The 144,179-nt window shown below is 38.0% G+C and overlaps 7 protein-coding genes across 7 annotated transcripts; all 7 read left to right on the forward strand.

Moving 5' to 3' along the window:
- The first annotated feature begins 26,731 nt into the window (after positions 1 to 26,731).
- On the forward strand, positions 26,732 to 32,656 carry LOC127095106 (benzyl alcohol O-benzoyltransferase). The gene is made up of 5 exons (XM_051033841.1): positions 26,732 to 26,751; positions 27,088 to 27,580; positions 29,421 to 29,433; positions 31,618 to 31,622; positions 32,084 to 32,656. The coding sequence occupies exons 1-5, from the start codon at positions 26,732 to 26,734 to the stop codon at positions 32,654 to 32,656; spliced, it is 1,104 nt and encodes a 367-aa protein (XP_050889798.1).
- An 8,003-nt stretch (positions 32,657 to 40,659) lies between these two features.
- LOC127095107 (uncharacterized) lies at positions 40,660 to 44,165 on the forward strand. Its single transcript, XM_051033842.1, has 3 exons — positions 40,660 to 42,956; positions 43,035 to 43,346; positions 43,433 to 44,165. The coding sequence occupies exons 1-3, from the start codon at positions 40,660 to 40,662 to the stop codon at positions 44,163 to 44,165; spliced, it is 3,342 nt and encodes a 1,113-aa protein (XP_050889799.1).
- A 597-nt stretch (positions 44,166 to 44,762) lies between these two features.
- LOC127095108 (uncharacterized) lies at positions 44,763 to 48,389 on the forward strand. Its single transcript, XM_051033843.1, has 5 exons — positions 44,763 to 45,451; positions 45,601 to 45,727; positions 45,830 to 46,108; positions 46,215 to 46,316; positions 47,901 to 48,389. Exons 1-5 carry the CDS (start codon positions 44,763 to 44,765, stop codon positions 48,387 to 48,389), a joined length of 1,686 nt encoding a protein of 561 aa, XP_050889800.1.
- A 2,198-nt stretch (positions 48,390 to 50,587) lies between these two features.
- LOC127093155 (benzyl alcohol O-benzoyltransferase) lies at positions 50,588 to 52,473 on the forward strand. The gene is made up of 2 exons (XM_051032060.1): positions 50,588 to 51,262; positions 51,347 to 52,473. The coding sequence occupies exons 1-2, from the start codon at positions 50,612 to 50,614 to the stop codon at positions 52,268 to 52,270; spliced, it is 1,575 nt and encodes a 524-aa protein (XP_050888017.1). The 5' UTR covers positions 50,588 to 50,611; the 3' UTR covers positions 52,271 to 52,473.
- Positions 52,474 to 72,395: 19,922 nt separating this feature from the next.
- LOC127095109 (benzyl alcohol O-benzoyltransferase) lies at positions 72,396 to 110,435 on the forward strand. Its single transcript, XM_051033844.1, has 4 exons — positions 72,396 to 72,800; positions 105,243 to 105,548; positions 105,636 to 106,383; positions 110,242 to 110,435. Exons 1-4 carry the CDS (start codon positions 72,396 to 72,398, stop codon positions 110,433 to 110,435), a joined length of 1,653 nt encoding a protein of 550 aa, XP_050889801.1.
- A 16,311-nt stretch (positions 110,436 to 126,746) lies between these two features.
- On the forward strand, positions 126,747 to 128,126 carry LOC127095110 (benzyl alcohol O-benzoyltransferase-like). The gene has a single exon (XM_051033845.1). It carries the CDS (start codon positions 126,747 to 126,749, stop codon positions 128,124 to 128,126), a length of 1,380 nt encoding a protein of 459 aa, XP_050889802.1.
- Positions 128,127 to 140,261: 12,135 nt separating this feature from the next.
- LOC127095111 (benzyl alcohol O-benzoyltransferase) lies at positions 140,262 to 141,893 on the forward strand. Its single transcript, XM_051033846.1, has one exon. The coding sequence runs from the start codon at positions 140,274 to 140,276 to the stop codon at positions 141,891 to 141,893; it is 1,620 nt and encodes a 539-aa protein (XP_050889803.1). The 5' UTR covers positions 140,262 to 140,273.
- The last annotated feature ends 2,286 nt before the right edge of the window (positions 141,894 to 144,179 follow it).

Here is a 144,179-nt window from a genome sequence, read left to right on the forward strand (position 1 = left end):
GTATAAAGATTGAAATTCTAGTTATCAGACTTTAGATGTCACACGGGTTGTTATGACATCCAATTCTGCACAGACAAGAATTATGCAGAACTTAAAAGTAAGTGCAGTAAATAACACAAGTAATTGTTTACCCAGTTCAGTCCAACATGACCTACATCTGGGGGCTACCAAGCCAGGGAGGAAATCCACTATCAGTAGTATTAATTCAAAGCTAAACTCACCCGTTTACAACTTGTCACTTAATCCCTACCCAATGCAATTTCAATCTTACACTAAGATCATAGTTCCTACTCACTCCCCCTCAATCACCTCAGTGATTACTACCTTTAATCAATATTAAAGACAATTTTGAAGTCACACTTCAAACAACTCTTGATTATGCTTTACAGCTTTAATCAAGATACACAGCACTCACGCTTAAAAGCTTTGAGCGACACAACACTTACAACTCAATGAACACCCTATGCCAAAGCAATCATCTACGTGATAATGGCTTGACTTACAAGATATGTCTAATACAAGACTCACAAAAATACAGCAGTGAAGTATGATGGACACACTAAATCTTCACGCCTCAAAATCCCCAGTTCTGAATGAAGGAACGACTTCCTTTTATATTGCAGTACTTGGGCCTTTGCACTTGTATTCTCCTGAATTTAAGGTCACGCGAGTTCCCCTAAATTCCACATCTAGGTTACTAACAAATAGGCTATTTGTTAGGTTCATTAAATGTAGCTTGGTTGTTGATTTCCTGGATTTTCTCTCAGCTGTTGAATCCCTGAAGAATAGCCTGAGAAAAAGCTGAAACAGAAAACTGAACAACCTACAATATAGCATATGCTGTCAGGAATGAATGTCACGACATTCAGATTGACATCAAGGATCATATGCTAAGTCTGTTTTTCCAGAAAACAGACTGTACAATTTTGCTGACCTGTACATGACCAAGATGACCATTCTACAGTAACAGCTTACATTAATAAATGTCAAAGTATCCAATTTGACATTTACACATTTGGCCTTAAGTTAGTTCTGTTATCCTCTTGAAGAACAGACTAAGAAACATACTGAAGTGTACCAGAACACCACTCTGTCTATTGTTCAGTATATGTTGTCAATGATGAATGTCATAACATCCAGTTTGACATTCAGTCAGTAGGCCTTATGCCAGGTCTGGTATTTCCTTGATAACCAGACTAGAAATAAATACTAAGTTCTAACAGAACACAAGCTGTTCTATTCCTTAGTATCTGCTGACAGGGATGAATGTCACAACATCCAGTTTGACATTCAATAAATCCTGTATTAGCTAATCCTGCAGTAACTACTCAAGTGTGTCATGACATCAGTCAAGACATCAGAGTACAGTTAGATATTCTAACCTACAATGCAGTCACACATACACACCATGTCATGACATCAGTCAAGACATTAGAATCCAGCTAGTGTTTTACCATATAATGTAGCCAATTAAACACCTACAAACTCCCCCTTTGGCAAATTTTTTGGCTAAAACACTTTGATCCCCATAACAGAGTTCATAGCAGCGGAATCACACATCTAGCAGGAAATAGACCTAGCTAATACACTCAGAGTGGCAGCACACTCACACACATGGAAGTTAAGTAAAACTTCACATTACAGCACACATACAGAAGTTAAATAAAAACTTCTAATTACAGCACACATACACAGCACACATATAGAGGTACAGAAGTTAAATAAAACTTCAACACACATCAGCTGCAGGGGAGGGAATCTTCGAATCTGTCATGAACGTCTGTTTTTAACAGACCAATCTGTTGTCTGGGGTATCACCTGTTACTCCCCCTTTTTGTCAGAAATGTTGCCAAAGCCAACAACATAAACAAAAACAAATGACAGACTTACAAACTTGGTTTTACTTCACAGTTTCAACCAAGTTAGCACCCACTTGATCTTGCTTCACAGCTTTGATCAAGTAATCACCCACTTTTGCTTTACTGTTGGTACAACCATATCAGATGCCATGACTTTGTTTCTGACATCCAGAACCACTCCTACATGAACAGCGTCCTTGAATTCCTGCAGGTGCGTAGGCCTTCTCACGTTAGGGTGTCTCCTTACCCTCTTGTTGCCACACTTGTTGCAAGTGGTATAGCTATGATCTGTTGACCAATCAGAACATAGTTCCAATAAATACATTCCAAACATCATTGGTTGCTATAAGGTCTCAGAGAGACATATAACCAGTTTGCCCCTTAAATTTTCAAACTGAGTAGCATCCAGAGCCTTTGTAAATATGTCAGCCAGTTGCAGTTCAGTGGCTACATGTTCCAAAGTAATCACCTTGTCTTCCACCAGATCTCTGATGAAGTGATGTCTAATATCAATATGTTTGGTCCTGCTGTGTTGGATGGGATTCTTGGAAATATTGATGGCACTGAGATTATCACAGAATAATGTCATGACATTTTGAGTGACATTGTACTCAGTGAGCATTTGTTTCATCCACACCAGTTGGGAACAACTGCTTCCAGCAGCTATGTATTCAGCCTCTGCAGTGGACAGGGATACACAGTTCTGCTTCTTGCTGAACCAAGATATGAGATTGTCTCCCAAGAAGAAACATCCTCCTGATGTGCTTTTTCTGTCATCAGCACTTCCAGCCCAGTCAGCATCACAGTACCCAAATAGGACGGGCTCAGACCCATGTGAGTACAGCATCCCATAGTCACAAGTACCATTGATGTACTTGAGAATCCTTTTGACTTGATTCAAGTGGCTCACCTTAGGCTCTGCTTGGTATCTCGCACACACTCCAACTGCATAAGAAATGTCAGGTCTACTTGCAGTTAGATATAGTAGACTTCCTATCATGCTTCTATACAAGCATTGATCAACACTAGGCCCTCCATCATCTTTGGTTAACTTCAGATGAGTAGGAGCAGGAGTCCTTTTGTGCCTAGCATTATCCATACCAAACTTCTTAACGATGTTTTTGGCATACTTGCTTTGGGAGAGAAACATAGAGTCCTCCATTTGGTTGACTTGCATTCCAAGAAAGTAGGTTAGTTCCCCAACCAGACTCATTTCAAACTCAGATTGCATCTGTTGAACAAAATGTGTTACCATTTGTTCTGACATACCACCAAAGACTATATCATCCACATAGATTTGAGCAATCATGATTTTTCCGTCTTCATCCTTCACAAACAAGGTTTTATCTGTTCCACCTTTTCTGTATCCATTTGAGGTCAGAAATTCAGTCAACCTTTCATACCATGCTCTAGGTGCTTCTTTCAACCCATACAAGGCTTTCCTCAACTTGTATACATGCTTAGGTTGGTTAGGATCACAGAACCCTTTAGGTTGTTCCACATAGACTTCTTCATTCAAGTAGCCATTCAAGAATGCACTCTTTACATCCATTTGGAATAGTTTAACTTTAGAATGCATGCTACCCCTAACAGCAATCTGATGGACTCAAGCCTAGCAACAGGAGCAAATGTCTCATCAAAATCAACCCCTTCAACTTGAGTGTATCCTTGAGCTACTAGTCTTGCTTTATTCCTAGTAATTACTCCTTTCTCATCAGATTTGTTTTTGTAGATCCACTTGGTACCAATGATGTTGGTCCCTTCAGGTCTTGGAACTAGATCTCATACTTCATTCCTTTTGAACTGCTCAAGTTCCTCTTGCATGGCATTGATCCAGTATTCGTCAGTCAGGGCTTCTTTCACATTCTTTGGTTCAACCTTGGATACAAAGCAGTAATTTGAGCTTATTCCCCGTGACCTGGTAGTCACACCACTATTAGGATCCCCTATGATAAGGTCCTTAGGGTGGTCTTTCTGAATTCTGATAGATGGCATTTTGGTGATTGCATCTACTTCACATTCAGGAGGAGGTTCCTGTACTTCTTCAGACTTGACTGGAATGTCAGTTGAACTGTCAAGGAATGTTTCAACATCCTCTGTGACATCGATTCCTTCCTCTTTATCATCCACAATAACATTTATGGATTCCATCAGGACATTGGTCCTGTAGTTGAACACTCTGTAGGCTCTGCTGTTAGTGGAGTATCCTAGAAATATACCCTCATCACTTTTGGGATCCAGCTTCCTTCTCTGTTCACGATCTGTGAGAATGTAGCATTTACTTCCAAAGATATGAAAGTACTTCACTGTGGGTTTTCTGCCCTTCCATATTTCATATAGAGTGGAGGAGGTTCCTTTTCTCAAGGTAACTCTGTTGTGAACATAGCACGCGGTATTCATTGCTTCAGCCCAAAAGTGCATGGGGAGCTTCTTTGCATGAATCATTGCTCTGGCAGATTCTTGAATAGTTCTATTTTTTCTTTCAACTATCCCATTCTGCTGGGGAGTTATAGGGGAGGAGAACTCATGACTTATTCCTTCAGACGAGCAAAACTCATCAAACTTGGAATTCTTGAACTCCGTACCATGATCACTCCTAATCCGGACCACACAACTGTCCTTTTCCCTTTGAAGTCTTATGCAGAGGTCTTTGAAGACATCAAATGTATCTGACTTCTCTCTGATGAAGCTTATCCACGTGTATCTGGAATGGTCATCAACCACCACGTAAGCATATCTCTTCCCACCAAGACTTTCAACCTGCATAGGTCCCATTAAGTCCATGTGCAACAGTTCCAGAACTCTGGAGGTTGTAGGATGTCCCAACTTCGGATGTGACATCTTGGTTTGTTTGCCCACCTGGCATTCTCCACAGACTTTTCCTTCATCAATAAGCAGCTTTGGAATTCCTCTGACTGCTTCCTTGGATATAATCTTCTTCATTCCCCGTAAGTGGAGATGTCCAAGACGTCTATGCCACAGCTTCACCTCCTGTTCTTCCTTGGCTGAGGAGCATATTGTGGAAAAGTTAGAGACTTTAGGTTCCCACAGATAACAGTTATCTTTGGACCTGGTTCCTCTCATAACTTCCTGATTGTCACCATTTGTCACAATGCATAGCTCCTTAGTAAATTGAACATGGAACCCTTGATCACACAGTTGGCTTATGCTGATGAGGTTTGCAGTTAGTCCTCTTACTAACAGCACATTATTCAGTTTTGGAACTCCAGAGCAGTCCAGCTTACTGTACACGTGCGTTTTCGACGCCATGAGATTTGGTGTAAGAAATGATGTTTTCGACAAATGATGACATGGGTTGGAACGATTTGATTAATAAGTATGGTTCGATACTTCGACAAGAGGGAGGTTTCGTCATTTTCAACAAAGATATTTGCAGTTAGAAAGGTACTTTCGACAAGACACGGAAGACATTGCAGTATGTTGATAATTCGACAAAAATCCTGAAAGAAGACGTCATTTCGACTTAATGTATAAATTTGAATTTAAAAAGTTGTGACGTTTGGCAGAAGACGCGTGGAAGCATCTGGCGAAAGGAGGAAAGCCATGTGTCGTAGTTTTAGGATTTAGTCGTTAATGACAGTTATGTTATTTATGTATATATAGGGTAGTTATTATCTAAAAAGGGTGTGAAAAATTACTTATACAAAATTCCTGAAAACACTCAAAGTACCCGTGTGAGAGAAAAGAGTCATATTTGGAAAATGTATGTGTAAACAAACACCAATTCTTTCAAAGTTTATTTTATAAAGTTCAAAGTTCTTTACAAATTCCTTTTATGTTTTCCAGTCATTTATCTTTCTGCACTTTCTATTTTTCGACACTTTACATTTCATCAGTTAATTTCTGCCATTTACTTTATCTTGTTAAATTTACATCTACTTAACATTTTAATCAACATATTTCGACGTAAAACACTTAGAGAACAGAAATGAAAGATATGAAAGTGATTTTAGACATCTTCAAGACCATCTAAATCTGCACATGTCCTAGGATTTGTGTGGTTGATCCTGCAAGTGACCCAATTCTACAAGTTTTGGTAAACCAGAGGTTGTTCGCCAAATTTCACAGCGAACAAATTGGCACGCCCAGTGGGACTGTGCAGAAATTTAGAAAGTTAGATAATCACTAATCAAAATTTGTTCTTCATTGTATGAGACTGAGAAGCGGTAAATTAGCCGTGTCCGAAGTAGAAATACCTAAAAGAACAAGAGTAAGGAAAATGGCGAACCAGTCAAATAATCCTAACGAATCCATCCCAGTATCTAACCCTGTCCCTTCGACAGAAGGCAATATAGGATCGGTCCCTGTGTCAGAGGCTGTACCTTCGTCAGCGGGGTCAATACCAGCGGTTTCGATGTCACAAAACGCGCCTAGTTCGTCCTTCAGGGCACAACAAATGCCCATTGGGACACCCCCCCTGTGGGAAACACTTCTAGGCCTTTTGTAACGAATTTCACCATGCCTCCGCCTGGTAGGGAACAACCCTTCGGAATGCCAACTTCGGTGATGGCAAATTTACATAACTCCCCATTAATATATTCAGACTCGATGGCCAACGTGTCTTCACCCTTACAAGGGTCAGGATATGGTGGAAACGTGAGTAGACTGAATCAACAACCACTTTACGTGCCGCCGATAACAAATAATTCGGCGCAAGTAATTAGACAGCAGATGGACGAGAGTAATCATGATATGGTCCAAATGTTGACGCAACAAATGGGAGCGGTGTTTAATCCACTAATACAAAACACCACTCAAACAAACCAAGTATTGGCAGCGCAAATGACGCGCATTGCTGATTTCTTTGGAGTCCCTCAAACTCGACACAGAGAACAAGTGATGCATAACCCAGCGGTAGCGGTCCAGGAAGAGCCTACGATAAACCAGATACCGTTAGACAACCCTCAAACGAACGTCAGAAACCAAGAGGATGTAGTCGAACAGCCTCGTGTCGAAATCCCCATTCCACAAGAGCCTAGAAGGATAGTAATCCAGAGAGGCCAGGACGCGGATGCTGTATTGCAACAACGGATACGGTATAATAATCCGCCTGTCGAAAACAACTTGGCAGCCATGGTCGAAACGATAATGGCACAAAATGGGATGAACATGGGTTTACAAAGGCATAGTTACGCATCCCCACTATCAGAATACATTCTGCAAGAAGAACTGCCACCAAGGTGGAAAGTCCCTAAGTTCACAAAGTTCTCAGGGGACACTAGTGAGTCCACTATAGAACATGTGGCACGTTATCTGATCGAGGCAGGGGAGATAGCCCGTAACGAAAATTTGAAAATAAAATATTTCCCTAGTTCTTTAACAAAAAACGCGTTTACTTGGTTTACATCTTTGCCTACAAACTCAGTATACACGTGGACCCAATTAGAAAGGTTGTTCCATGAACAATTCTACATGGGACAAACAAAAATAAGTCTGAAAGAATTAGCCAGTGTCAAGAGAAAACACTCCGAACCAATAAATGATTATTTAAATAGGTTCAGATTGCTAAAGGCTAGATGTTTCACCCCAGTGCCAGAACATGAGTTGGTCGAAATGGCCGCAGGGGGACTAGACTATTCTATAAGGAAGAAACTAGATACCCAGTATCTGAGGGATATGGCACAATTAGCGGATAGGGTGAGACAGGTCGAAAGGTTAAGGGACGAAAAATTCAGGGCAAATAAGAATAAAAAAGAGAGGGTAGCCTACGTAGGGGTTCGCCAAGATGATGAGTTCGACGAACACGAACCAAGTAGCTTCGACGAACAAGAAATTGACCTGGCAGAACTAAAACAAGGGCCACCTTATTCGTGCAAAGTACTAACTCCGTCGAACGGAAACCCAGTCGAAACCAACGATAAGTTCCCCAAAAGGACTTATACGTTCGACATTACCAAATGTGACGAAATCTTCGATCTGTTGGTTAAAGATGGTCAATTAATAAAACCACCAGGCGCTAAAGAACCGCCTATGGAACAACAGAAAAAGAGAGGTTTTTGTAAATACCATAATTTTCTGGGCCATAAGACGTCTCGTTGTTTCCTTTTCAGGGATCTCGTTCAAAATGCTATCCGGGACGGAAGGCTGAAGTTTGGTGACAAACCAAAACAACAGATGAAGATCGACTCGAATCCTATGCAAGCAGTCGAAGCCCACTACGCTGAACCATCCGTCGTAAACATGGTAGAGGCCGAAGTTGCTCCTGATGGCAATTCGGAAATGGTGGAAGCCCCTGGAAGCTTCGACGCAAATGTCAACATGGTCGAGATTACTGATGATCTCGCAAGCCAGAAAAGAATAGAAACTACTGAAGGTTTCGACAAGAAGGACAGTGACAATGCTGTCGAGAATGTGGAGTTTCGACAAGAGGAGAATTGGGACCGCTTGGGACAGCCAAGTGGGAAATATGATTTTCTTGTGAAGTACAACGCGCCGGCAAGCTCTCAGATCGACATCGACACAATCCAACCAAGCGGTTGGGGAGATGCTTCTTCAGAAAACAATGAGGAAACAGTCGACGAAACTGAGCATACCCCTAATACGAAGGAGAGGGTTACTGAAGACCCAGCGTTTGAAAACAAGGCTGCTGAAGGCTTTGATTCTACCAAAACGAAGAATGGTGATATCGCCAACTGCGTCAACACTATGGGGCCTTTCAGTAAAGAAATCACAAAAATCAAAGCGGAAGCCGCTAACGGTCCTTCGAAGCCCGTGATCAGTGGGATTCTGCGTAGGACAATGGAAGACCCCAGAAGAAACTGGAACAAATGCTGTTGCAAACATGGTCCCAGGACCATATCTTGGTGCTGCTGCCCAGAGAAAGAATTCGACAAAACACCACAAGGCGTCGAAGGCGAAGAAGAGAGGCTCATCAGGAAGATGAACGAATTAAGCATCGCCGACGAACGAAATGTTGGGGTAAATATGGTAGAAATATCTCAGAAGGACCAGGTCGAAGAGGGCGAAGATCGTCGTCGAAAAGAGTACCAAAGGCTGGCGTACCCTAGAGAGGAGGAAAACTTAATGGAATTCATCAAGAGGTGCCAAAGGATGAAAACCGAAGTGATGTTGTGCCCACGCTGCAGCGCAGTCTTCGACAGGAAGGCAGCAACCAACCTGGAAGCGGTGGATAAGACCAAAAGGAAAGAAAGTTGGGGAACAGTGAGATACGGCCCAAGGAGAAGTAATCACCACCAGTGGGGGCACGGAGAGAGACGCCAGAACACCTATAAACCATCTGATAAAGCCACAGACGACAAATGGGTTCAACCCATTAGGGACGCCCAGGGGCAGAAGAAATGGGGAAAGTTCGAAGTTCAGAGAGGCACGTCGATGGAGGGCAAGAAGGAAATGGAAAAACACAAGCCAAGACCATACCCGTCAGAGAATTACAAAGGCAAAAATCCCATGTCCAGGTCCCAATGGAGGAGGTTCCAAAGGCAAAAGAGGGCAGAAATGGAGATGGCAAAAAAGAACATGAATGGTCCAAACGAAGCAGAATCTAGCAACAATCGTCAGACAAGGAGCAGGAAAGAGACTCCCCTCCAGATCAATCCTAGCAGAGTTGTCGAATCGGTGGCGTCGAAAGAGAAGATGCAGGAAGATGATGAAGTAACCGACAGTTTTAACTCTGACTCAGAGGCATCCTTCAACGTGATTTGCAACATGGTCTCTGTTCTCCCTAGAGAATATGATAGAGTCATGGAAATTGAGGATGAAGGAGACGAAATGGAGGAAGAAACAATGGCACACAAGCCTGTCTGCTACTATGTGATGAACAACGGATGCGTCGAAGAGCAAAACGCTTTTTTCGAAAGACCAGACGACTCCATGAAAGCGCATTTGAAACCTCTGTTCATAAAAGGAAAGGTGGAAAATGTCGGCGTGAATAAGATACTGGTGGACGGGGGAGCGGCAGTGAATTTGATGCCCCACTACATGCTGAAGAAGATTGGAAAAGACGATTCGGACGCGAAGCCCCACAACATGGTGCTGTCGAATTACGAAGGGAAGATAGGAACAACTATGGGAGTCATCCAAGTGAACTTAACTGTAGGAACCATAACAAGACCTACGATGTTCATAGTCATCGCTTCAAAGGCCAACTACAACCTGCTGCTTGGTAGGGAATGGATTCACGGCGTAGGAGCGGTACCCTCTTCAATGCACCAGCGGATAGCCATATGGAGGCCAGATGGAATCGTCGAAAACATCGAGGCTGACCAAAGCTACTTCATGACCGAGGTAAACACCGTCAACAGCCAAAGCTTCGACAAAAACCTGGCTCATATACCTCCCTGCAGTCCGGCAGGATTCGACTTGAAGACGACAGACAATGCCTATTGTTCCATGTACCTGCATCCAACGCATGGATTCCAATGGGATAAAGAAGTGATTGGCGAGACTTACATATGGGGTACCACTCATATAGCGCCGACGGGATGGGGGAGTGAATTTGACGATGACGAGTGAACAATCAGCGATTGAAAAGATTACGGCTTACATAGCCGAAAACAAACTAAAAGAGGCCCTTGAGGCTGAGGTAAAAAATATGGCTGTCGAAGCCAACCAAGAGAACTCCAACAAACAATGTCCCCAAGAAGACGTTGCGGAAGATCACATCTCCAACCAAATGGGCGGATGGCAACATCAAAAGCTTGACGCCATTTACGACGACGAACCTCTGGGGTTCGAAAAAGATCCAGTGTCAACTAACGAGAAGATGGTGGCGCAAGATCCTTTAGAAGAGATAAACTTAGGAGCGGGGGCAGAACATCGACCAACGTACATAAGTGCGAAAATGGACCCCCAGTTCAAGGTCGAAATAGTCCAGTTGCTGAAAGAATTCAAAGATTGCTTCGCATGGGATTATGACGAAATGCCTGGTCTTGACAGAAGTCTGGTCGAAATGCAGTTGCCAATAATGGAAGGGAAGAAGCCAGTAAAGCAGACTCCGAGACGCTTCGCACCAGAAATCCTGTCGAAGATAAAAGAAGAGGTCGAAAGACTTCTAAGATGCAAGTTCATCCGCACAACCAGGTATGTCGAATGGATTGCAAATATTGTTCCAGTAATTAAGAAAAATGGCAAACTAAGGGTATGTATTGATTTTCGAGACTTAAACTCGGCTACCCCAAAGGACGAATATCCTATGCCAGTGGCAGAAATGCTCATAGATTCCGCAGCCGGCCATGAGTACCTAAGTATGTTAGACGGATACTCTGGCTATAACCAAATTTTTATCGCCGAAGAAGATGTTCCTAAAACGGCTTTCCGTTGTCCTGGAGCCATAGGAACGTACGAATGGGTAGTAATGCCTTTTGGTTTAAAGAACGCTGGGGCGACTTACCAACGTGCCATGAATTCCATCTTTCACGATTTCATCGAAACTTTTATGCAAGTGTATATTGACGACATTGTGATTAAGTCTGTTTCAGGAAAAAATCATATAGATCATCTTCGACAATCCTTTGAAAGGATGAGGAAGTTTGGTTTGAAAATGAACCCACTTAAATGTGCTTTTGGTGTGCAGGCGGGTGATTTCTTAGGCTTTGTGGTCCATAAGAAGGGGATCGAAATAAACGAGAATAAAGCCAAGGCCATAATGGAAGCGAAAGCGCCATCAACCAAAAAGGGGTTGCAGTCTCTGCTAGGGAAAATCAATATTCTCAGAAGATTCATCTCCAACCTCAGTGGGAAGACACAAGCTTTCTCTCCTCTACTTCGACTAAAGAAAGAAGACTTCGCATGGGGGCAAGAACAGCAAGCGGCTTTCGACAAAATCAAGGAGTACCTGGCTAATCCCCCAATCCTGATGTCTCCTTGCAGAAAAAGAAATATGAGATTGTACATTTCGGCATCAGACAAAACATTAGGAAGTATGTTGTGTCAAGAAGATGAGAATGGCGTCGAAAGGGCCATCTATTATCTCAGTAGAGTCTTGAACGATGCCGAAACTAGATATAGCATTATAGAAAAGTTATGCCTATGTGTATATTTCTCTTGTATTAAACTAAAGCATTATATAAAACCTGTCGATGTATATATTTCTTCCCATTTCGACGTAATAAAGTATATGTTATCTAAATCTATTTTACATAGTCGAATTGGAAAGTGGGCTTTGGCTTTAACAGAATACTCCTTGAAATATCTGCCATTAAAAGCAGTGAAAGGACAAGTGGTCGCTGATTTCATAGCGGACCACTCTATAAACGAAGACGGAGAATACGTCGAACTGGAACCTTGGAAACTGTACTTCGACGGTTCCAGTCATAAAAATGGAACTGGCGTTGGGATGTTGATTATTTCTCCTGAAAAAATTCCAACAAAATTCAAGTACAAAGTTGAAAGTCTGTGTTCAAATAATGAAGCAGAATACGAAGCTTTGATCGCTGGACTTGAAATCTTGTTGAAATTGGGGGCAACAAAAGTCGAAATAATGGGTGATTCTGAACTGGTAATAAAGCAGCTGACGAAAGAGTATAAGTGCGTGAAAGAGAATTTGATCATGTACTTTGTAATAGCCAATAGACTTCTCAAGGCATTCGACAATGTCATCTTCAGGCACATTCCTAGGTTGGAGAATCAAGAAGCGAATGATCTTGCTCAACTAGCATCCGGATACAAAGTGTCGAAGGAAAAGTTAGAAGAAGCCATTGAAGTCAGAAGAAGAGTCGTATCCACCAAGTTGTCTCCATCAGATCTAGAGTCAATAAGATTAGGATACGGTGACGAAGAAAACTTTGAGATATTCAACATGGATGATTCAGGAATAACAGACTGGAGAAAGCCTGTCAAGGATTATCTACAAGACCCAAATCAGAAAGCAGAAAGAAAGATAAAATACAGAGCTTTGAGTTACGTACTTTTGGGAAATGAATTGTTCAAAAAGACTGCAGAAGGAGTTTTGTTGAAATGCCTGAGTGAGGATGAAGCCTACATAGCCTTGTCGAATGTACACAGTGGAGCGTGTGGCGCGCACCAAGCAGGTCACAAAATGAAGTGGCTTTTATTTCGACAAGGGATGTATTGGCCAACAATGCTGAAAGATTGTGTCGAATTCGCAAAAGGTTGTCGGGAATGTCAAGTACATGCAGGCATACCTCATGTCCCTGCAAGTGAGTTGCACTCAATTATAAAACCTTGGCCATTCAGAGGATGGGCGTTGGACTTGATCGGGGAGATTCGACCAGCTTCCTCAAAAGGGCAAAGGTACATTTTGGTTGGGATAGATTATTTCACAAAATGGACCGAAGCCATACCATTGGTGAACGTGGATCAAGAAGCAGTCATAGACTTTATCCAAAAATACATAATTTACAGATTTGGGATACCTGAGACAATAACAACAGATCAAGGATCTATGTTCACTGGTAAAAACATGCAGAAGTTTGCACAAGAAACAGGTTTTAAGCTCCTTACTTCGACACCTTACTACGCTCAAGCAAATGGGCAAGTTGAAGCAGCCAACAAGGTAGTGATAAACTTGATTAAGAAGCATGTGGGGAAAAAACCTAGAAATTGGCATAAGACTTTGGATCAAGCCTTGTGGGCTTGTCGAACGTCCCCCAAAGAGGCAACGAATTCGACTCCATTCAAGTTGACTTACGGACATGATGCAGTTTTGCCAGTCGAAATATATCTGCAGTCAGTTAGAGTGCAAAGGCATCATGAAATCCCATCAGACACATATTGGAGTATGATGATGGACGAACTAGTTGATTTAGACGAAGAAAGATTGCGCGCGCTAGACCTAATAAGAAGACAAAAGAAGAGAGTCGAAAGATTTTACAACAAGAGAGTGAGATCCAAGATCTTCTTAATAGGTGATCTTGTGTGGAAAGTAATCCTTCCTATGGATCGAAAGGATAAATTGATGGGAAAGTGGTCTCCTAAATGGGAAGGACCTTTCCAGGTTTTGAGAACATTCTCGAACGGCGCGTATGAAATAGAAGAGATAGAGAAGGATAAGAGAATCCTAAGAATAAATGGCAAGTATTTGAAAAAATATAAGCCTATACTGCAGGAAGTAAAAGTAGTAACAGAATAAGTGCAAAACATAATTGTGATAAGATGGGCCAAATAAAAACGGCATTCAAAAGTTATTACAAAGAAAGCCTCAAAGGGCTGAGAGTTGCTAAATAAATTCGACTAAAAATTAAAATTGGCAAAAGTATCCTTCAAAGTGGCGAACTTCTGCCTTTGGAGTTGGAGTCGATGATCACAAAGACTTTTGTGAGTAGAGAGAGTCTCAATCTCTTGACTAAGTTGATGGGCTTTCTCTGCATGTCGAATACCCACCCTCAATTCTTCGTCAATCTCGCTCTGCTTGGGTTGTTGAATGGATGCCTTACGTTTCTCCTCTTGAGAGATCTTTTCTTGAAGTGCTGCTATCTGTGTTTTCCATTTTTGAATATTATCATTGCAAGCAGCAACTTCTTCGACATACGTTTCAGAGAGCTTTTGCAATTTTGAAACTTTGTCAGTCGAAGTCGAAACGGCATCCCATTCGGCAGTTTGAGTTTCAGATTTGGAGGAGATTTGAGCGGTAAGATCCCTTTGACGATGGAGGTCTGCAGTGGCCAGGTCAATGAGAGTCATCAACTCCATCACAAAACTTCCAATCTCAGCAGAAGTTTCCAAAACATTCACTTGCTTCAAGACTTTCTTAAGACCAATTTGAGCAAGGGAATTCTCTTCCAAGACTTTAAACAAATCGACATCAAGGATTTTCGTTTTGATCTTGGTCAGGAGGCTGCCAAGTGATGGTGCTTCAGAAGTTGCCCCAGAAGTGGTCGAACTGCTCTGAGAAGAATCCTGGAAATTGAAACGGGTGCTAAGCATGGCTTTCAGGTACTCCAAAGGTCTTTGTACTTTGAGATTTTCAAGCTCCTCACGAGAGAAGCTGGTCGAACCAGTTGATTTGCTACTCCCTTGGACCCGGTCAGGAGCAGGTGGAGTGTTTCGCGTCGAAGTATGCTCGACCTCTGTTCGTTTCGACTGGTTGTCCCCGTCTCTGGCAGCTCCATCTTCAGGGTCATCTTCGACCACAACCTCCATTTCAATATCATCACCCTGAGGTGCAACGTGCAATCCTGGATGAGGAGGAGATTCATCTTCAGAGGCGTCACCCACTGTAGTGTCGAATTCTTCTACGGTTTGCATATCATGGTCACTTGGGGGGACATCTTCCTCTGGGGCTGTTTCCTCCAGAATTTTCTCAGGCGTTTTTTCGACGACCACTTGTTCCTAAAAATAAATTCTAAGATTTAGAAGGAAAGACATAGGAAAGGTAAAACATATGCTGTCGAAATAAAAATTACCTCAGGAATTTCAGTATTAAAACTGGACTTCCCACTCCCCATATCTTTCGACTGAGGCTTGGCAGGAGAAGCACTGGCAGGATCCTTCCTGATTGGGTTAGCAATGGACCTTTGGGAAGAGACCTTCGTGAGTTTCTTTTTCTTCGGAGGGGGAGGGAGTAACTCTGGAGATTCATCACCAGACTCTTCACTAGGGACTTTATCCTCTTTTCTCTCCTCTTCACTCTTCTTCTTTTGGATTGTTGAGGGTTTTCGACTTACCTAGTCATACCGGCCAAAGCCAGTTAGTTTTGAATAATGGAAGGAAAATAATAAGAAGAGAAAAAGTTTTGTACCTTTGTCGAAGGCTTCTTAGCAGTACTGGGCGACGCTTCGACAGCAGCTTTCTTAGCAGGGATCTTCACGGCTAAGGAAAGAAAGAAAATTCAGAAACAAATATAAGAGATACATGATAAGACAGTTAGAATAACAGAAAGAAAAATCATATTTTTCTGTGAACACCTTCAAGAATGGTATCTTCCACGCGAACGTGTTCTATTCCAATATGAAGGTGTCCCGGATATTCGCCCAGATGATACTTAGTCGGAACCACACGCTCAGCAGGTTTTTGATACTTTTGACGAAGAATTTTCATAAAATCCCCACAAAGGAACCAGTCTGGAAGTGGAAAACCAAACGCCACCCCAAAGTCAGCAGTTGGCAAAGGAGGAAACCTTGGTGGATGACAATTGAAAGCAAGGTCATAGCGCGCCTCTGGTGAAAGATTGGAAGGCAATGACAGTTTTTTAAACTTCTCTGTCAATTTGCGTTTTAATTCAGCCGCTGCTTCGCATATGGTTCGACTAAGATCATCAGGTCTATACGCAGTTTCAAAATATTTTTGAAATTTCTGTATTTCCTTAATATGTCGTTGAATACCTTTTTTGGTCCGATCCTGCACAAAAGCGAAAGCATTTGTCAAATGTGTAGCAAAAGCAACTACGTCGAAAAATTTGTTGGAATAATAATCCTTCCACCATTCATCAAACTCAGGAGTGCATAAGAATGATGGTCGAAAAATAACTGGTCGAATGTCGAGAGAAGCATCAGCTAGTTTCTTCGACAGCTCTTTGCCTTCGTCTTCAGTATGAAGGGAGTTATAAAAGATGATGGACCCTTTTTTGGGGAATATAGGTTGAGGTTTGATTTGGATTAGACCAAACTGTCTAGAAACAAGGTTGGGTTGATAAACTATCAAAGCAATTTGGTTTTTAGTGGTGTTACGATAAGAAAAAAGGAGCCTAGGGGTCAAGAACGATTCCCAAACATTCAGAAATGTGTTTTCGTCCTTTTGCATCTCCAAGGGCAGTTGTTGGGTAAACCACTTAGGTCCAATCTTTCTATCAGCAAAAGGTGCCATGGTCGAAGTAAATTGATGACTTTTAGCAAACATCATAACATAGCCTTTAAAAGCTTGTCGAAGGCTGATTCCTTCATCAGTTGGCGTTAATAGCACTAATCCTGGTGCTACAGGAAGACTAGCTTCAAATGTGGCATTGAGCCATAGTTGCAAGAGCCAAAAGGGTCCTGATAAGTTGATTTTCCCTTGGGTTTTGGTGTTCTTTAAGAAATGCACACTCTCACTCAGAGATTCATAGAGATTCGCCAGAATCATTTCGCTCAAACATAGTTTCGTGCCTGCATGAAGCTGATTGGCTATGGTGATAAATCTCTTGGCAACTTGAAGAGAGCGAGAGCAGAACACATATTTGGATAGCCACAGTGTTAGAAAAGCTATATGTTCGACATCTAAGACTTCAGCAGTACTCTTATCGTGATAATAGGACATGAATAAGGAGTAGGGTGCAAGGCTAGTCTCGAAAGCAATGGTATCTTCACTTAAGACAGTAGGATCGAAATCTATACCATTGGGGTGAAGACCAACAATGGCTGCTGCGTCGAAAAGGGTAGGCGTAACCATCCCACAAGGAAGGTGGAAGGTGTTGTAAGTACTATCCCAAAAGTAGAGAGAAGCCAAAAGCATATTTGGACAGATATTGGGTCCTACTCTAGACAACTGGATAAGGTCGAAAATACCTACTTCTTTCCAGAAAGACCCTTTAACTTTTTCGATTTTATCTAACCAAGATATGTAGTCAGAAGGATCTTTCGACCATGGGCAGGTTCTAAATATCCTGGGAAAATTCAAATAGGTTAAGTCCAACTCTCCAGTATCCGTCGAACCCGATGAATCTTTTTGTTCTACAACTTTCTCTTTGGGCTGAGGTTTTCTTCCAGCGCCTATGGGTTTTGTGTGAAAGTAAGATGGAAAAAACTCTCTTAAACGCTCTGGTTTAATCTCTGGGTTTGGAAGGGGACCTAACATAGCGTGATAATTTCCAGAAATAAGAACAGGGATTAGTACCTGAGATTTATAGATGCAGTCTTTTTCCTTTTCGTTTGGGGGTTCCGGAACATACTGTTGATTTCCAATGGTCATTGGCCCTTTCAAATCATGCACAGGAGGAAAAGATGAGTCTTGTTTCTTCTTGGAGTGTTTACTGCTTGAGGGTTTTTGAGGCGCCATTGCTGAAAAAACTGAAGAAGATTTCTCAGAAAATGTGAAAAGCTTGAGGAATGGGTATGAAGAAAGGAAATCTGAAACGTAAAAGGGTTTAAAGAAAAGATTTATGGGTATTTATAGGAAGAAGATGTTGAAACGTTTTAGATGGTGATGGTGTTAGTGGGACACGTGGCCATTTCTGATGGAAATGATAAAGAGGTGGAAGTTAAAAAGAAACCATGACGTGAGGAAATGATGGAAGTAGGCTGTGAACGTGGGCTAGACGTGACATTGTGGAGAAAGTGTAATGATGAATTTGCCTTGGAAATTGGGATTATCAGACTTGCATTTAATGAAGTTTAAATGACATGGCATCAAAGCACTGATTGACAACAAATGACTGTTTCTCTAGAACAACAGTCGAAACGTCTTTGCTGGGGGGCAATTTGTACACGTGCGTTTTCGACGCCATGAGATTTGGTGTAAGAAATGATGTTTTCGACAAATGATGACATGGGTTGGAACGATTTGATTAATAAGTATGGTTCGATACTTCGACAAGAGGGAGGTTTCGTCATTTTCGACAAAGATATTTGCAGTTAGAAAGGTACTTTCGACAAGACACGGAAGACATTGCAGTATGTTGATAATTCGACAAAAATCCTGAAAGAAGACGTCATTTCGACTTAATGTATAAATTTGAATTTAAAAAGTTGTGACGTTTGGCAGAAGACGCGTGGAAGCATCTGGCGAAAGGAGGAAAGCCATGTGTCGTAGTTTTAGGATTTAGTCGTTAATGACAGTTATGTTATTTATGTATATATAGGGTAGTTATTATCTAAAAAGGGTGTGAAAAATTACTTATACAAAATTCCTGAAAACACTCAAAGTACCCGTGTGAGAGAAAAGAGTCATATTTGGAAAATGTATGTGTAAACAAACACCAATTCTTTCAAAGTTTATTTTATAAAGTTCAAAGTTCTTTACAAATTCCTTTTATGTTTTCCAGTCATTTATCTTTCTGCACTTTCTATTTTTCGACACTTTACATTTCATCAGTTAATTTCTGCCATTTACTTTATCTTGTTAAATTTACATCTACTTAACATTTTAATCAACATATTTCGACGTAAAACACTTAGAGAACAGAAATGAAAGATATGAAAGTGATTTTAGACATCTTCAAGACCATCTAAATCTGCACATGTCCTAGGATTTGTGTGGTTGATCCTGCAAGTGACCCAATTCTACAAGTTTTGGTAAACCAGAGGTTGTTCGCCAAATTTCACAGCGAACACTTACCCACACCTTTTATTTTTCCTTTGGCACCATCACTAAAGGTCACATAGCTGGTAGTGTGGGGTTGAATATCCACCAGTAGATTTTCCATACCAGTCATATGTCTTGAGCATCCACTGTCAAAGTACCAGTCTTCTCTGGTAGAAGCCCTTAGGGCTGTGTGTGCTAACCTAGCATACCATTGTTGCTTCTTGATGGGGACATAACTCTTATATGTCTTATGCTTAGGCCTGACATGCGAGGCTTGGTTAGGGAAACCATGAAGCCAGTAGCAGAAGGCTTTTATATGTCCAAGCCTACCACAGTGGTGACACCTCCACTCCTGGTATTTCCTCTTCTGATGATTATTCATCCTAGTTTCCCGATGTTGAGACATTGGCTTTGACTTCCGCTTGAACTTCTGAACTTTAGCCTTTGGGCGTTTGTGTTCAGCTGAGGATCTTTTCCCAAATCCTAGGCCAGATTTGGTTCCAGGCTGTTGTCCCACCTTTAGAATCTCTTCCAAGGTGTCAGTTCCCTTGTTCATCATTCTGATGGATTTAGTCATCTGATTCAGCTTGGAGGTCAGCAAGGCTATCTCACCATTTAGACCCTCTATGGCTGTCAGATGCTTCTGTCTCTCATCTTCCAGTTCCTTGATGAGTTTCTTCTGCTTTTCTCCTTGTGCACGGACTTCTGCACTGGTGGTACACAGCTTCTTATAGGCTGCAGCAAGTTCATCAAAGGTCAGTTCATCTGCACTTGAGTCATCATCAAAGGCACAAACACTAGTTAGTGTTGTGACATGTTTGGCAGATTCTCCTTCAGATTCACTTTCAGAATCTCCTTTAGACCATGTCATAGTTAGCCCCTTCTTTTGCATCTTGAGATAAGTAGGACATTCAGCTCTGACATGTCCATACCCTTCACAACCATGACACTGGATTCCCTTGCCTTGGTTGAACTTTTCTTCAGAAGTTGATCTTTTCCTGATGTCAGACGGGATGTTCTTGACATTAGGTCTCCCTCTTTGATCAATCTTCTTCACGAACTTGTTGAACTGTCTCCCAAGCATGGCTAAGGCTTCTGATATACTTTCATCACCTTCAGTATATCCTGCTTCTGACTCTTCTTCAGCATTAGATACAAAAGCTACGCTTTTGTTCTTCTTTTCAGCATTCTCACACAAGCCCATTTCAAAGGTTTGGAGAGAACCAATGAGCTCATCCACCTTCATATTGCAGATGTCCTGCGCCTCCTCTATGGCTGTGACCTTCATAGCAAATCTCTTAGGCAAGGACCTGAGAATCTTTCTTACAAGTTTCTCTTCAGCCATTTTCTCACCTAGTCCACCAGAGGTGTTTGCAATTTCAAGAATATTCATGTGAAAGTCATGAATAGTCTCATCCTCTTTCATCCTCAGATTTTCAAACTTGGTGGTCAACATCTGAAGTTTGGACATCTTCACCTTGGAAGTACCTTCATGAGTTACCTTGAGGGTATCCCAAACTTCCTTAGCTAGTTCACAGTGGTGCACCAGCCTGAAGATGTTCTTACTGATTCCATTGAACAAAGCATTCAAGGCCTTGGAATTTCCAAGAGCTAATGCCTCTTGCTCCTTGTCCCACTCTTCTTCAGGAATCTGCATACTGACTCCATCTTCACCTGTCTTCGTTGGATGCTCCCATCCTTTGTTGACAGCTCTCCAGACTTTGCTATCTAGAGACCTTAAGAATGCTATCATACGAGGCTTCCAGTCATCATAATTAGAGCCATCCAACATGGGTGGTCTATTTGAGTGTCCTATATCCTTGTCCATGGTACTAGAAAGTAACTTCCCTAGATCTCACCCAGAAATTCACAGGCAGGGTGCCTGCTCTGATGCCAATTGAAATTCTAGTTATCAGACTTTAGATGTCACACGGGTTGTTATGACATCCAATTCTGCACAGACAAGAATTATGCAGAACTTAAAAGTAAGTGCAGTAAATAACACAAGTAATTATTTACCCAGTTCAGTCCAACATGACCTACATCTGGGGGCTACCAAGCCAGGGAGGAAATCCACTATCAGTAGTATTAATTCAAAGCTAAACTCACCCGTTTACAACTTGTCACTTAATCCCTACCCAATGCAATTTCAATCTTACACTAAGATCAGAGTTCCTATTCACTCCCCCTCAATCACCTCAGTGATTACTACCTTTAATCAATATTAAAGACAACTTTGAAGTCACACTTCAAACAACTCTTGATTGTGCTTTACAACTTTAATCAAGATACACAGCACTCACACTTAAAAGCTTTGAGCGACACAACACTTACAACTCAATGAACACCCTATGCCAAAGCAATCATCTACGTGATAATGGCTTGGCTTACAAGATATGTCTAATACAAGACTCACAAAAATACAGCAGTGAAGTATGATGGACACACTAAATCTTCACGCCTCAAAATCCCCAGTTATGAATGAAGGAACGACTTCCTTTTATATTGCAGTACTTGGGCCTTTGCACTTGTATTCTCCTGAATTTAAGGTCACGCGAGTTCCCATAAATTCCACATCTAGGTTACTAACAAATAGGCTATTTGTTAGGTTCATTAAATGTAGCTTGGTTGTTGATTTCCTGGATTTTCTCTCAGCTGTTGAATCCCTGAAGAATAGCCTGAGAAAAAGCTGAAACAGAAAACTGAACAACCTACAATATAGCATATGCTGTCAGGAATGAATGTCACGACATTCAGATTGACATCAAGGATCATATGCTAAGTCTATTTTTCCAGAAAACAGACTGTACAATTTTGCTGACCTGTACATGACCAAGATGACCATTCTACAGTAACAGCTTACATTAATAAATGTCAAAGTATCCAATTTGACATTTACACATTTGGCCTTAAGTTAGTTCTGTTATCCTCTTGAAGAACAGACTAAGAAACATACTGAAGTGTACCAGAACACCACCCTGTCTATTGTTCAGTATATGCTGTCAATGATGAATGTCATAACATCCAGTTTGACATTCAGTCAGTAGGCCTTATGCCAGGTCTGGTATTTCCTTGATAACCAGACTAGAAATAAATACTAAGTTCTAACAGAACACAAGCTGTTCTATTCCTTAGTATCTGCTGACAGGGATGAATGTCACAACATCCAGTTTGACATTCAATAAATCCTGTATTAGCTAATCCTGCAGTAACTACTCAAGTGTGTCATGACATCAGTCAAGACATCAGAGTACAGTTAGATATTCTAACCTACAATGCAGTCACACATACACACCATGTCATGACATCAGTCAAGACATTAGAATCCAGCTAGTGTTTTACCATATAATGCAGCCAATTAAACACCTACAAAGATGCTAGTGGTAACATGTAGGTGTATTTGAGTATTTAGGAATGATACATAAAAGCAATCAAACTGGTCGTGTGTTATATGGCAACGTTGGTGGCAGATTTTCGGCTGGCTCGTGGCGGCAAGTCGCCACATATTGTTGTGGTAGTCATTGCTCTAGTTTTTTTTATAGTTGTTGCATGTTGTTATTTTTTTAATTTGGAAATGACAATGTTTTGTGAAGTGTTACAATAGTTGAAAAAATGTGAAAAATTTCAATATTTAGTGTAAAGTGTTGTTGAAGAGTGTGTTTCATCAAGGATCACACCTTGTAAAACAAGTCTAGTTAGCCTATAAATTTTTCATTTTAAATTAAAAAAAAAATACATAACATTAATCTGTCTCTTCCGTATAAATTTCAAATTTCCATCTTGTCTACATTGGAATTTTCATATTTCTTATATAAATTATAATATAGATTGACTTACCTTGGGTATTCCTACACGATTATAAAAACATGTCTGATTCAAGTCTTAATCTATTCAATTTACGATATTTATCTAACATTATTTTTCTAATGGGAAAAAACACGTCGAAAACGACATTTATTGATAATTTTAAACACTACTAAATTTTTTGTCTTTAGTGATTGAAATATCTCGGTCACTTTAGTCACCAAATTATAAAGAAGATTTAAATTCAGAAATACATCTCGGATACATTGTAGCGAACCTACGTACAGATACGAAACTGAATTGCAAAAAATGTGATTTGTGAACTAAACTCAAATTTAAAGAATGGTAAATGAATTCGACCGCCATTACGGTAACGAATTCCTTAACCAACAACTTACTGATTAATGTAGCAATCAATAAGACCATTTATGTTCATTCAAACTGAAGCACCGGATCAGAGGATGCAGAAGAAACTTCACCGCCGAAATAGCATCAAATTAATAACCAAGTTATAGATCTGGTTTCAAACAGAAAGATCAATAGCAGCTGACCAAAAAACGCAGGTAAGATATAGAAATTATGTCAACCTAAAGAGCCATAAAAACCAAATCCAACATTGTCATAGAAGGAACGCCGAAATGGAACAATCCAGCAACCAAACATGCAATACAAAAATATAAAACAATGCAAGTGGAATCAACCTAATCGAGCCTATCATATTATCATCGATCACGAGCATAGTGAACATCTGCAAGCACCAACTAAGGTTTGAAAAATGGCGAAAAAACTGACCATCAACACAGGCTAATTCACATCCCAACAACCCCTTGCGATAGATCACAACAAGCATTCAAGACTCTTTCGAGCCAAACATCTCGCGTTAACCCGAGAGGATAACAGAGATTTCAGAGTCATTTTGAAATCAATCAAGAAGATTGATACAAATACAATGATGGTTCTTCATGCCATCATGTTTTCTCTTTCCTTTTTCAATCACAATATTGACTTTAGAGTTTCCAGCACACTCAAACTTTTCTATATCCTTCGTATCCTCCTTTATTCGAAGGTGTTTCTGAAGTTTCTCCAGCGAGAAATTCTCAAAACTATGTAGCAATTTTTTTTCTGTATCCTTTCGACGAAGGTGGAAACTTTGAAGTGATTACACCAACTTTGAAAGCTTTTATTTTCACGAGAACTTGCAACTCTTTACTTGTGCAAGAATCGGCTTGGAGTCCAATATTTTAAAATCAAAGTATTTAGATATTAAGAACTTTTTTGTACCTTCCTCTTCAGTCTTAAATTTGAATTCGAGTGCTTTCTAGATCTCTATTGCAGATTGTGTATTAGTGTATAGATCATAGAGACGATAAGATAATGCGTTCAAAATATATCCACGACATAGCAGGTTATCTTCCTTTCGTTTCATTCGGTCCTTCTTGACTTCATCGATGTCATCTTCTGTTGATTCTGGAATTGGTGTCAAATTCGGATCTAAGACATAATGAATCTTCAAGGCAGTCAATAGAAACTTCATTTTGTCTTGCCAACAGGTGAAGTTTGTTCCATCGAAATGATCCAACTTGGTCCTGGTTAATCACTTTGATGCTTGAAATTGAAGCGTCGGTGGCCATGATTTGAGATACTAGAATACTGTTAGATAAAACTTCTAGATTGAATGGATCCAGGATGGAATCGTGAACATATTAATTTCCTTATAGTATTTCAAGCACTCTAAAATGTCTTAGAGTTTATATGCAAGAATACCTAGGATAATTCATCCTATAGTCGAGTTTGCACAAGACGGATAAAAACTCAAATCTAGGGAAGAGAATCTAGAATTTTTCTGAAGAGGATATGTGATTTCTGAATTCTGAAGGATTTATTTATATGTCATGTTTGTGTTTTTTCAAAAGGTTGTGACCCTTGATGAAACCACATCCTTTCAACAACATTTTTACCAAAAGATGTGTTGTTTCACCTACATCAATGTTTTTTAAGAGTTACATATCTTCATTTAGCAACACTTGACGAAGTGTTTTCTATTTCCAAATTCAAAATTCAAACTCAAGTAACTATAAAAAACAAGAGCAACAACCATTTACCATATGTTCGTCGTCGGAGCACCATCGGAGTCGTCGTATAACGCCGCGAGTAGCCTGATTACTATGATGTGTCGTGTCCAAGTGCTCAAGTGTTAAAGTGTCGCCTACAAGTCGTCTTTAGCGCTTCTACGTCCACGCTCTCGAACCCGATTTCGGAGCCGGAGCCCGTGTCACCGGTGGCGACATCAGTGATGAGGTGTATGGAGGAGACAAGTGACATAATACTTGGGGCCACCACACTTGTCCATGTGACACTTTATCCTTTTCTGTTCGTTTGTTGAGTTAATGATCATAAGTCTTTATAAAGGCTTTTAGCGTGAGTGTTACATTCTATGTGAGACTACTTTACATGCATTTATTGACATTTACTCACTTTTATTTTTATTTTTATTTTTATTTTAGAACATAATCATGGACATTTCTTATTTATAAATTACAACAGAAATTAGGGTTGTTTTTAAAGAAGGTGTGTGGAGAGACAGACATGCCACATTAATATTATTTAAATTTTAAGTAAAAAAGAAATTTTTTAACAAAAAACGTGCAGGTCAAACCTGCTCGCCCCATTTATTAAGCAAATTAGTTGGGATGGGTCAACTTAAGACAACGAGCAGGAAAACTCGGCCCGATCCATCAAAAATGCTAGGTCAAACAAACTGGCCTAGCAGACCTTTTCAATTTTCCCACCTCTAAGGAACATTTAACTCATGATGGGACAACCAAAAGGGTTTTTATGAATCATTTAACTCATGTTTCATTTCAGGAACATGCCATTTATTGGACTTAGTTTATAAATAGTATTAATTTAGTAATTGATTTACTTAAATTTGAATTATTCTAGTGCTGATAAAGGTTAGAGATTTGATTCTCTCACGGTTTCATAGTTTGTCATTTTTGTTTATACCATGTGTGAAATTGTTGTAATTAATAATTATTATTGACTATTAGTGTTTTCCTAAATATCAAGAAAACATGCAAGTGAGTAAATGAACCATACATGGGAAATAAACTCACATGGAAATTTTAACTCACTTTAATGTTCCTGATATAGAGTTGTATTTATTAACTAAACCAAAAAGTTAAATAAGATAAAGTGTCACATGAACAAGTGTGGTGACTCCAAGTCTTATGCCACTTGTCACCATCATAGTCCCCTTCATCCGGAGTAGGGACGTGGGCGTAGAAATGCTAGTGCCGACTTATAGATGCACTTGAGCACTTCAGCATGACGCATCAGAGCAATCAGACTAATTGTGTGTTATATGAAGACTCTGGTGGCGGGTTTTCTGCTGGCTCGTGGCGGAAAGTCGCCACATATGGTTGTTGTCATCATTGCTCTAGTTTTTTTTAGTTGTTGCATGTTGTTATTTTAGAATTTGGAAATGACAATGCTTTGTGAAGTGTTGCAATAGTTGGTAAAAAGTGAAAAGCTTCAACACTTAGTGTGAAGTATTGTTGAAATAGTGTGTTTCATCAAGAGTTACAACTTTGTGATACAATACTACTTAGCCTATAGATTTGTCGTTTTAGATTCAGAAAAAATACATAACATTAATCTTTCTCTTTAATGTAAATTTTAGATTTCCATCTTCTTTACATGGGAGTTTTCACATATATGATGTAGATCGAATTATCTTGGATATTCTTACACGATTCAATTCACAATAGTTATCTCACATCATTTTTCTTATGAAAAAAATGGTTGAAAACTAGATACTTTTTAATAGTTTGCACGTTCTTTTGATAATCAAAAATAAAAGGTTCTTTTAAGCATGAGTCAACTCATGTTTCATTTGAGGAACATGCCGATAAATGATTTTGAATGATAAAGAGTATGAATTGAATAATTTACTTACTTCAATTTGAATTATTTTAATGCTAATGAATGGTGGAGATTTCCTTTTCTAACGGTGTTATAGTTTGTCATTTATAATAAGTGCTTAGATAAGAGAAAAAAATGAATATTCTTATATGAGATCCGGGTTATCCAATGATAAATTAAGAGTAATTTATTCAATATAACATTTCACATGATGATGTATTATCTTATATATACACACCATCTCCTCAACTTTTGCATATACCATAGCATCAAAAACCTTTTACAATTATGACCCAATTTTTGTTATTCACAATGAAGAGGCGTGCACCTAAATTGGTGTTAGTAGGAAACTTATGGTTGATTGCACCGGAGAAGGTGTTTTGTTCACTGAAGCAGATGCTGACGTTAGTTTGAAAGATTTTGGTGATGTTCTTCTTCCTCCATTTCATTATTTGGATGAGCTTCTTTATGATGTTCCTGGTTCTTCAAACGTGTTTAACGCTCCATTGATGCTTATTCAGGTAACACGCCTCAAGTGCGGTGGTTTCATATTTGTTATTCGTATAAACCATACAATAAGTGATGCATTTGGTATAGCTCAATTCATGAACGCCTTAGCAGAAATATGTCGTGGAATGAATGAACCTTCAATCTCACCGGTGTGGCGCAGAGAACTTCTAAGCGTAAGGAACCCACCAAGAGTGACATGTTATCATCCTGAACTCGAACAAGCACATAATAACAAAGGAATCATCAATGTCATATCCTTAGACAACATGGCCCGACGAACTTTCTTCTATGGTCCCAACGAGTTAGCCACAATCCGCTCCCTCCTTCCTGTGATAAGAGAAGACAAATCAATTGCAACGTCTGTATTTTTATTGAGTACAATTTTGGTCTTTATACATATTCAGAAACTTTTGATATTCTAGGAAACATAATTGTAAATACTATTAACTTGTCTACTGTCTCTTGACCTTCCAAATCTCTCCATTTAACTTATTAATAAAACCTATTAATTCTAACATTAAAGTTTATTCAACAAAACTCCTCTGTAAACTTAAATGTTTCTTCTATTCATCATCCCTATCAATTTCTTGCCTCTGTCGAAGATTTCTTTTGATAATGATTTTGTGAAAATGTCTGCTGCTTGGTCCTTACTTGCTACATGCTTCAATTCAACATTTCCTTCCTTCACGTGTTCTCGAATGAAGTGGAAACGAATGTCAATGTGTTTGCTCCTTTCATGGTTTACTGGATTCTTTGCTAACTCAATTGATGACCTGTTGTCAACTTGTATTATTGTTGCATCTTTCTGTTCTATCTCCATTTTACTCATCAATCTTTTGAGCCATATTGCATGACAAACGCACCAGGATGCTGCTACATATTCTGCTTCACATGTCGAAAGTGTTACTATTGGTTGCTTTTTAGAAAGCCAAGTAAATGCAGTATTTCCCATGAAAAACACATATCCAGAAGTGCTTTTTCGATCATCTATGTCTCCGCACCAATCACTGCCAGAGTAACCAACCAACTTGTATTTCTCTGAATTCGAGTAAAACATCCCAAGTGACACTGTTCCTTGGATGTACCTCAGAGTTCGCTTCAATGCCTTCCAATGTGTGTAAACTGGCTCCTCCATGAATCGACTTACAATGCCTACACTTAATGAGATATCTGGTCTTGTACATGTGAGATAGCGAAGACTTCCTACCAAACTTCGATATTTGCCTGCTTCGACACGTTCTCCTCCATCAAATTTCGACAATTTTGTTCCTGGTTCCATTGGCGTCGAAGCCGGATTACAACTTTCCATCTTATATTTTTTCAAGATTTCTTTTGCATATTTTTCTTGTGAGATGAAGATTCCTGTTTCTTCTTGTCGAACTTCCAGACCAAGAAAGAATCTCATCAGGCCTAAATCTGTCATCTCGAATTCACGTGTCATTGTGCTTTTGAATTCTTCTATCATCTGATCATTACTGCCCAGAAAAATAAGATCATCAACGTAGAGAGCAACAAGTAATACATTCCTTCCATTTTTCTTCACATAGAGGGCATGTTCGTACGGGCATTGCTCGAACCCGCTCTCCTTGAAATATGTGTCGATACGTGTGTTCCATGCTCGCGGTGCTTGCTTCAGCCCATATAGCACTTTCTTCAATTTCAGTACCTTCTTCTCTTCTCCAGCTTTCATGTACCCGAGTGGTTGTTCGACATAGACTTCTTCTTCTAGTACACCATTCAGAAAAGCTGTTTTGACATCCATTTGAAATATTGGCCATTTGAATTGAGCAGCTTGAGATATGAGTAATCGAATTGTCTCCATTCTTGCAACAGGTGCAAATATTTCGTCATAATCAACTCCTGCTTTCTGTCTGTATCCCTTCGCAACAAGTCTCGCTTTGTATCGTTCTATTTCTCCTTGAGCGTTCATCTTTTTCTTGAATACCCACTTTACACCAATGGGTTGACTACCTTTTGGCAATTCAACTAGCTCCCAAGTGTTGTTGTGGATAATCGCCCTCATCTCTTCGTCCATGGCACTTTTCCACTTCTTGTCTCGTACTGCTTCTTCAAAACTGATGTTTTCAGCATCTGCCAAAAGACATACAAGGTGCACTTCACTTGTCGAATCATACAGATCTTGCAAACTTCGCATTCTGGGTTGTGTAGGTTCATCTTCACTGTCAGAATCTCCAAGTTTTGTCGAAATGTTTGGTGGTACAGTGACATATGATTCTTCAACTTCGACAACAGCTTCTGTCGAACTGTTCCAGTCCCACTTACTTGCTTCGTTTATTCGAACGTCTCTACTCACTATCACCTTCTTTCTTATGGGATCAAATAGCTTGTACCCTTTTGTTTTCTCATCATACCCAATGAGTATGTATTTCTGACTTTTGTCTTCAAGTTTCGTTCTTCGTTGATCTGGTACGTGTGCATAAGCCACACTTCCAAATACTTTGAGATGAGAAACTGTTGGCTTCTGTCCGCTCCACGCTTCTTGTGGTGTTTTATCTTCTAACTTCGAATGTGGACATCGATTCTGAACGTAAATGGCACATTTTACAGCTTCTGCCCAAAATTCCTTTGGCATGTTCTTGCTTTTAAGCATTGAACGAACCATGTCAAGGATTGTTCGATTCTTCCTTTCAGCCACCCCATTTTGTTGAGGTGAGTATGCTGCAGTTAGGAATCTCCTTATACCCTGCTCTTCACAATACTTCATAAAGGCTGTCGAAGTATACTCACCACCTCTATCTGATCGAACTACTTTAATGTGTCTGTCGGTTTCCTTCTCCACCATTACTCTGAACCTTTTGAACACCTCGAATGCTTCAGACTTTTCTTTCAAGAAATAAACCCATGTCTTCCGTGAGTAATCGTCGATAAAGGAAATAAAGTACCTTTTGCTACTGAAGGATTCTGGCGTGATTGGCCCACATATGTCGGTGTGAATCAAATCAAGGATATGCTTAGCTTGATATTTTGCCTTCTTTTGAAATAAAGTTCTTGTTTGTTTGCTCAGCACACATTCTTCACAGAACTTTCCTTCATAATCCATATCTGGTAGTCCATGCACCATGTTCCTTTTTGCCAACCTTTTTAAACCAGCATGATGTAGATGACCAAAGCGTAGATGCCATAGTGACGCTTTGTCTTCGACATTTACTTGTAAACATTTTTCTCGAACGTTTGCCAGATTCAGTTTGTACATTCGATCTCTCTCCATTTCGACACGAGCAATCAGATGTCCCAGCTTGTCCTTCAAATGCAGTATTCGTTCCTTCATAAGTATCGAATAACCTTTTTCTGTAAGTTGTCCCAAACTCAAGATGTTGGTTTCAAGATTTGGTACATAATAAACATCTTGAATTGATCCAATCAACCCATCCTCTTGCAAGTAACGGATCGTTCCCTTGCCTTCGACCTTCACTTTCGATGCATCTCCGAAAGACACATTGCCATCTTCAATCTTTCTCATTTCTTTAAACAAGTGTTTGTGACCACACATATGGTTACTTGCTCCTGAGTCAAGATACCAAACATTGTCATTTGTGTTGATCTCATTTTGAGCCATCAAGAGAAAACCTTCATTTGCTTCAGCTTCCAAAGTTAGGTTGGTTGTTTCTTCTACCTTCTTTTCGATTCGACAATCTTTTGCAAGATGTCCCACCTTATCACAGTTATAGCATTTGAATGAGTTACAATCCTTCGCATAATGACCATAATTCCCACACTTGTAGCATTCAAAGTTGGAATGGTTCGACCTACCACCTCTTTGACCACGTCCTCTGCCACGCCAATTTTGTTGGATTGACTGTCCTCTCTCGAAGTTGCTGCCTCTACCACTTCAACCATTGTCACGTCCTCCACGACCACGTCCTCTTCCTCGAAAGTTTTGAGAAAAAAGTACCTTTTCGTCTTTGATTTGCTCCTTGGTTTGATTTGCGTCCTCTACTCCTTCTTCCTTCTTTTTCATCTTTCGTTGTTCGTGTGCTTCGAGGGAACCAGCGAGCTCTTCGACTGCAAGCGTCGAAAGGTCCTTCGACTCTTCTATTGGACACACAATATTCTCAAATTTATCTGTTAAAGATCTCAAAATATTTTCGACAACTCGTGCATCAGTTACTGTTTTGCCATTTCTGGTGAGTTGGTTCACCACCTTTTGTACACGCGTGATGTAGTCAGATACATTTTCTGACTCCTTCATCTGCATCCTCTCCAATTCGCCACGGAGAGTTTGGAGTCGAACTTGCTTTACTCGATCTGCTCCTTTGAACACTTTCTCTAGCGTGCCCCACGCCTCTTTCGACGTAGTTGAACTGGCAATCTTTTCGAAGCCTGATTCATCAACAACCCTAAACAGCATGTATAGTGCTGTTTTATCCTTCGATAGCGTCTCTTTCAACGCCTTGTTTTGAGCTGCCGTATATCCCTCAACATCTGTTGGTTCTTCAAACCCATCTTTGGTTACCTCCCACGCGTCTAGAGATCCGAGAAGAGCTTTCATTTGGATACTCCAGTTTTCGTAATTTAACTTCGTTAGCCGTGGCAACGGCATTTGATTCATCATGTTTGCCATTAGCTCTGATGCCAATTTGTGATAAGAGAAGACAAATCAATTGCAACGTCTGTATTTTCATTGAGTACAATTTTGGTCTTTATACATATTCAGAAACTTTTGATATTCTAGGAAACATAATTGTAAATACTATTAACTTGTCTACTGTCTCTTGACCTTCCAAATCTCTCCATTTAACTTATTAATAAAACCTATTAATTCTAGCATTAAAGTTTATTCAACACTTCCAACCAACCAACAACAACAATACTCCAAATTTGAAATCATCACTGCATTCCTTTGGCGTTGTCGTACAATAGCGTTACAACTAGATTCAAACGAAGAAGTCTGTATGTATTTCGGAGTCAATGGACGTAGTAAATTTGTTGACCTACAATTGCCGAACGGCTACTATGGTAATGTTGTTGCAATTCCTGCTGCTACGTATATGTATGCATTGAATTTAGTTCAGAATGCAAAAACTAAAGTGACCAAAGAATATATGCATTCATTGGCAGATTTAATTGTTATCAACGGTCGACCTCTGTTTACTACGACAAAACTTATGTTTATAGTGTCTGATACTACACGTGTGGGATTTAGAGATGTTGATTTTGGTTGGGGGAAAGCTGTTTATGGAGGACCAGCTATCGATTCTCCACTTCCTGGTATTCTTAGCTTTTATATTCCTTTTACAAATGTTAAAGGAGAGGAAGGTTTGGTTGTACCATTTTGTTTGCCAGCACAAGCCATGGAGAGATTTGTAATAGAACATGATAGTGTGCTTAAGAGATTTGTAATAATATTGTCTCTCATAGTTAAGTCAATGTATCTTTTAAAATAATTGGTTTTTGCTATATGTTACAAAAATGAAAGGCGTGAAAGGATTCCATCAAGGCTGATTTTGACACCTAACACATTTTCTATTTATAGTAAACTGAATTTAAAAGTTAGTTGAAAACTTATTATTTTAGTAAAGATGTTAGTTACAAGTTTCTTGAGTTAGTTTAAAAGCTTGTAGTATAAGCTATGTATTTATGATGTATCGATCTGAATTGCTTTGAGCTTGATAACATTATTTTGATGCTTCACTCTTTCATTGAGTGTTCAATGTTCGCTACTACAAATGGGGACATTTAAATGAAGAACAAACATGTGTATAAATCTACCGAATAACAACAAGTTATCTTGACAATGAGAATAAACTATTTCTTCAATCATATTACCGAAAAAAAGATTAGAATACAAAATATCATATCAAAATTTAATACCTTTCATTATATTTTTTTTTATTTGGATCTAATAGATTGTGTTCCATGTTACTTCTGGAAAATTTTCTTAATTATTAGTACAAACTTAAATTCATGTTATCACTTATATCATTAAAAGTGATAAATATTGTTGATTCTATGTTATCACTTATATCATTAAAAGTGATCAATATTGTTGATTATTGTGGAGATATTAAGTCACTTATGGATTCCGTGATTTTTTACTCTTAATTAATATAGATTTTTCTACACTAAAATTATGTTGTGTTGTTTGATGTGGTTTTTTTGTTAATTATCATTATATTTAGTATTAGAAAGAAATTATGTTGTTTATTCGGTTGCGTTTGTGATTTCTTCCCTTAAAAACTGGTATGCCATGTCTGAATCGTGTAGCTGTAGAGTTCCACCTTTTAAATGGTGGCAGTACCAGAATTTGCTTTGCCATGTGTGAGTGTCAAATTACCGTTTATGGTCGCCGTAATGATCACCACACTAATAACCGTTTTGGTTGAGTTAATGGTGAACATTGTTTAGCGTCTATTTGTTTGTGTTGAATCTAAATATTGAAACTTTATTTACAATACTGTAAATAATATACTTTATTTATTTATAGTTATCTTTGAGTGGGATTGATCCACTTGTAACTTTCTGAATAAAGTTTGACCAAATTGTTGATAACTTTTATAGAGGAAAAATTAGTTTTTAACCAAAAAAAAGTTGCAATTGAAGTTAAAATATTAGTCATTCTCTGACATTTTATGGTCATGAATGAGCTTTGCAGCAGTTGAAAAAAAGTCATTTCCTGTACAAATTTGTATTTGCGACCTCTGTTACGGGGTTTTTTCTCAAAATAGTTGTAAACAGTACTGATTCATAGGTTAAAGGCAACACATTTTAGGTAGATCTATTCTAAAAAGTATATTCGCCATATGTTGTAAACACATCGTTCCCTTCTTGAAGAATCACTTACCGAATCATTTCATTTAACTCAATATGAAGTGAATCCTCTTCTAATAGTAGCAATGAGTACCACACATCCTTTAAAAAAATACCACAAGGTTAATTAAAATTAAAATATCTCTGGAACTTTTGGGAGATTAAGTCGCGTCATATGCTTCTTCTTCCTCATTTTATATTACTCAAATTCAACTTCAACTTCAACTTCTCTCAAATTTCTTCTTTATATTAAGTCAAATTAAGGCTCAATTTCACCGGTAATTTCTATGAACATAGAGATTAGGGTCGAATAATTAAATATTTTATCACCAAGGCATTGGGAGAAAATACCCTTGAAAATTCGTAATAGTTAATTGATATTTGTTGATGCAATAGTGACTCAGAATTGTTATGGGGAGAAATCACACACATTCCCTAACATATCACTCTATCTTTAAAACACTTTCTCAACACTATCTAATTTTATTTGCAATTATTTTAATATATTTGAATCAAAAAACCCTGACACGAGTTTTTATTTAATTGAACAACAATTAGAACTAAATAGTCCTTGAGATCGACATTCGGGGAACTTTTCTCATTATTATTATAAAGACAAAATAGCACACTTGCTATTTTTTCGATCAGGACCTCATATGTTATATGAGAAAGCTTAGTACTGGTAGGAGAATACCCGTCAAAAATTGGAGGTCGTTGGCACTGCTATTACTTGGGATAATTTTAATAGAGAGCTCTTGGACAAGTATTTTCCAGCGGATGTTCGTAACCCTAAAGAGATTGAATTCTCAGAGCTAGAGCAAGGTAACATGTATGTGGCTGACTATGCATCCAAGTTTGTAGAACTCTCCAAGTTATATCCTCATTATAATGGTGTGGATGTTGAAGCTTCCAAATGTGTGAAATTTGAAAGTTGTATGCGCCCTAAGATTAAGCAGTTTATTGGATATCAGGAGATTCACCATTTCTCGATGTTGGTCAACAAGTGAATGATTTATGTTGAAGACATTAGACCGAGTTCTAGTCACAATAAGAGTGTGAACGAGAATAAATTTGGTAATCAGAATCGTGGCAAGTCTTATGACACCCCAAGTTCCAAAAAAAAAATAGAAAGCCATAATCGAGAATGAGAATAGTGGGGGAGGTGCTTCTACTCCTATGAGGTGTGGAAAATGTGGAAAGCTAGGTCACTGAGTCTTTTAGTGCAAGGATGCAGCTCCAACATGTTTCAATTGTGGGGAGTAGGGTTACATCAACACTTATTGTCAAAAACCAAAGAGAGAACCAGGTATTGGTCAGCGTGCTCAAGCCAATGGGAAAATCTTTGCTCTTAGTGGTGTTAAAGCCTCGGGGTCGGATAAACTGATTCAAGGTACATATTTCATAAATGGTATATCCTTAATTATTATCATCGATACGGGTGCAATGAATCATTCATATCACATTATTGTGTTAACATGCTAAATCTAGTAGTGTCTCTTATGAAATTTAATATGGTCATTGAGACACCTTCCAATGGTTCTGTAGCCACATCGTTAGTTTGTCAAAATTATCCCATGTCCATTTATGGTGGAGACTTTGGAGTTGACTTAATTTTTTTTACCTATAAGTCAACTAGACGTTATTTTGGGAGTGAACCAGATATCCTGTAACCAAGTTTACATAAATTATTCTAATAAGACTGTGTTGTTTCATAGTCGGAAGGTAGTAGGGATTTGAGATTTATATCCGCCAACCAAGTAGAGATGTCCTCGAAACAGGATGCCTAAGTGTAATGATGCTAGCTTCCTTGAAAGTAGAGAGTGAAGCTTTGATTGCTAATCTTCCGGTTGTGTGCAATTTCCCTGATGATTACTTTGATGGCAAGGATGATTTGCCGCCTGAGCGTGAAATTTAATTTGCAATAGATTTGTACTTAGTACTGAAGTTGGCAAGAAACACAAGAAAGAGGAGTTTGAATTGAGTTTCTAAAAATAAAAACTTTTTTAAAACCAATTTGATAAAACAATATCATGAACAAGAAAAATAACAACGTTATTTTTTATACTGGTTCATTATTAACGAAGCTACCTCCAGCCCACCCTACCAAGGTGATTTCGCCTTCTCAATAAGGACTTAATCCATTATAATCAAAACCTAGTTACAGACACCACAAAGAGAAACCTTCCTTGTCTTCTTGAGTCTATCTGACTAAAACCTAGTTACCCAAGGAAACCACTCAAACAGATTTGAGATTTACAAGTTGTGTTAACAAAGAATGCTTCTAAAAAGCAGATTAACACAAGTTAATACAATGAATATTTCTCACACAGTAACGAACAAACACTCTCGTGTGTTTACCAATAATATACACATATAATATTTACTAAGGCAAAAGTGTGTCTATGTTCAGTAGTGTGAGCATTATCAAAGCATTAGCAAAGAGTTAACAACTTCTTCTAATCTTCAAGTCTCCTTTTATAGCCATATAAGAGATTCGTTGCAAGGTAGAATTAGAATACTGAAGTGCGAGTGTCTCTTTCATAATGGTTTGCATACAAGCCGCAAAATGGTACAATAGTACTGTGCTCATCCTACAAAATTAGGGTAGTGGTGGAAAGGGTGATTTTGTACCGTGTACAATTATCCTAATGCAAAACATTTTTATCTTATCTTCTAATCTACAGAGGCTAATGATAAAATGATGTTGAAACATGCTTAAAAGGATCTAGAGACAAATTGATAGAATCTTTAGAGTCTTGGTCTTGAGAGTCTTGACACAGTTCCTCAGAACCTGATCTTTAGAGTCTTCAGATCTTGTTCTTTAGAATCTTCAGAACCAGAGTGTAGAATCTTGAAGGAAAACAAACCTTCAGAGGCTCTAACAATCAGAGTCGTAGTCAGAAGCTTTAGCACGAACATTTATCATAACCATTGTCTAAGAGCTTTCTAGAACTTGACAGCATCTTGTAACATGCTTGTATCTCCTTAGAGTCAGAGTGTGTTGATTCAAAAATATAATGACGCCTCGCGTTATTGCTTCAGAGTTAGAACCTGTTAGAAAAAGCTACACACTAGATAAAAATCATTAGTGTACAAAATTGTTTTCTAAGAAACAATGCATTGTTATCATCAAAACTAAAGGCCAGTATTAGACCTATATCGATGTCACCGTATAAAATATTTGCATCAGAATTGAGTGAGCTTAAGAAGCACCTGAAGGAGTTTTTAGAGAAGAAATTTGTGAGGTCTAATCACTACTAGAATAAGTCATTTTAGCCTCCTAGTTTAGAGTCGGCCACCGACACGGACACTATTAGTGTCGGCTAAGCCTACACTAACGGACTCTATTTACGTACATCACTTAAGACAAGTTATTTTTTTTAATAGTGTCGGCAAAACCGACACTACTTGTTATGTTACCTTTGAAGAATGTTTGATTAATTTATTTAGGGTCGGTGTGACCGACTCTATCTAGTAGCATTATTTTTTAATTAGTATTTATTTACTTAGAGACTGCGTAGCCGACGCTATTATTATAACATATAATTTTTCCATTTATTTATCTATAATATGTATATATATTTAAGGTTTAAGTATTTTATTTATTAAGTAGAGTCCGCTTGGCGGACGCTAAGGAATTTTCTAAAAATTGCGCGACAGCTTATTTCCCTCTTTCCTTTTCCCTCGTCATTTTTCACTCTCCCTCCATTTCATTTCACAACACGAAAACCCTAATTCCCAATTTCGTGAATCCGTTTTTTCCCAATTTCGTGAACCGATTCGTGAATCCCTAATCCGTGAATCCATTGAAGAATCCCTAATTCAAAATCCCTCATTAAAGGGTTTCTGAATCATCAAAGGTAATGCATATTCGGTGAATCCCTAATCCGTGAATCCTTTTCGATGTTTATACATTTGTGTGCGTGGTTGTTTGCCCAGGCTGTCTATTCGGTGATATCTTGCTGTAGGAGGGAATCCTCTCCTCTTATATGCGATTTGTGTGCGTGGTTGTTTGCTGTTAATGTTTGTTCGTTGATATGGTTTGTGTAACTTTGATAGCTTGATTATTTTAGCTCGCCAACTCTTTTCTTAACTGTTGATAGCAATCTGTCTCCTTCCACTGTGGTTTGCTTAATTTTCCTGTCTTATGTAGTAAATTGGTTTTATTTTCTTTTTCTATCTAGTGAAGAATCAAATTAGATTTTTTTTTCATTTAATCAAGAGCTTTATATGATTTTGAAAGTTATTATCATGGTCTGTAAATGATCGCTGAAACTCAAATTTGAGCAGGGAAGCTGAATGTTTGATAGTGTTTTATGAAGTTCTAGGTTCTGAGTGTTTTATCTCTGTCCAACATAACCAGAATTGCATTAATTTCTGTATAGTGCTCTAATGTAAAGTTGATTTGATGATGTTTACAATGATTTCTAATGCCTTGCTATTGCAAATCTAATATGATATTGGTTGATGTTTGCTCTATCATGTGTTTATGAAAGGTTTGAAAATAGCTTGTAAAATTCAATTATTCTACTGCCAGATAAAGCTAATGTGATTGTTTTTCCCTAAGAAAAGAATGTCTTTTAATTTTATTCTCAATTGATTTTGTATGTTAGTTCACAAGATTGGAAGGCAAGACTAAAGATTCCACCAGCTGATACACGCTATAGGACAGAGGTATGATTACAAACAATTTAAAGCTGTTATCATATATATTCCAAGTGATTGTTTATTTAAATTATGTATTATGCTTTGGTTTTGGTCATATATTTTGTTTAAGAATTGCGATCTTTGAGTTTGTCAGGAACAGTACGCATCCCTTGTTGGAGTTGATTCTCTGCATTGGTTTTAGCTTTCATTTTGTTGAGTCATGTCATTTTTAGTGCCCTATGGCCTGTGCTCAGTGCCTTTTAGACATTTTATTTGATATGCCATTTTTCAGTCATTAGATCATTACGGCTTAGAATTTAGAGTATAAACATGCTTGATGAGAATATAAACATGCCATTTTTCAGTCATTAGATCATTACGGCTTAGAATTTAGAGTATAAACATGCTTAGAATTTAGGGGAATATTCGTTTAAGGAGACTTATTGTACAATTATGGATGGTTTGCTAAGAGGTATCAGGGTTGAAAAAGAACTAGCGTATGCTTGGAACAAATTTGTTTCATTAAGAATGTTTGTGCTTGTGTGGAGAATTTGGCAAAACAAAATCTCGACTACAATTAACTTATAAAAAAGAGGCATCTTAGTTGAATATCAAAATTCATGTCTGTTTGCCTGTGGTAGTGAAGAGAATGTCTCACACATTTTCTTCCAAAGTCCGCACGCGTTTTTGGTATGGAGTGAGGTCCAAACATGGCTGAAGGAAGGTTGTCTATGTGTCTCATTTTTCTAGGATACATATGGAATATTAGGAGAAGATGAAATGAGAAGGTGTTCAGAACATCAGACTGCAGGGTAGTTAATATTATGGAAGAAATTCAATTGAACTCTTGGAAATGGCTATCGGCTAAAGTGAAAGGTTTCTCATATTCTTTTTGGCAATAAATGTCATTTCCGAAAGAATGTTTGGGATGGATCATGTAAAGGGTGGGAAGTCTCTGTGTTTTTGAGTGATACAGTGAATTTGTCAGGAGCAGCAGGTGTTAGAGGCGGCTTTCAGTTGTTACTGATGTTGTTGGCTTCTGTAGACGTAGTCATGCTGCAGCTAAATCAGTTTAAAAGCCTGTTGCTGTATTCTTTCAAGCATTTAGTTTAGGGGTAGCAGTGTTTTATTTTCTGTTCTAGTGGAATCAAGTAGGAGAGTGGGAGAGGAGCTGTAGTGTTGTTGCTGGATGGACTTGCTGGTTGTTTTTCTACCTGTGCTTTTTGCTTTTGGAATCCTTTTGTATTTGTGGCATTCCTTATGCCTCTGTTTTCAATACAAAAGGTTGAGTTTTGGCTTTCAGGGAAAAAAACCTTCCACTAGCAAAAGCATATTGCAACTCAGATACAGGCAGCCAATAATATTATAACACAAACTTCATGGAAGAGCAAGTTTATCAAAGATCTCTCGTGATATAGTGTAACAGTATGGATTGTTGATTTCAGTTAGTAAAAAAAGACTTGCGAATTGTTTATACTCCATTGTCAATCAGCCAGGAAACAATCTGATACGATTGTTGATTTTCGTTCTACATATGTGACACTTGCGAATTTTTGATCCACACTCTCTGCAAGTCTGCATTTGAATCACTTGTTAATGATCATTGAATGTATATGAAGCATATGGTTCGGTTTACATTAAAAAATAAACTAAGAATTAAGGCTTACATTGTTTTAGTTAGATTTCAGGAAGTGAGTACAATAGCTTATTGGATTTGTTAAAATATACAGCAGCTTATTGGATTTGTTTTAGTCTGAAATAATAATGTACAATAGTATTAAAATTTGGTATGTTCGTCATGTTTAATTTTTGAACCACTGAAAATAAAATAAAAATCCCTTGGAATGCATGTATTCTATTCTCTCCTAATACCCATTAGGAAGTTATCTGATTTTCTCCTAATACCCATTAGGAACTTATCAGCCATTCATTTTTGTCTAATATATGTTTTAATTTTCAGTGGTTGACGAGTTAATTGTTTGCCTTATAGAAAATGGATCGTACTTGGATGTACGATAGAGTATATTCCAATAGACACGGATTGAAAGAAGAGTATGTTCGCGGGGTTAAAGACTTCGTAAAGAGGGCTTTGAAACAACCTATTTGTAAATCTGAGGGAGGGATAAGGTGTCCGTGTATAAATTGCAAGTGTCTCAAGATAAGAACACCAACTAATGTTAGACTTCACTTGTATCGAGATGGATTTCAACGAGACTATTGGATTTGGACTCAACATGGAGAAGTAGAGCTCAATGTTAATACAAGGAATGATTCAAATAGTAGTGAGCATGTGCATCATGATGACCAAATTGAGGCAATGAATCAGATGGTGTATGATGCTTTTAGGCCTTATGGAGTATTCTCTCACGTGAATGATAACATAGAAGTTGAGGAATATACGGAGGATGAGTTTCCCAACGAAGATGCCAAACGATTTTATGACAAGTTGATATCTTTCAACAAGCCCATTTATGAGGGAGCTACCCAATCAATATTATCAATATCTACTCAACTTCTTGAAATTAGGTCTAATTGGCATGTACCACAAAAAGGTTTAGATTTTGTTGCACAAATGCTTAAAAGTGTATGTCCAGTTCAAAAAGGCTTGCCCGATAACTATTACCAAGCAACACAGTTGGTATCTAAGTTAGGGCTAAAGGTTGAGAAGATTGATTGTTGTAAGAATGGTTGTATGTTATATTACAAGGATGATAGCAATCTATCAGAGTGCAAATTTTGTAATGCTCCTAGGTTCATTCCTCGCAAGACTGGCATGGGAAAGTACAAAGATATCCCAGTGAAGAGAATGTTCTACTTCCCAATCATTCCCAGATTACAAAGATTGTATGCATCAACTGAGTCGGCAAGTGAAATGAGATGGCATCACATGAACAAAAATAGTTCCAACATCCTTCGCCACCCGTCAGATGGAAAAGCATGGAAACATTTTGATAGTGTATATCCTGACTTTTCTAGGGAACCCAGAAATGTAAGGTTGGGTCTGTGTTCAGATGGTTTTACTCCTTACATTCAAGCGTCTGCTTCTCCATACTCATGTTGGCCAATAATAGTTACTCCGTATAATCTCCCCCCTGAAATGTGCATGACCAAACCATACTTGTTTTTGGCATGCCTCATACCCGGACCTAAAAACCCTAAATTAAAGATAGATGTCTACTTGCAACCATTGATTGATGATCTACATCGATTGTGGTCCAATGGAATATTGACCTATGATATATCTACAAAACAAAACTTCATCATGAAAGCCTGCTTGATGTGGACAATTAATGATTTTCCAGCCTATGGTATGTTATCTGGATGGGGAACACAAGGTAAATTGGCATGCCCTCATTGTATGGAACACACTGATGCTTTCACCTTGAAAAGTGGCCATAAGAATTCCTGGTTTGACTGTCATCGTCGTTTCTTGCCATCTAATCACTCCTTCAGAAGGAGTAAAAGAAGTTTCCTAAAAAATAGGGTTGTGACCAATGAGCCACCTCCCATTTCCACAGGGAAAGATATATGGGCGGTAATAAGTAATTTTCCAAAAGTTACTGAAATTGGATGGGAGGCGAAATGGAAAGAATTCGAAGGGTATGCAGTGGATCACAATTGGAAAAAGCGAAGTATTTTTTGGGATCTCCCATATTGGAAGGATAATTTGTTAAGGCATAACCTCGATGTGATGCACATAGAAAAAAACGTCTTCGATAATATATTTAATACTGTCATGAATGTTAAGGATAAAACAAAGGATAATGAAAAGGCAAGAGAAGACTTGGCTAAATTATGCTTTCGCGGGGACTTGGAGCTCCAACCCTTAGAAAACGGAAAGAATGGTAAACCAAAGGCTAGTTACACTCTAACCAAATCTGAAGCCAAGTTGGTTTGTAAATGGCTTAAGGAATTGAGAATGCCAGATGGCTATGCTTCAAACCTCAGTAGGTGTGCGAATGTAGAAAAGGGTACGGTGCATGGGATGAAGAGCCATGATTGTCATGTTTTCATGGAATGTTTACTCCCAATTGCATTCCATTCATTGCCAGATTTGGTTTGGAAACCATTAACTGAGCTAAGTCGATTCTTTAAAGATCTTTGTTGCAATACATTGAGGATGGACGACTTAATTAAGTTGGATGAGAATATTCCAATTATCATATGCAAGTTGGAAAGGATTTTTCCACCAGGTTTCTTTGACTCAATGGAGCATCTTCCAATCCATCTTGCCAAAGAAGCAATTCTAGGTGGTCCAGTACAGTACCGATGGATGTATCCATTCGAAAGGTAATTGTTGTGGTTGATTTTATTAAGTTATTGCATGTTTATCATAAATTAATAAACGTGGAATGATTGAATGTGCAGATTTATGGGAGTCTCAAAGAGGGCAGTGACAAATAAGGCTAGAGTTGAAGGTTCCATATGCAGTGATTATATACATCGCGAGACAAATTACTTTTGCTCTCATTATTTCAACTCTTTCCGTTTGTTGCCAACCATAAATCTTAGTAACAAACCTCATTTAGACAATGATGACATTCTACCTACAATGTCCATTCTACAAAGTGGCGGTCGACCAAGTGGGAAGTCACGAAAATATTTTCTATCTGATAAGGAATGGAAGTCTTCACATGTGCATGTCTTGATAAATTGTGATGAGGTTAAACCATATCTTGAGTAAGTGTGCATCATAATATATTCAATCAAATTATTGATGCATATCATAATAGATATTTACTTATGAATCGTGTGATTTATTTCAGCATATTCTTAGAGAACCACTCTCTAGATATAGAAGATTCATCTGGGCGCATACATATAGAGTTTCCCATATGGCTGAAGAAATATGTAAATGAGGAGACAAATGGAGTTACTAACCAAGATATAATTGCCTTGTCTCGCAGTCCTGCATCAATGGCCATATCATGGAACATGTATTTTATCAATGGGTACAAGTTTCATACTGAAGAATGGAGCAAAGGTAGAAAAACTAGCAATTGTGGTGTGCACGTGAAAGGTCTTGCAGAAGGAGGAAATACTGATTTTTATGGAATAATCAAACATATCTTTGAGCTAGATTACTTTGGTCTGAAGCATAAGATTCCAGTTTTTTATTGTGAATGGTTTGATCCAACAAGGAATACGGGCACAAAGGTTCACCCACAATATAAAACTGTGGATATTAAGATGGATAAACGTTATCGTCCTTATGATCCTTTCATCCTTGCGCAAAATGCAAGACAAGTGTATTATGTCCCATATCCAGAAATGTGTAGAGATATGCGTGGATGGTGTGCGGCAATCACCACAAAACCAAGGGGTCGCGTAGAGATTGACAACATAGAGGATGAAGTACCTTATCAATCTGATGGGATGTTACCGGCGCTACCCAATGTAGAAATTGAAGCAATATCTTGTTTGCGTGACATGTCACAATTAGATGTGTTTGAAGAGATTTTTGATTGCTCTACTAGTGAAGCAGATAGAGGGCATTGATGAAGATAAATTAAGTCGCTGTGCATTTATCTTTTCCCTGTAGAGAACTTTTTCTTTGTTTACCCATCCTTTGTTAGCAGCATTCCTTTGTATTTGATTACAGGGTTTCTATAATGGAATATTTGAACACTGTAGATTTCCTTGATTAATGGATTTTCTGATGACTTCTGAGTACTTTCTATTTTGTCCTTTTTCGGTTGCATTTCTGTTTCCCACTTTGCAACCTTTTCCTTCAATCAGATGCAGGTAGGATATCGTACTAAACTTTTCATTTTGATATATCATTGTAACTTGATGCTGCCAAGTATAGACTGTTAAATTACATTTGCGAGGAATTATTTTATATTATCATATCCACTGTTGTGTAAATGTATCTTATGCATTCTTTCCACTGTTGTTTTCAGAAGTGATGCTTTCACAATTGATGAAATAATTTGCAGTGACTTTACTATGCATTTGTTGAACTAAAATTAATTTAATATTATACTCGCCACATCTTTTCTTTTACTTTTAATTTTATCAGAAACTGCATTTGATAATGTTATGATACTGTTAAGAGTGTGACACTAACTAATCCTTTTATTTTTATGACAACAGATGACTAAAAGAGGTGGAAAAGCTAAGGTATTAGCACCAGGAAAACTTCAAGAAGAACGAAATCGCATAATTAACAAGAAGCATATCGTTAGGAAACCTGCTCAAACAACATTGTCTATGCAGGATGCATCATCGGCACCAACACCAGCTCAGGCAGCACCGTCCGTGCAGGTTGCATCGTCGATGCCGACATCAGCTTCGAAAAAATCATCTGTGCAGGCTGCATCGTCGATGCCAACACCAGCTCAGGAAGCATCGTCCGTGCAGGTTGCATCATCAATGCCAACATCAGCTTCTAAAAAATCGTGTGTGCAGGCTGCATCGTTGATGCCAACACCAGCTCAGGCAGCATCGTCCGTGCAGGCTGCATCGTCGATGCCAACACAAGCTCAGGCAGCATCGTCTGTGCAGGCTGCATCGTCGATGCCAACACCAGCTCCAACTGTAGTACCTGTTCATGCCACTACCTTTGAGAAATTCAGTTTTATTCCTACTCCAACTTTAAGCCATCAAACAATGGCTGGCCCTCAAAGTATAAACCTTCAAACAATGGCTAGCCCTTCAAATTTGGCAGAGGAGGAAGATGTGGATGCTGATGAGGATGAGGCGGTGGGTCAAGAAACTATTACCCCTCTTGTGCCAACAATAGATGAGAATGGGAAAGTTATTATAAAACCATCTGGTACTGGGTAAGTCATATATATTCTCATAATTTAATAATTTAGTAGTTTTATTATTGTATTTTGTCTATAATATATATAACCTGTTAAGAAAGTTGAGAATATTACTATCCATATGATTCTTAATAATTTAGTAGTTTTATTATTGTATTTTGTAGGCTAGTTCCTGCCAAAGAAGTTGCTGGTGCCATTAATTATGCGATACGCAAACAATTTTATAAACCTATACATCATTGGTCTGCACTCGATCCTGATACGAAAGCTGATTGGTTTAAGTTGTTTGGAGTAAGTATTTATTGACTTTTGTCACTTAAGTTGATCAAATTATATTTAAAAAAGTAACTAATTGGTTATTAATATTAATTATGTGATTTTAATTATTTTTAGGAGAAGGTTTCGTGGGATCCTTTCGATCATGCATTTGTCTATAGTGCATTTGAAAAAAAAGGAAGAAAACGATTAAACGACATGTTGGGGAAGGCGAGGAGAAAAGGGACTCGACCTTCATGGATTGGTGATGATGCTTGGGTTGAACTTCAAACTTATTGGAAAAAGACCGAGTTTTTGGTTGTGTCTTCTCAAAACAAGACCAATCGAGCTTCCGCAAGAGGCGGAGCAGTCCACACCACAGGCCGTAAGGCTCATATTGATGTTGCACTTCAACTTGTAAGTAATAAAATCCTAACAAATTATTATTATTATGAAGATTCTTTATATCTTGACAGTTTTACTCGTATTCTGTATTGATTATTGGATTATTTGATTTTTGTAGTCACGTGAACTTCAAAGGGATCTGCGTCCCGATGAGTTATTTTTAAAAACACACAAGAGGAAAAATGGTGAATGGGTTGACAGTCGTGCTGCATCTACTTATGTAAGTTCTCGTAACTATCAGTTTGAAATTCCTGCAATCAGTTTGCTGTGCTGTTTGATATTTGTTTTAGTTGCAGTCCTAACACTAACAGTCCTAACACTAACAAATATTTGCTGTAAGTTAGAACACCTTTTAATATATCCAACTATTTATCTGAATGAAAATGAATAGTACATCATACGATTCCATATACACATTATGTTACTTCAAGGCCTTCACCTACTGCAGATATATATTTGGTAGTTATATTTTACGTTCAAAATTCAAGAAACTAATGGGTAGCTATAGTTAGTTCGGTTGATGTTTAGAACAGTTAGAATTTGTTAAGTGAAGAAGTTAGTCTTGTTTTAATCAGTTAGTCAATGGGATACTACTATATGTTGTTGCATTAGCTCATGTTTTGAATCAATTGTTATGTGATTTGGAAGTGTTTCAGACTGGTGCTGCAGTGAATTCGTTTAATGTGTTTATAAGTGGGAGCTGTCCACATCTTACTAGTCATTTTATAAGGTTGTGTTAGGCCCAGCCCAAATTTTAAGAAGTTTAGAGGTAAGTGGTCTATCTTTAGGCCTAATGCATGATAGCACATTATGATTTTGACTGATCCATATAGTCAACTTTACCTAGTAGCAAAAATCTTGGTTGTTTACACTTTTTCAATGACCATCTGGCTTGCATCTTCAGGTGTAAATTTTTGCAATCCTGAATTTGCGAACATCTTTTTCAATAATTTTCCACAACATAATCATAAAGGTCCTTTTGTGGTTTAAAGAGAGGTTTGGGAAGAGGTTAATAAATCTTTATACGCAAATCTCACCTTAGTATTGTTGAGTAGTAGCATACTGATATTGATATATGAAAGAAACTCATATCTATGGTTCAGAAAATAAAAGAATAAACACAGAATTTATTACTGTACCCTCTGAAAAATGATTCTCAAAACAGAGGAATTTGTTTTACAATATACAGACACACAATACTCACAGTTTTTGCATAAAAAAGAATAAAGGATTCCTATCCAAGAAATTCAAGAGTCTTGGTCTATCCAAATCAGTATTCAGTCCCAATTAATTGTCTTCTGATTTTTCCTTCAGTTTTCACTCGGTAACTGTCTAATCGCATAATTGCTGCCTAATTCATAAAATAACCGCAGCATGTAATATATTACTATAGTTTGGCTACCATGGTTTGAATTGTTGGAAATAAATGAAAGTAGTTTGGCTTGTTTGGTTATTGACATCAAAAAACTATTAGGAAGTTAGTATGTTAGTTTATGACTATGAAGTGTAAATTGGTTACGAATTGAATGTTAAATGGAACCTGTTAAATTTTGATTATTGAACTGTTATAGAAATGGTGAAATACTTGGATAGAAGCTAATATGAAATGGTGAAATACTTGGATAGAAGCTAATATGAAATACTTGGATAGAAGCTAATATGAACTGTTATAAAAATCAACCTTTTAACAACATTTAACAAATTCTAACAATTCTTAACAGAGCACTAACTTCTAACCAACATATCATCTCTAAATTCTTAACAGAGCACTAACTTAGCATTATAATGTTTTGTTATGCAAAAGACTTTTAAAGAGAAGTTTGATGCAGAACTTCAGCCAACTGAAGAAGGGAATGGAGAGGTTGTTCAGGTGTTAGATGGAGAGCGTGTAAATCAGCTATGGACAGAGGCTGCTGGGGGCCGTAACCGTGGTCGGGTTTATGGCGCTGCAGATTTAGCTATTAATCTAAAACGTGGATCAAAAAGTTTTACCCAACAATCTCAAACTCCTCAACACTCTATGTTTGGGATGTCATTAGAAGCTGAAAGAGCAGCTAGAATTAGAGCTGAACAAATTGCCGAGGCTGCAACGACCCAATTACAAGAGGCTAACGAAGCAATGCGAGCTGCTACCGAGGCTGCAAAAGCTGCTACCGAGACTGCACAAAGGATGGAGAGGGAGATGAATGCTTGGAAGGAATTTATGATGAAGAAATTTGACACTTCAACTTTTGTATCACATTCTCATCATTATGATGACGATTTGGATGATCAATCATTAGATGAAGATTGATCTTGTACTTTTAGTAGAATGAATTAATCTCGGATGTGATTACTTTTTGTGTATGTTTTTTGGAAGTTAATGTGGGTAGAACTTTTGTAGTTACTTTCACGAATGTTTAAAATTGTTTCCAAATGTTTTACCATAAATATGATATTGTGGATTGAAAAAATTTGTTCGAGTGAGGTTGTCATGTTGCAACCCGTTATTGTCCTTTTTTGTTGAATTTAGAGTCGGTGTATGCAAGGCTAAATATTAGTATAGACTTTTCTATGTTGACTTTAGTGTCGGTGACACGGACGCTATCTGTTGACTTTTTTGTTGACTTTAGTGTCGGTGACACGGACGCTAAACATAATATTGACTTTTCATGATTTTGAAACAACATAGCGTCGGTTCCGTTAGTGTCCGATTTAGCCTCCGTCTCCCCGAGGCTACGTAGCGTCGGTGTATCTTTGGCCGACGTTACACAGTAGCTTCGCAACTTTTATTCAAGGCCCGACACCGACGCTAGACCGACGCTAACCACATATTAGTGTCTGTTTTTCCACAGTTAGCGTCTGTAAATGGCCGACGCTAAAAACAGTTTTTCTAGTAGTGAATATATTACCTTTGAGAACGCCAATACTGTTGATTAAAAAGAAGGATGGGAGCATGAGATTATGTGTGGATTATCGACAGTTAAATAAGGTCACTATTAAAAATAGAGATTCTCTTCTAAAGATTTATGATCTTATAGATTAGTTGGTGAGAACTTGTGTGTTTAGCAAAATTGATCTTAGACCATCATATTTCACTTGAATAATATAATAATAATAATAATAATAATAATAATAATAATAATAATAATAATAATAATAATAATAATAATAATAATAATAATAATAATAATAATAATAATAAATAATAATAATAATAATAATAATAATAATATAATAATAATATAATAATAATAATAATAATAATAATAATAATAATAATAATAATAATAATATAATAATAATAATAATAATAATAATAATAATAATAATATAATAATAATAATAATAATAATAATAATAATAATAATAATAATATAATAATAATAATAATAATAATAATAATAATAATAATAATAATAATATAATAATAATAATAATAATAATAATAATAATAATATAATAATAATAATATAATAATAATAATAATAATAATAATATAATAATAATAATAATAATAATAATAATAATAATAATAATAATAATAATAATAATAATAATAATAATAATAATAATAATAATAATAATAATAATAATAATAATAATAATAATAATAATAATAATAATAATAATAATAATAATAATAATATAATAATAATATAATAATAATAATAATAATAATATAATAATAATAATAATAATATAATAAATAAATAATATAATAATAATAATAATAATAATAATAATAATAATATAATAATAATAATAATAATAATAATAATAATAATAATAATAATAATAATAATAATAATAATAATAATAATAATAATAATAATAATAATAATAATAATAATAATAATAATAATAATAATAATAATAATAATAATAATAATATAATAATAATAATAATAATAATAATAATAATAATAATAATAATAATAATAATAATAATAATAATAATATAATAATAATAATAATAATAATAATAATAATAATAATAATAATAATAATATAATAATAATAATAATAATAATAATAATAATAATAATAATAATAATAATAATAATAATAATAATAATAATAATAATAATAATAATAATAATAATAATAATATAATAATAATAATAATAATAATAATAATAATAATAATAATAATAATAATAATAATAATAATAATAATAATAATAATAATAATAATAATAATAATAATAATGCATCGATGTAAAATATAGAAGATTTTTGCCGGGTTGTTAAGACACATAAATCTTAAGTTCCTTTTTATAAGTACTTTATAATTTTATTTTTGTTATTATGCATCGATTAAGTATGCGTCCATGTGGGCAAGTGTCGATCAAATGAATATAATTGTAGATATAATTGTGCTTCAACTCATGTTTCCTTTCATGAGGATTCCAATAATTGTGACTAGTTGATAAATATGTAAATAAAGTATTTGATTTACACATGATGTATTATCTTATATATACATCATCTCCACTTTTGCATATAGCATCCCATTAAAAACCATTTTCAATTATGACCCAATTTTTGTTATTCACAATGAGGAGGCGCGCCCTTAAATTGATCTCTCCATCGAATATGCACTATCCCCGCCTTCAATATTTGGATATACCATACCATCAAAAACCATTATCAAGTATTGCCCAATCTCTGCTATTCACATTGAAGAAGCATACCCCTGGATTGGTAACTCCATCCAATATACACAATCAAAAACCATTTTCAATTATGGCCCAATCTCTCATATTCCCAGTCAAGAAGCGTGCTCCTGAATTAGTTACTCCATCGAAACCAACACCTCATGAAGTAAAATTACTATCCGACATCGATGACCAGGATCTGTTACGTTTACATGTTCCACTGATACAGTTTTATAACTATGATCCAAATATGAAAGGAAAAGACCCTGTTGATGTCATTAGAAAAGCACTTGCAGAAACGCTTGTGTTTTATTATCCATTTGCAGGTAGGTTGAGAGAAGGTCCTAGTAGAAAACTTATGGTGGATTGTAATGAAGAAGGCGTATTGTTCATTGAAGCTGATGCTGATGTTAGTCTTAAAGATTTCAGTGATAATCTTCTTCCTCCATTTTCTTTTTTGGATGAGGTTCTTTATGATGTTCCTGGTTCTTCAAACATGCTTAACGCTCCATTGCTGCTTATTCAGGTACAGGTTTTATATACTATATCTATTAATTAATCTTTCATCACTCAATCAGTATTGAGATACTTGAATTGTAACCACTTGCAGGTAACACGCCTCAAGTGCGGTGGTTTCATATTTGCTATTCGTTTGAACCACACTATGAGTGATGCATTTGGTATAGTTCAATTCATGAATGCCTTAGCAGAAATATGTCGTGGAATGAATGAACCTTCAATCTCACCGGTGTGGTGCAGAGAACTTCTAAGCGCAAGGAACCCACCAAGAGTGACGTGTTATCATCCCGAACTCGAACAAGCACATGATAACAAAGGAACCGTTATATCCTTAGACAACATGGTGCCACGATCTTTCTTCTTTGGTCCCAACGAGGTAGCCACAATTCGCTCTCTCCTTCCAACCAAGCTACGACCAGAATACTCCAAATATGAAATCATCACTGCTTTCATTTGGCGTTGTCGTACAATAGCGTTACAACTAGATTCAAATGAACGCGTTCGATTGAATATCGTAGTGAATGGACGTGGCAAATCTGTAAACCTAGAATTACCAAATGGTTACTATGGTAATGTTGTTGCAAATCCTGCTATTATTACAACAGCAGGCAAAATTGTTGACAACACGTTGGGGTATATGTATGTATTGAATTTAGTTAAGAATGCAAAAAATAAAGTCACCAAAGAATATATGCATTCATTGGCAGATTTAATTGTAATCAAGGGTCGACCTCTGTTTACTCCTACGGAGTTTATGCTTCTAGTGTCTGATATTAGACATTTGGGATTTAAAGATATTGATTTTGGTTGGGGAAAAGCTGTTTATGGAGGCCCAGCTATCGATTCTCCTCTTCATGGTACTGCTTGCCTTTATATACCTTTTACAAATGCTAAAGGAGAGGAAGGCTTCACGGTACCACTTTGTTTGCCAGCACAAGCCATGGAGAGATTTGAAAAAGAACTCGATAGTGTGCTTAAGGGAAACAGTAAACAATCTGCTGACAGTGATCTTTAACTATTGTTTGCCACCACAAGCCATGGAGAGATTTGTAAAATTAATCTGGTATCATTAAATCTTGGTTGTAGTCTTTAACTATTGTTGTTTTCAGTTTTTCCTTGTACTAAATCTTAAGAATTTACTATGTGTTTGCGTGAGAAAACTCATCAATCATTTGTCTTTGAGATATATTCTGTCTTCTAGATCAATGAATATACTTTTTAAAATGATTGATTTTGCTATTGTTGAAAGAATGAAAGACATAAAACCATTAAGTGATGAATTGATGAAGGATGATTTTGGATTCGGATTTTCTGCTGCCTTTTTCCTTCTGCCGTTCCTCCTGTACCATTTCTGATCATTGGATTTAATCTAAAGGTTTGATCTCCCATGATATCCTATTTTTTTTCTTTCTTTCTCCACCATTAGATTAAAGCAGAATTGACACTACGAGACAATAAGTTGGAGAGGATCCAATTTGATGACTTTGACTCATAGACTTTCCATTTATAATAAGTTGAACTCGAAAGTTAGTTGAGAACTTACTATTTTAGTAAAGTTGTTAGTTACAAGTTTCTTGAGTTAGTTTCAAAGCTTGTAATAGAATCTATATATTTCTAATGTAATGATTACAATTGATTTAAGCTCAATAATAGAATTTTGATGCTTCAGTCTCTCTTCCATCTTAATCTTTCTTTCGTTAAGTGTTCAATGTTCTTGATCTCTCTTTGATTACTACTACAAATATTTTATTTCATAACGAAACTTTAATCTCAACTATTGAAAAATCGATATCAAATCACCTGAAACATACCATTTATTTTTTATTTTTTTAAAACTTAATATTTTATCTCAGTGTTTCCAAAAACTGACATAACTAAATGCTCTGGGTTTAAGCTTCGATTCTCAGCGCTTGCAATTTTATGTTTTATTTAAAACTAAAAATACCTTTTTATTTTTTTATAGTTTTTACGTCGGATATGTTCCCTCGGTTTTTAAGAAAACCGAGATAAAAAATCTCTAAACAATTTTTTATTTCTTTAGATTTAATGTTAAGTCTCGTTCACTTTTTGTGTCCTAGCTAGTGAATGATACTGAAACATTATTCTCCTTCACCGAACAAAACAGAAACACCATTATTCTTCAAGGAAGAGGGAAGCTGGAACCTCAAATCGACACTCTTCTTTGAGTTTCTCATCACATTTTCGATAGGTACAAATTCTTCATTAGTGTTGTTGTTGTTTGTTGTTTTTGTTGTTATTGTTGTCGTTGTTTCCTTCGTTGTTGTTGATGTTGTTGCCTCGTTGTTGTTATTGTTGTTGTTGTTGTTGTAGGCATTTTAATTTGTTGTTGTCTGTTGTTATTGTTATTTTACTTAGATGGAATATTCATTTTATTTTATTTTTATACTATTTTTATTTTATTTTCAGAAGTGTGATTATGTAATGTAGTTGTATGAAATCCAATAGATTAAGTAAAAAGAATGAGAAATGGAGTGATTAAATATCTTGAATTTGCGGAAAAAACATTTCTAACAATAATGAGATTTTTTGGTGTCCCAAAGCAGTTAACCCTTCGGGTATCCTTAGCCGAGTTTGTTGACCCAGTTCCCCCTGCGGAATGTCTGATCCCCAGCGGAGCTTCGTTTCTTTTTCCAGCTGAGTTGGTTGACTCAGTGCCCTGCGGCCTGTTACTTCCCCAGCAGAATTTCTGCTTCCCCAGACAGAATTTGTGTATTCCTCAGCAGTTTTGATCCTCAGCAGAGTAATTAGACTCCCCAGTAGATCACGTTGGTTTCTCCACCAGTCGCCATCCGACTTGCTCCTAGTTAGAGTTTCCTCCTGGTTTTTGAGCAGCTACTTGTGTTTATCCTCTGTATGGTTGTCTTCCATTTTGATATGGTGTTGACATAAAATTCCCTGCAGATTTGATAAAATTTCCTCTACTCAACGGATCTCCTCCTTCCTCAGTTAGAGTTGAGCCTTTGGTTCGTTGATCTCTCTCTCTCTGTTTTCTAGCAGTTGTCTCCCACTTTTTGTGGATTGACCGAGGATTATATCTGTAACACCTCAAAATTTGCCCTTCTCTTCTTGGGACTAGTTTAGCATATTGCATTTCATGTTTTAGGACATTAGGCATTTGCATATTGCATATCATGTGAAATAAACAAGTCATCCTCTAAGGTCTTGTCAGAGATGGAGAAGTTGTATGGTTCAAGCCTGAGGGTCTTATTGAACTGATCACCAACCATTTGAGGGTTTGTGTTTCAATTAGGGTTTTCTTGGTTCCTCGAGGAGGTTGAGCATTATCTTATTGGCAAGGGTATGTCACCATCATCATGGCTATGTCATCACCAAGGGCTTCATGATTCATGCTCAGGTTCCTCTGGATTAGGGTTTTGACCTCTGGTCAACCCTAATCAGTGTTAGTTTGCCAGTCAGGATTTCTCAAAGAGATAAGGTTATTTCTTGGGTTGAGGATCATGTGGTTATTTGGAGAAGCTCATTTGAGTTAGGGGTTCATTTCTGAGCCATTTCCTCAGGTGGTAGAGGCTCAAAGTCCACAGTGCATTTTCAAGTCATTTGGGGCCCATAAAAGTCAACAGAAAGTCAACTGAGGGCTAGGAGGGGGAGAGATGGTTTGAGACATTTCATTCATGTCCCAAAGAGGCTTATTCATCATGTCAAATACTTATCTTGAAGAATTTGAGGTCAGATCAAAAGTTTCCAAAAATGGAAAGTGACCTGTAATTTCAAGTTTCCAAAAATGGAAAGTTTTTGGACCACATTCAACTTGACTTTCCAACATCAAAGAAGCTTCAAATGAAATTTTGTCCAACATGAAAGTTGAATATTTTTCTCTCCCATTTCCAAAAAGTCCAATATAATGAGCATCTGATGAATGGTTGAGGAGATATGGCCAAATGATCATGAAGTATGCATGAAACTTCAAAGTGGCATAACTTTTGACTCAAAACTCCAAATGAAGCCACTCTTTTTGCAAATTTCTTCTCATGACCTATGATTTCCAAATATATCATTGCATTGCATGAAAAAGGTTCACATGGCCATGTGTTAATTCAAGTGCATTTTGGAGGGAAAATGGGGAATTTAAATTTGGTGCAAGCTACAAGCCTAATTCCAATCCCATTGTGTTCATTAGGTGATTTTGAGTGAAAATGGATCATTGCATGCTACTATTCACGTCCAAATTAGGCCATGCACCACACTTTTCCAAATTTGCTAAAACACTTCATTCTCATTAACTTCTAATTAACCATTGCCTAATTAATTTTTCAGCATGATTAGTGAATAGTATAAAGCCTTAAACATAACAGAATCTGGCATAATCTCCATTTCTAGATCTAGAATTTCTTTTCCCTCCAAAACTCTCTCTCTTTGAAATTCAAAATTTCTTCACATAAGGCATCAACTTCTCTGCATATTCTGGTTCAGCATGCATCATTGAGTAGGATTTGATCTTTGGTTTGAAGAAATTGGTGAAGATTCATATGCATCAAGCTCAAGAACATGAAGATGGAAGTTCCAAATTAAGCAAGATCTAGGTCGTGGCAAACATCCATTTCTACATCAAGCTTCATAACAAGAGTAAAGGAGAAGATCTACACACTTTTGAGGCTTGGAACACGCTATTTTCATCACTGCCATTCCAGGTTGGTGAAAATTCGAAGCTCTTAATTCTTAGTTTTATGGACATGTTATGGTAGATCTTTGCATGCTGGTCACGCTGATATAAATTTCATGAAATTTGGTTGAGAATTGACTGAGTTATATGGAATTAAAGTTTGAATGTCAAAAATATTTTCATTCGATTCGCATGATTCTTTGAGTTTTAAGCCAAAATAATGCTGGATTTGTGTTCCTCACATTGAGATCTTTCATTTGATGTATAATTTGTGTGATTCTGGAAAAAAATTTGAACGAGTTACTGTAGCACCACCGTCTTCATGAAGAAGACGGTGGAAACCACCGTTCCTGGCCGTGCATGCACAGCGCTAGGGCTTCCCTGGTTCAGCGCCTTCATGTGTACTGTAGAGAAGCCTTTCACCATGGTCTCATGTGTTCGATCCTGCCTGAGCGCTTCTTCTTTTTTTCATTTTATTCCTCACATAGCCAAAACGCTGGCGTTTTGATGATGCGCCTATGAGCCTTACGTCTCCAGTTCGAATCCTGGCTGGTTGCTTTTTCCAATTTTCATTCACATTATTATTTTCCATGTTTTCAATACTATTTCATTTTATTCATGTTAATTACAAAAATCATAAAAAATAGCAAATTAATCCAAATCACTTCCAATTTTTTGCTACATGTTCATATGGATGTCTATTATTTTTTTGTTATGATTTCATGATTTTATCATTTCTGGATTTTGAATTATGGACTGTTATTTGACCATGTATGCAAATGTGACATGCTTCATTCATTCTATTGTGAAATGCTCATACATTGTTGAAATTCTGGCGTAGTCAGAATTCAGATGTTCTACTCCAAGTCATGACATCTGATCCAACATTGTAACTAATACAGCAAGACAGTTAACACAAAAAAAAACCCTGTACTGACGCACTCTTTCACAGATGTCACGACATCTCCTTCTATGTCACCCTAGAGGGAAGGAACCTCTAGTCCTGTGCATCTGGTATACACACTCAACAAAGATCCATCATAGCACTCACTTCTGTTGTTTTCCTACACAGTTAACAGCACGATGTCTTAATCTTGGTTTGGACATCATCTGTTACATTATTTCAGTATGTTTGCCTTTTACTTGTATTTCCTGAAATAAGGTTGAATACATTAGTCTAATTACCACTTATTAGATTGCTAACAAATAGGCCATTTGTTAGGTTCATTAATTGTAGGGTAGTAGTTGGTTTCCTGGATTTTAGCTCAGTTGTTGGATTCCTAAAGAATAGCCTGAGAAAAATGCTGAAACAGAAAAACTAATTATCCTACAATTTATCCCAAGCAGTCAGGTGTGAATGTTACAACATTCAGGTTGACATCCAGAACATATTCCTCATGCTGATTCTGTTATGTTCTGGAAACCAGACTGTGCTAACTTTGCTATACTGTAAAAGACTAACCAGTCTCTACTCCAGTATCAGCCTACATGAACAACTGTCAAGACATCCAGTTTGACAGTTTCACTATGATCCTTTGGCCAGGTCTGTTATCCTCTTGAGGATCAGACTTACTTAAATACTGAACTGAGATCACCATGCCTAAAGTTCAGTATATGCAGTCAGTGATGAATGTTAAAACATTCTGATTGACATACACACAGAAGGATATGTACTAGGTCTGTTATCATCTTGATTAGCAGACTGCAATACAACCTGAGTTATGGCAGACAGGATTATAACATGCAGAAGGAAAACAAACACAGAAAATTGTTTACCCAGTTCGGTCCAACATGACCTACATCTGGGGGCTACCAAGCCAGGAAGAAGATCCACTATCAGCAGTATTAATTCAGAGTTAAACTCCCCCGTTTACAACTCTTCACTTAATCCCTACCCAATGCAATCTATACCTAGGAACTCCTAGATAGAAACCTCCAGTTTCCATTCCTATCACTACAAATACAATGTAATGTTCAAACACCTTGAACTTGCTTCACAACTTCATTCAAGAACATAATCACTCTTGCCTACAGGCTTTGAGTTACAAATACTCTCAGCTTTTACCACTGAGAAACACATGGTAACCTTCCCACAGATTGGGAGGTTTACCTCACACACACCCCTAAATTTTCATTCTAAGAGGCTTACAAAAACTAGGTTACAATGTGCTATTTATAACCTAATCACCCAACTGGATTTGGGCCTTCAGAAATCGCACCAAACTTGTTCTTTGCTGTTACAAATACAGCAGAAAATTTCTGCTACAAACAAGGTCTTCAATCCTAGAATCTCTCCATATATATCTCCTTATTTTGAGCCTATATATATTCTGATTGAGTCTTTAAGACCTCCACATGGGTGTTAGGATATTCACCAAATATCCTTACTAATCCCAGAATATATACTGAATTAATTAATTCAGTTTTCTACACATGTGCGATGTCACAGACATGATGTTGTGACATCGTACATGACATGTTGGTCCAGATGTTGAACTTCTTCAACCCAACATATTAAAACAACAGAGATGATTACATTATTTGTTTTACAAAATTAATGCCAATCCTAAGGTATTAACAATCTCCCCCTTTGGCAAATTTTAGCTAAAACAAATAAACATTACACTGGACAAAACATCCCAATATGGGTATGCTCTTCATCTCTGTCATTGACTCCACCACCACAAACACCAAAGTTGGTGTACATGAGGAAGTAGAGGTACACGGATCAGTTGTACCAGAACCCTTCCCCTCAACAGGAGAGCTTCTTGAAGAATATGTAATGCTGAGTACATAGATAATGTAACTCAGATCACAAGACACAACTGTCCTCTTAACTCAGATCACAAGACACAAGTGATATACCCAGTTGGTGGATTTTGTGCCTGACACCAACTTCTGTTTGCTACCACAGTTAGCTTGCTTCTGGTACATTCTCAACCCCAGGACTGTATTTCTCTCCCCCTTTTTAGCTAAACATTTGTAAAGGCACCCCTTACAAAACCAGATCCAGGCGCAGCTTGCCCAAACCTTAACATACCCCATGATTCTGAGGGAATGGAGTGTTTCTCTTGTGAGAAGAAGAGGGCTATTACATCCTTTGAATACCTTGTATAGCTCTTGACTATTTCTTTTCCAAAACAGCAGTTCCAGTGCATGGAGATTATTCCATATATGCAGTCAGACACGTTGCACGCGATGTCTTAACATTCCACGCGGCTTTTTCCTGCATTCTGCCAGTATTCAACATATCCCAAGACCCCTGTCATACCTCCAGTAGGGACTTGACATCTGGCACTGCTACAGCCAAATTCCTACACTTCAGTAGATGGTTACTCCCCCTGTACCACACAGCTGTAGCCATCAAACTTATTCTGATTTATCAGAATTAGACACATCACCCTTATAATTCCTAATGACTTTAAGATTCAGAAGGAATTAACAGCATTGTCCAGGGCAATGTCATGACATCCGGTCAGACATTCTTCTGCTCACTCAGCCTTGACTTACACCACATCATCCTAACAAGGCGCCATACTCAGTTATCTGAGACCACAAAGACCACAAGCTTGATGATTACTTGCAGCACAAAGACAGAACTCCCCCTGTTATGAACAACCCACTCTCCTCTTGAAACTTGGAGATCACACATGGGCATATCCAACATCCCAAAGTTGGACCTTCACATACTTCCTGATTCAAAGAGAACCCAGACCACTTGATGAATGGAAAACATAAGACGCATCTTCATGTCTTCAAGAGCACACCCTCTGTTCAACCCTCTTGGCTGACCACATCCACACTCTGTGTCACTCTCTCTTCTAACCAGAACAGACGACCCCTTCACAAGATGTTCTAACATCAGCTGGGACATCCTTCACAATATAACAAGGAACACCATCTGATAGTCTTCAGATATTACTGAGTCACCAGCTTGATCAAGAAGAACCCAGACATAAATTGGGACATATACATTTTCATCCCATTACAAGAGATAATCTTCCATAGATAGCTCAGAACTCCTACCACAAGCTCCAAGAGATGAATAGAAAACACCTCCTTTTGTCTTCAACTTACTACTTTTCTGCTCAAAAGTAATTTGTCTCAGACTTTCCTCAAGAATAATCAGCTTCCATATGTGGATTATCTTGATTCTTCGAACTCACTTCTGAGATAGACCAAATGCCACTGGTTGATTACCTCCTTCATGAATCCTCATATGAAAAAGTCAACTGCCATTCTTTGACCTCTCCACGTTTATCAAACCTCTCCCAAAGATATTCTGACCTTCCAAGTGAGACTTGAACTTCAAGCTACATGTTGAACAAAACTTAGATTTTCTAAGACATGAACATGTAACATCCTTTCTATCCAGCAACTCCAAAGAACTGCAACGAGAACGGCCTTTTTGAAGTATCCAATCTACAACCCTGTAGACCCTTCTATCTCAAGTTGACGTGTCACTTCACCAACTAAGAATCTGATGTTGAACCAAATGTCACAACATTGTGTTTTGACATCTAGCTGTTGAATTCAGCTCCTTCTTCTGCCACTTGAAAGAACTTCCTCCCTTCACAGAACAAGAGTTCAATGTTCTCATAGACTTGATTGTGGAACCAAGTTTGAGTAAACAACCTCCATCCTGCAGGTTTGCAGTTAAGTCATCCAAGCTCACACCTTGATGAATTCCTGTTTCTTCTCCAAAGACATCAGACACTCTGATGCATGAGTCTTCAGAAGGACCAGTTAGAAACTGACCCTTCAGCTATACCAAGGACTCCACATCCTAAAGCAAGGCTGTTTCCATGATGTCAAGACTGCTGCCACTTGTTCTTGACTCCACAGTGTGCATAAGCTAATGCACTTCCTTACCTAGATCAGAACTAAACTGATCCAAGTAACCACCATCAAGACTATGATGTCTTCTTCTTCTTGTACATACCAAGGCTGAACATGTTTCTTGCCAGGAAACCTTTTCAGAGATCATATGCTTTTGCTGCCACCAAAGAGATAGATCATAAGCCAATGTACTATCCTTCCTGTGATTCTGCACAGGGTCTTGAAGAAGTGATGTTCCAACATCTTTAAGAACATCAGTTATCTTGAGCTCCAAGGATAATCAATTAAACACTTGTACTTGGCACAAGTAGACATTGATCTTAAATCCTTTCCCAATTATCCTTTCAGATACTTCCACCATAAGAATACTTTGAAAGTACTCTTCTTGTGTCAACATCTTCTGCTTGCAAGCACCTCGACAATTTTGAAAGTCTTCCCAGATTAAATTCACCCTTAGGAAAGAGAGAGATGAATTCTTCCTTGCAAATGTGTCACACAACCACCAGAACCCATGTGATACAGGTCAACAGCCAACCAGACCCTAGGCTGACCAAATGTGAGGAGGTTAACCAAAACTCCCCCTCAAATTAACAATCATGGAAACTTCACACAAATATCCATGCATTGTACAGGCATGTCTCAACATGACATACACCATCCCTACCAGTGGCACCTAACTCTATGAGTTATACCTATACATACTCCAATCACACCAATCAGACTTCAGCTGACCATAAGTACTAGTGAAAAACAACACCAGTCAATGGTAGATATGCATTGCCAGAGCATACTACCTCAACCAACCTCTGAATCTTCATATTCTCACTCCTTGACAGAACTGCCACTTCTGAACGTGGTGTTTGACTAACAAGATTCATGGTTCCAATCCTCTTAAATGATATAGCAATCAGGTTACCCCAATATTGACTTCTAATCATTCAGGGAACTTGTCTTCCAACACAGCATAGTACTTCTGATCAATCTACAGGAATAAGGCACACAACATGGATAGCACAATGTCACTTCTCAACCAGCTCTACTTCTAGATATCAGACTTCTAAAAGTGACCTTCTTGAGTATACACACAGTTGACCCTACCCTTGTCAACTTAGCACCCACAGATGTCTCCTCTTCCAGGTCAGGAGTAGGTTTCAAACCAAGGTATTCCTTTGTTTGACTCCTAAAAACATCTGCTCTTCAACTAGTAGCTGCATACTTGTTGAACAACATGTTCTAACATCACATAGAACATTAGTTTAACCTCCTTGAAACAAATCCTCCTCGAAGGTCTTCAAGGTCTTCACATACACTACCCAAGAGTGTAAAAGAATCAGTGATCAGGTGATTCTTACCATCCTAAAGTGAGAACGTCCTGATGAGTGGACTTGAGGAGACTCAAGTATCTTTGACATCTTCAGTAGGTTATGATGAAATCTTGAATACAGCAGCCTTTCATCCACATGAGGGGAAACTACATCAGAGTTTGAGTTTTGCCAGGTATTATGCAGCGGAAATCATAATACAACTCAACCAATGAACACACACTTCATCGGATCAGCCTCCAAGAGCATACCAAGTTTGAATATGATTCAATACTTGCACAGCTGTCCCACACAAAGGCCAATTGCCAATCTCCAGAGGCAGGTGCACACAGTTCCTGTCATGAATAGTCCATCCACCTACTTCAAGGGACCATTCAGGGAAACCACAAAACCATCTACAGGTTCCAACATCAGTACTAACATAACTTCTTGCCAGATACCAGAAAGTATCAGCCATGGATCTCATCCAGAAACAGAACAGGATGCCTGCTCTGATACCATTTGAAATTCTGGCGTAGTCAGAATTCAGATGTTCTACTCCAAGTCATGACATCTGATCCAAAATTGTAACTAATACAGCAAGACAGTTAACACAAAAAAAAACCTGTACTGACGCACTCTTTCACAGATGTCACGACATCTCCTTCTATGTCACCCTAGAGGGAAGGAACCTCTAGTCCTGTGCATCTGGTATACACACTCAACAAAGATCCATCATAGCACTCACTTCTGTTGTTTTCCTACACAGTTAATAGCACGACGTCTTAATCTTGGTTTGGACATCATCTGTTACATTATTTCAGTATGTTTGCCTTTTACTTGTATTTCCTGAAATAAGGTTGAATACATTAGTCTAATTACCACTTATTAGATTGCTAACAAATAGGCCATTTGTTAGGTTCATTAATTGTAGGGTAGTAGTTGGTTTCCTGGATTTTAGCTCAGTTGTTGGATTCCTAAAGAATAGCCTGAGAAAAATGCTGAAACAGAAAAACTAATTATCCTACAATTTATCCCAAGCAGTCAGGTGTGAATGTTACAACATTCAGGTTGACATCCAGAACATATTCCTCATGCTGATTCTGTTATGTTCTGGAAACCAGACTGTGCTAACTTTGCTATACTGTAAAAGACTAACCAGTCTCTACTCCAGTATCAGCCTACATGAACAACTGTCAAGACATCCAGTTTGACAGTTTCACTATGATCCTTTGGCCAGGTCTGTTATCCTCTTGAGGATCAGACTTACTTAAATACTGAACTGAGATCACCATGCCTAAAGTTCAGTATATGCAGTCAGTGATGAATGTTAAAACATTCTGATTGACATACACACAGAAGGATATGTACTAGGTCTGTTATCATCTTGATTAGCAGACTGCAATACAACCTGAGTTATGGCAGACAAGATTATAACATGCAGAAGGAAAACAAACACAGAAAATTGTTTACCCAGTTCGGTCCAACATGACCTACATCTGGGGGCTACCAAGCCAGGAAGAAGATCCACTATCAGCAGTATTAATTCAGAGTTAAACTCCCCCGTTTACAACTCTTCACTTAATCCCTACCCAATGCAATCTATACCTAGGAACTCCTAGATAGAAACCTCCAGTTTCCATTCCTATCACTACAAATACAATGTAATGTTCAAACACCTTGAACTTGCTTCACAACTTCATTCAAGAACATAATCACTCTTGCCTACAGGCTTTGAGTTACAAATACTCTCAGCTTTTACCACTGAGAAACACATGGTAACCTTCCCACAGATTGGGAGGTTTACCTCACACACACCCCTAAATTTTCATTCTAAGAGGCTTACAAAAACTAGGTTACAATGTGCTATTTATAACCTAATCACCCAACTGGATTTGGGCCTTCAGAAATCGCACCAAACTTGTTCTTTGCTGTTACAAATACAGCAGAAAATTTCTGCTACAAACAAGGTCTTCAATCCTAGAATCTCTCCATATATATCTCCTTATTTTGAGCCTATATATATTCTGATTGAGTCTTTAAGACCTCCACATGGGTGTTAGGATATTCACCAAATATCCTTACTAATCCCAGAATATATACTGAATTAATTAATTCAGTTTTCTACACATGTGCGATGTCACAGACATGATGTTGTGACATCGTACATGACATGTTGGTCCAGATGTTGAACTTCTTCAACCCAACATATTAAAACAACAGAGATGATTACATTATTTGTTTTACAAAATTAATGCCAATCCTAAGGTATTAACAATCTCCCCCTTTGGCAAATTTTAGCTAAAACAAATAAACATTACACTGGACAAAACATCCCAATATGGGTATGCTCTTCATCTCTGTCATTGACTCCACCACCACAAACACCAAAGTTGGTGTACATGAGGAAGTAGAGGTACACGGATCAGTTGTACCAGAACCCTTCCCCTCAACAGGAGAGCTTCTTGAAGAATATGTAATGCTGAGTACATAGATAATGTAACTCAGATCACAAGACACAACTGTCCTCTTAACTCAGATCACAAGACACAAGTGATATACCCAGTTGGTGGATTTTGTGCCTGACACCAACTTCTGTTTGCTACCACAGTTAGCTTGCTTCTGGTACATTCTCAACCCCAGGACTGTATTTCTCTCCCCCTTTTTAGCTAAACATTTGTAAAGGCACCCCTTACAAAACCAGATCCAGGCGCAGCTTGCCCAAACCTTAACATACCCCATGATTCTGAGGGAATGGAGTGTTTCTCTTGTGAGAAGAAGAGGGCTATTACATCCTTTAAATAGTCCAGCCCGTGCTTAGGAATTAACGGTAGGAATAAATGCTTGGTCAAGATTCATTAATTTTTGCTGAGAAACAGTCAGAGAATCACCAACAAAATCTCAGACTATCTTTGAATACCTTTTATAGCTCTTGACTATTTCTTTTCCAAAACAGCAGTTCCAGTGCATGGAGATTATTCCATATATGCAGTCAGACACGTTGCACGCGATGTCTTAACATTCCACGCGGCTTTTTCCTGCATTCTGCCAGTATTCAACATATCCCAAGACCCCTGTCATACCTCCAGTAGGGACTTGACATCTGGCACTGCTACAGCCAAATTCCCACACTTCAGTAGATGGTTACTCCCCCTGTACCACACAGCTGTAGCCATCAAACTTATTCTGATTTATCAGAATTAGACACATCACCCTTATAATTCCTAATGACTTTAAGATTCAGAAGGAATTAACAGCATTGTCCAGGGCAATGTCATGACATCCGGTCAGACATTCTTCTGCTCACTCAGCCTTGACTTACACCACATCATCCTAACAAGGCGCCATACTCAGTTATCTGAGACCACAAAGACCACAAGCTTGATGATTACTTGCAGCACAAAGACAGAACTCCCCCTGTTATGAACAACCCACTCTCCTCTTGAAACTTGGAGATCACACATGGGCATATCCAACATCCCAAAGTTGGACCTTCACATACTTCCTGATTCAAAGAGAACCCAGACCACTTGATGAATAGAAAACATAAGACGCATCTTCATGTCTTCAAGAGCACACCCTCTGTTCAACCCTCTTGGCTGACCACATCCACACTCTGTGTCACTCTCTCTTCTAACCAGAACAGAGGACCCCTTCACAAGATGTTCTAACATCAGCTGGGACATCCTTCACAATATAACAAGGAACACCATCTGATAGTCTTCAGATATTACTGAGTCACCAGCTTGATCAAGAAGAACCCAGACATAAATTGGGACATATACATTTTCATCCCATTACAAGAGATAATCTTCCATAGATAGCTCAGAACTCCTACCACAAGCTCCAAGAGATGAATAGAAAACACCTCCTTTTGTCTTCAACTTACTACTTTTCTGCTCAAAAGTAATTTGTCTCAGACTTTCCTCAAGAATAATCAGCTTCCATATGTGGATTATCTTGATTCTTCGAACTCACTTCTGAGATAGACCAAATGCCACTGGTTGATTACCTCCTTCATGAATCCTCATATGAAAAAGTCAACTGCCATTCTTTGACCTCTCCACGTTTATCAAACCTCTCCCAAAGATATTCTGACCTTCCAAGTGAGACTTGAACTTCAAGCTACATGTTGAACAAAACTTAGATTTTCTAAGACATGAACATGTAACATCCTTTCTATCCATCAACTCCAAAGAACTGCAACTCCAAATCGCAGCAAACTTATTCTTTGCTGTTACAAATACAGCAGAAAATTTCTGCTACAAACAAGGTCTTCAATCCTAGAATCTCTCCATATATATCTCCTTATTTTGAGCCTATATATATTCTGATTGAGTCTTTAAGACCTCCACATGGGTGTTAGGATATTCACCAAATATCCTTACTAATCCCAGAATATATACTGAATTAATTAATTCAGTTTTCTACACATGTGCGATGTCACAAACATGATGTTATGACATCGTACATGACATGTTGGTCCAGATGTTGAACTTCTTCAACCCAACATATTAAAACAACAGAGATGATTACATTATTTGTTTTACAAAATTAATGCCAATCCTAAGGTATTAACAATTGTCCAATTGATTTGAAATTTGGTATGCTGATTCCCAACATGTTGCTTGATTTTTGAGGCTTGGTTGTGCATTTTTAGCATTCTTCACCTCTGTTTTAGGCACATGAATGTATTGTGTGACAATGTGTGTCACACCTTTGGATGTTGATTTTGTTCATTTTCATTGCCATGCCAATTGAGCTCTGTTGATTCCAATTTTTTGCATGATGCTTTTGTTTGACATGTTGTATGCACATAAAAAATTTCATGATTGTTTGATTCATTTCTGTTTTAATATGGAATTTTGATTCTTGATGTCCAATTGTGTGCTTTGTAATTGCCTTTGTCTTAACATGACCATTAGATGGATTTGCCTTAGGATTTGAGTTTGGTCCTTTTTAGGAAATGTTCTTACTTGAATAAATATGCTTCATGTTTAATATTGGTTGTTGTTTTGACTTTTTACTTTGTCTTTGACCCTAGCCTTGGTGCTAGTGGTTTGTACTCACCTTTTGAGTTTTGCATTTCAGGTTCAAGCTTCTAGTCCTAATGGTTTATGTTGATCTTATGGCTTGAGATGCCAATTCTTTATCCACTAACCTTGTTGTGTGTAGGTTCCTTGAGCGTGGTGGAATTCCTTGAATGCTTGCACATAGAGCATGGCTTGTGTACATATAGAACCAATGTTGACTATCTGTTTGATTTGTCTGAATGTGAATACTGATTTGTTTGACTTTCTTACAGGTACTTTAGTTGCTTTAGCTTATTGCTTGAGTTGCTTTGCTTGTGGTTGACATACCACCTAGGTAATCATCCTCTAACTTCATGTAGTCTGGAAGCCCTGTTGTTTCTGTTTGGCAGGCATTTGGCTGAAGTCCTCCTTAAGAGGCAATGTCTGTGATTGTTTACTTTTGTGCCATGTACTTTAAGTCCTCCTAAGTGAAGAGGCAATTGGCAGATAGAAGGGGCTAGTAGCCAGTCCCCTGCTAATCGTTTGAGTCGTCCATTATGCTCGCACTACGTGCTGATGCTCTTGGACACGTCCCCCAGATCTTGTACAGTGTCAGTCAAGTGGAGCAGGGTCCCTCATTCTGGACCCCCACGTTTTCATTGATTCAAGCTCACCCAGGCCCGGGTTAAGAGCTATGAGGTCCAACCCTCATTACCTTTCATCTGCTCACCCTGACGGTCAATGTCAGTGGTTAAGAGCCTCAGACACCTTTCCAATGTTGGCTTGTTTGTCGAGGTTGATATGACCCCTTGACTAAAGCCCAGCCTTGTATGAGCCGCTTGCGTGCATATAGTGTGTGATGATTGCTTTTGATGTTTATCTGCTTTTGCTTCTCATCTCCTTGCTGTAGGAGTCGTATGATCAACTTTCGAGGAAGTTGAACGTACGTAGAGATAGACTTGAGTTGACTCACTGCCTGTGTGAGTCTAACTCTTGTTAGAGACCTCAACCTAGGGTTATAATTTGCATGATGACTATTAGGCTCGAGTCAGTCTCCCTTTTAGTCCGTTATTCCCTGGGTCTCTGGTTAGGAGAAGTTTCTCCCCTGTTAAGGGGAACTACGTCGCGCTGATCCTCATACCAGATGAGGTACGTAGGCAGGAGATCGTGCGAGATCTCTCCGGGCGCCCTTTTTCTTTCTTTTAACCTTTTTTTCTTTTTGTGTGTGTTCTGCTTGACAGCTACTAGACTCGAGTTCCAGACTCCCTTTTAGTTTGTCAATTTGCTTTCTACCTTTGGTGTTCGCTGGTTAGCGATTGTTTATTTGTTTGGAGCCGGATGTAAGACCATTGATTGGCTATCTGTTTCCTGTTTCTTTTGTGGAGTCTGATATAAGCCCAGCGATTGGCATTCGGTTTCCTGTTTGTGTTTCTTTTGTTCGGAGTCGGACGTAAGGCCAGCCATTGGCAGTCTGTTTCCATTTTGCGAGTTTCTTTTGACGTCTCAGCGTCTTTGCGTGTGTTTTGTTTCGGCGTGCGTTAGCCGAACTACGGCAGCTCTGATTCTCATTCCAGATGAGATACGTAGGCATAGGATGCGATATCCTAGCGAGCTCGTTCCCCATTTCCCCGAACTACGTTGACTCTGATGTTTGTTTCTGATAAACTACGTAGGCCCAGGATGCGACATCCTGCCGAGTCCATTTCCGTCTTCTTCCATCTGTGTTTTATTCCAGTGTGTGTGCATTCTTTGAGCAGTTTTTCAACAACCTTTTTCTATTCTTTTGAGCGTGGATCCCGTCGAGTACGGCGGACGTGAGGGGTGCTAATACCTTCCCTTTGTGTAACCGACTCCCGATCCTAGCAATCTCTGGTCGTAAGACCATTTCCTTTCCAGGTTTACTTCGAGCGTTTCCTTTCCCTCCTTTGGGGTAAATAACGCACGGTGGCGGCTCTGTGTTTTTTTCCGCCGGTTGTTTTTCGCGTTGCGACAGCTGGCGACTCTGCTGGGGACTTAGAAGTTGACCTCTGGCTGGTCCATCTTCCCTAAGCGAGTCAATCCTAGCGCTCTCTAGGATAGTTTTGGTTGCTTGTGCTGCTTTATTTATTGCATTTATGATTATTATACTGTGTATATATTTGCATAAATGTTTGCATGCATCATATTATCATTGTGATGGACTCTGTACAGGTTGGTTCCTCTGTTTTGGGTTGGGTGTTCTGAGTGGGGCTAAAACCCAAGCCCGAGTATACACCTAGGATTAGCGTGGTCTCACGTTTCCTCACATGTTGGATCAGCATGTTGTTGCGACGTGACATACCACAAGCCGGACGAGGTTCTTTTGAGAGAGTTCTTCCGGGTGGAGTATTCCACTTTGGTTGGGTTACCTCATTTGAGTTGTTGGCTTCGGTGACCGTTCTTTCCCGGATCTTTGGTTTAGATGATCTTATGAGAGCTGCAACGGCACACCCGAAAGGGCAAACCCGTTGAGTATCTTGCCCGATTGTCGAGACCATTATCCGCTTTAGGATGACCTGATTAGAATTCACCTGTGAGGGGAGGGTTTGATTTCTACAAATGCATGTTCTGTTGGTGACTCCTTGATGGTGACTATGGTTCAGTCGGATTTATGGATATTTATTTCTGAGACGCCGAAGTTCTGTCCGTGGTATTTATCAGTGGGGATCCGTTTATTTCAGGATTCCCTGGGCTGGTTCAGAGGATCTTGTGGTTATCTATTTAGAGGACTTTCTGGTGATGATGGTGATGTATTTTCCGGTTCCGTTTATTTCGGAACTCCTGAGTTGGATTTATGGTTATTTATTCCCTCAGATGGTTGTGATCAGTTCAGAGACCGTAATCCAGTGCAGTTGGTGTTCAGATGACTTGGAGGATGGCACAGTGCATTGCATTCATACATCAGCATCATTCACATTTTGCATTTATCTGCATCTAACTCATGTTTATCCATATGCAGGGGACATTCTTGATCGAGATCCTGGTTGAGAGACATCCTTGTTCCAGATATGAGGCCCTGCTTGAATAATGATGTTGTATACAGTTTCTTTGATCCAGAGATTGATGCACTGAAAGAGATGATAGCATTGATTACACCTGACCATGTGGGGATGTTCTGTGAGACTTATGGGGGTATTCTGAAGTTGGTTTTCAGGCTTACAGATGATGATAGGAGTGCCACCCATACTCTTCTCCAGTTTTATGACCCTGGTTTGAGATGTTTCGTCTTCCTGGATTACTTGTTGGGACCTTTGATGGAGGACTATGCCAGCATCTTAGGTACTCAGATCAGAGATCAAATTCCTTTCTATGCCACTAAAGGATGAACCTGATGTTGCTGAGATCTCTCGTGCTCTTTATTTGAGCCCAGAGGTGACTAAGGGGGGTTTGAAGGAGAAGGGAAAGTTGCCTGGTCTTCATCTGAGTTTCTTGGAGGCTAAGGCCAAGGAGCATACTGTGTTGGGTAATTGGAGGGTCGTTTGTGCTTTGCTAGCTGTAAGCATTTATGGGATCATCCTGTTCCCTAATCAGAAGAACTTTGTGGACATTAATGCCATCCGGTTGTTTATGCAGAGGAATCTTATTCCTACCCTGGTTGGGGATGTTTATTACTCGGTCCATAATCGGCACGAGAAGCGGCGAGGGGGATTAATCAGTTGCTGTGCTCAACTGTTGTACAAGTGGTTCATGGGGTATTTGCCTTCCAGAGGTGCCTTTGCTTTTGTTCTTCTTGACCATACGGTTAATTAGGCCACCAAGTTGATGGGTTTGTGAGCCAAGGACATAGCTTGGACTCACAATGGTGTGGCTGGACGAGACTTCATTTACAGTTGTGGGAGTTTTCCCAATGTGCCTCTCATAGGAGTTCAGGGTTGCATTAATTACAACCCGACGCTTCTTAGGAGGCAAATGGGGTTTGCCATGGAGGTTCCTCCTCTCGAGTGTGAGATTCAGGAGTCTTTCTACTTCCCGGCTGAGGGTAATCCGACACGGATGAGGCAAGTGTCTGGAGCATGGCGTAACATTCAGAGAAAGGGCAAGGTTCCTTTTGGTATGGTTAATAATAGGTCTTTTCCTCTGTTTGATGATTGGCTCAGAAAGAGGATTGAGCTCACGCATCTACCATTTCCTGGGGGTGATCCTTGGTGTCCATTGATTGAGGGGCCATGTTCTTCTGTCAGTATGGAAGAGTTCCTTGAGATGAAGAAGGCCAGAGATCAATTGCAGGAAGAGAAGACCGAGTTGGAGATGAGTGTTGCTAGAATTCAAATGGCTAATCAGGAAATCAAAGGGAAAATAGAAGACCAGGATAAGAGACATGCTCTGGAGGTGAAGCGCTTTGAGATAGACACCGCTTATTACCGCAAGATCAGCCAAGCATTTGAGTCATCTACGAAGGAGCACGACATCACCAAGGAGAAGTTGGCTAGAGCTTTGAGAGTCATTGAAGATGAGAAGAGGAGACAGATCCTTGTGAAGAATCAGAGAGATGCCAGAGTCAGAGACCTTATCACAGAATGGGAAACAAAGCTGAAGATTAAGGAAGAAGAGAATGCAAAGATTATTGCTGAGAGAGATCATTATCTTGCTGAGAGGGATCATTATTTTCGACAGATGAAGATTCACCAGAAGGAGGTGGGGAGATTGCAGCAGGAGAACACTGAGCTCAGGTTCGCCGTGAAGTTTACCAGGATGGTTGATGATGCAGAGCCTTCTGTGGGATCTTCTTCGGTGTAGACTTTTGTTGTTATGTGTGGATTATCGTCAGGCCTGTTGACGGAATTCACTTGCTTGTATTTTCTTTCTGAATCTGGAGAATTGTAATTTGATTTGTATCAGCCTGATGTATGACTCTTGCACGTGTAGTGCACTTTTGATATACAGTGGTTATTTTCATTCAGTGATTGATCTTCAAGATCTATTTGCTTTCCTGTATGCGCTGACATAGCACACATATGGTTGGGTGATATCTTTGCTAAATCATAATTCTCTGCTCTGTATGGCAAAATCAGTTGACTGGTGTCAGAATATGGTTGTCAAATTATTCTCTGTCTCGATGAAACCAGGATTAAAAGACAAAGTGTTCCTCATATGGATAGACATTGCATTCATGCATGAATCATAATAACTTGTCTTCTATTTTGCAGGCGTCAGTTTCTAACGTGTTTGATTGTTTCAGGAATCATTGCTCGCGCACGTAGAATCATTCCTTTACACGTAGCACGTCCACACAGATACCCTACCAGGCGCAACAAATCCAAGCTGATGGATACATCCAACGCAGATATTCTCGAGTTAAAAGAGAAGATGGGAGAGCTGATCAATGTTATGCAAGGGTTCGCCTTGGGACAGAAGGCACTGGTTGAGAAAGTGGAAAAGCTCGAGCGGGCTTCGGCTGCCAACAGTGGTAATAATCAGGAGGGTGTTTCCAACAACGGTCTCGGTGACTCAAGGGATGATGGTGATCCCAGGAAAAAGGCGACTAATGCTGGTGTGGTTATCAACAATGGTGGTGGGTTTGGTTTTGCTGCAGGTGGTGGGCCCGGTCCTGCAGTCAATAATGTGAAAGATAACATGTTTCCTCCTTTCTTTGGGGCTGAGGAGGATAGAGAAGAAGATCAGTTCTCGGTACTGAATGAACAGTTTGGTCAATACGGTGTCCAACCACCAAACAAAGAAATTCAGGTGTTGGCAGACAAAATCAGAGCTTTGGAAAGCTATGCTACTCCGGGGGTTGTCAACATGTCGAACATGGGGCTGGTTGAGGGGATTGTAATCCCACAAAAGTTTAAAGCGCTTGCGTTTGATAAATACAATGGGAGTTCTTGCCCGGAAACTCATCTCCAGGCTTTCGTCCGAAAAATTTCTGCTTATACAATGGACCAGAAGCTCTGGATGTATTTGTTCCAGGACAGTTTGTCTGGTGGGTCTCTGGAATGGTATACCAAGCTGAAATCTTCGGATATCAAGAGCTGGCAGGATCTTGGAGATGCGTTCTTTAAACAATACCAATTCAATGCTGACATGGCTCCTAGCCGTACCCAATTGCAGGGTATGTCTCAGAAGCCTAGTGAAGGGTTTAAAGAATACGCGCAGAGGTGGAGGGAGTTGGCTGCCCGAGTCCAACCTCCGTTGGTAGACCGGGAGATGTCTGATCTGTTTATGGGTACCCTTCAGGGGATGTTTGCAGAAAGGATGGTGGGATGCCCGGTTACCAACTTTGCTGACATAGTGGTGGCTAGGGAAAGAATAGAAAGCTGGTTGAAGCTGGGGAAGATACAGGGTAACGCTTCGTCGTCTGGATCGAAGAAGCCCTTTGGTAATGGCCAGAGGAAGAAGGAGGGTGATACAAGTGCTGTGTATACCCAGAGGGGACAAGGTAGGGATCGTTACTACCAGCACACTGCTGCGGTAACAATTCCTGCTGATAATCACCCTGCACAACAACCGCAACAGCAACGACAGACGTTTAAATAGAGACCTCAGAGGGCTGGGTATCAGGTGAGAGGGCGTATGAATGATCGTCAATTTGATAAACCACCTGTGACCTACTCATTCTTGCTGAGGAAGTTTAAAGACTTGGGGTTGGTCCAGCTGAGGACGTTGGCTCCGTTGAGACCTGATCAGAGACCTGCCAACTATGATGAGAATGCTAAATGTGAATTCCACTCTGGTGCCCCTGGACACAATGTGGAGAATTGTAAAGATTTTAAGCATGTTGTCCAGGACCTGGTGGACTCCAAGGCTATTAATTTTGCACCATCTCCGAATGTTAACGCTAATCCCATGTCGGCGCATGGTCAGATGGGGGTGAATGCAATTTCTGAAGATAGGAGGATAATTGGGCTGATAAATGTAGATCAGTTGAGGACTCTATTGGTTGAGGTCAAGAGGCAACTGTTGAAGAATGGGGTCTTCCCGGGTTGTGTTGATTGTTGTGCTGCATGCACCGTGGCTCCTAATGGGTGTGTTTTGCTGAGGGAGGCTGTCTAGAGGATGATGGATGAGGGAAGCCTCAGATTTGAGAAGGTTGATTTGGGGAAGGAGGATGTCTCCACCATAACCATCTACTTTGATCCGATCGATTTGTCAACGCTGGCAGATGCGGCTCCGGTTACCATCACGGTACCTGGGCCTATTCCTTATGACAACGATGATGTTGTACCATGGGATTATGGTGGAGAAGTGTACTGTAATGGGGAGAAGCAGGAAGATCAGGCTGCAGGTGAAACCACCGTTTCAAAGGTGGATAATGCCGGACCCAGTGGTTTCACTCGCAGTGGTAGGTTGTTTGCACCTGATGCTTTGAGGAGTGGAGAGGGAGAAAAAGAAAAGAAAGACAAGGCCGAGGCTTTAGTCAGGGCAAGAGGGAAGCAGGTGGTGAGCGAGGTACTTCTGTGGTGACACCGGCGCCTGGTGGGTCGGAAAAAGAACTTGATGATGAAGCTGAAGAGTTTCTGAGGATCATCAAGAAGTCTGAGTATAAGCTTGTTGACCATCTGCAGCAAACGCCGTCTAAGATTTCAATCTTGTCATTGTTGTTGAGCTCCGAGGGGCATAGAGAGGCTTTGTTGAAAATATTGAAGAGAGCCTATGTTCCTCAGGAGATAACGATTAATCAGCTAGAGACAGTGGTGTCCAATGTTAATGCCAGCCATGGGCTGGGTTTTACTGATCTTGATTTGACGGTTGATGGGTGTAATCATAATAGGGCATTACACATTGCAATGGAGTGTAAAGGAGCAGTGCTTTCGCACGTGTTGGTGGATACCGGCTCATCACTCAATGTGTTGCCTAAGAAGGCCCTGGCGAAGCTGGACTGTGAAGGGTTGATCTTGAGGCCCACGGACCTGATAGTTAGAGCCTTTGATGGTTCTAAAAGGGTTGTGTTTGGGGAAGTGGAGCTCCCTGTGAAGATCGGGCCCGAGGTGTTTAAGTCTGTATTTCATGTCATGGATATTCAGCCGGCATACAGTTGCCTGTTGGGTCGACCGTGGATACATGCTGCTGGGGCAGTGACTTCGACTTTGCACCAGAAACTGAAGTATATCTGGGATGGGAAGGTCGTCACCGTTTGTGGGGAGGAAGACATCTTCGTAAGCCACCTGTCATCGTTCAAGTACGTGGAAATGGACCGTGAAATATGGGAAACGCCAAGTCAAGCATTTGAAACCGTCAAGGTGGAGAATGCCGTTTTTGTTAAGGAAGAGAAGAAGCCGTCCATTTCTTCGTATAAGCAGGTTGCTGAGGTGGTGAAGAGCGGAGAAGCCCCAGGTTGGGGAAAGATGATTGACATCGCCGCCAAGGAAGACCGGTTTGGGGTTGGTTATCAGCCAGGCCGAGGCTCGTCTCGGCAGAACAAGGGCCGTCGTCAGCCATTCACGTTCACCAGTGCTGGAATGCTGGATCCAGATCGCATCTGTGCGGTAGGTGAGGAGATCGACAGTGACTGTGAGCTTGATCAGTGGATAAAACCGTGCGTACCAGGGATGGAGATCCAGAACTGGAAGGCCGAAAAGATCATCACAGTCACTCTACGTGAAGAGTAATATTTCCTGTTTTTCAATTCTGTCTGCATGAAAGCCATACGTTTTGCCCGAAACGTAATGGTTCATTGTAAGGGCCATCTCATGTGTTTCATTTTGCAATATTTGCATCATAAATAAAAGGATGTTTTTTCATTAAAAGCGGCGTTCCCTGTTTTTCATTTATTTTTGCAGTTTAAAAACAAAAATAAAAATGGCAATGTTTGTTTTCATTTTTCTTTTAATTTGCTTTGCTCCGGTTCTAAAGCAATGCATGAATCAACATTCATGCAGATGCGATCTTTCTCCGGATCTCATTGATAACAATTCGGTTACACCTTTGTATGACTTCGACAATCCAATCTATCATGCCGAAGAAGAAGACGAAGAAGATTGTGAACTGCCGGAGGAATTAGCCAGGTTATTGAAACAAGAGGAGAAGGTGATTCAGCCGCACGAGGAGCAAGTTGAGGTTGTGAATCTGGGTACCGACGAGGTCAGAAAAGAAGTGAAAGTTGGGGCTGCTTTGGAGGTAAATGTCAAGAGCAGAATGGTAGCATTGTTGAAAGAGTATGTTGATATCTTTGCCTGGTCGTATCAAGATATGCCAGGGTTGGATACCGATATTGTTGTGCACAAGCTACCATTGAGAGCAGACTGTCCTCCAGTGAAGCAGAAGTTGCGCAGAACTCGACCTGAGATGGCCATGAAAATCAAAGAGGAAGTGCAGAAGCAGTTGGATGCTGGGTTCCTCGCTGTCACTAATTATCCACCTTGGGTCGCAAATATTGTGCCAGTGCCGAAGAAAGATGGGAATGTGAGAATGTGTGTGGACTACCGGGATCTGAACAGAGCTAGCCCGAAGGATGATTTTCCACTACCTCACATTGATGTGTTGGTAGATAATACAGCTCAATTCTCGGTGTTTTCCTTCATGGATGGCTTTTCTGGCTATAATCAAATTAAAATGTCGCCAGATGATATGGAGAAAACAACGTTCATCACACCGTGGGGCACTTTTTGTTATAAGGTGATGCCATTCGGTCTCAAGAATGCCGGTGCCACGTATCAGAGCTATGGTGACTTTGTTTCATGATATGATTCATCATGAAATTGAATGCTATGTTGATGACATGATAGCAAAGTCCCAAACAGAAGAGGGACATCTGGTGGATCTGGCCAAGCTGTTTGACCGGTTGAGACAGTTCAGACTGAGGTTGAATCCGAATAAGTGCACTTTTGGGGCGCGGTCCGGAAAATTGCTGGGGTTTATTGTGAGTGAAAGAGGAATCGAGGTTGATCCTGCTAAAGTAAAAGCAATACGAGAAATGCCTGAACCGAGGACAGAAAAAGAGGTTCGTGGTTTCTTAGGTAGATTGAACTACATTTCACGGTTCATATCTCATCTAATGGCCACGTGTGAACCTATATTCAAGTTGTTGAGAAAAGATCAAACGGTCAGGTGGAATAATGATTGCCAAGCGGCATTTGAAAAAATAAAAGAATATTTGCAAGAGCCTCCGATTCTGATGCCTCATGTGGAAGGACGACCGTTAATTCTGTACTTGACGGTCCTCGAGGGGTCTATGGGGTGTGTACTGGGGCAGCATGACGAGTCTGGTCGAAAAGAGCATGCGATTTACTACCTTAGCAAAAAGTTTACCGACTATGAAACAAGATATTCACTGCTCAAGAAAACTTGCTGTGCTTTGGTATGGGCTGCTCGCCGACTGAGACAGTATATGTTGGTTCATACCACTTTATTGATTTCCAAGATGGATCCGATCAAGTACATTTTTGAGAAGCCAGCATTGACCGGACGGGTTGCGAGGTGGCAAATGATTTTGACTGAATATGATATCCAGTATACCTCTCAGAAAGCGATCAAGGGGAGTGTATTGTCTGATTACCTCGCCCAGCAACCCATTGAGGATTATCAACCGATGAAGTTTGAGTTCCCTGATGAGGACATCATGTTTCTCAAATCGAAAGATTGTGAGGGATCAATCCCGGAGGAGGGGCCTGACCCTGAATCCGAATGGATTCTGATGTTTGATGAGACCGTTAACGTGAATGGTAGTGGAGTTGGTGCTGTTTTGGTTACGCCGAAAGGATCCCATATTCCATTTGCTGCCTGGCTAACATTTGAGTGCACCAACAACGTGGCTGAATACGAAGCTTGTATCCTGGGGATTGAAGAGGCGATTGATTTGCGGATCAAGAACCTTGTCATTTATGGAGATTCAGCTTTGGTTGTGAATCAGGTTAACGGAAAATGGTATACGCATCAATCTCATTTAATTCCATACCGGGATTATACGAGGAGATTGTTGACGTTTTTCACCAAGGTGGAATTACATCATGTGCCGAGAGAAGAGAATTCGTTAGCAGATGCTTTGGCTACTCTGGCCGCCTTGATTAAGGTGCAGTGGTGGAATCAATTCCCTAATGTTGAGGTGGGACGTCTGGATAGACCGGCTTATGTGTTTGCTGTTGACACAGCGCCTGATGATGAGAAGCCGTGGTATTTTGATATTAAACGCTATCTGGAGACCCAGGAGTATCCTGAGGGAGCATCCAAGAAGGACCGAAAGACTCTGAGGAGGTTGGCCATGGTGTTCTATCTGAACAAGGATGGGGTTTTATACAAGCGGAATTTCGATTGGGTTTTGCTCAGATGTGTTGATGATAAAGAAGCAAGCCAATTGATGAAAGAGGTTCACGAGGGGTCGTTCGGTACCCATGCCAACGGGAATGCAATGGTGAAGAAATTGCTGAGAGTTGGATATTATTGGATGACGATGGAGGCCCAGTGTTTCAATTTCGTGCGGAAGTGTCATAAATGCCAGATTTATGCTGACAAGGTGCACGTGCCTCCTAATTCGTTGAGTTTGATGTCATCTCTGTGGCCGTTTGCTATGTGGGGCATTGATATGATTGGAAAGATTGAGCCTACAGCTTCGAATGGGCACCGGTTCATATTGGTGGCTATCGATTACTTCACCAAGTGGGTGGAAGCAGCCTCTTATGCGAATGTGACGAAGCAGGTCGTGGCCAGATTCCTGAAGAGAGATATCATTTGCAGATATGGGGTTCCCGAAAGAATCATTACTGATAATGGTTCTAATTTGAACAATAAGATGATGGCAGAACTGTGCCGGGAGTTCAAGATTGAGCATCACAATTCTTCTCCTTATCGTCCGAAGATGAATGGGGCGGTCGAGGTAGCTAATAAGAATATTAAGAAGATTGTGCAGAAGATGGTCGTGACCTATAAGGATTGGCACGAGATGTTTCCGTTTGCATTGCATGGGTAGCGAACCTCGGTGCGTACTTCTACTGGGGCAACGCCTTTTTCACTTGTGTATGGAATGGAAGCCGTGTTACCGGTTGAGGTTCAGATTCCTTCGTTGAGAGTCCTGATGGACGTGAAATTGCAAGAGGCTGAATGGGTAAGGACTCGGTACGAAGAGTTGAGCCTGATTGAGGAAAAGAGGCTGGCGGCCATTTGTCATGGGCAGTTGTACCAGCAGCGGATAAAGCGTGCTTTCGATCGAAAGGTACGACCTCGGGTGTATCATGTGGGAGATATGGTGCTGAAAAGGATCCTTCCTCCTCAAAACGATCATAGGGGCAAATGGACACCCAATTATGAAGGTCCATTCGTGGTCAAGAAGGTTTTCTCTGGCGGAGCCTTGTTGTTGACGACCATGGATGGCGAGGATTTTCCATCCCCTGTGAATGCGGACGCAGTTAAAAAATACTTCCTATAAGAGACCCGCTGGACGAAAAGAATAAAATAGTCCAGGCAAAAATGGGCATCCCAGCGAACCAGAAAAAAATGAAAAGGTTCGGGCAAAAATTAGGGATAAAAAGGAAAAAAACTGTACACCCGGCAAGTCGAAAACCCCACAAGGGCGGCTTGGGAAAAAAAGGGTATCCCGGTGGACTGAAAACCCAAAAGAGCGGTCTAGGCAAAAGAGGGAGTGAAACGAACAACTGCGTCTAGCATGATCGTTTGTGTTTTGGTTATGACATGGATAATCCCCGATAGGGATCGGTCGGAAGCGTCTTGTTCAGAAGGCAGAAAGCATGGAGAGTCTTGAGGACATATGGGGTGTAACCGAGTTGGAACTCGATGAGATCACGGGTTCACATTGCCATTAGGATAGATTTTTCCTTTTGTGCGCAATTACCTCTTTTCAGGAATTGCTTCCTGTATTGCTCAGTTACGAGCCACACCTTTTTCAATCAATAAAATGCATATTCAGTCAAATAATTTTGTTTTTGTTTTCATTACCGCTTTGATTGCAAAAACATCCGTTTATTTTGATAAAGAATCTTTGCATTTTGAGACATGGAGATCCCTTCCAATGCATGTTTATAAGATTGAAAACCTGAAATCTTATTCGGAAGGTTGAATGACCTAGGTGTTGAAATTTGGCACGCCTGGGGCACGTTTTTATCTAACGATCTCTTTTGCAGGAGCTGTTAGATATTTTCACTCACTTGCAGGTTGTGATGTGAAACTTTTGACAAGAGATCCCCGCAGAGTCTAATCAGGGACGAGGGGTTGAAGAATGGTGAAAAGACGGCGAGAGACGTGCGACGATCCTAGAGGATTAATCAAGAAGACTCTTCAAAGTCTGAAAGTAGAAAGTTGATGCTTTGATTAGATGGTGGATACCAGCATTCGACGAGTCGACAGGTGTTCCATGTCAATATTCCGTATTTTCCCTGGCAGGGTCGGGATTGTTATCTCCCCAACAGGTTCGAGATCAGTATTTCCTCGGCAGCCAGGTCAGAAGGTTGTTGTTTCACCTAGCGTGATGGAGCTTGTTAGTTCCCCAGCAAGTCGAAGATTTCTATTTTCCCCGCAAAGTGCGTTGGTGGTCATCCCTGGTGAGGGTTGTCTTTTCCCCAGCAGCAGTGCTATTCCCCACCAGGGTTGGAGATTGGAGCGATATCGAGTTCCTCAGCAGAGTGCCTCGAGCTTCCTAGTAGAGTCCCCTGAGGGGGATACTTTTATGCATTCATCATTTAGAGAAGCATAGCATATTGCATAGCTCATTGCGTAGCATTTCCATGGTTATTGAGCATTACGCTGAAAAAAAATCATGCATCATCATTGCAAGCATAAGCTAGTCTCAAGCCGTGGTTATCGTTTGAGATTTGGTTTCGCCGGTTGGTGAAGATGCTACTCAAGCCGTGGTTACCGTTTGAGAAGTGGTTTCGCTAGTTGGAAGATCAGCATCAGCATTGCGAGCATCAATTAGTCTCGGGCCATGGTTACCGCTTGAGAGTTGGTTTCACCGGATGGTGAAGATGTTACTCTGAGGAGTTTAGCATCGTGATTTTGGGTTAACGGTATTACCCAGTAGTGCGATACTGGAGAAGATTTCTGTCGTGCGAGATGGAAGTTGGAAGATGTTACTCAAGCAGTGGTTACCGCTTGAGAATTGGTTTCGCCGGATAGTGAAGATGTTACTCTGAGGGGTTTAGCATCATGACGTTGGATCAACAATGTTCCCCAATAGCGCGATATTGGAGGAAAATTTTCCGTCGGGCGGAGATGTAAATGAAAATCAGAGAACGTTAAACGATCAGCGCGAAAATTGAGATTCAAATGGAAAAAAGGAAGTGTTGCGGCATTTTCTGGAGAACGGGGTTCAAATGGAGATTGGAGTTGAAGATTATATCCGGGATGAGGTCCTCAGGATTGTCTTCTGATCATGTGTCACCTTAGACTTTGGCGAGGCCAACAGAAGCCGTTATGGGTATCTTCGGAGGAAGAAATGCACATGATTACCTTCCTGTTGAGAAGGTGTACCCTCTGATATGTCGCCATCAGAGTGGTGTTTTGGTGTTATTTCCGGTGTTACCAGCGGAATTATCACAAGAAAATGGAGAACGGGGTGCAAATCGATAGAAGGAAGTGCTGGGCATTTTCTGGAGAGCGGGGTTCAAATGGAGAAAAGGAGACACGGGGTGTTTTCTGGAGAGCGGGGTTCACAATGGGGATCGTGAGTTATCGTCAGGTGACTGGGGTTCAAATGGAGATCGGGGTTCATTGTTTGGCAAACAGGAGTGTTATGAAGTTGTCGGGGTTCAAATGCGGTGATCAGGGATCATACGCGCGAAAATAATTGTTCAGGATCCAAGAAAAAGCAAAAAAAAATCAATCAAAGAAGTACCGGGGTTCTAGAGAAGAAAAACATCAGAAAGTTGTGGGGTTCAAGAAAAGCTAAAAATATAATAATAATCCCCAACGGAGCACAAATTGTTCGTCTGTTCTTGGTATTCAATCACTCTTCACCCTGATCATCTGAAAGCCGAGGTTGTTCATATCGACAGGTTCACAGTGGATTGAATAGGGGCAGCTGTAACACCTCAAAATTTGCCCTCCTCTTCTTAAGAATAGTTTAGCATATTGCATTTCATGTTTTAGGACATTAGGCATTTGCATATTGCATATCATGTGAAATAAACAAGTCATCCTCTAAGGTCTTGTCAGAGATGGAGAAGTTGTATGGTTCAAGCCTGAGGGTCTTATTGAATTGATCACCAACCATCTGAGGGTTTGTGTTTCAATTAGGGTTTTCTTGGTTCCTCGAGGAGGTTGAGCATTATCTTATTGGCAAGGGTATTTCACCATCATCATGGTTATGTCATCACCAAGGGCTTCATGATTCATGCTCAGGTTCCTCTGGATTAGGGTTTTGACCTCTGGTCAACCCTAATCAGTGCCAGTTTGCCAGTCAGGATTTCTCAAAGAGATGAGGTTATTTCTTGGGCTGAGGATCATGTGGTTATTTGGAGAATCTCATTTGAGTTAGGCGTTCATTTCTGAGCCATTTCCTCAGGTGGTAGAGGCTTAAAGTCCACAATGCATTTTCAAGTCATCTGGGGCCCATAAAAGTCAACAGAAAGTCAACTGAGGGCTAGGAGGGGGAGAGATGGTTTGAGACATTTCATTCATGTCACAAAGAGGCTTATTCATCATGTCAAATACTTATCTTGAAGAATTTGAGGTTAGATCAAAAGTTTCCAAAAATGGAAAGTGACCTGTAATTTCAAGTTTCCAAAAATGGAAAGTTTTTGGACCACATTCAACTTGACTTTCCAACATCAAAGAAGCTTCAAATGAAATTTTGTCCAACATGAAAGTTGAATATTTTTCTCTCCCATTTCCAAAAAGTCCAATATCATGATCATCTGATGAATGGTTGAGGAGATATGGCCAAATGATCATGAAGTATGCATGAAACTTCAAAGTGGCATAACTTTTGACTCAAAATTCCAAATGAAGCTACTCTTTTTGCAAATTTCTTCTCATGACCTATGATTTCAAAATATATCATTGCATTGCATGAAAAAGGTTCACATGGCCATGTGTTAATTCAAGTGCATTTTGGAGGGAAATTGGGGAATTTAAATTTGGTGCAAGCTACAAGCCTAATTCCAATCCCATTGTGTTCATTAGGTGATTTTGAGTGAAAATGGATCATTGCATGCTACTATTCACGTCCAAATTAGGCCATGAACCACACTTTTCCAAATTTGCTAAAACACTTCATTCTCATTAACTTCTAATTAACCATTGCCTAATTAATTTTTCAGCATGATTAGTGAATAGTATAAAGCCTTAATCATAACAGAATTTGGCATAATCTCTATTTCTAGATCTAGAATTTCTTTTCCCTCCAAAACTCTCTCTCTTTGAAATTCAAAATTTCTTCACATAAGGCATCAATTTCTCTGCATATTCTGGTTCAGCATGCATCATTAAGTAGGATTTGATCTTTGGTTTGAAGAAATTGGTGAAGATTCATATGCATCAAGCTCAAGAACATGAAGATGGAAGTTCCAAATTAAGCAAGATCTAGGTCGTGGCAAGCATCCATTTCTACATCAAGCTTCATAACAAGAGCAAAGGAGAAGATCTACACACTTTGGAGGCTTGGAACACGCTGTTTTCATCACTGCCATTCCAGGTTGGTGAAAATTCGAAGCTCTTAATTCTTAGTTTTATGGACATGTTATGGTAGATCTTTGCATGCTGGTCACGCTGATATAAATTTCATGAAATTTGGTTGAGAATTGACTGAGTTATGTGGAATTAAAGTTTGAATGTCAAAAATATTTTCATTCGATTCGCATGATTCTTTGAGTTTTAAGCCAAAATAATGCTGGATTTGTGTTCCTCACATTGAGATCTTTCATTTGATGTATAATTTGTGTGATTCTGGAAAAAAAATTGAACGAGTTACTGTAGCACCACCGTCTTCATGAAGAAGACGGTGGAAACCACCGTTCCTAGCCGTGCATGTACAACGTTAGGGCTTCCCTGGTTCAGCGCCTTCATGTGTACTGTAGAGAAGCCTTTCACCATGGTCTCATGTGTTCGATCCTGCCTGAGCACTTCTTCTTTTTTTTCATTTTATTCCTCACATAGCCAAAACGCTGGCGTTTTGATGATGCGCCTATGAGCCTTACGTCTCCAGTTCGAATCCTGGCTGGTTGCTTTTTCCATTTTTCATTCACATTATTATTTTCCATGTTTTCAATACTATTTCATTTTATTCATGTTAATTACAAAAATCATAAAAAATAGCAAATTAATCCAAATCACTTCAAATTTTTTGCTACATGTTCATATGGATGTCTATTATTTTTTGGTTGTGATTTCATGATTTTATCATTTCATGATTTTGAATTGTGGACTATTATTTGACCATGTATGCAAATGTGACATGCATCATTCATTCTATTGTGAAATGCTCATACATTGTCCAATTGATTTGAAATTTGGTATGCTGATTCCCAACATGTTGCTTGATTTTTGAGGCTTGGTTGTGCATTTTTAGCATTCTTCATCTCTGTTTTAGGCACATGAATGTATTGTGTGACAATGTGTGTCACACTGTCATACCCCAAAATTTGCCCGTTAATCTTCCAAGGCATTCTTCAAGGCACTCCAACTTATTCTGCAAGGCACTGACCTTAAAGGAACAAAAGCCCGGCTCACAACAGGCCCAATCCAGAAAATGGCCCAAACTGGCCTGCTCGCTAGGCGAGCAAATCCTTCGCCTAGCGAACCCTTCGCTACAACGCTCGCCTAGCGAAGCTTGCGAACATCAGAATTTTCGGGCTTCATTCTGAGCCCATTAGGTCACAACAAGAGCATTATAAATAGCCAAGCTTCAGTCCTGAAAAAAGGGACAGAGGAAGACGGACGGAAACCCTGACATAGAAACCCTGGAGATCAACTTAGAGTATTCCGAATAAAGAAACCCTGAAGGCCGCTCATCCGCGCCGAAGCTACCGCCGCCTAACTCCATCCGATACCAAGAACGATCAGTCCTTTCAACATCGCAGCTCAGCTGCAAACAGGTTTGCGCATCACTACTGTTTTATGCTTTTAATCGGTAATCTCTACATACATAAGACATCATGATTAAATTTTTGGATATGTAATTTGATTTCACATGTGAATTTAAGTATGCCTGGATATCTTGAATGTTTGTCCATGCTATTCCTGTAATTAAATGCCATAAAGTTCAGGGTTCCGGAGATCATGCTGCTATCAAATTCCAAACCCGTGGCCGCTCGCTAGCACATCGCTAAGCGAGCCTGTAGCGAGCATTCGCTGAGCCTTCGCTAGGCGAAGCAGGAGCGAATGAGACAGTGGCTGTTTTGTTTCTTTTCTGTTCTGCCTTATGTTTATCTAATCAAGATTCATTATAATTCTGCATTATTTGGCCTGACTTTATGACTGTTGTGTTATGGTGCAATTTTCAATTGTACTTTATCTCGATGCTCTAACCCGTGTGCTGAATTGTGTAAAGGCTTACATATTCCCGAGGAAACGGCCGGCTAGGTATTCCACCTTATGTGTGGGATACCCTTATGGAGATGGATTCTGAATTACTTAATTTTAATGTGGAGATTCATCCTAAATTACCTAGCTGATTTTAATGTATTGATTTCATCAATTGTAATGTGGACCTAATTACCTAATTGATTACGGCTATCTAATTAATTGTAAAACTTTGCCTTTAAATAAGTGATATTGGACCTCTCTTTGTTACCCTACGATATTACGGTATTATGGTCATGTCCCGCGAATATGGGGATACACTTAGCAAAGATCCTTCGGTTAAATCATCATAGTCCCTCGAATGTTGCCTTTGTCCCTCGATGACCCTTCGGTGTAGCCTACGGTTAAAGGATGATAGTCCCTTCGAATGCTAAGGTATCCCTACAAATGTTGCCTTCAATGACCAATCGATGACCCTACGATGACCCTTTTACATCCAAAGGATAAAACTACTTACTTCTCAATAGTAAGGACAGTTTTACCCTCATAAGGATAGGAAATGCCCGTAAAGACCTTGGATAGGTATAACTCTTAATTGCTTATTCACAACTTAAAATATTTTTCACACCCCACACCTTTCAAAACATCTTTTAGAAAATCAGCACTTGGTATACATTCATACTAGAATCATTACCGAGTTATATTTTTCTAAACAACTTTCAAAACTAAACGAGATAACCACTTTGTATACATTCATACAAGAATCATTACAAAGTTAAATTCTCTTTTCAAACATTTTTTAAGCACTTCACAAACACTTTTTCCAGACAAACATAAGTGATCAAGCAATTAAGAGCCCATGGATAACCATGGATACAAAGGGTGCTAACACCTTCCCTTTGTATAATGTACCTCCCGAACCCAAAATCTAATTAAGGTCTTTCCTGTTCTTTTCCACCTTTCCTTATTGGATAAAAGAAAAGTCGGTGGTGACTCTTGTTATCCGCGATATTGCGATTAAAAGCAAAAACACAAAAAGTCAGTTCACCGTATGACAGAACTGGCGACTCTGCTGGGGAATACAAAGAGAGGTCACCTTAAAAATCATTTATGTTTTCAAAATTGTTCCTTCTTTTAAGGGAATTTTTGAGTGAAAGATCCTACACCCGGATCTAGTGTACCTTAGGTAAGTAGCAATAGATCATCGCGACTATCCGGCGTATACTGGAATGGTTAAAATGATGGCTACGGTTAATGTGACACTTTGGATGTCCTGATGTTCCTCATGTTTACTTGAGGAAAAATTTGGCATTCGCGTGGTGTCATCAAAGCATTAACCAGACCTTTAGAACCCTAATTGACTCATCCTATCCATTAGAAAGTAGTGAGATAACTGGCTTCGGTTCCGACTGGGGTTGGTTGAGACTCGATACTACACTCTTTGAGATTGGACTTTAGGGAAGCTTTGGTCAACCACTTGGTGTTGCACTGAAGTGGACTTAGAGAAAGGTCAATGATTTGAGATCCTTCTAGAACCCGGTTACTATTCTAGGACAGGTTGAACCAACCAAACTTCAGTGGGGAGGGTACTTACCTATGGAACTCATGCAAGCCTTAAAACTTAGGAATGATGGTTGTGTGACTTGCTTGTGCTTGTTATTTACTTAACATCATGACATCATAACATCATGGCATTGTACTAACCATTTTGAGGACTTAGGGATTTAAATTTGCTCTATTTTGTAAAAAAAAAAAAAAAAAAAAAAAAAAAGAGTTTCCTTTTTTGGTAGTTTATGCAAAGTTAAATTCCAAAAGTCCGTGAAAACATTTCATACATTGCATAGCATAACATTGCATAACAGGTGTTCTAAAGGGATCAATGTTCTCACGGTTTTCCTCCAAATAGAAAAATGGCCCTCGAACAAATTGTCAAAGATCTCCAGGCTCAGAATGCTCAACTCCAGGAGATGATCTTGAACTTATCCAAGGGGCAGGAGGAGCTGAAGGCACTCTTGCTCGAGAAGAAGAAAGACAAGAAATCTGGGAGTTACATTAACCCGGGAAGAAGGCAGTTTACGAAGATCAATATGACTTTAGCACAAGCGCTGCAGGGTATGCTAAAGGCAAATTTGATTACCCTCAGAGTTCCTCCTACAAATCCCAACACTACTTCTCCTAGTTATAATCCCAACGCCAGGTGTGCATATCACTCCGATAGCCCCGGGCACGATACAAACGATTGTTGGTTGTTGAAGAACAAGATTCAGGATATGATCGATGCTGGGGAATTTGAATTTGATCCTCCGGAGAATCCTAATGTCATCACTGCTCCTCTGCCTAATCATGACAAAACTCTTAATGCTGTAGAAGACGCTGATAACGATTGTGACTTGGATAGCTGGATTTTCCCAACAATTGGTGACGGACTCAATAATTGGAAGGCTGAAGACACTATCCCGATTTCCTTTAGTCAGGAGTAATTGTTATTTCTATTTCGGTGTTTCAAAGCATTGTGTCTATACCCGGGGCATAATAGCTAATTTTAAGGGTTTGTCATTTCATAAGCATGTTCATATTCAATAAATCAATGGACTTTTTGCATTCAAATATTGCGCTCTTTATCTTTCCTGTCATTTTTCAAATAAGCTATGTTTTCTTGCACACACTCACGTAACAAATTGCATATCCATATCCACTCTGAATCCTGTTGATAATAGTTCCACTACTGTTCACTATGACTTCGAAAATCCGATCTACCAAGCCGAGGATGGAAGTGAGGAAGATTGTGAAGCCCCTGGAGAACTTGCCAGACTGGTACTACAAGAAGAAAAGACCATACAGCCGCATGAGAAATCAATTGAAATTGTAAATCTGGGTACTGAAATGGACAAGAAAGAAGTCAGAGGTTTCTTGGGACACTTGAATTACATTGCCCGATTCATTCCACACTTGACTGCTACCTACAAACCCATCTTCAAGTTACTAAAAAAGAAAAATCAAGAGATGGTATGGAATGATGAATGACAAAATCAAGAAATCTCTCCAAGAACCTCCAATTCTGATGCTACCAGTTGAAGGAAGACCTCTAATCATGTATTTGACCGTGGTAGAAAATTCAATAGGGTGTGCTGGGGCAACATGACGAGTCTGGTCGAAAAGAGCATGCCATACACTGCCTTAGCAAAAGGTACCGACTGTGAAACAAGATACTCACAACTCGAGAAAGCTTGTTGTGCTTTGGCTTGGGCTGCTCGCCGACTAAGACAGTATATGTTGAACCATACCACTTTATTGACTTCTAAGATGGATTCTATCAAATATCTATTTGAGAAACCTGCTGTTCCCTGTAAGAGTTATCACTGATAATGGTACTAAACTAAACTCTGCACGCAGTTCAAAATAAAACACCACAACTCTTCCCCGTACCGGCCAAAGAGGAACGGCACCGTGGAGGCTGCTAACAATATCAAGAAGATCATACCAAAAGATAACAGTAACATACAAAGACTGGCATGAGATGTTACCTTTTGCTCTTCATGGTTACCGCACTTCGACAGGGGGCAACTCCGTTCTCTTTAGTCTACGGAATGGGAGCCGTCTTACCAGTGGAAGTTCAGATTCCCTCTCTAAGAATCATGAAAGAGGTGGGTTTAGACGAGGATGAATGGATTCAGACTCGACTCGATCAGATAAATTTGATTGATGAGAAGAGACTTGCGGCTGTTTGTCATGGGCAGATATATCAGAAGCGCATGACCCGGGCATTTAACAAAAAGGTCAAGGGACAGGTGTATCAAATTGGCAACTTGGTGATCAAGCGTGTCATCCTACCACAAAGTGATCCCAGGGGCAAATGGACTCCCACATACGAAGGGCCATTTGTAGTTAAGAAAGTATTCTCTGGTGGAGCCATGATACTTGCTACAATGGATGGCGAAGATTTCCCGCATCCTGTAAACACGGACATAGTTAAAAAATACTACGCATAGAAGAGACCCGCTAGGTCGACGTACCTAGGCAAAAGTAAGGGCATCCCGGCGAACCAAAAGGGTTCGGGCAAAAATTAGGGATAAACATATAAAGACGTACACCCGGCAAGTCGAAAACCTGAAAAGGCGGCTTGAGCAAAAAAGGGTATCCCGGTGGACTGAAAACCTGAAAAGGCAGTCCAGGCAAAAATTAGGGATTAAAGCGTATGACTATGTCCCGTTCTCTGTCAGCTTCAACCAAGTTCAAGGGACTGAACAAGCCAATCACTTCTATCCGACAGTAGGTGATGAGATGCTTGAAGACATAATGACAGTAGTGGAATTAAAATCGATAGGACTTTTCCTTCATAGCTTTTTCTCGGCAATTTCCTCTTACTAGGATTTCTGTCTCCTTGTATTCAAATTGCCTGTTCATAGGCCCTCTTTCAAAATCGATACAATTTTATTTCCAAAAAGATGCTTTTATTTTACTTTCTCTGTTTTGTTTGCGTAAACGTCCATTGATTTAATTTGAATTGATATATGCATTTGAATATGATCGATGTTTATCAAAAATACATACATAAAATAGCAATAGCAGTTACTAAAAGACTTTAGGATCGAGGAGAAGGTTTAACCATGCGTTCCAATGAATCCGGTTGCTAATTCCTTTCCCCAACAAAAACCAGCTATTTCCCAGAAGAGGTCGGCATCACCAGACAGACTGGTCATCTTCCATCCCCAGCCAGGCTCTGTTGAGTGTGTCCATCGTCAGACAGAAATCAAGTATCCCCCAGCTAAGAAAGGATCATCAATACAAATATCTCCGACCAGAAGACTGAGATTTATTTCCCCAGTAGAGTCCCCTGGAAGAACGTTTCAGACGCATAATTCATTCATTACATCATTTCACAGCATACGCATGCATACATTGTTCGTATTTATTTTCATAAGCATAAAACATCTCATGCATCATGACATGGCATGAAGCTAACTTTATTTTTCAGGTTAATTATCCTCCTGATACAGTCAAAACAAAGGTCCATTCAGACGGACATCTTTATCAATTACATTCAGGATTCAACTACATCTTTCAGATATACTCCATGTCAACATTCATTCTGACATCCTCCTAACGATGGCATCTATAAGCCCATCCCAGACATTTATTGCAAATACAGCATATACAAATACTATCAGATATAGCCTAGCGTACGGTTCATTCTGATTCAGCTCAACATACAACTCATTCAACAACTCCAATACGGTCTGGCGTACGACCCAGTTGGACTTTCAAATCCTCAGATGCTACCTAGCGTACGGTACATTTCTGAAGTGTAGTCTAGCGTACGATTACCCCCTTTTTATCATCAGATTCAGCCTAACGGACGACTCATTCTGCTCAGAGACGGCCTGGCGTACGACCCAGTTGGACCTTCAAATCCTCAGATGCTACCTAGCGTACGGTACATTTCTGAAGTGTAGTCTAGCGTACGATTACCCCCTTTTTATCATCAGATTCAGCCTAACGGACGGCTCATTCTGCTCAGAGACGGTCTGGCGTACGACCCAGTTGGACCTTCAAATCCTCAGATGCTACCTAGCGTACGGTACATTTCTGAAGTGTAGTCTAGCGTACGACTACCCCCTTTCATCATCAGATTCAGCCTAACGGACGGCTCATTCTGCTCAGAGACGGTCTGGCGTACGACCCAGTTGGACCTTCAAATCCTCAGATGCTACCTAGCGTACGGTACATTTCTGAAGTGTAGTCTAGCGTACGACTACCCCCTTTCATCATCAGATTCTGCCTAACGGACGACTCATTCTGCTCAGAGACGGTCTGGCGTACGACCCAGTTGGACCTTCAAATCCTCAGATGCTACCTAGCGTACGGTACATTTCTGAAGTGTAGGCTAGCGTACGACTACCCCCTTCACAATCAGATTCAGCCTAACGGACGGCTCATTCTTCTACTCAGATACGATGTAGCGTACGATCCGGTCTGACCTTTATTTCATCAGATGCAGCCTAACGGACGGCTCATTCTGCTGCTCAGATGCTACCTAGCGTATGGTACATTCTGACATGGTCTAACATACGACTGCCCTTTCATCCTCAGATACAGCCTAGTGGACGGCTCATTCTGCAACTCAGATACGATCTAGCATTTGATCCGGTCTGATCTTCTATCCCCAGTGAAATCACCCGCGTAATGGAGGACTCATTCAGTTACTCAGATACGACCTAGCGTACGATCCATTCTGATCTTTACCTCTCCAGATGCAGCCTAAGGAACGACTCATTCTGCTATTCAGATATGATCTAGCGTATGATCCATTCTGATCCCTTATCCCCAGCGGTATATAACACACTCCGACTCCCCAACGAAGTCGACAGCCTAATGGGCGACTCACTATACGGTCTAACGTACGACCCGGTATGACACCCATGTCTTCAGATATCGCCTAACGTACGACACAATCTGAAGCTCTCATCATCAAACTTCCTGGATGGTATCTTTAAGCCCATCTTCATCAAGACTAACCTTTGATTAACAAGAGCAAATTTTTGGGGCATTCTAGTGTTCAATAATCTTCCACCTCCAGACCACGAATGGCGTACACACCATTCTAACTCACTCAGTTCAAGAATATTGAACAGGGGCAGCTGTCATACCCCAAAATTTGCCCGTTAATCTTCCAAGGCATTCTTCAAGGCACTCCAACTTATTCTGCAAGGCACTGACCTTAAAGGAACAAAAGCCCGGCTCACAACAGGCCCAATCCAGAAAATGGCCCAAACTGGCCTGCTCGCTAGGCGAGCAAATCCTTCGCCTAGCGAACCCTTCGCTACAACGCTCGCCTAGCGAAGCTTGCGAACATCAGAATTTTCGGGCTTCATTCTGAGCCCATTAGGTCACAACAAGAGCATTATAAATAGCCAAGCTTCAGTCACGAAAAAAGGGACAGAGGAAGACGGACGGAAACCCTGACATAGAAACCCTAGAGATCAACTTAGAGTATTCCGAATAAAGAAACCCTGAAGGCCGCTCATCCGCGCCGAAGCTACCGCCGCCCAACTCCATCTGATACCAAGAGCGATCAGTCCTTTCAACATCGCAGCTCAGCTGCAAACAGGTTTGCGCATCACTACTGTTTTATGCTTTTAATCGGTAATCTCTACATACATAAGACATCATGATTAAATTTTTGGATATGTAATTTGATTTCACATGTGAATTTAAGTATGCCTGAATATCTTGAATGTTTGTCCATGTTATTCCTGTAATTAAATGCCATAAAGTTCAGGGTTCCGGAGATCATGCTGCTATCAAATTCCAAACCCGTGGCCGCTCGCTAGCAAATCGCTAAGCGAGCCTGTAGCGAGCATTCGCTGAGCCTTCGCTAGGCGAAGCAGGAGCGAATGAGACAGTGGCTGTTTTGTTTCTTTTCTGTTCTGCCTTATGTTTATCTAATCAAGATTCATTATAATTCTGCATTATTTGGCCTGACTTTATGACTGTTGTGTTGTGGTGCAATTTTCAATTGTACTTTATCTCGATGCTCTAACCCGTGTGCTGAATTGTGTAAAGGCTTACATATTCCCGAGGAAACGGCCGGCTAGGTATTCCACCTTATGTGTGGGATACCCTTATGGAGATGGATTCTGAATTACTTAATTTTAATGTGGAGATTCATCCTAAATTACCTAGTTGATTTTAATGTATTGATTTCATCAATTGTAATGTGGACCTAATTACCTAATTGATTACGGCTATCTAATTAATTGTAAAACTTTGCCTTTAAATAAGTGATATTGGACCTCTCTTTGTTACCCTACGATATTACGGTATTATGGTCATGTCCCGCGAATATGGGGATACACTTAGCAAAGATCCTTCGGTTAAATCATCATAGTCCCTCGAATGTTGCCTTTGTCCCTCGATGACCCTTCGGTGTAGCCTACGGTTAAAGGATGATAGTCCCTTCGAATGCTAAGGTATCCCTACAAATGTTGCCTTCAATGACCAATCGATGACCCTACGATGACCCTTTTACATCCAAAGGATAAAACTACTTACTTCTCAATAGTAAGGACAGTTTTACCCTCATAAGGATAGGAAATGCCCGTAAAGACCTTGGATAGGTATAACTCTTAATTGCTTATTCACAACTTAAAATATTTTTCACACCCCACACCTTTCAAAACATCTTTTAGAAAATCAGCACTTGGTATACATTCATACTAGAATCATTACCGAGTTATATTTTTCTAAACAACTTTCAAAACTAAACGAGATAACCACTTTGTATACATTCATACAAGAATCATTACAAAGTTAAATTCTCTTTTCAAACATTTTTTAAGCACTTCACAAACACTTTTTCCAGACAAACATAAGTGATCAAGCAATTAAGAGCCCATGGATAACCATGGATACAAAGGGTGCTAACACCTTCCCTTTGTATAATGTACCTCCCGAACCCAAAATCTAATTAAGGTCTTTCCTGTTCTTTTCCACCTTTCCTTATTGGATAAAAGAAAAGTCGGTGGCGACTCTTACTATCCGCGACATTGCGATTAAAAGCAAAAACACAAAAAGTCAGTTCACCGTATGACACACACCTTTGGATGTTGATTTTGTTCATTTTCATTGCCATGCCAATTGAGCTCTGTTGATTCCAATTTTTGCATGATGATTGTGTTTGACATGTTGTATGCACATAAAAAATTTCATGATTGTTTGATTCATTTCTGTTTTAATATGGAATTTTGATTCTTGATGTCCAATTGTGTGCTTTGTAATTGCCTTTGTCTTAACATGACCATTAGATGGATTTGCCTTAGGATTTGAGTTTGGTCCTTTTTAGGACATGTTCTTACTTGAATAAATATGCTTCATGTTGAATATTGGTTGTTGTTTTGACTTTTTACTTTGTCTTTGACCCTAGCCTTGGTGCTAGTGGTTTGTACTCACCTTTTGAGTTTTGCATTTCAGGTTCAAGCTTCTAGTCCTAATGGTTTATGTTGATCTTATGGCTTGAGATGCCAATTCTTTGTCCACTAACCTTGTTGTGTGTAGGTTCCTTGAGCGTGGTGTAATTCCTTGAATGCTTGCACATAGAGCATGACTTGTGTACATATAGAACCACTGTTGACTGTCTGTTTGATTTGTCTGAATGTGAATACTGATTTGTTTGACTTTCTTACAGGTACTTTAGTTGCTTTAGCTCATTGCTTGAGTTGCTTTGCTTGTGGTTGGCATACCACCTAGGTAATCATCCTCTAACTTCATGTAGTCTGGAAGCCCTGTCGTTTCTGTTTGGCAGGCATTTGGCTGAAGTCCTCCTTAAGAGGCAATGTCTGTGATTGTTTACTTTTGTGCCATGTACTTTAAGTCCTCCTAAGTGAAGAGGCAATTGGCAGATAGAAGGGGCTAGTAGCCAGTCCCCTGCTAATCATTTGAGTCGTCCATTATGCTCGCACTACGTGCTGATGCTCTTGGACACGTCCCCCAGATCTTGTACAGTGTCAGTCAAGTGGAGCAGGGTCCCTCATTCTGGACCCCCACGTTTTCATTGATTCAAGCTCACCCAGGCCCGGGTTAAGAGCTATGAGGTCCAACCCTCATTACCTTTCATCTGCTCAGCCTGACGGTCAATGTCAGTGGTTAAGAGCCTCAGACACCTTTCCAGTGTTGGCTTGTTTGTCGAGGTTGATATGACCCCTTGACTAAAGCCCAGCCTTGTATGAGCCACTTGCGTGCATATAGTGTGTGATGATTGCTTTTGATGTTTATCTGCTTTTGCTTCTCATCTCCTTTCTGTAGGAGTCGTATGATCAACTTTCGAGGAAGTTGAACGTACGTAGAGATAGACTTGAGTTGACTCACTGCCTGTGTGAGTCTAACTCTTGTTAGAGACCTCAACCTAGGGTTATAATTTGCATGATGACTATTAGGCTCGATTCAGTCTCCCTTTTAGTCTGTTATTCCCTGGGTCTCTAGTTAGGAGAAGTTTCTCCCCTGTTAAGGGGAACTACGTCGCCCTGATCCTCATACCAGATGAGGTACGTAGGCAGGAGATCGTGCGAGATCTCTCCGGGCGCCCGTTTTCTTTCTTTCAACCTTTTTTTCTTTTTGTCTATGTTCTGCTTGACAGCTACTAGGCTCGAGTTCCAGACTCCCTTTTAGTTTGTCAATTTGCTTTGTACCTTTGGTGTTCGCTGGTTAGCGATTGTTTATTTGTTTGGAGCCGGATGTAAGACCATTGATTGGCTATCTGTTTCCTGTTTCTTTTGTGGAGTCTGATATAAGCCCAGCGATTGACATTCGGTTTCCTGTTTGTGTTTCTTTTGTTCGGAGTCGGACGTAAGGCCAGCCATTGGCAGTCTGTTTCCATTTTGCGAGTTTCTTTTGACGTCTCAGCGTCTTTGCGTGTGTTTTGTTTCGGCGTGCGTTAGCCGAACTATGGCAGCTCTGATTCTCATTCCAGATGAGATACGTAGGCATAGGATGCGATATCCTAGCGAGCCCGTTCCCCATTTCCCCGAACTACGTTGACTCTGATGTTTGTTTTTGACAAACTACGTAGGCCCAGGATGCGACATCCTGCCGAGTCCGTTTCCGTCTTCTTCCATCTGTGTTTTATTCCAGTGTGTGTGCATTCTTTGAGCAGTTTTTCAGCAACCTTTTTCTATTCTTTTGAGCGTGGATCCCGTCGAGTACGGCGGACGTGAGGGGTGCTAATACCTTCCCTTTGCGTAACGTACTCCCGATCCTAGCAATCTCTGGTCGTAAGACCATTTCCTTTCCAGGTTTACTTCGAGCGTTTCCTTTCCCTCCTTTGGGATAAATAACGCACGGTGGCGGCTCTGTGTTTTTTTCCGCCGGTTGTTTTTCGCGTTGCGACAATATCGATGATTCAAATTCTTTGCGACACCTTTGTATCCTTTGTGATCGTTTTATCATTATAATCATCATATATATACATATACACTCATATAATTTCATAATTTCATAATTGCATCATCATATTTAATTGATTTATTTGAGATTCTTATTCTCTGTTATGGCGGTACTTTATCCCCATACAAATTCGGTGTCTGTCCTCCCTCAATTGTAGTATGTCATCCCCTTAGGCAGAAAGACTTTAACCTTTCTCCTTTTCCCACTGAGTTGTTTCCTCGTGGATGATTATTACTTCAGCTTCCTCCTAGTTGATTATCTGGATGGAATTGCTCCCCTTGAGTTATATCCTCATTGGGTTGAGTCTTGATTGACCGTTTCTTTCTAGCTCTTGCCTAGATAGATGCTTTGAGTCTCCTAAGAGCTTATTACCCAGTAACTGGTCATATTCTTCTTAGTTTGCAGTTTGTTACTTCTTGCCCAATACACGACAAAAGTGTCCCTGTTTTTCCAGCAGTAAAGTCCCTAGTGGATTCGTTTTTCCTGATTCCTAAGTAGAGTCCCCAGTGGATTCGTTTTTCCTTGATATGTTCATCCTAACCGGTGACAGATATCTTTCTTTCCCCTGCATGAGTTTATCCTTGATATGTTCATCCCAACCGATGACAGATACTCTCATTTTTGGTATTCTACCCAGTAAAGAGGTAGTTGTAATCCCTATTTTGTTCCCCAGAGAGTTAATCCTTGATATGTTCATCTTAACCGATGACGGATTTCCTTCTCCTTATGGTATTCTACCCAGTAACCGGTAGTTGTAAACCCTACTTTCTCCCGCAGAGTTTATCCTTGATATGTTCAGTTTAACTAGTGACGGATACTCTCTCTTGGTATTCTATCCAGTAACTGATAGATGTAATTCCTATTTTTCTCCTCACAGAGTCTATCCTTGATATGTTCATCCTAACCAGTGATGGATTTTCTCTTTGATGGTATTCTATCCAGCATTCGATAGATGTAATTCCTACTTTTTATTCAGTTGGTGTATCCTAGATATGTTCATCCTAACCGGTGACGGTATCCTCCTGACATTCCCAGGAAAATCTATCCTTGATATGTTCATCCTAACCGATGACGGATTTTCTTCCTTGTTGAGTTTATCCTTGATATGTTCATCCTAGAGGTTGACGGATACTCTCACCTTTGGTCTTCTACCCAATAACTGGTAGTTGTAAATCCTATTGTTCTACAGTTTTCCCCAGCAAGGCTATTCTTACCCAGTAGCCGGTAATGAATACTCCCTCCTGGTGGTTCCCAGTGAGTCATCCTTGATATGTTCATCCTAACCGGTGGCGGGTGTCCTCTCTTTCAGATCTTTATTATCTCCTTACCCAGTAACAGGTAGTGGATAATAAATTTCTGCTCCTCCTGAATTGAAGTTATCTTCCCTAGTCAAGTTGAGCGTGCATCTCCTTAGTGAAATCGCTTTTCCTGCATGATCCAAGTACTTCAGTGTTATCCTGATCTACTCGTATCCCCTGCAGATGTTTTGTTTCCCTGGATGAGTCTTTCCATTTTGTATGGAATTCCTCTAGTCCCCCAGCAGTTCTAATTCGTAACCTGGCCTACACATAACTCCTTTCCCCATTAGAGTCTATGTCTCCCCAGTGAGTTTTCCTTATGGAATGCATTATGCTCCTGCAGATTTTCGGTCTCTCTAATTTCTTTTCCTTTGTGGCAATATTTCCCCACAGAGAATTAACTTTTACATTCATATCATATGCATCATGGGGTCTCTTAGGGACCAAAATTTGTTTCTATGTTGTTATTTAATCCCATTCTACTGAGTCGAGCCGAAAATTTTAACCTTCACCTTCTATTAGAATGTCCTTAAATAGGGGAAGCTGTAAGACCCCAATTTTTACCCTAAGATCCCTCATGCAATTTCATCATATGCATTAGCATTGGGATCATACCTTGGCATCCTCCTTACCCCTCTTTCATTGGGATTTTGGGAGAGATCACCAAGCACCATGTGATTGTATCATACTTGTATTTTATCATTTTACTAACCAAAATACCAAAAATATGTCTTTGTATTTGCCTAACTCTTTTGTAGGTAGGGCATGATCACCATTGATCTATCAAGTTCATATCTAGGGTTTGAGACCCTCATGACAAAGAGCACAACCATGAGTTGATCTAAGAATGGTTATGAGCATCATATATGAGTTCCATTGATCTCTACATGTCATATTGATTAAGTCTTCTTCAAGAGTTTGAGGGTGATTTCCCTTGGAAACCCTAGTTTGACTGGGTATCTTGAGTAACTTCTTCAACAAGATATCTCACCAATTGATCAAATTTTTCAAGGGACACTTCAAAATTCATCATCTTATGCATATATGATCTACCATGAGCCAATAAAGCCAAGAGAATTGAAGGTTATCAAGTTGGTTGATGGTGGTTGGCCAGATGAATTCATCTGATCAAAACTGGGTCTCCCTAGACCCTATCTCCTACAATTTTCACCATATGAATAATTCTAAGAGACAAGTTACTCTAAATGAAATTCCAAACAACTTTCATCTTAAGACCTAGAGCTAGTTTTGCTTTGAAAATCATCTTCTATGTTGAAACATTATAGGTTATTTTGTTTAAACCCTAATTTAAAAGTCAACTTCCCAAGGCCATTACTTGCTCAATTTTTATGAGATGAAAGATTTCCAAGCTGCAAAATCAAATTCAAGATGTCTACTTCAACTTTGATGTTTGGAGTGGAAGCAAATTCAACTTTTATGAGCATGTGATATGAGGATACATTATAGGTCATTTTTGACCTATACCATTGAACAAGTGATTTTTCCAAACTTCAAAAATGCATAACTCTATCATTCTAAATCCAAATGACATGAAATTGGTGACCATTTTGAAGGTCTTTGAAAGGGATACAACTTTAATGAATACACTTTTTTCATTTGAAGCTCACATAAAAAGTTAAGTAAGGTGGAATATTGAGATATATGACTTTACACTTAGGAAAAATTTCAACATGTTGAAATTTCCAAACTTCACCTCAAAATTCACCATGATCCAAGCTCCAAATGAAAAAGTGTTCTACATCAAACTTGTTCCCCTTGATCCAAGCTTTCCAAAGAACCCAAGTTCATGCATTTTGGATGAGGTTTGCTAGGGTTGCGCATGGCTTTAACAGAGCTGCATCATTGGAGGAAATCAAATGTACAAACTTCATTTCACATTGCGTTGTCAATCAAGCTTCATTCAGACTTCAACATGATTGATTTTGGACCTTAATTCATTGCCTCATGGGCCTGTACATGCCCATGCACTCGTGCCATTCACATTGCTAAATTTGGACAAAATTTCAAGTGTGCAAATATTGGTCCCTCATGCTATAAATACATGACCTCTGTGCTCAATTCAAGGAGACCTTGCGCGCCAGCTTTGCCCCCCAATTTAAACCCTCTCATTCTAAAGGAAAACCTGAGATTTTTCAATTTGAAAATTGAGTTTGAATCTCAACTATTGGAGATTCAATAACTCCAGGATCCAAAGCCTTGCACCCTTGCTAATCACTTCCTGCAAGCTTCTCAAGTGTGATCAAATCGTGTTTGAAGCAAGCAACATCAAGTTCTGCACAACATTGAAGGTAATTTTCAGAAAACTTCATCTCTTCGATTCTCACTCAATTCTCATCAATTCTCTTGGATCTTTGGTTGTCTGAAGTCCTACCAATGTAGGAAAGAAGATTGAGTTGCTTAGAGGTCAAATCGAAGCAACTCAGTTGACACACCTTAAAATTCAACTCCTCATATCTTTCTATATATGTGGAGTTAGTTAAAATTGAGGTGATATTCGTGATCTACACCATTTTATCTTTCAGATCATGTCCTCCTTTTCATTGATGTTATGGTGATGAAAGAACCAGTCTGACCAGGGTCATCGGAGAAGATGACCGGCCTTTGGCTCCGGCGATGAGCTGGAAGTGTTCTGAGCCATTGGATGGATTTAAAATGTTTTAATCAGGGACGTTGCTTGTAATGACCAAGTGTGTGGCGCGCTGACTAGCGTGTACCATGGAACACGTGTTTCTCACCACTTGATCTGCCACCTCAATTAATGAGGCATATCAAGTGGGCCATATTTTTTGATATTTTCTAATTTTTCTTTTATTCCTTTTATTTTCATTAATTCATATTAATTTTAATATTGATCCAAAAAATATGAGAGTTTCACCAAAAAAATTCAAATAATTTTCTCTTTCATATTTCAAATTAAAATATTTTTTGGATCATTATTAATATTTTTCATGATTTAATTGATTTTGTGATTGTTTTTAATTGTTTAAAAATACTTTTAAGTCTTTAAAAATTCTGAAATTTTTTCTCCAAGGTTCTTTGACCTTGTTTGACCTATGATAAATCTCATGGCCATTTCTTTGGTGTTTTGATGAGCTTTTAGGAATTTGAAAAAACATATTTAATTTAAATGTATTATTTTAGTATTTTTAATTTGAATAAATGCCAATTAATTGTGTTGACCTATTGTGATAAATTGTATAAGTTTGACTCTTGTTGTTGGGCCTTGGTCAAGGTTGATTTGACTTTGTCAAGTTAATATCATTGGATTTAGGGGATTGATGGAATGTACATTCCTTCTCCTGAAATGAATGGATGATATTAATTTGGTAAAAGTCCTCTTTTGACCAATTTGAGTTTTGATCCATTCCCCTCCCTCTTCATCTCATTCTCATTCTTTATGCATTCATCTCATTTGGCCTAAGGATAGTTGATTGTAAAATCAACATAAATATGGATGAGATTAGGCCACCTCTTTTGCATATACTTTTTGTGTTTGGTATGTTTCATGAGCATAGTCCATTATACTATGTCTCTAACATGAATTAACACCAAAATTCTATTGCCCGACCTCAAATAGTTGTGACTTCTACATAAGTCCAATTACGATTGCTTAACATAGCGCTAAATTTGTGACACAAAAAGGCATAGCATTCAAGTTAGTGAGATTGTAAGTCTCCCCTCTTTCATGGTATTGTGTGGAAACTTGGCCTTTTTTCCTTCCTTTGGAAGATGTCTTGGTTCAAGGATCCATGCTTGTGATAAGTGGATTGAGCGTTCTCCAAAGAATGACTTTAAATTAAAAAAAGCAAAAGCAAAATAATACTAACTTCTAACTCACTAACAACTAACATTTAATTTCAAGCCATTTATTTTAATGCAATTTAATTTTAGTCTTTATTCATTTACCATTATTCATACCATTCTAATTGTTTACATTAATGCCATTTTCACTTTGTCTATTTGGACCATATTGTGTGATATATATTGCTTGTGTATATTTTTGTTTGTTTGTGTGGTCTTTGACCATTAAGGTACATGATAACAACAAAAACCCTAAAAAACTTTTGTGTGGACTGTTGGCTTGATCTTGGACAATTGGACTTAGAATCTAGGAAACTATCCTATGCTAAAGGACTTGGCCAATGCCAACTTTTGAGAAACCAAGTGCTTGCAATTTGAAACTTCATCTGATACATCATTCAAGATCCCTTTGAGTTCATCTGCAACATGATCATTGTGAAGCTTTTATTTTGAACCTGTGACTTGTGGAATTCATCTGTTACATGGGCTAATTTGAAGAAGATCATGGAATAACTAAGCTTGGATGTGGCTATCTTTATTTAATGCCTTGCTCTTCAAGATTGATATAATTATGCATTTGTGTGTTGCTTGATTCTAAATGTCCATGAGAATTTGGGTTTCTATTGACATTCTTGTCTATTGGATTGCTACCCATTGGTCAGGTCTTTTCAATCCTTAACTTTTAATTTTGTGCATAGGATTAGTTTCTTCATCTCCTCCCTATTTCTTTAATTTTAAAATCTCTCCCTCCTTTTTTTAAAATCTTCTTTGATTGAACTCATTTTGTTCTTAACTTTGACCACTTTGCAAATTAGAAACTTTGGCCTTATGCCATTGCATTTTCAAACTTCTTTTCTTAATCAAACTTGTAAATGAACTTAATTATACTTGACCTAAACTTTCAAAAACCAAAAAGAACTAACTCATTCAAACCATTTTCAGGCCTTTGCGCCTTTCAAACTTAATTTTGTTAAAAGCAATGCATCCACTTTGAAATTTGTATCACGAACTACGAGGTTTTGATCCCTCATATTTATGTTGGTACGTAGGCACAAGTCCGAAGGTCTTGTCAAACACAAAAATATAATTAATAATTCTTTTCTCATCTCTCCATTTTATTTGTTTGTAAACATTATTTTGTACAAAATGCACATGCACACAAAAAAGGGCTTCTTAGGAGTACCTAGGACATTTTGGGTGCTAACACCTTCCCTCTGTGTAACCAACCCCCTTACCTGTAATCTCTGACATTTTATTAGTGTTGATTTGAAAACTTCTTACTTTTGGGTTTTTTTCGTACTTTTTCCCTTTTCCCTTGGAAATAATAAAAGCGCGGTGGTGACTCCAGTTTTATTGATCTCTAGCTTGTCAATAGCTTTATGATCATGAATTTACCGCTACACAATACTATTGTCTTTAGCCCACAAAATCAGGGTAGTGGCAGAAATGGTGATCTTCTACTGTATACTATTTTCTTGATGCAAAACCTTTTGATATTATCTTCTAATCTACAAAGGCTTCTAATAAAATGATGTTGAAGTATGTTTAGAAGGATCAAGAGACAAGTTGAAAAAATCTTCAAAACCTTGGTCTTTAGAGTCTTGACACAGTTCCTCAAAACCTGATCTTCAGAGTCTTTAGATCTTATTCTTCATAATCTTCCAAAATTGAGCGCAAAATCTTGAAGGCAGACAAACCTTCAGCGACTCTAACAATCAGAGTCACAGTCAGAAGCTTTAGCACGAACGATCATCAAAACCGTTGTCTAAGAACTTTCTAGAATTTGACAACATCTCGTAAAACACTTGTATCTCTTTAGAGTCAGAGTGTGTTGATTCCAGAATCTAATGATGTCTTCAGTCATTGCTTCAGAGTCAGAACTTGTTAGGAAAAGCTACACACTAGATAAAAACCATTAATGTACAAAATTGATCTCTAAAAAACAATGCATTGTTATCATCGAAACTAAATGCCATATGCATAATCAAATCTTGTTCTAACAAGTATTATACCTATATCCATGGCACCGTATAGAATATCTGCATCAGAATTGAGTGAGCTTAAGAAGCAGTTGAAGGAGCTATTAGAAAAGAAATTTGTGAGGCCTATTATATTACCTTTAGGAACGCCAATGCCATTGGTTAAAAAGAAGGATGAGAGCATGAAATTATGTGTGGATTATCGGCAGTTAAATAAGAGAGATTCCCTTCTGAAGATTGATGATCTTATAGATTAATTAGTGAGAGCTCGTCTGTTTAGCAAAATTGATCTTAGATCCTCGTATTTCACTTGAATAATAATAATAATAATAATAATAATAATAATAATAATAATAATAATAATAATAATAATAATAATAATAATAATAATAATAATAATAATAATAATAATAATAATAATAATAATAATAATAATAATAATAATAATAATAATAATAATAATAATAATAATAATAATAATAATAATAATAATAATAATAATAATAATAATAATAATAATATAATAATAATAATAATAATAATAATAATAATAATAATAATAATATAATAATAATAATAATAATATAATAATAATAATAATAATAATAATAATAATAATAATAATAATAATAATAATAATAATAATAATAATAATAATAATAATAATATAATAATAATAATAATAATAATAATAATAATAATAATAATAATAATAATAATAATAATAATAATAATAATAATAATAATAATATAATAATAATAATAATAATAATAATAATAATAATAATAATAATAATAATAATAATAATAATAATAATAATAATAATAATAATAATAATAATAATAATAATATAATAATAATAATAATAATAATAATAATAATAATAATAATAATAATAATAATAATAATAATATAATAATAATAATATAATAATAATAATAATAATAATAATAATAATAATAATAATAATAATAATAATAATAATAATATAATAATAATAATAATAATAATAATAATAATAATAATAATAATAATAATAATAATATAATAATAATAATAATAATAATAATAATAATAATAATAATAATAATAATAATATAATAATAATAATAATAATAATATAATAATAATAATAATAATAATAATAATATAATAATAATAATAATAATAATAATATATAATAATAATATAATAATAATAATAATAATAATAATAATATAATAATAATAATAATAATAATATATAATAATAATAAAATATAATAATAATAATAATAATAATAATAATAATAATAATAATAATAATAATAATAATAATAATAATAATAATATAATAATAATAATAATAATAATAATAATAATAATAATAATAATAATAATAATAATAATAATAATATATAATAATAATAATAATAATAATAATAATAATAATAATAATAATAATAATAATAATAATAATAATAATAATAATAATAATAATAATAATATAATAATAATAATAATAATAATAATAATAATAATAATAATAATAATAATAATAATAATAATATATATAATAATAATAATAATAATAATAATAATAATAATAATAATAATAATAATAATAATAATAATAATAATAATAATAATAATAATAATAATAATATAATAATAATATATAATAATAATAATAATAATAAATAATAATAATAATAATAATAATAATAATAATAATAATAATAATAATAATAATAATAATAATAATAATAATAATAATAATAATAATAATAATAATAATAATAATAATAATAATAATAATACAGTTCTATAACTATGATCCAAATATGAAAGGAAAAGACCCTGTCGATGTTATTCGAAAAGCACTTCCGAAAACGCTCGTGTTTTATTATCCATTTGCAGGTAGGTTGAGAGAAGGAGCTGGTAGGAAACTTATGGTTGATTGTACTGGAGAAGGTGTTTTGTTCATTGAAGCTGATGCCAATGTTAGTCTTAAAGATTTCGGTGATAATCTTCTTCCTCCATTTCCTTTTTTGGATGAGGTTCTTTATGATGTTCCTGGTTCTTCAAACATGCTAAACGCTCCATTGATGCTTATTCAGGTATAGATTTTATACATAATATCTATAAATTTATAATTTTTCATCACTCAGTCAGTATGGTGATACTTGAATTGTAACCACGTGCAGGTAACACGCCTCAAATGTGGTGGTTTCATATTTGCTATTCGATTGAACCACACAATGAGTGATGGGTTTGGTATAGTTCAATTCATGAATGCCTTAGCAGAAATATGTCGTGGAATGAATGAACCTTCAATATCACCGGTGTGGCACAGAGAACTTCTAAGCGCAAGGAACCCACCAAGAGTGACATGTTATCATCCCGAACTCGAACAAGCACCTAATAACAAAGGAGCCGTTATATCCTTAGACAACATGGTCCCGCGAACTTTCTTCTTTGGTCCCAACGAGGTAGCCTCAATTCGCTCTCTCCTTCCAACCAACCTACGACAACAGTACTCTAAATATGATATCGTAACTGCGTTCCTTTGGCGCTGTCGTACAATAGTGTTACAACTAGATTCAAACGAACGAGTTCGTTTGAATATCCTAGTGAGTGGACGTAGCAAATTTGTAAGCCTAGAATTACCAAATGGTTACTATGGTAATACTTTTGCAATCCCCGCTATTGTTACAACAGCAAGCAAAATTGTTGAAAATACGTTGGGGTATATGTATGCATTGGATTTAGTTAAGAATGCAAAAACTAAAGTCACCAGAGAATATATGCACTCATTGGCAGATTTAATTGTTACCAAAGGTCGACATCTGTTTACTCTGACGGAGTTTATGCTTCTAGTGTCTGATATTAGACGTTTGGGATTTAGAGATGTTGATTTTGGTTGGGGAAAAGCTGTTTATGGAGGCCCAGCTATCGATTCTCCTCTTCATGGTATTGTTTGCTTTTATATACCTTCTACAAATGCTAAAGGAGAGGAAGGCTTCGCCGTACCACTTTGTTTGCCAGAACAAGCCATGGAGAAAACTCATCAATCATTTGTCTTTGAAATTTTGGTTTCTTAGTACCGGAGGAGGTAGTCGATCTCTTATAGACATCTCTTATAGACCGTTCAAAGACGCATGCATATCAATATTCTGTCTTCTCGATCAATGAATATAGTTTTTAGAATGATTGATTTTACTATTTGTTGAAAGAATGAAAGACATAAAACCATTAAGCGATGAATTGAGGAAGGATGATTTTGACTCATTATAGACTTTCCATTTATAGTAAGTTGAATATAAAAGTTAGTTGAGAATTTACTATTTTAGTAAAGTTGTTATTTACAAGTTTTTTGAGTTAGTTTCAAAGCTTGTAATAGAATTTATATATTTATAATGTATCGATTACAATTGCTTTAAGTTCAATAACATAATTTTGATGGTTGAGTCTCTCTTCCATCTTAATTTTTCTTTCATTGGGTGTTCAATGTTTTTGATCTCTCTTTGATCACTACTGTAAATAATACATTTTAAGATAAAACTTTAATCTCAGCTATTAAAAAACCGAGATCAAATGACCTAAAATACACTATTTATTTATTTTTGTTTAAAATACTTAATCTTTTACATCAGTTTTCCCAAAAACTGACATAACAAATTGTTCAGGGTTTGAGCTTCGATTCTGAACGCTTGTAATTTTAGAACTAAAAAGACCCCTTTATTTTTCATAGTTTTTACGTCGGATATGTTCCCTCGATTTTTAAGAAAACCGAGATAAAAACTCTTTAAATAATTTTTTATTCCTTTAGATTTAATGTTAAAGCTCGTTCACTTTTTGCTCCCTAGCTAACGAACGATACTGAAATACTATTCTCCTCCAGTGAACGAAATAGAAACAACAGTATTCTCCAAGGAGGAAGGAAGTTAGAACCTCAAACTAACATTTTTCTATGAGTCTCTCATCACATTTTCGGTATGTACAAATTCGTCATTACTGTTTTTATTGTTTGTTGTTGTTGTTGTTGTCGTTTTCTTCATTTTTGTTGTTGGTGGTGGTATTGTGGTCGTCGTTGATGTTGTTTCCTCGTTATTGTTGTTGTTGTTGGTGGTGGTGGTGGTATTTTAAGTTGTTGTTTATTGTTATTATTGTTTTGCTAAGATGAAATGTTCATTTTTTTTGTTTAGTACTATTTTCATTTTATTTTCAGAAGTTGTATGTGATTATGGATCGTAGTTGGATGGAATTCAATAAATTAAGTAAAAAGTATGAGAATGGAGTGATTCACTTTCTTGAATTCGCAGGAAAAAAAATTCGTAACGATAATGGGATTTTTTAGTATCCTTGTAAAATTTACCGAAATGTGCAAAAATATTCAAGTGTTGTTATATTCAGTCATTTAGGTTGTGATGAAATTATTCAAAATTACATGAAATGTGTATGGCATGGTGAAGTGACTAAAAAAAGATCCTTATCACATACAGTTGAAGATGATGATGAATTTATAAATGATACTTTAGAAGACATGATTCGTGATATTGGAGTAGATGCTTTCAAGAAAGCTAATGTGGTAGATACTTTGCAAAGAGACATGGAAGATTCGTTGTATCCGGGGTGCAAAAGTTTTACAAGATTGTCAGATGTGTTAAGACTATTTAATCTTAAGACAAGTTATTTTCACACGGGTTGATCTTCGAAAGCCAACTTATAAGAACTAATCATTAATCATGGCAACCCAAGCAAAACAAGTTTTTTATGTCACTAATCCTTCTAACACTAGATGATCAATTTTTCTTCACGGGAAACATCTTCCTAACAATATTGATGAACATCAAGATTTTAACTATGAGCCCCTTAGTTTTCTCAACACATGTACGTCATTCATCTGAATGATTCAGATGATGTGAATGCTATTCGTCGTGATCATCAAGAGGAGTTATGGGAAAACTAGTAAGTAAATATATTATATCACTTAGTAATTTATAATTATTCATTTTATTCATTTTACTCATTTTTATTCCATTTACTAAATATTTAATGATGTTGTTGATTATCCTAATTGGTTTCAAATGTTATTCAAATTGTAGATGCTTAACGACCAATGACAAACCTTAGCATAAAACTTTTGGATAGCCTACAAGAGTTTCCATTTTTGTTATTGTTTTTGTTGGTTAATCATTTATTTTAGTTTTGTTGTAAAATTATAAGGTGTTTGCCATTTTGGCTTTGCATTTTGTCTAAACAATTAATATTTGTGGTACAATGTTCCTCTTTAAGGAGTTGACAAAATGTACAAGTTTCTGTTTCAAAAATCTGCAAAATATGGCTTCTGTATCTAAGATTAAATGCATTTCACGTCCAAGATTAAATGTGTTTTTGTAGTAGTGGATGATGCTTTCAATATTCTAACATTGTATTATACACATGTCCGATCTACCCGTGATCTTCACATTCTTCTTTGATTCTTCCTCCATCAATGTCTCATCGTGCAACTCCTGTTCATTCACAATTAAATCAAAATAGTCCCTATTATGTTCATTCAAGTGATGAACCTTCTTCTATTAATGGATTCAATTATCATTTATGGGCCTAATCAATGCATCATGCTCTTTGTGGAAAGATGACGATTGAATATGTTGATGGATCTATACCATTTCCAATTTATTCTTTTGATCTTACGATTCATGCTTGGAACATATGCAACATGCTGATTTATTCTTGGATTTTTAATTTAGTTTCAAAATTAATAGCATAGTCCATCCTTTGAAATTTTTGAAAAAGATAGTTTATCAAGGTGATCTTATTCGTGTTTCAGAATTACAATAAGAAATTTACATTCTTAAACATGATATTAAGTATGTTTCTTTGGAAATAATCTGAGATCTAAATGTCAATTCCTAATTGTACCTGTAGTGTTCATTGCTCATGTGAATATATGAGGCAGATAAGGAACACTCACATCCTATTGTATGCTATCAAGTTTTTGTCTGGTTTGAATGATGATGCAGCCGCAAATGCACGGTTGCGCGAAGTAGTAAAAAGATATCAAACCATAAAGACCATTGGCTTAACTACCAAATTTTGTCCTATCGATATATATCTAGAGAAATCTAAAATAAGGATTTTGGTAAAACAACTTAAATGGAAAAGCACTTAATTGAAAACAACTTATCTGAAAAATCACTTAAATCTCAATTGGGGCAAGCAGGACCTGGGGTTATGACTCTTACTCTAATATAATCGCACGATCCATGTCACTTCTATTACGAGAAATCCGCATAAATTGTCGAAAATAGATAAATATGGGCAATACCTGCTTTCGCCAGCACATTGACCCCATAGAGGTATCCATAATCCGATCCCTCCTTCCAACCAACCAATAACAACAATACTCCAAATTTGAAATCATCGCCGCTTTCCTTTGGCATTATCGTACAATATCGTTACAACTAGATTCAAACGAAGAATTTTATATGTATTTCGCAGTCAATGGACGTAGAAAATATGTAAACCTACAATTACCAAATGGTTACTATGGTAATGTTGTTGGAAATCCTGCTATTGTTAGAACAGTAAGCGAAATTGTTGAAAATACGTTGGGGTATATGTATCCATTGAATTTAGATCAGAAGGCAAAAGCTAAGGTCACCAAAGACTATATGCATTCATTGGCATATTTAATGGTTATCAAGGGTCGACCTTTGTTTACTCTAAGGGAATTTATGTTTATTGTGTCTGATACTACACGATTGGGATTTAGAGATGTCGATTCTGGTTGGGGAAAGGTTATTTAGGGAGGACCAGTTATCGATTCTCCTTATCCCGTTATTTTTAGCTTTTATATACCTTTTGCAAATGTTAAAGGAGAGGAAGGTTTGGTTATACCACTTTGTTTTCCAACTCAAGCCATGGAGAGGATGGTGAAAGAACTTGATAATATGCTAAAGGTAAAAAGTTACCAATCTGCAAAGGGTGATACGAATTAATCTGGTATCATTAAAACTTGGTTTGAGTCTTTAACTATTGTGATTTTTTTTAAATAACCAACATTTTCAAATAAAATATCAAAATAACCAAAATTTCAAAAAATATACCAAAATAACCATATTTTTAACTGATGCGCCAATTGAACTGGCGCATCCAATTAACCTATAGAGGAGGCGCCATTGGAGCTGGCGCATGCTCCCAATGGCTTTTCACCTAGGCGCCATGCCTCTTGGCGCATGCATACACTGCATAGTGTATGCACCAATGCATGTGGTGCATGCATCTTTATTTTTTTAAAAAAATTTAAATGTTAATTTTATAATTAATTAAAAAAAATACTGAAAATAAAAATTATATTTATATTATAATAAAAAATTACATGGAATTGATAAGAAATTCAATGACCTGCCCAATTGAAATGCCCCTTGTTCCACATCCAGGTGCGTTAGTTTGTCTTCGAGGTGTCCCACGATTTTCCTGAGGTGTTTGGGGTCTTTGAGTGCTGACATGATCCAATGGTGGTTGGTGTGAAGGTCTGGTGGAAGGTCCAACGGTATTTGATAGATGTGTCATCATTTATTCCCAATAGCTGAGGGGTTTTCGCCAACAGCGCTTCCGTAATTGAGTTCGGTTCCCATGTTATCGTAGTTGGGTCGTTATGGTTGGGTGAATTATGGACGGTATGGTTTCCCGAATTGGGACATTGAATCGGTTTGGAAACGAATCAATGGTTCCCGGGGTGTACTATTGTCAAACAATGGTTGGGTGTTGTGGCGATGAGATGTTTGGGTGGTCATTAGTGGGGGGGGGCTATGATGACATGAATTGTATGAATCATCTGGGCTATAGACTGTTATGGTGGCCGTGTATGGTTATTGGTGGGTAGGGTTTGATTCTTGGTTTTGAGGTCGGGTGTGTGGCATGAATAGGTTGTGAGGTTGGGTGTTTGGTTGTTAGGTGTATATGGTAGGGTGATGGTGTGAGGTTGGTCATTGGGTTTGGGTGGGTTGACATTGCTCTTGGACGGGGATTTGTTGTTGGGTGTATAATGATGAAGCTAGTTTGCGTGGATCAATCAAATACCTTGGCTCATACATAAATTATGAGATTATAACCGACCTAAACCATGCCATATACTGTTGAGTTGGTCTAGCACCCTGTATGACTGGTTAAGATGTGTTATCGTCGATTCCTCCAATGACGACACATCTCTTTTGCGAAGTCTCTCCATTCGGAATAATCCCATTAGGCATCGAATCTTTGTTGATGTCAATCTCCCAAACACGTCGGAAGTTATGAAATTTGTTGCTGCATACCGAACTGCAGTTTTACCCGATCACTCTGGTGCATCTCCATAGTAGTGAACCAGATAATTGGTGTTTTTGTTGTCCAAACTATATCATTATCATGGTTAACCTGGTGATCAAGACCCAGATATGACCTCCAGATAAATTGTACAAGAATACGACATGATTAGATGATATTGTAGCACCTCAAATTTGCACCTACCATTATACATACATTTTCATACTAGGTCATAGCATATCATGGTCCATTGCATAGCATTTGCATTGTCCCTCTGTTGCCTCAAGAGCAAGCAATCAAGAATCAGGTCAAACTAATCTCCTGATCAGTCAACCAAGCAAGTAAAAGAATTTCTCATTGAATCAAGGCCTTGGGGTTTGTCCAACAAGTTCACATGACTTGGTGGTCTATTTGAAGTATTTTGGTCAAGGATTGAAGGCTCAGAGGTCATCAGTTCATACACAGACAGTCAAAAACCCTAAAAGTCAACTGTTGGTCAACTGTCCATTTAATCAGTGATTGGATGATTGGAATTGGTTTGTGAGAGTTCATTCATGTCCAAATAGTCATCATATATCATGCCAAACACCATCATGGAGGAATTTGAAGCCAGATCATGAATTTCCCAAAACGGAAACTGGGCCTGTAACTGAAACTTACCAAAAATGGAAAGTTTTGATCCTCAAACTTACATCATGATACAAGCCTCAGATGAATTTTTGCCCAACATGAAAGTTGAAGATCTTGTTCTCCCATTTCCAAAAAGTCCTAGAACTCTCAATTCCCATGTGTGGTTGGCAAGTTATGATCGAATCGATTTCAGAAAATCTTGAACTTCAAAGGGCCATATCTCCCAAACCGTTTGGCCAATTTTGGTGGGGTTTTTTCCTACAAGTCACATTTGATCCCCTCTTTCCAAAAATATAAATTTCATGTGCCAAAACTTCACCAATCAAAATGGCATATTTTGACCTTTTTCATTTAAATGAAAGTTTGACCAAGAGTTGACTTTTTGATTTAAACATTTTTTCAACATTTGGCCAATTGGAACAGCTCATAAATGTCATTTAGGATGTGTTTGCAAAGTCAAAATATGCAGTACATAAGGCCATTGCTTGGTTGCTTGAATTGTAAGAAAAGTACCATTTAACCATACTTGTCCATACCATTAACCATGCCTTGCCTTGTACCTCAAAAGAACAGCAATTATGCAGCATTTTTTTCTGTCATTGTGCACACATATCTGCAGCCAAAAACCAGTAGTACAAGGAGCCATTCCTTGTTTGTTTGAAATTGGGGAAAAGGTACCTTGCAGCCATTCCACAACATACCTCCTCATCATATTTTTCTGCAGATTGAGGACAATAGCAGGCACAAAAAAAAGCCAGCCTAACACAGCCTAAAAAAAAAACAAACAGAACTGATTTTCTGCACAGCCTAAAATCACACCTTGCTCTTGCAGTTACAAAAACCTGTCCTTGCTTTGCTTGGTAACAGGGACTGCTTCACCATTTTCTGTCCAAAAAGCAGCATACACAACAGAACTTCACTCATTTTTTTTTTCATTAAGACATCATCTTGGCATTTTACAAAAGAGGCTGTCAAAACAAAAAGTTACAAGACATGGCCTGGCAAAAATGCAACATAAAAACAGCATATCAAAACATGATTTCCGGCCATTGAAAAACACTAGCAGCCACACAAACCACTTGGCCTGAACAAAACCTCACTCTCTCTCAAATTCATTTTTTGGCCATTTTCCAAAGTTCTTCCCAAAACTCCATAGAACATGACCTGCCTTTGTTTGCAACACCATATGCCATCATTATAGAGTTCACTGCAAGCTTGTTTTGACTACTGTGAAGCTTTTCGAATTTGTCCTCATCAAAACTCATACATGACAGTTCATGATTAGAAGAAGTTGGAATACCATTGAGCCATTTTCTTTCGTCCATCCTTCAACTGGGACCCTTTGGATGTTCTGTTTTCGCGTTTGGTAGCCCAACAACCACCCTCCCAGTTCTGCCATAGATCAAAGGTTAGAAACTTACCTTCAAAATTCATGAAATGATATGTTGATTTATGTACATCTCACTGCCATGAATACCCTGAACCTTTTATTTTTGATTATCATTGAGAGTTGAGTGAGATAGCTCTGATTTATGTTTGAGATACCAAGCTCGTTTACTTCAATTCACGTTGGCTGTGACGTTTTGTTGTGATTAATATGCATATTCGTGATGTATGAAGTAGGAGCTACAAGTTGGTATGCTTAAAATTGAAATACAAAAGTTTTGTTCTTGACCTGATTTTATCGTGTTTGGAATTGAACGCTGCCCAGATTTCTGCTCCCATTGTTACTGTAGCAATTAGGGCTTGTGTGTGTATGATGAGGATGAAACGTGATTGGCTGTAACGCCTGGCCCATGCTCACGCGCTATTGGCCCTTGACTTCCGTTGACCAGGGCGCTGACCCCCTTTAATGAAACGCTGAGTTTCATACTCAGCGAGGGGCACGCTGGTCATTTGCCCTTTTAATTAAATATTTGTTCCATTAATCATTTTATTTTGTAATGTGTATTTCATTTGCCATGCCTAATTTACAAAATGCATAACTCATTCATTTTAATTCCAAATTTCATGGGACTTTCTGCATCATGTTCATATTGACCTCTAGTTTTTTATGGTATTTTTTCTAGATTTTTTCCACGTGTAGAATTTAAATTGTATTAGGGTTTGTGACATGTGACCAAATTTTGTACACTTTGCCAAATCAATTGTGAAATGATGAGAATGTATCCAATGGCTCCCAAATTTTTTGTGCTCAAACTAGACACACTCATGGTGATTTTGGTGTAAAGTTTGTAAATTTATCATTTGTGGTTTGAGAGTTATGATTTTTTGAATTAGGGTGTGACAATTTGTGTCACACCATTGATGTCCAACTTCATGATTTTCATTACCATGCTTCCTTACATCCAAATGACCCCAAATTTTGCATGAACCTACTCTTGTATGTCTAGTTGACTTGTGAATTTTCTTGGATTTAATTGAACTATTTTCCATTTGTTTGAGATTTTTCTTCCCTGCCTAGTCAAATGTTGACCTTGTGTGACACTTGTTCCCATTTCATTTGTGAAATTCTCATACTTCATTAGATGGACATGAAATTTTACATGAGATAACTAGACATCTTCATCTTTACCATGGCTTTAGTCCCATTCATTTATCATACACCATTCTTGACTTATGATTTTTCTAAGTTGATGCATGTTTGGTTGACTTCTTTGAGCATGTTCAAATGTGCTTTGACTTTCTGATTTTCATTGACTGCCTTCCACTTGTCCAAATAAGATGAAATTTGACATGCTTACCATGCTATGTGTTAGGAGTGACCATGATTTATTTGGTGATTTTTGGAAATTGTTTAGTTTGCTTTTGATGCAAGTCTTGCTGTTGACTTCTATGAGCTTCTGTTTGCCATACTTTGACCTAAATGGTTCATGAAATGTTGATGATGATTGATATGAATGTGAACCCAATTGGTTTTGTTTCCTAATTGTTTGAACATGATTTTGGATACTTACCCCTTGCTGTTTTGACTTTCTTAATCTCTTTTGACCCTAGGCTTGCCCTAGTGGTCCTGTTACTCACCTTTGAGCTTGTGTTTTCAGGTTGACCATCAAATGGCCATTAAGACCAATTCATTTGACTGAGCTTGCTTAAACATCATTGTCTAACTTGTTTGTTTTGTAGGTGGCTTGGCTCACATGCCTTAAGCCTTGCACCTTCACTTGCTTGTGTAGACTGGTTGATGTCTGCTTCCTTTTACTTTGTTTGAAGTTGCATACTAACATCTGCTTGACTGTTTCAGGTGCTTTTAGTTGCTTAGTTCCTTGTGAACTTGTTGCTTTGCTTTGCTTGTATAAGCAATTTGCATTGAGGTATGTCTCCTTTACTTCATGTAGTCTGGAAGACCTGGCCTGTTACTTGGCCAGGCAACTGTCTGAAGTCCTCCTTAAGAGGCAATGTTTGTGACTGTTTACTTTTGTCCTTGCATAGAGTCAAAGACCTCTTAAGTGAAGAGGCAATTGGTGGAAGGTAGGGATATGCAATCTATCCCCCACTATTCAGTGTGTCATCCGCTTTGCTCACACCACTGTGTTGATGCATTGCAGATACAAACCCAAGATCTTGTGCAATTGCACGGTTGAGTCAGTTTTAATGTGTAGAAGGGTTCCCACTTTCTGAACCCACACATTCTTGTCTTGAGCTCTCCCAGGCCAGGGATAAGAGCTGTGAGGTCTCATCCTCACTTCATCCTTTCATCTGCTTCACCTTAGCCTCTCAATGGCAAGGTTAAGAGCAACATTCACCCAGTTCCAGAGGTTTGTTTGTTGAGGTTGATATGACCCCTTGACTAAAACCTAACCCTTGTTTGAGCCACTTGTTTGTGTATAGCGTGTGCTATCTGTGCTTGTAGGATTGTTTGACTTGCTTCCTGTGCAAGTTAGGATAGTTTGACTTGCTTCCTGTGCAAGTTAGGATAGTTTGACTTGCTTCCTGTGCAAGTTAGGATAGTTTGACTTGCTTCCTGTGCAAGTTAGGATAGTTTGACTTGCTTCCTGTGCAAGTTAGGTTTTGCTTGGCTTGCTTCCTGTGCAAGTTAAGTGTGTGTGGCTTGCTTCCCGTGTGAGCCATACTTAGGATAGGTTGGCCCTTGTGCCATTTAGCTAGAAACCTTAACTTAGGGATGATTTGCATGACAACATCTAGGCTCGAGTCGTAGTCTCCCTAGTGTTGTGTCTCCCTCTGTTATCTGGTTAGGCTAGTCCTTATCCCTGCGTAGGGGAACTACATCGCCCTGATCTTCATACCAGATGAAGTATGTAGGCAGGAGATTGAGCTGATCTCTCCGGGCGCCTTTTTCTTTTTTTTGTGTGTGTTTGGCAACTATTAGGCTCGAGCTCTGGTCTCCCTATTAGTTTGTCCTTTCAACCTTTGTGTTCCTTCTGACGTCTCAGCGTCTCTTTTTGTTTGCGTGGCAACTATTAGGCTCGAGCTCTAGTCTCCCTTTTAGTTTGTTTGTTCGCCTTTTTCTTTTTGTGTGTGTTGTCTGACAGTTGCTAGGCTCGAGTGCCTGACTCCTTAGCAACCTGTTGTCTGTTTGTTTGAGTGTGTGCTTGACAGTTATAGGCTCGAGTCCCCGACTCCCTATTAACTTGTTGCGTTGTTGTGTGCTTGGAAGCTGATGTAAGTCCATCGAGTGGCATTTGGGTTCCAGTGTGCGTGTGTTTGGTTCGGATGCTGATGTAAGCCCAGTGATTGGCATTCAGGCTCCATGTTTGCCTTCTTGAGCGCGTTTTGGTTCGGATGCTGATGTAAGTCCAGTGATTGGCGTTCAGGCTCCATGTTTGCCTTTGCCTGTGTTTGTTTGTGTGCGTGTCAGCCGAGCTACGAATGCTCTGATTCTTCTCTCGTCCGAGAAGATACGTATGCATAGGATGCGACATCCTAGCGAGCATGTGTCGTTTCCCCAGTCCGAACTACTTCGACTCTGATGTCTATGCCTGATAGACTAAGTAGGCCCAGGATACGATGTCCTGCCGAGTCAGTTTCAGTCAGTTTCTTTTGTCTCTTTCAGCCAGTGTGTGTGAGTATTTAAGCAGTGTTTAGCAACCAATTTTCCTTTCTATTGTGCGTGGATCCCGTAGAGTACTACGGATGCGTAGGGGTGCTAATACCTTCCCTTCGCATAACCGACTCCCGAACCCATTCTCTTTGGTCGCGAGACCATGTTCTTTCCTAGGTTTACTCTGAGCGTTTCCTTTCCCTCTTTTGGGATAAATAACGCACGGTGGCGGCTCTGTTGTTCTTGTTTTCCCGCCGGTTTTTCGCGCGATGCGACAGATATGTAATTTGATAATTAATTTGATAATGGCTTCTCGTTTACTGGGGCGAGTGACGACATTCTTGACCAACCCAATGCTAGTAGGAAATATGCGCATGAATAAAAGGTACAAGTATTTTTTTTAGCATTTTGACACAACACACTATATACACAAGCTTGAATTTGGGTGTCGATGAACCTTCATCAGATATATTTTACAATCCTTATGTGCAAATTCAAGGATCATTGAAAGAAGGAGACACATTTCGCACAAAAGAAGATTGTGTAAAAGTTATTAAAAAATATTACATGGAACTATTAGCTGATTACAGAGTTGATAGAACTAATGCAATGAGGTACAAGATTTATTTTCGAAATGAGCGCTACCTTTTCCGGTTGTCAGCTTCTTACAGGAAGAGGAGTGATTCTTAGGATATTGGATTCATGGGTCCAGTTCACACATGCATGCTCACGAACCCAATGCAAGACCATCGCAAACTTAGATCTCAGTTAATATGCGATGAAATTTTAGATCTCAGTTAAGATCATCTAGTAACTGTTATTGTAGTGGTTCTGGTGTATCTTGTCGAACCGTTTGTCGAAGCATCGAGTTCGACATTTGTCCCCTGAGGAACATAATTTCAAAGATTAAAAAGGAAATGTAGATGTTTTTGATTTTGCATTTTGTGTTAAAACACTTACTGTACTCTGATGTCTGGACTGATGTCATGGCATGCTTGAGTAGTATGCTGCAGGATTAGCTAATACAGGATTTACTGAATGTCAAACTGAATGTTATGACATTCATTCCTGACAGCAGATACTGAACTATAGGCTAGTTGGTTTTTCTGTTATAGTTCAGTATTTATTTCAGGTTGTTTTTCAGGAGAATAACAGACCTAGCACATAGCCTATTATCTGGATGTCAAACTGAATGTTATGACATTCATTCCTGACAGCAGATACTGAATTATAGGCCAGTTAGTTTTTCTGGTATAGTTCAGTATTTATTACAGGCTGCTGTTTCAGGAAACCAACAGCTGAGCTTGTATTAAAGCTGTCTAGCATATGGCCTATGTTCTGGACGTCAAACTGAATGTTATGACATTCATTCCTGACAGCATATGCTAAAGTGTAGGCTAGTTAGTTTTTCTGTTTCAGTATTTATCTCAGGCTGTTTTTCAAGAATCTAACAGCTGTGCTAAAATCCAGGAAACTAACAGAAGAGCTAAATTCAAGAGCCCTAACAAATAGCCTATTTGTTAGCACCCTAATATGTGGAAATTAGGTTAACTTGCTTAACCTTAATTTTAGGAAATTCAAGTACAAGGCCCAAGTGCTGCATTATAAAAGGATGGCAATCCTACTTTCAGCAACTCAGGGGTTTGAAGCGTGAAGAATTAATTATACCATCATATTTCACTGCTGTATTTTGATTGTGTTTTGTATTAGGTTTTACTTGTGAGCCAAGCAATTATCACCTAGATGATTGCATTGGACTAGGGTGTTCATTGAGTTGTAATTGTTGTGTCACTCTGAGCTTTTAAACGTGAGTGCTGTGTTTCTTGATTAAAGCTTTTAAGCACAATCAAGAGTTGTTTGAAGTATAACTTCACCATTGACTTTAAACTTATTAAAGGTTGTAATCACTGTGGTGATTGAGGGGGAGTGAGTAGGAACTCTGATCTTAGTTTAGATTGAAATTGCATTGGGTAGGTCTTAAGTGATAGGATTAAACAGTTGGTTTAAGTCCTGAATTAATACTGCTTATAGTGGATTTCCTCCCTGGCTTGGTAGCCCCCAGACGTAGGTGTGTTTGTCATCGAACTGGGTAAACAATTGTCTGTGTCTTTTACTGCATTTTTCGTTTACCTTTTGCATACATTTCCCGTCTGCGCAGAATTGGATGTCATAACATCCAGTGTGACATCGATAGTCTGTTACTAGAATTTCAATTGGCATCAGAGCAAGCACCCTGCCTGTTAATTTCTAGGTGAGATCTAGGGACGTTACTTTCTAGTACCATGGACAAGGATGTAGGATTCTCAAATAGACCACCCATGTTGGATGGTTCTAACTATGATGACTGGAAACCTCGTATGATAGCCTTTTCGAGGTCTCTGGATAGCAAGGTCTGGAGAGCTGTCAACAAAGGATGGGAGCATCCAACGAGGACAGGCAAAGATGGAATCTTTATGCAAATTCCTGAAGAAGAGTGGGACAAAGAGCAAGATGCATTAGCCCTTGGAAACTCTAAGGCCTTGAATGCACTGTTCAATGGGATAAATAAGAACATATTCAGACTGGTGCATCACTGTGAGCTGGCTAAAGAAGTTTGGGATACTCTCAAAACAACTCATGAAGGTACCTCCAAGGTAAGGATGTCTAAACTTCAAATGCTGACTACTAAGTTTGAAAATCTGAGGATGAAAGAGGATGAGACTATTCATGACTTCCACATGAATGTTCTTGAAATTGCCAACACTTCTAGAGGCTTAGGAGAGAAAATGTCTGAAGAAAAACTTGTAAGAAAGATTCTCAGATCATTGCCCAAGAGATTTGCCATGAAGGTTACTGCTATAGAAGAGGCTCAAGATATCTGCAATATGAAAGTTGATGAGCTTATTGGTTCTCTCCAAACTTTTGAAATGAGCTTGTATGATAATGTTGAAAAGAAAAACAAAGGCATAGCTTTCGTATCAAATACTGAAGAGGATTCAGAAGAGGGAAGTATTGGAGATGATGAAAGCATATCAGAAGCTATAGCCATGCTTGGAAGACAGTTCACCAAGTTCATAAAGAAGGTTGATCAAAATGGTAGACCAAATGTCAAGAACTCTTCATCTGACATCAGTAGAAGATCAAAATCTGAAGAAAAGTTCAACCAAGGCAAGGGAATCCAGTGTCATGGATGTGAAGGTTTTGGACACACTAGAGCTGAATGTCCTACCTTCCTCAAGATGCAAAAGAAGGGACTATCTGTCACCTGGTATGAGGGAGACTCTGAGAGTGAATCAGAAGGAGAATCTACAAAACATGTCACTGCACTAACTAGTGTCTGTGCCTCTGATGATGACTTAAGTGGAGATGAACTTACATTTGATGAACTTGCTGCTTCATATAAAGAGTTATGTGTCAAAAGTGCATAAGTGTGTGATCAAGGAGAAAAGTAGAAGAAACTCATCAAGGAGCTGGAAGCTGAGAAGAAGAATCATCTGACAGTCATAGATGGTCTAAATGGTGAGATAACCTTGCTGACCTCTAAGCTAGATCACATGACAAAATCCATCAGAATGCTGAATAAAGGAACTGACACTTTGGAAGAAATTCTAAAGGTGGGACAGAAATCAGGAACCATGTCTGGTTTAGGCTTTGTTAAGGAATCCCCATCTGAATTCAACAACTCAAAGGCTGAAGTTCAGAAAACCAAGCAAAAGTCACAACCAATGTCACAACATCATGGAAGCAAGAGGTTTAACCATCAAAAGAAGAAATTTCAAAGATGGAGATGCCACTACTGTGGTAGATTTGGTCACATAAAACCCTTCTGTTACAGGTTGCATGGTTATCCTAACCAGACCCTTCAAGTCAGACCTAAGCAGAAGGCATCTAAGCATAATGCCCCCATCAAGAAACAACAATGGGTTGCTAGATTAGCTCACACATCTCTAAGGGAGTCTACCAGAGAAGACTGGTATTTTGACAGTGGTTGCTCAAGACATATGACTGGGATGGAGAACTTATTGGTAGATAGACAACCTCATGCTACCGGTTATGTGACCTTTGGTGATGGAGCTAAAGGAAAAATCAAAGGTGTTGGTAAGCTGGAGAGTCCTGGAGTTCCAGAACTGAATAATGTGTTGTTAGTAAAAGGACTAACTGCTAATCTCATCAGCATAAGCCAACTATGTGATCAAGGCTTCAATGTACAGTTCACTAAGGAAGAATGTATTGTGAAGAATGGAGAAAATAAGGAAGTTATGAGAGGATCCAGATCCAAAGATAACTGCTATCTATGGGAACCTGAAGTCTCAAACTACTCCTCAATGTGCTCCTTAGCCAAGGAAGAACAAGAAGTGAAGTTGTGGCATAGGAGACCTGGACATCTTCATTTAAGAGGAATGAAGAAGATCATATCCAAGGAAGCAGTTAGAGGAATCCCAAAGCTGCTTATTGATGAAGGAAAAGTCTGTGGAGAATGTCAGGTTGGCAAGCAAACCAAAATGTCACATCCTAAGCTTGGACATCCTAAAACATCCAAAACTCTGGAACTTTTGCACATGGACTTAATGGGACCTATGCAGATTGAAAGTCATGAGTTGTCCTCATCTATTATTCCTCATCAAAATGGTGTAGTTGAAAGGAAGAAACAGAGTTGTGTATCATTATCCACTGCAGAAGCTAAGTACATAGCATCTGGTAGCAGTTGTTCCCAACTGGTATGGATGAAACAGATGCAGACTGAGTACAATGTCACTCAGAATGTCATGACATTGGATGCTACTCAGTTTGAAAATTTAAGGGGCAAAGTGGGAACATGTCTTTCTGAGGAATTATAGCAACTAATGATGTCAGAAATTTACTGTTTAATATTTCAGATTATTAAACAATTGAAAATGTGCTCTGATTGGTCAACAGATACTAGTTATTTCACTTGCAACAAGTGTTATGAGATGTTGGTAAAGGAATTTATTGTTAATTTGTGTGAAGAATGTGTTGTGGCAAAAGATGTGGTGCTGATGGTTGGATGCTTGCAGTCCTCATTGATGCATGTTTGTAATTTTTTTTGGGCTCTTAATGAGTTCCTTGGAGTTGTTCATTATCTCAGCTATCACGGCTGTGTATGATGATGGTTTGCACTGCTTAACTATTATGTTTTAACATGTTTGATGTTATAACACCTGTCCTAACATTCTCTGATAAACTAATTGACATTTATTTTGTCTAATTGGTCAATTTTGACTAAAAAGGGGGAGAAGTGTTGATGTGGAATGTGGAAGCAGTTGTGTATGTAGCTGAACTGAAGGACAACTATTATTGAAAGAAGTGCACAGGTGTTAAAACAAGAATGTTGCTCTGTTTACAGATGTCAAAGAGGATGTCTGATATGGTGCACAGGTGTTGATGTTGAAGCAGATGTCAGAATGACATTCTGGCTGGTACAGGTGATGTAGTTACAATAGTTGTTGTTCTGTTTACAGATGTCAAAGAGGATGTCTGATATGGTGCACAGGTGTTGATGTTGAAGCAGATGTCAGAATGACATTCTGGCTAGTACAGGTGCTGGAGTTACTATTATTTGATGTATGCACAGATTTAGGGGGAGGAGGAGTACCCTTGTGCATTTGTGTGTCTTACTAGTTGCATCCTTAACTAGTAATTCTGTTTTTGTTGCACAGATTTAGGGGGAGGAGAAGTACCCTTGTGCATGTGTGTATTACTAGTAACTATAAAGCTAGTAATTATGTTGCTTCTGCTGCTGTTTAAACTACTGTTATGTTGTTTAACTGCTGATAGTTTACCTTGTGAACAAAAAGGAAAGATATATGTTTTAGCCAAAATTTGCCAAAGGGGGAGCAATTTTGGTAAAACAAAGAGTGTTCACAAGATGTTATGTGTGATGTCTTAACATAAGATATCCTATGTACCTGCTGGAGTTCAAAAACATGTTCATGCAGTATTTGTTTCAGAATGTCATACACAAGGTCATGGCATCTGATATGATATGTACCTGCTGGAGTTCAAGAACATGTTCATGCAGGAGTGTTTCAAGAAGTCATACACAAAGTCATGGCATCTGATATGATTGTACCTGCTGGAAGTTATAAAAGGAATTATGGAATTATGTAGGATTTTTCCAGGATGTCAGACCCGATGTCATGACACCCTGTACACAGAACATTCAGTGTGAATGTCTGGTGTTTTGTGATTGCACACTTAATGGCAATATGTGTTTGATTGAAGATCTAATTTGTGGCTGAAATTCGTCACTCTAAAGCTGTGAAGCAAGAGTGTGTGTCTACTTGATCAAAGCTGTGAACAAAGATCAAGTGGGTGTAGTCTTGATCAAAGTTGTAAAGCAAGATCAAGAGTGTGTATTCTTGATTGAAACTGTGAAATAAAATCAAGTGTGTGTATCTGAAATTTGCTTGTAATTTTATTTTTGTTGGTCTGTAATATTAAGTGTTGCTTTGGCAACATTTTTGACAAAAAGGGGGAGTAACAAATGTACCCCAAGACAACAGATTTCATTGAAGGTCCTCTAAACAAGAGGTTATGGTGCTGTGTGCATTCTACTTGTGCTGCTGCTATTTGAAGTTTAACTTCTATGTGTGCTGAGTGTGTTGTTGTTCAACTTCTATGTGTGCTGAGTGTATTAGCTAATTTAATTCTCTGCTTGGATGTGTGTTTTCCGCTGCTGAGAACTCTGTTGTGATGCCAAGTTATTTTAGCGAAAAATTTGCCAAAGGGGGAGTTTGTAGATGTTTTTGATTGGCTGCATTTTGTGTTAAAACACTTACTATACTCTGATGTCTGGACTGATGTCATGACATGCTTGAGTAGTATGCTGCAGGATTAGCTAATACAGGATTTACTGAATGTCAAACTGAATGTTATGACATTCATTCCTGACAGCAGATACTGAACTATAGGCTAGTTGGTTTTTCTGTTATAGTTCAGTATTTATTTCAGGCTGTTTTTCAGGAGAATAACAGACCTAGCACATAGTCTATTGTCTGGATGTCAAATTGAATGTTATGACATTCATTCTTGACAGCAGATACTGAATTATAGGCCAGTTAGTTTTTCTGGTATAGTTCCGTATTTATTACAGGCTGCTGTTTCAGGAAACTAACAGCTGAGCTAGAATTAAAGTTGTCTAGCATATGGCCTATGTTCTGGACGTCAAACTGAATGTTATGACATTCATTCCTGACAGCATATGCTAAAGTGTAGGCTAGTTAGTTTTTCTGTTTCAGTATTTATCTCAGGCTGTTTTTCAGGAATCTAACAGCTGTGCTAAAATCCAGGAAACTAACAGAAGAGATAAATTCAAGAGCCCTAACAAATAGCCTATTTGTTAGCACCCTAATATGTGGAAATTAGGTTAACTTGCTTAACCTTAATTTTAGGAAATTCAAGTACAAGGCCCAAGTGCTGCATTATAAAAGGATGGCAATCCTACTTTCAGCAACTTAGGGGTTTGAAGCGTGAAGAATTAATTATACCAATATATTTCACTGTTGTATTTTGATTGTGTTTTGTATTAGGTTTTACTTGTGAGCCAAGCAATTATCACCTAGATGATTGCATTGGACTAGGGTGTTCATTGAGTTGTAATTGTTGTGTCACTCTGAGCTTTTAAGCGTGAGTGTTGTGTTTATTTTATTAAAGCTTCTAAGCACAATCAAGAGTTGTTTGAAGTATAACTTCACCACTGACTTTAAACTTATTAAAGGTTGTAATCATTGTGGTGATTGAGGGGGAGTGAGTAGGAACTCTGATCTTAGTTTAGATTGAAATTGCATTGGGTAGGTCTTAAGTGATAGGATTAAACAGTTGGTTTAAGTCCTGAATTAATACTGCTTATAGTGGATTTCCTCCCTGGCTTGGTAGCCCCCAAACGTAGGTGTGTTTGTCACCGAACTGGGTAAACAATTGTCTGTGTCTTTTACTGCATTTTTCGTTTACCTTCTGCATACATTTCATGTCTGCGCAGAATTGGATGTCATAACATCCAGTGTGACATCGATAGTCTGTTACTAGAATTTCAGGAAAAACCTATGTTCCTGTTTTATCTAGTTCTATCCACCTCCTAACAATGCCTCATCAGAATAACCTAACTTCAGATTTCAAAAATAAAAAATAACAAAAAGCAACTTCCCTTAACATAATAAATAAGCAATAAGAAATCCACAACGATAAAAACTAACATTTCTATGTTACGTGCATGGATAAAGTGAGATACATACTAAAAATGCGATGAAGAAGACCTGATAATGGTGGAGGAAGCTTCGTTTGAGTTTCGTTGTCTTTCCATCATTTCAAGCTTCGTTGGTGCTTCAATGGTGTTAATGACATATAAAGAAATGAAATGATGCTTTGAACACATATGTGTGTTGGAAGAGATTAAGTTTCATATTATAATAATGGAAGTTGTGTTTAGAAATACATTTATGGCGTTTCGATGGACAAGATGAAAATAAAAATCATCTAGATATATGTTCCATTTAGGGACTATTCAATTTCGCAGGAGAAATGAAGATGAAAATAAAAGTTGCAAGAATAAATGAAAGTTAAAATTTAGTTAAAAGAGAAATAAGTACAATCTTTAAAAGAGTACAAAAGTGTAAAATTGACATAAGTACCAAAAACTACATCCAAAAAAGCAAGGAGAAGCAAGATAAACACGACAAAAGAAAATAAAAATCGAAAATACAATAAACCCCCACAATCTAAAGCCCAGAGTAAATCGCCCTCAATAGTACACCATAATGAAGAACAAGATAGATCTTAAGCCAATAGAACTTCTACCGTCGGATCAAAGTCTACCCGAAAAAGAAAAAGAACAACCACATTCACAACATGACCATAGATCTTAATCCGCTATTGGTTAATCTTGAGGATAAAATTTTGAAATCATTTTATAAAAGTGCAAGACTTGTCAAACGATCTCCTTAAAAATTACTTCCAAGTCAAAAGGATATTTTTCTCCACTAAATCTTTCTCGTTTGTTTGTTGTACATAAAAGAAAAAACTTCTATATTATAGTATATTCTAAACCCGGGATAAATGAAGGTATTAACATGCTCGGTGTTCATTATTAAGCTTGAGGATCTTACAGATTACCATGTATGATCCAACTCGAATATCTTAATTGTTTGTGAAGCTAGTATTAGGAATATTTTTAAAAAATGGCCTCATTGAAAATAAAGTATAAACAAAATCAACACATGGTTTTATAAAAATAGCACCCATGTGATAAGTGAAGACTAAAAATTTCAATTTTAAAATCCGTTTCCGTGCATTACTAACTGGAGCTATTATGTTATATGTACACCATCTCCACGTTCAATACTTGCATATACCATACCATCAAAAACGATTTTGAATTATGGCACAATCTTTGTTATTCACAGTGAAGAGATGTGCCCCTGAATTTGTCACTCCATCGAAACCCACACCTCATGAAATAAAATTACTCTCAGACATTGATGACAATCATTCGTTACGTTTTCATATTCCTGGTATACAATTTTACAAGTACGATCCTATAATGAAAGGAAAAGACCCTGTTGATGTAATTAGAAAAGCACTAGCAAAAACGCTGGTGTATTATTATCCATTTGCAGGTAGATTGAGAGAGGGTGATGGTAGGAAACTTATGGTTGATTGTACTGGAGAAGGTGTTTTGTTCATAGAAGCCGATGCTGATGTTACTCTAAAAGATTTCGGTGATAATCTTCTTCCTCCATTTCCATTTTTGGATGAAGTTCTTTACGATGTTCCTGGTTCTTCAAACGTGCTTAACGCTCCATTGATGCTTATTCAGGTAACACGCCTCAAGTGTGGTGGTTTCATATTTGCTATTCGTATAAACCATACAATGAGTGATGCAACAGGTATAGTTCAATTCATGAATGCCTTAGCAGAAATATGTCGTGGAATGAATGAACCTTCAATCTCACCGGTGTGGTGCAGAGAACTTCTAAGCGCAAGGAACCCACCAAGAGTTACATGTATTCATCCTGAACTCGAACAAGCACCTGATAACAAGGAAGCCATCATATCTTTAGACAACTTGGTTAAACGCACATTTTTCTTTGGTTCGGTCGAGGTAGCCAAAATTCACTCTCTCCTTCCAACCAACATGGTACACCAGTACACCAAATATGAAATCATCACCGCATTTGTTTGGCGATGTCGCACAATAGCCTTACAACCAGATTCAGACGAAGAAGTTCGTATGATGACCGTAGTCAATGCACGTAGGACATCGTTTAATCTACAACTACCAAATGGTTACTACGGTAATGTTGTTGTGAATCCTGTAGCAGTGACATCCGCAAGAAAATTAATTGAAAATCCATTGGAGTATGCATTGAATTTAATAAAGAAATCAAATGCTAATGTCACCAAAGAGTATATCCATTCATTGGTGGATTTAATGGTTATCAAGGGTCGACATAGTTTTTCCACGAGGGGATTGTTTATAGTGTCCAACGTTACACATGTTGGACTTAATGATGTGGATTATGGTTGGGGGAAAGCTGTTTATGGTGGACCAGCTAACGATAGTTCTGTTCCTGGCATTGCTACCTATTACTTACCTTTTCAAAATGAGAAGGGAGAGAAAGGTATGGTTATACCGCTTCGTTTGCCAGCTCAAGCCATGGAGAGGTTCGTTAAGGAGCTTGATAGTGTGCTTAAGGGAAACAATAACCATCCTACTAAGGATGATCCAACATCTTCAATCATCGAATCATTGTTGTAGTAGTCTTTAACAAATGCTGATTTGCTGTGTGATTGGTTGCTGGGATGTCTTTTCCTTCTGCTTGCCTTTCCCTTTGTGTCTTGTTTCGTTTGTTTTGTTTCTTTGGTCGCGAATTTGTTGGTTTTGTGTTTCCTTTTTGGCGTCTTTTGCCTTTGCCTTTTGTTATTAATATATTGTTTGAACTTTTTTTAAAGAATGATAAATGAATTCGACCACCAACACGGTAACGAATTCTTTAACCAACAACTTACTGATGAATGTAGCAATCAATAACACCATTTATGTGCATTCAAACTGAAGCACCGGATCAGAGGATGCAGAAGAAACTCCACGCCGAAACAACATCCAAGTTATAGAACTGGTTTCAAACAGAAAGATCAATAGCAGCTAACCAAAAAACACTGGTAAGATATATAAATTATGTCAACCTAAAGAGTCATAAAAACCAAATCTAACACTGTGAGAGAAGGAACGCCGAAATGGAACAATCCAACAACCAAACAGGCGATACAAAAATATAAAACAATGCAAGTGGAATCAACCTAATCGAGCCTATCATATTATCACCGATCACGAGCATAGTGAACATCTGCAAGCACCAACTAAGGTTTGAAAAATGAGGAATAAACCGATCGTCTACACAAACTGATTCACATCCCAATCCCTTGCGATAAATCACAACAAGCATTCAAGACTCTTTCGAGCCAAACAGTTTCGCGTCAACCCGAGAGAATGACAGGGATTTCAGAGTCATTTTGAAATCAATCAAGAAGATTGATACAGATACAGTGATGGTTCTTCGTGCCATCATGTTTTCTCTTTCCTTTTGCAATCACAACATTGACTTTAAAGTTTCCAGTAGACTCAAACTTTTCTATATCCTTCGTCTCTTCCTCGATTCGAAATTGTTTCTGAAGTTTCTACAACGAGAAATCCTCAGAACTATGTAGCAATTTTTTTTTTCTGTATCCTTTTTACGAAGGTGGAAATTTTGCAATGATTGCACCAAATTAGAAAGCTTCTGGAATGTCTATTTTTAAAGATTTTATTTTATTCACGAGAACCTGTAACTCGCGTATGTTGGAAATCACCCAAAACCTATGGAGAATTTCAATCAATCTTGATGAACAAGATTGTTATTACCCACACAATAACAACGAAAAGAAAGAACAATGGAGAAATAAAGTGTGTAAAAACGATGAACGAGAAGAGTAATATAATTCTGCAAAGTTTATCTTTGTCCACAAACTGTGGAAAACTTCTGATTCACTTTGCAACTGCAAAATACTGTGAATTACAAGTGTTATGAATCATCTATTCACCTCTATTACAAAATAAGGGTTACTCCCTCTATTTATAGTTTTGGGCTTTGACTTGAGGCCCAAGTTAACCTAAATCTATAAATAGAGAGAGTAACCCTTATTTTGTAATAGAGATGAATAGAGTATTCATAACACTTGTAATTCACAGTATTTTGTAGTTGCAAAGTGAATCAGAAGTTTTCCACAGTTTGTGGGCAGAGAGAAACTCTACAAAAGTATATTACTATTCTCCTTCATCGTTCTTTACACACTTTCTTTCTCCATTGTTCTTTCATTTCGTTGTTATTGTGTGGGTAATAACAATCTTGTTCATTAAGATTGATTGAAATTCTCCATAGGTTTATGGGGATTTCCAACATCTGGTATCAAAAGCTCCGGTTAAATCGATTCGTGGGAAGAAAATCACCATGGCAACGAATCATCCAAACGGACATTTTCCAGCAAATCTTCTGATTCTCAAGAACAACAATTATGAGAATTTGTGCAAGCTGATAATGGTTGCGTTTTGTTATCAAGATCTTTGGGATCTTGTGAAGGAATGAGTAGTGACACTTGCAGAAGCTGCGACATATCAAGAAAAGGTTGCACATAAAGAACTAAAGAAGAAAGATTATAGAGCTCTCTTTATAATCCATCAATGTGTTGATGCAGATGATTTTAAAATGGTTAGTGATGCAGATTCAGCGAAAGAAGCATGGGAAATTTTGGAGAAATCGTTTGGAGGCGCGGAGAAGGTGAAAGATGTGAGGTTACAAACTCACAAAAAAAAGTATGAATTGCTTCAGATGGAATACAATGAAAACATAACTGATTTCTTCACCAAGGTTAAGAAACTGGTGAATCAAATCAAGGTATATGGAGAAGTGTTGACATCAAGATCTGTTATTGGAAAGATCTTAAGGCCGTTGGCTCCAAAGTTCAACCATGTGGTAATAGCCATAGAAGAGTCGAAAGATTTATCAAAATTGACAAAGGAAGAGCTTCAATGGACGCTTGAATCTAATGAAAAAAGAATGGCTGAAAGAGTTGCAGGAAAGTCGAAGAGTGATATGGCTTTGCAGGCTCAATCAGCAAAAGAAAGAAAAGGCAAAGGAAGCTGGAATAGAAACAAAGGCAGAGGAGATTACAACAATTCGACTGGTCAAAATTAGCAAGAAGGAAACTGGTTGAATTAGAGAAAACCCTGGAACCAAGGCAACCAAAAAGGTGGTGTTGCAGGTGGAGGAAGAGTTGGTGGTCAAATGTCAGACAAGAGTCACATTCAGTTTTACAATTGTCAAAGGTATGATCATTATTCTAGTGATTGTCCAGAAAAGCATAAGAATCAAGAAACTTATGCAAAGCTGGCAAAATATGACGAAGAAGAGACGTTGCTGATGGTTACAACAAGAGAAGAAGAGAGATTCAAGGACCAGCGGTACTTGGACTTAGGATTCTCATCACACATGTGTGGAAGGAAATATTGGTTTGTCAACATAAAACCCTCAATGAAGAACATGGTGAAATTTGCAAATGAAAACACTTTAGCAGTTGAAGGTGTTGGTGATGTTCTGATTATGAGGAAAGATGGCAAGAGGTCAGTAATTTCAAATGTGTTGTACATACCAGGCATGAAGAGTAATTTGTTCAGCATAGGGTAGTTGGTCGAAAAGAACTACAAGTTGTCGATCAAAGACAAGATGATGAGAGTTCTCGACTCAAATGGAAGGTTGATCTTGAAGGCTCCAATGTCTCAGAATAGAACCTTCAAGATTGAACTAAATGTGATGGAGCATAAGTGCCTTGCAACAGCAGCCAGTAGAGAGGAATGGATATTGCATTATAGACTTGGCCATCTCAATTTTAAAGACATTAGAGATTTGAAGAGAAGAAATATGGTTTCAGGATTATCAGAAATTGACATTCCAAACGAAGTCTGTGAAGAATGTGTGCAAGCGAAGCAACATAAGAACAACTTCAGTAAGGATGCAGGAAGCAGGTCGAAGGAAATTCTTGAAGTCATATACTCTGATGTATGTGGTCCTCTCCAGGTGGATTCGATTGGAGGTAATAAATACTTTGTTACATTCATAGACGATTTCAGCTGAAAACTATGGTCTTACCTGGTCCAGAAGAAAAGTGAAGTGATTGAGGTATCGTCCTTGCTGATGATGGTGGAGAATATGTGTCGAAAGACTTCGATGCATTATGTATGAAAGAAGGGATTATGCATGAGGTGGTTCCACCCTACACTCCACAGCAGAATGGAGTCGCAGAAAGGAAGAATAGAACCATTATGAATATGGTTAGAAGTATGTTGAAAGGCAAGCATCTACCCAAAGAATAATGGGGAGAAGTTGTGTCGACTGCGACATATATCCTGAACAGATGTCCGACGAAGAAGCTAGAAGGAATCACGTCAGAAGAATGTTAGTCTGGTGTCAAGCCTAGCTTGAGTCATCTGAGGGTGTTTGGATCTATAACACGTAGACATGTGCCAGATCAGTTGAGAAGAAAACTTGATGACAAGTCGAGTCAGATGATCCTGATAGGATATCATTCGACTGGAGAATACAATTTGTTCGACCTAGTGAATAAGCAAGTAGTGATCACCAGGGACGTGATCATAGACGAGCTTAAGGAGCGGGATTGGACTGAGAATGTCAAGAAATATTCAATGATAATATTTTGTGATGAACCAGCTAGTGAAGTCGAAAGAGAAGTTCGACAGGAAGAAGTCAGAGGTGAAGCAAGCACAAGCAGACCTCAAAGAACAAGACACATGCATGTAAGGTTGCAAGAATGTGTGATTACATCAGATGATATGGTCAATGATGAAGGTGAGCTGGTACATTATTCTTTCTACGCAGATGTCAAACCTGTCAATACAGCTGAGGCATTGAAAAATTCGAAGTGGATGAAAGAAATGGATGAAGAACTGAAGTCAATCGAAGTCAACAACACTTGGTCACTTGTCGAATTTCCCCAAGACAAGAAGGAAATCGATGTGAAGTGGGTATCCAAGGTGAAGTTAAATCCCAAAGGAGAAGTGACTCGACACAAGGCAAGACTTGTGGCTAAAGGATTTCTTCAGAAAGAAGGAATCGACTTCGATGAAGTTTTTGCACCTGTTGCTAGGATCGAAACAATCAGGTTGATTGTTGGTCTAGAAAACATGAACAACTGGCAGATGTGTCAGATAGATGTGAAATGTGCATTCCTTAATGGCCCCTTAGAAGAAGAAGTTTATGTTGCACAACCAGTCGGGTTTGTGAAACATGGCGAAGAAAGAAAAGTGTACAGGCTGCATAAAGCCTTGTACAGACTTAAACAAGCTCCAAGAGCTTGGGACAAGAAGATATACGACTTTCTAAGGGAGAAGGAATTTGTGAAGTGCAAATCGAACATGGAGTATATGTAAGAAGAAGCAAGAATGAATTGCTTATACTATGCCTCTATGTTGATGACCTGTTGATAACAAGTAGTTGCAAGAAGGAGATCAAAGACTTCAAAGGTGATCTCAACAAGGAATTCGAAATGTCAGATCTGGATGGCATTTCATATTTCCTTGGCATCGAATTCTACAAGAGCGGTAGAGGTTTGGTGATTCATCAAAGAAGGTATGCAGGTGAAATTCTCAAGAGATTTGAGATGCAAGATTGCAACCTAACTTCAACTTCAGCTGAGCCCATATTACAACTGTCGAAAGATTCAGATGAAGATGATGCCGACCCAACCCAATATAGAAGACTTATTGGGTCACTTCGATGGTGAGTAGGTTCATACAGAAGCCAAAGGTATCATATCTAGCAGCAGCGAAGAGGATACTAAGGTATCTGAAAGGAACTCTCGACTATGGCATTTTGTTTCGTGCAGCTGATGAAGCAAAAGAATACAAATTAGTGGGATACACTGACACAAGTTGGTGGAGTGATGCTGAGGATCGAAAATCCACAGTTGGTTATATGTTTATGTTAGATGGTGCACCAGTTGCTTGGAGTTCGAGAAAAAAGCCAGTAGTGGCATTATCGTCATGTGAAGCAGAATATATAGTTGCTTCTCTTTGTGCATGTCAAGCAACATGGATGGTGAATCTGGTCGAAGAAATAACAACAAAGAGCCATGGAGCTATTACTATGAAGATCGAAAGCATATCAACTATCAATCTGGTGAAGAATCCGATAGCACATGGTCGAAGCAAGCACATTGAAATGAGGTTCCATTATCTTCGAGAGTATGTAGTAGATGAGAAGATGAATGTGGAACACTGCAGAACTGAGAATCAAATTGCAGACATCATGACGAAGGGAGTGCAGGTCGAAGTGTTTAGAAGGCTAAGAGCTATGATGAATGTAGATAGCTTAGACACAATGAATTAGGTGATGAACAAACTGTTGAAAACTTCTGATTCAGTTTCCAACTGCAAAATACTGTGAATTACAAGTATTATGAATACTCTATTCACCTCTATTACAAAATAAGGGTTATTCCCTCTATTGATAAATTTAGGTTAACTTGGACCTCAAGTCAAAGCCCAAAACTATAAAAGCCCAAAATAGCTAACACTATTTAACACACTAGGTGGTTGGACACTTCCTTGCTCTGTCGAGCAACCTGCTTCGACACAAGGAATTACAATTCAATAACGTACTTGTGCAAGAATCGGCTTGGAGTCCAAAATTTTAAAATCAAAGTATTTAGATATTAAGAACTTTTTCGTACCTTCCTATTCAACCTTGAATTTGAATTCGAGTACTTTCCAAATCTCTATTGTAGATTGGGTATTAGTGTATAGATCATAGAGACGATAAGGTAATGAGTTCAAAATATGTCCACTACATAGCAATTCATATTCCTTTCGTTTCTTCCGGTCTTTCTTGACTTCATCGGTGTCATCATCGGTTGGTTCTGGAATTGGTGTAAAATCAGAATCTAAGACATATTGAATCTTCAAGGAAGTCAATAGAAATGTCATTTTGTCTTGCTAACATGTGGAGTTTATTCCGTCGCAACAATCCAACTTAGTTGTGGTTCATCACTCTAATGCTTGAAACTGAATCGTCGATGACCATGATTTGAGATACTATAATATTGTTATATAAAGCTTCTAGATTGAATGGATCCAGACTAAAATCATGACATATCACTTTTTTTATAGTATTCCAAGCACTCTCGAATATCTTAGAGTTTCTATACAAGAATACCCAAAATAATTCAGCTTATTCTCAGAGTTTCTATACAAGAATATCCAAAATAATTCAGCTTATTCTCGAGTTTGCACAAGACGAATAAAAAATTGAATGTAGGAAGAGAATCTGGAATATTTCTGAAGAGGAAATGTGATTTTGTGATGTGATTTTAAAATTTAGAATGATTTATTTATAGGCATTTATTTATATTTAGTCACTTCTACTTTTCTTTTCATTTTGGAACATACGCATATAATATTTATTGTTTATAAATTACAAAATAGAAATTAGAATTATTTTTAAAAAAGTTGTGTGGAGAGATAGACATGCCACATTAATATTATTTTAATTTAAAATATAAAATTAAACAAAAAAAACACGAAGGTGTGTGGAGAGATACAGGTCAACTTAAGGCACCAAACGAGAAAATTCGAGTCAATCCATAAAAAATGGTGGGTCAAACAAATCCGTCCAATAGATCCTTTCAATTTTGTCACCCCTATTTTTTTTAAGGCATCATTCAACTCATGTTTTATTTGAGGAACATGCCATTTATTGAGCTTAGTTTATAAATAGTATAAATTGAGTAATTGATTTAGTTAAATTTGAATTATTTTAGTGCTGATGAATGGTAGAGATTTCCTTTTCTCACGCTTTCATAGTTTGTCATTTTTTTGACTAAATAAACATGCATATATTTGGGATTAAGAGTTGAATTTGTAACGCGTGCATAAATTATTCACCCTACGAGAAGGAATGCAATTTATATCAGATCTGGATTTTCCAAAGACTTTTTAGGAGTAATTTATTCAATATGACATTTCACATGTATTATCTTATAAATGAACATCCAATACATGGAAATAGAATCACATAAAAATTTTAACTCACTTTAATGTTCCTATTTTGCATTTATTAATTCAATCAAAAAGTTAAAGAAGATAAAGTGTCGCATGGACAATTTTGTTAGATCCAAATCTTATCCCACTTGTCATCATCATAGTCTCCCTCGACCTGTGTAGGGGCGTGAGTATAAAGATGCTAGTGGCAGCATGCAGGTGTATTTGAGCATTTAGGAATGATACATAAAAGCAATCAAACTAGCACTGTGTTATATGGCAACGTTGGTGGCAGATTTTCGGCTGGCTCGTGGCGGCAAGTTGCCACATATGGTTGTGGTAGTCATTGCTCTAGTTTTTCTATAGTTGTTGCATGTTGTTATTTTTTGAATTTGGAAATGACAATGTTTTGTGAAGTGTTGTAATAGTTGAAAAAATGTGAAAATTTTCAATATTTAGTGTAAAGTGTTGTTGAAAAGTGTGTTTCATCAAGGGTCACATTTTGTGAAACAAGTCTAGTTAGCCTATAAATTTTTCATTTTAAATTAAAAAAAAATACATAACATTAATTTGTCTCTTCCGTATAAATTTCAAATTTCCATCTTGTCTACATTGGAATTTTCATATTTCTTATATAGATTATAATATAGATTGACTTACCTTGGGTATTCCTACACGATTATAAAAACATGTCTAATTCAAGTCTTAATCTATTCAATTTACGATATTTATCTAACATTATTTTTCTAATGGGAAAAAACACGTCGAAAACGACATTTATTGATAATTTTAAACACTACTAAAAATATTGTCTTTAGTGACCGATTTAGTGATTGAAATATCTCGATCACTTTAGTCACTAAATTATAAAGCAAATTTAAATTCAGAAATACATCTCAGATACATTGTAGCGAACCTACGTACAGATACGAAACTGAATTGCAAAAAATGTGATTTGTGAACTAAACTCAAATTTAAAGAATGGTAAATGAATTCGACCGCCATCACGGTAACGAATTCCTTAACCAACAACTTACTGATTAATGTAGCAATCAATAAGACCATTTATGTTCATTCAAACTAAAGCACCGGATCAGAGGATGCAGAAGAAACTCCACCGACGAAATAGCATCAAATCAACAACCAAGTTATAGATCTAGTTTCAAACAGAAAGATCAATAGCAGCTGACCAAAAAACGCAGGTAAAATATAGAAATTATGTCAACCTAAAGAGCCATAAAAACCAAATCCAACACTGTCGAGAAGGAACGCCGAAATGGAACAATCCAACAACCAAACAGGCGATACAAAAATATAAAACAACGCAAGTGGAACTAACCTAATCGAGCCTATCATATTTTCACTGGTCACGAGCATAGTGAACATCTGCAAGCACCAACTAAGGTTTGAAAAATGGCGAAAAAACCGACCGTCAACACAGGCTAATTCACATCCCAACAACCCCTTGCGATAAATCACAACAAGCATTCAAGACTCTTTCGATCCTAACAGTCTCGCGTTAACCCGGGAGAATGACAGAGATTTCAGAGTCATTTTGAAATCAATCAAGAAGATTGATACAGATACAATGATGATTCTTCATGCCATCATGTTTTCTCTTTCCTTTTCCAATCACAATATTAACTTTAGAGTTTCCAACAGACTCAAACTTTTCTATATCCTTCGCATCCTCCTTTATTCGAAGGTGTTTCTGAATCCTTTCCACGAAGGTGAAAACTTTGAAGTGATTACACCAACTTGGGAAGGTTTTATTTTCACGAGAACTTGTAACTCGTGTACTTGTGCAAGAATCGGCTTGGAGTCCAATATTTTAAAATCAAAGTATTTAGATATTAAGAACTTTTTTGTACCTTCCTCTTCAGTCTTAAATTTGAATTCGAGTGCTTTCTAGATCTCTATTGCAGATTGTGTATCAGTGTATAGATCATAGAGACGATAAGATAATGCGTTCAAAATATGTCCACGACATAACAGTTTATCTTCCTTTCGTTTCTTTCGGTCCTTCTTGACTTCATCGATGTCATCTTCTGTTGATTCTGGAATTGGTGTCAAATTCGGATCTAAGACATAATGAATCTTCAAGGCAGTCAATAGAAACTTCATTTTTTCTTGCCAACAGGTGAAGTTTGTTCCATCGAAATGATCCAACTTGGTCCTGGTTAATCACTTTGATGCTTGAAATTGAAGCGTCGGTGGCCATGATTTGAGATACTACAATACTGTTAGATAAAACTTCCAGATTGAATGGATCCAGGATGGAATCGTGAACATATTAATTTCCTTATAGTATTTCAAGCACTCTAAAATGTCTTAGAGTTTATATGCAAGAATACCTAGGATAATTCATCATATAGTCGAGTTTGTACAAGATGGATAAAAACTCAAATCTAGGGAAGAGAATCTAGAATTTTTCTGAAGAGGATATGTGATTTCTGAATTCTGAAGGTTTTATTTATATGTCATGTTTGTGTTTTTCCAAAAGTTTGTGACCCTTGATGAAACAACATCCTTTCAACAACATTTTTACCAAAAGATGTGTTGTTTCACCTACATCAACGTTTTTTAAGAGTTACATATCTTCATTTAGCAACACTTGACGAAGTGTTTTCTATTTCAAAATTCAAAATTCAAACTCAAGTAACGATAAAAAACAAGAGCAACAACCATTTACCATATGTTAGTCGTCGGAGCACCATCGGAGTCGTCGTATAACGCCGCGAGTAGCCTAATTACTCTAATGCGTCGTGTCTAAGTGCTCAAGTGTTAAAGTGTCGCCTACAAGCCGTCTTTAGCGCTTCTACGTCCACGCTCTCGAACCCGATTTCGGAGCCAGAGCCCGTGTCGCCGGTGGCGACACCAATGATGAGGTGTATGGAGGAGACAAGTGACATAATATTTGGGGTCACCACACTTGTCCATGTGACACTTTATCCTTTTCTGTCTGTTTGTTGAGTTAATGATCATAAGTCTTTATAAAGGCTTTTAGCGTGAGTGTTACGTTCTATGTGAGACTATTTTGCATGCATTTATTGGCATTTACTCACTTTTATTTTTATTTTTATTTTTATTTTAGAACATAATCATGGACATTTCTTATTTATAAATTACAATAGAAATTAGGGTTGTTTTTAAAGAAGGTGTGTGGAGAGACAGACATGCCACATTAATATTATTTAAACTTTAAGTAAAAAATAAATTTTTTAACAAAAAACGTGCAGGTCAAACCTGCTCGCCCCGTTTATTAAGCAAATTAGTTTGGATGAGTCAACTTAAGGCAACGAGCAGGAAAACTCGACCTGATCCATAAAAATGCTAGGTCAAATAAACTGGCCTAGTAGACCTTTTCAATTTTCCCACCTCTAAGGAACATTTAACTCATGATGGGACAACCAAAAGGGTTTTTATGAATCATTTAACTCATGTTTCATTTGAGGAACATGCCATTTATTGGACTTAGTTTATAAATAGTATTAATTTAGTAATTGATTTACTTAAATTTGAATTATTCTAGTGCTGATAAAGGTTAGAGATTTGATTCTCTCAGGGTGTCATAGTTTGTCATTTTTGTTTATACCATGTGTGAGATTGTTGTAATTAATAATTATTATTGACTATTAGTGTTTTTCTAAAGATCAAGAAAACTTGCAAGTGAGTAAATGATTCGTCAATACATGGGAAATAAACTCACATGGAAAGTTTAACTCACTTTAATGTTCCTGATATAGAATTGTATTTATTAATTCAACCAAAGAGTTAAATAAGATAAAGTGTCACATGGACAAGTATGGTGACTCCAAGTCTTATGCCACTTGTCACCATCATAGTCCCCTTCGTCCCAAGTAGGGACGTGGGCGTAGAAATGCTAGTGGCGACTTATAGATGCACTTGAGCACTTCGACATGACGCATCAGAGCAATCGGACTAATCATGTGTTGTATGAAGACTCTGGTGGCGGGTTTTCGGCTGGCTCGTGGCGGAAAGTCGCCACATATGGTTGTTGTCATCATTGCTCTAGCTTTTTTTGTAGTTGTTGCATGTTGTTATTTTAGAATTTGAAAATGACAATGCTTTGTGAAGTGTTGCAATAGTTGGTAAAAAGTGAAAAGCTTCAATACTTAGTGTGAAGTATTGTTGAAATAGTGTGTTTCATCAAGAGTCACAACTTTGTGATACAATACTACTTAGCCTATAGATTTGTCGTTTTAGATTCAGAAAAAATACATAACATTAATCTTTCTCTTTAATGTAAATTTTAGATTTCCATCTTCTTTATATTGGAGTTTTCACTTATCTGATTTAGATCGAATTATCTTGGATATTCCTACGTTATTCAATTTACAATAGGTATCTAACATCATTTTTCTGATGAAAAAAATGGTTGAAAACTAGATACTTTTTAATAATTTGCACGTTCTTTTGATAATCAAAAATAAAAGGTTTTTTTAAGCATGAGTCAACTCTTGTTTCATTTGAGGAACATGCCAATAAATGATTTTGAATGATAAAGAGTATGAATTGAGTAATTTACTTACTTCAATTTGAATTATTTTAGTGCTAATGAATGGTGGAGATTTCCTTTTCTTACGGCGTTATAGTTTATCATTTATAATAAGTGCTTAGATAAGAGAAAAAAATGAATATTTCTACATGAGATCCGGGTTATCCAATGATAAATTAAGAGTAATTTAGTCAATATAACATTTCACCTGATGATGTATTATCTTATATATATATATACACCATCTCCTCCACTTTTGCATATACCATATACCATAGCCTCAAAAACCTTTTTCAATCATGACCCAATTTTTGTTATTCACAATGAAGAGGCGTGCACCTAAATTGGTCACTCCATCGAATATACACTATCTCCACCTTCAATATTTGAATATACCATACCATCAAAAACCATTATCAAGTACTGCCCAATCTCTGTTATTCACATTGAAGAAGCCTGCCCCTGGATTGGTCATTCCATCGAATAAAAATCATCTCCGCTTTCAGTACTTGCATATACCATACCACCAAAAACCATTTTCAATGATGGCCAAATCTCTGACATTCACAGTCAAGAGGCGTGCCCCTGAATTAGTCACTCCATTGACACCAACACCTCATGAAATAAAATTACTCTCGGCTATTGATGAACAAGATGGGTTACGTTTTCATATTCCACTGATACAATTTTATAACTACGATCCAAATATGAAAGGAAAAGACCCTGTTGATGCAATTAGAAAAGCACTGGCGAAAACGCTTGTGTTTTATTATCCATTTGCAGGTAGATTGAGAGAAGGAGCTGGTAGGAAACTTATGGTTGATTGTACCGGAGAAGGTGTTTTGTTCATAGAAGCCGATGCTGATGATGTTACTCTTAAAGATTTCGGCGATAATCCTCTTCCTCCATTTCCATTTTTGGATGAAGTTCTTTATGATGTTCCTGGTTCTTCAAACGTGCTTAACGCTCCATTGATGCTTATTCAGGTAACACGCCTCAAGTGCGGTGGTTTCATATTTGCTATTCGTATAAACCATACAATAAGTGATGCATTTGGTATAGCTCAATTCATGAATGCCTTAGCAGAAATATGTCGTGGAATGAATGAACCTTCAATCTCACCAGTGTGGCGAAGAGAACTTCTAAGCGCAAGGAACCCACCAAGAGTGACATGTTATCATCCTGAACTCGAACAAGCACCTAATAACAAAGGAATCATCAATGTCATATCCATAGACAACATGGCCCGACGAACTTTCTTCTATGGTCCCAACGAGTTAGCCACAATCCGCTCCCTCCTTCCAACCAACCAACAACAACAATACTCCAAATTTGAAATCATCACTGCATTCCTTTGGCGTTGTCGTACAATAGCGTTACAACTAGATTCAAACAAAGAAGTCTGTATGTATTTCGGAGTCAATGGACGTAGTAAATTTGTTGACCTACAATTGCCGAACGGCTACTATGGTAATGTTGTTGCAATTCCTGCTGCTATAACAACAGCAGGCAAAATTGTTGAAAGTACGTCGGGGTATATGTATGCATTGAATTTAGTTCAGAATGCAAAAACTAAAGTGACCAAAGAATATATGCGTTCATTGGCAGATTTAATTGTTATCAAGGGTCGACCTCTGTTTACTACGACAAAACTTATGTTTATAGTGTCTGATACTACACGTGTGGGATTTAGAGATGTCAATTTTGGTTGGGGAAAAGCTGTTTATGGAGGACCAGCTATCGATTCTCCACTTCCTGGTATTCTTAGCTTTTATATACCTTTTACAAATGTCAAAGGAGAGGAAGGTTTCGTTGTACCATTTTGTTTGCCAGCACAAGCAATGGAGAGATTTGTAATCGAACATGATAGTGTGCTCAAGGGAAACAGTAACCAATTTGCAAACGGTGATACAAATTAATCTGGTATCATTAAATCTTGGTTGGAGTCTTTAACTATTGTTGTGTTTAGAATTTTCCTTGTACTAAATCTTAATAATTTACTATGTGTTTGCATGAGAAAACTCATCATGATCCAATCAATATCATACCTCTTTTGATTTAATTAAATTCAAATATATGTTTTCATCTTTAACTAGTAGAATGCTCAACTGAAATAGAAAGTATAAGTAAGAATAATGAAATAGGAATAAAAATGCAAAATACAGGTTACAAAAGGAACATGAGTCTTTAATTTGTCTTTAACTTCAATGACATGATTACAAAACCTTGTTACAATAAGGATTGTTCCATTGCATAAGCCTTCAGATTAATCTAAGTTCCGCATCAACATAATAGTGACATCAACCTTCAATTTGATAGAATGATTAGATAAATCAGAAATTTTCAGAGCATTTAGAAATTCAGGAGTCAAGTGCTCAAAAGCATCAAAGTCTATAAATGCAGATCTATCAATAGAATCACTACTAAAGTATTATTTTTTTTCTCCTATAAAATTTAAATAACATAGCAACGTAAAAACAAAATTAATGTAAATTATAGTATTATCATTAAAACAATGAAAAAACATGTTTAGTACTTGGAAGAAGATTTGTGATGTATTGATTAATGTCATTAACAATCTCAATTATTGAAGTCAATATAGCATGACTTTGTAGATAATTGGGATCGTGGTAGTTATGAATGAGATCGGGATAAGCACTCTTAACAATAATGTCAATTGGATGTGAAAAAATAGAAATTAAAAACTCATCAGGAATTGAAAGGTCAACATAACCATCGTTAGGCTCTAACATGGTATCATCTCCAATTTTCAATATTTACTCAGAAAATATGCAGACTTCCTCTTGATTAGAAGAAATTGTATCACTTTTGAAGGTGCGTGTTTTTTTGTAAGCCTCGTCCCAAATGTAAGAAGCATTGGTTACAAGTTTTTAGTTATAAGTTTTTAGTTACATGTTTTTTGATACCACTATTAGTTACAAGTTTTTTGTTATATTCCTTTAATTATTGTAAAAATTAATGCTTAGAAGAGTTTTATGAAACGGTGAATGTAATGAAATTTTAAATTATAAATTCAATCACATGGATATAAATTAAATTTAATATATTTTGTTTCAGTTATAAACTCAATCAAGATATATGTGATGTTTGATTTTCTCCAATAATATTATTTTATTATTCTTAAATAGTCAATAGTCACTACTATTAACAATAATATTAATATAAATAATAAATAATAATATAATATTTGACTAATAATAATAATATAATATAATATTTAGATATCACTATTAGTTACAAGTTTTTAGTTTTTAGTTATACTCTTTTAATTATTATAAAAATTAATGCTTAGAAAAGGAAGAGTTTTATGAAAGGGTGAATGTAATGAAATTTTAAATTATAAATTAAGTCACATGGATATAAATTAAATTTAATAGATTTTGTTTCAGTTATAAACTCAATCAAGATATATGTGATGTTTGATTTTCTCCAATAATATTATTTTATTATTCTTAAATAGTCAATTTGTTTCACTTTTTTTTCTTTAAATAGATAAATTCCTCTCATGGTCTCCCTCACCCTCACACGTATCTTTTAGAACTTGATGCATAACCAGACAAAAAATAAGATGAATGGATAAACTATTCAACACCGATTAAAAATAATTTTTCTATCTTTATCTAATCCAAAAGCTCTTGGAAAATAAATAGATAAATTCCTCTCACTTTCTCCCTCACACGTATATTTTAGAAATTTGCATAACCAGACAAAAAATGAGATGAATGGGTGAACTATTCAACACAGATTCAAAAAAAAATTGATTTTTCTATCTTTATCTAATCCAAAAGCTCTTGGAAGGTTTCATCTTTTTGTTTTACATCTATTCAAATCAATTTTTTGTCCATATTTTTTCATATAAATTTTAATTTTTTTGTTTTGGTCATATTTAACTTCATTTCATAAATATTATTTTTATTATGTTTAATTTCATTTCATATTCATATTTATATAGTCTAACATAATTTTTAATTATTATTTTGCAGGTTTTGTAATTTGAGTGAGAGTTCAATCGATCCCAACTCCTACAAACAACAATCTTAGAATGAAAATTGAAATACACGTCTCTTATAATCATTTGAAGAAACACAATTCTAGAAAATGCAATACTTATTTTTTGTATTGATTTTTATTTTATTTTTTGGTTTAATTTCCTTCCTCTTTCTTCATAATTCTAGAATTGTAGT

This window comes from Lathyrus oleraceus, chromosome 6 (genome assembly GCF_024323335.1).
Source record: "Lathyrus oleraceus cultivar Zhongwan6 chromosome 6, CAAS_Psat_ZW6_1.0, whole genome shotgun sequence".
Taxonomy (NCBI): Eukaryota; Viridiplantae; Streptophyta; class Magnoliopsida; order Fabales; family Fabaceae; genus Lathyrus; species Lathyrus oleraceus.

Excerpts from the sequence above, each read along its gene's own strand:
- LOC127093155 (XM_051032060.1), top strand. The coding sequence starts at position 50,612 with ATGACCCAATTTTTGTTATTCACAATGAGGAGGCGCGCCCTTAAATTG. Across the intron at positions 51,263-51,346 it reads CTCCATTGCTGCTTATTCAG|GTAACACGCCTCAAGTGCGG; the intron begins GTACAGGTTTTA and ends AACCACTTGCAG.
- LOC127095110 (XM_051033845.1), top strand. The coding sequence starts at position 126,747 with ATGGCACAATCTTTGTTATTCACAGTGAAGAGATGTGCCCCTGAATTT.
- LOC127095106 (XM_051033841.1), top strand. The coding sequence starts at position 26,732 with ATGATTTTGAATGATAAAGA. Across the intron at positions 26,752-27,087 it reads ATGATTTTGAATGATAAAGA|GAAACTTATGGTTGATTGCA; the intron begins GTATGAATTGAA and ends TGGTGTTAGTAG.
- LOC127095111 (XM_051033846.1), top strand. The coding sequence starts at position 140,274 with ATGACCCAATTTTTGTTATTCACAATGAAGAGGCGTGCACCTAAATTG.
- LOC127095108 (XM_051033843.1), top strand. The coding sequence starts at position 44,763 with ATGACTAAAAGAGGTGGAAAAGCTAAGGTATTAGCACCAGGAAAACTT. Across the intron at positions 45,452-45,600 it reads ATAAAACCATCTGGTACTGG|GCTAGTTCCTGCCAAAGAAG; the intron begins GTAAGTCATATA and ends TGTATTTTGTAG. Across the intron at positions 46,109-46,214 it reads TTGATGTTGCACTTCAACTT|TCACGTGAACTTCAAAGGGA; the intron begins GTAAGTAATAAA and ends TGATTTTTGTAG.
- LOC127095109 (XM_051033844.1), top strand. The coding sequence starts at position 72,396 with ATGCAAGGGTTCGCCTTGGGACAGAAGGCACTGGTTGAGAAAGTGGAA. Across the intron at positions 105,549-105,635 it reads CTCCATTGATGCTTATTCAG|GTAACACGCCTCAAATGTGG; the intron begins GTATAGATTTTA and ends AACCACGTGCAG. Across the intron at positions 106,384-110,241 it reads TGTTTATGGAGGCCCAGCTA|AGGGAGGACCAGTTATCGAT; the intron begins TCGATTCTCCTC and ends GAAAGGTTATTT.
- LOC127095107 (XM_051033842.1), top strand. The coding sequence starts at position 40,660 with ATGGATCGTACTTGGATGTACGATAGAGTATATTCCAATAGACACGGA. Across the intron at positions 42,957-43,034 it reads TGGATGTATCCATTCGAAAG|ATTTATGGGAGTCTCAAAGA; the intron begins GTAATTGTTGTG and ends TTGAATGTGCAG. Across the intron at positions 43,347-43,432 it reads GAGGTTAAACCATATCTTGA|CATATTCTTAGAGAACCACT; the intron begins GTAAGTGTGCAT and ends GATTTATTTCAG.